Source organism: Cygnus olor, chromosome 2, assembly GCF_009769625.2.
Source record: "Cygnus olor isolate bCygOlo1 chromosome 2, bCygOlo1.pri.v2, whole genome shotgun sequence".
NCBI classification, from domain to species: Eukaryota; Metazoa; Chordata; class Aves; order Anseriformes; family Anatidae; genus Cygnus; species Cygnus olor.
The window spans coordinates 139,717,575-139,838,371 of NC_049170.1; the positions used below are offsets into that span (position 1 = coordinate 139,717,575).

Below are 120,797 nucleotides of genomic sequence, written 5' to 3' on the forward strand. Positions count from 1 at the left end.
TGCCATTTTTACCAGTTATGCTCCAAAGATTCATTACTAAGATTTCTGTGTAAGAAGAAAGAATGAGAGTCCCTGTCCCACTAGACACAATGTTTGCTGAGACAAAACATGGGAAGGGAGTATGATCAACAGTAAAAAAATAATAATAATAATAAAAATGTATAAGGATTAGGATGGTTCTGTTAGTTAGCGATGTAGAAGTGTTTTACTGGTGAGGAACGTTTCAAAATCTTGGAGAAAGTCTGTATGGCATGGCAACAGATAGAGAAGTTGTATATTCAAACATTCAGAAAGGGTAGCTTTTCTTGTGACTCATGGGAAACAGTTCTGTGCTCAGCTAACACCCAAAGGAATTGCAACAGGACTTGCTATATTCATCAGAAAAGCATTTTCAGAAATGCTAGTCAAAAACAAAGTGGGATAACCTATGAGTCAAGTCCCAGTTCAGGCTTCAGGATGAAGCTATGTTGCCTTCTTCCTGCAGAAGAAGCCAAGCATTTCTGATATGTTTGATATAGCTCTATCCTCTTCTTCTTGCAGAAGAGGTTAAGAATCTTTTGATGTGTTTGACCCTCCTAGGATGTGCTAAAATGAATGTGCAATGAGCAAATCCTACAAAGTGGCCAAATGTGAGGTGAAGATTAAAAAAGTACATGAGAGATAGCAAGAATCAAATTCTGCTCAGGGACCTTGCCACTATATACAGGTACAAAATGTTATTTTTTGTTTGTACGCCAGTGGCATACCAACATATATGTGACATTACTGAGGACTGTGCATTTGGGTCCACATTAAAAGATTTTAGAGTTTTCTGAGACTGATAATAATAATAATAATAATAATTATTATTATAATAAAGAAATCACGATGAATTCTAGGCAGCACCTGTCCAAGGATTAAAAAATCCCCAGTACTTGGGAAGAACAGCAGCCAAGTGCAAGGCAGAAGAAAGCAGCGTAGTGCAGTTGCATGGCCCAGGCTAGCAGCACAGCCTTCAGCTGCTCATCAACGAGAGCTGTGCTCGCCAAGACTCTGCCAGCAAAGGATTAGCAGCCAGCAGGCTAGCTCACTTCAGCAGGAACATCAGAGGGTGGGGGAGAGCAGAAGGGATGTGGTCCGCTGCTCTTGATGATTTGATGCGGGTACTGTAAATGTATGAGGGAAATACAATACATAGGTAATAAAATACACTTGCTCGTGGCTGAGCTGGAAAACAGAGATTAGAGAAAATAGCTGCTGCATTGTTTAACCTCTGCGATAGAAATTGACTCATGCCTTTTACATGTAATACTTTTTTTCCCAAGTCTTTCCACTTACAATAAATAAAGTATTTTCCCCTAAAGTCAGAAAGGGTTACTCTTGCTGAAATATCACCCCTACCCTAATCATCTATGCCTAGGGTGTTCTTTGACAAGCAGCTTGTTCTTCCTTGATTCCTGGCCAAGATGCTGACACAGCAACTAGTTTGTTTCCTATTGAAAAGGAAGAATGGTACAAAGGAACGGCTTTCAGATGTGCCAAAAAGCAAAAGAGTTTGGGGGTAGAAGGAAGCCACAGTCCAGCAGTGAGGCATGTAGGAGCCCATGGGACCCCGAGAGCAAGATGCTCCGAACCTGGGGGTCAGACTGCTCCTTTGAGGCAGAGCCCTTGCTGCTGCAGGGGGTGAAAAAGGGAGAGAATTCATTGCAAGCAAAGCCCCTGAAGCATCTGGGGCTTGCTGGACTCTGTTCCTCTTGTGTCTCCAGGAATGTGTGCTGAGGTGGCTGCTCTGCCAGCCCTTCACTGCAGCAAGCAGCAGGCACTCATGAGCGAGACGGGCACTGCTGTCCCCATGCTTTATGGAGCTGATTGTCCCACAGGGGTGTAAGAGAGGCTCGACACCACCTACCAAAACTGCTGAGGCCTAGCTGTAGTCTGGGCTGTTAGAGCATTTCTAGAACCGAAGCTTATGAGGTGTTACGTGATGTACACTGCTGTGTAAACAATGTGTCCACAGCACACTTGTACTCCACAGTGATGCAAATTTACCCTCATATTTTGAGGAACTCAATACACTGCAATGTTTCAAAATCAAACTTCCAGTGTCCTCAGGCTGAATATCCCACATTGCTCTTGTGCCTTCCGAAGCGTCTCCTTTCCAGATTTTCTCAGGGAAGGGTGTGGAATAGGTACCAGAAATGAATGAGATTTGGTCGAAGAAGATGCAGAGACGCAAGACTTCTTGCTCTGTCCTATCATCATCCCAAGTTTTTCAAATCCTACCGTCTGGTTTTCCATATTTTTTTTCAGGCATTCTCTGAGTGTCATTAAGAGTTAAAAGCCATTCTCCTGCCCATGAATAAACAAATTCCAAAGCTGGGTCATTAATGTAGGATAAAAAAGTGAGCTGATTCACCAGAAAATACATTTGTTGACATATATCACTTTAATAGGATAAAATTCATGTTTATTTGCAACAGCTCCTTGCACGGAAGAACTCAGCAAACACTATAAAGTAGGAAATTCCCTATCCTTAATGACAGAATTAGGATGTTTATAAGCAAGAAGGGAGAAGGGAGAACATAATATCTTTTATTTTCTTTCTGGAGGATTGAACATCATTTAAGTCCTGAGAGAGGAAAGTGTGATGTCCCTACAAATCTCCATATCAGGCTTGCTATAATGTTTGAAAGAAGCCATTTTGGATTGCTGTGGGTGGCTGCTTAGGGAAAAATAGGGCTGAAGGAGAAAGAATGAGAGTGGTGTCACAGGTCAGGACTAAGCTGTGCTGCCAGTTGTATTAATTAGCTTTGCTTGCACACTCTTGCATTATAATCAGTATTATTTAGCTTTAATTTAATTTCCATTAAACTTTGCAAAACAACCACATACTTGGATACGGGCAAATATGTCTGGGGCATTACTGCATGGGTAGAAAGAACAATTTGCTCACAGTCAAAATCAGTTTGGGAAAAGGTCCCTCAAGTAATCAGCAGCCTGTTATTTATCAGCTGTCACAAGCTGTCACATGCAAATGTCATGAAAATATTTATAGTCGTATCTGCTCTTACAAGAAAACAAAACTTTTGGATTTGCTCATGCAAGGCAGATAGACTTTTCCAGGTCTATCTCCTTAATATTCAGTTTGCTCACTCAAGGGATGAAGGGCTGATCTGATTCTAAAACAACAAGAGATGAAGCTCGTCTATGGCCCCAAACCAGCCCTGCTGCAGTGCTGTGGTATCTACTTATCCTCAGATTAGTTCCCCACCAGAACAGTTTTAGTACTAATGTGACATAACTTTTGCAGCATGTGGCTCTATGCATTATCATATAGAGAGCATAGTTGTGCACAGTTCACACGTGGACTTAGGGAAGCAAAGCACATGATCAAAGCTGCCAAGCATGGGAGCAGAGTTATTTCTCATTGATTCACTGTCCAGCTACAAGCCTGCACAAGTAGTATCATAACCTCTGGGAACTGTTGGGATGCAGGGAGTTAACCATTAGTGGATAGATATAGTGTTCTATGCAAATGACATTCATCATCCGTGTTTCTAATTCAAAACCACCTTTCAGGTGAAATAACATGTTTAAATTAATTGGCTGAGACAAGCATTTTACACCCACCTCTGGAATGCAGTACCTTACTGCTCTGGGATTCCACACCTAGTACATTAGGATTTTCTGCCCCTTGACTTTGGTTGATATTGTGGCCATCTTTTGACAATGTGGAATAATAATAAATGCAGCAGATTAACTTCCAGAATATATCCTGGGCCACATTTTCCAGCAGGCATGTTGTCATTGCTGCTTATCTGTCTGGGCACTGTGTTTTCCTACCACACATTAATTGTATCCACGGTAAGAAAGCAGCTTCTTAAGCCTGTACTAGGCAGGTATTTTTCAATTCCCTCTCATAAGCATCTCATATTACAAATCCATTTTTACCACAGGGTGAATCTACGCTGCCAAATCACTTAGCTCCAGTACTTGCTCCTCGAACCCAGTCCCAGACCATCTGCACTGCACATATGCACACACGCATGCTGACTCCCAGTGAACACTGGAACAAAACAGCTAGCTCCCTGTGCAATAAATTGGGGCTTTGGCCTGGGAGAAGGGCTGTCCTTGGAGCTGCCCTTGCAGGTGATAGGGGTTATACTGTGTCTGTCTCCGTCTGCCCTACAGAGACCTCTTCCACCCCACAGGCCTCCCAGCCCGGCACGCCCATGGATGCCCTTGCGTTGTGCCCCAGGGCATGTCTCACGGACCATCAGCAGCGTGTTACAAACAGCTCCTGTAAGCTGCAGAGCAATCCTTTAATTACTCTGGGAAAGAGCCAGCTTGAGGAAAGGCATGCCCAATTTACTAGTGTGCGTGTTGCTCTCGTATAAGCAGAGACTTTGGCCTACTACAAAGTTGATGCAGAAGCCCACACACGTCAGGAGGACATTCTCTGGTTGTCCCGGGAGCATGCAGAGACCAAGCAGAAGAGGGACTGACAGTCTTAGGAAGTTTGCTCAGGCCCCCTCATACTGATGACCTAGGAAAAGGCTTCAGTGTAAACTTAGGGCTATCATTGATGTTTGCAAATTGTCGATTGAAAATTCCAGTACAACAGTCAACCGGGTTGGTAACTTTTTATTTCTGGCTAATCTAAGGTTAACAGTAGTGGTTCCCAAGCTTTTAAAGCTAATCTAATGGTGTTAACACTAACAGCTACCACCCAGAGGAAACAGTTTCACACACCTACTATACCCACTCCTCCAACACTGATCCTGTGCACAGCATCTCATAGCTGTTGGCTTGAGCATTATTTGTAGTTCACTCAAGGCCTTACTCATTCACCTTGGGGCACAGCTGTTTTCACAAACTGTGAAAACCAGCTCCTATCAGCTTTGCCCTTGTAGCTTCCTGGTGAATGACATTTTGGTAGTCCAACAGCAGCCCAAGCCCTTGGTTTTTAAGTCTCTAGCCTCCTTCTACAGGCAGAACAACTCTGCACACATTTCTTGATTTCTCATAGCTCAGCCCTGCTGGTATCTCACATTTGTTTCATGCACATATCTCATTGCAGTACACCACTCTTTCCACTTCCACACACTGCTGTCCACCTATATATACACACTGAGCCCATGGATGCTGTACACTCAGCTACTATGTGCTCATTGCCAAGTTACGAGTGCTATCTTTCTGCATCTCTAGGTAAAATCAACTGTTATTCTTTAAGCAAGACTGCCACGACCATGGGACCATGTTGAATGCACCGTGGTCCTGTGTGATTACTGCAGGCTTGTGCCTTCAAAGCACTGTTTGCAAAAATGTCACAGGACTCTCAGAAGGGCTCTCTGTGTCCTCCATCGGCGTCTGTACTGAATTTTAACTGCCAGTCCTCAAGGACAGGGTACCAGACTAAGCAGTCAATACAATTTATAGGGGCTAAAGAAACACATTTCATATATGGACAGACAAGAATTTATTGCTAGGCTCATAAAAAAGTTAACTGTCCAATAAAAGAATTACCATCAGTCTGGTTATAAAATGATATACTAAAAAAGATAGTCCAAATTGTTCAGTTGCTACAGCTCATTCCCAGTGGGGATTCAGCTAAACCTGCTACACGCTGCTCAGCACCCACCCAGCTGTCTGGTGCTGTGCTCATCCTGCCCTGCCCCTCTGCGTCAGGGCACCAGCCTGCTCCAAGATGGAAGCAGGGAGTTACAGCCTCTGAGGAATATGAGGTTTGTGTCCATAGTTTTTCACCTCATCTCCTCCAGGAATATGACATCAATGCTGAGGGGCTTCTTCATTACTCTGGGGCTGTTTGGAGTCATTTTTATGTGGTTTCTAATGCAGTCTGCTTACTTGCTCTTTCCCCGTTGGTTTGCAATTCCACGCTATATCTGAATTTGCTATATATAGTATCATTTACTTATGCTGGAGGCTCCGTTTTTGCTCTCTTTGTTATCCCTAAAACAGGTTTAACCTAATTCACAGGCTCGTTTTCCTTTAGTGAGTAATAGCTGACCACGCAAATGTGTGATTTGTGCTTACAGTCATGGCGCCTCTACCATCATTCTGCACTTGCACTTGGAAGGCCTCTACTGTCATCCTGTGCTTGTACTTTCAGGGGCTCCTGTTACAACCCCCTGTTTTCCTTCAATCAGCATAGAGATGTAGATTCCTGATAACCTAATGAATGTTTTTTTAGCACACTCTAGTCACACGTACATCCTTGTTTTAGAGTCAATTCTGTCACTTTACAAATATAATAACCCTAGAAAGCACACATTCAAACACACACAGACACAATATTCTGTTTCTAGTTACTATTTATGGCAATGTCACTAGTAAGTTGTCAATTTATAAACAAACCCAGTGCACTTAAGGGCAAACAATCTGGACTATGGCTTCAGAAACTTCCACCATGATCATACTTATGTAGACATAAATTGGTGGTCTTACAGGTGATGAGGTTTCAGAGCATATCCCTCTGCCATGGGCTTCTGCCAGCTGCCCCCATCAGCTGTTGGATATGGCTCCCATATGCAAGAATTTGGTATCCAGTCCTGGTCATCCTGGTCCCAACAGGGACACTGCTATCCTGGTCACAATTTTTTTCTGAACTACAGAGAAACTGGCAAGGATACAGTCCTGGTGAGTCCCCAGTGAAAGTTATCATAGAAACATAGAATAGTTTGGGATGGGAGGGACCTTAAGGATCATCAGATTCCTGAATCTAATCATCTAAAGTTCCTGAACCTGAACCGATGGTTCACGTTTTTGGCAACAGCCTGCCCACATGCTGACCCCTCTAGGATGGATGGCTGTTCTACTTGCCAAATGTCTACTTAGTCTCATGTTTGCAGGTTTTCAGGAGAGACTTTATTCAAGTGTAGGAGTCAGATGTGGCAGTGGTAGAGTCAATAAAAAGCAGTCACAATGGCACAACAGCAGCAATGGTGGGCAGCGTGTTCTTGCAGTAAGTGGTTATCAGCATGGGGAGCATGCAGACACCTTTTGTAGAATCTGCTGGAGCAGTCGTGTGCCTTACACGAGACAGGAAAGTGTCATACTTCCAGAAAAGGCCAAGGGATGAGATGGTGGAAAGCCTGCTGAATGTGGACCAAACCAAGCTCCACAGCTCTGCAGTATGGATGCAGTGATTCTGCTCTAGAAGAGACCAACCTTGACATTTTGAAGATAAGCTACAGCAGGGCTAATGCCTTCACAAACAGTTGTAAGCTGTCCAAAGCTGAATTTGGAACTGGATGGATTAGGGACTAATGTGGGTTCATATGATATTCCTCACATGAAAGGCAATGTTTTTCATTTATCTCTGGTCTTAAAAAATTGTAAAGTCTGGGTTACTTTTAATTATACATCTGGAAAGGGCCAGGTTGGGTGGGGCTTTGAGTAATCTGGTCTAGTGGAAGGTGTCCCTGCCCAAGGGTTTGAATTAGATGAGTTTTAAGGTCCCTCCCAACCCAAACCATTCTGTGATTCTATGAAAAATCAACAAATTAATCCTTCCAGAAATGACCATGTGTTACACCTTTTTGATCAAAGTGACTGGCATAGTTCATGTCATTTGATTTAGAAGGAGAACTTGATCACAGAGCCAGATATCTCTGATGTGGCTCTGTTTATTTATAGAGATGACACAAGGTCCTGTTGCCCTGGCCACAGCAGGATGCACGCAAAGAGAGTTAATTCCTGTAACATCTCCAGGCTCTTCTGTGACCAACATTTGCTGAAAAGTTTTCTCTCCGTTCTTTCTCCCAGTCATGTCAGCGCTGCCTCTCTGAGTCAACATCCTTCAAGTTAAGCATGTCTCATGACAGAAGCATCATCCAGGCTCACAGTAAAGTCTCTACATCCTCCTTAGAAGGTCCTACAGTGATTTGAAATCCTCCTTTTTCCTACATTAGACAACCCTCCACTGATGGTTTAAGCAATGAGAAATTACCACGGGAATGGTCAGTTGCCCTGTCTGAGATGAGAAGTTGCTCATTCAGAGCTGAAGTGCAGTAACTTCTCAGATCTTCTCAGAGCCACTTGTGGTTACCACTTGTTAGACTAACTGAGAAGTCTTCCCCACTGTCTCTAGCACATTGTGTCCTGGAAGTTCACTGTCACCTGGATGAATAACTGAGGGCTTTTATTTTGGATGCTTCTGAAGCAGGTGGAAAGCAGCTCTCTAAGAGGAGATACTGCTGGTTCCTAAGCACTTCATTTACCACCACCTTTTGGGACTCTCCAGTGGTAAATTAATGATCTTTTCTGATTAGCCCAGGATATCCTGACCTGGCTGCTCAGTTCTTTGAACTGTTTCTCTTTGAATTCAAATGGCATTTACTCCACATACTTTAACAGTCAGCGCTGAATTCTTAAATAAACTTCTGTTCTCTCAAAAACTTGTTGGAGATATGCTTGAGCAAGCCCAAGTGACCAGCCTTTTGGCAATAAATATACGTATCTTGACACTGCTCTCGGGCTGCCTGTCAGACTCCCAGAAAAGTAATCGCATTTTCTACTCCAGCTGGGTATTTGGAACATCTCTGAGGCTGAAATAACGATTGCCTTCTTCACATGGCAGACAGGTTCAAGCTTTGCTTAGCCATACCAGTGCAATTTAGCATAAATCGTTTCTACTCTATGATTTTCTCCTATATATCTAAAAAATCAGTTGAAAACTCAGTGGGGATAGGCCTACACAGCATCTTTCTCCCTCCACTGACTGACTACTTTGGTTTGCACCTATCAGAGGTAAGTTTTTATTCAAGTGACACTAGTTTTCACTTACACTAAGACCGTTGCATACCACCCTGCCTACTTTTTTTACCACAAAGGCTTTAAAATGAGTATATACTACACTCTCATGAATCCTTTTATATAGCCAATGTTGTAAAAGGTGACTTAACTGTGGGTGAAAATCAGTGGTTTTTTATATATTTCATAGTTTTTGTTTATATAATTTTATATAATATAAAAATAAATTACTTTTGTGCTTGTTTACAAGTGAAAACTGTCTCTTTCTTTATCCATTCAACATGTATTTTGCTGCTGCTGTTCTCCCATGGTAGCCTATAATCCTGTTGAAACCATGCTGTTTTACTGTGAATTAGTTTGAAGGTAGAAAGCTCCAGATTTCCCTTCCCTTCCCTTCCCTTCCCTTCCCTTCCTTCCTTCCTTCCCTTCCCTTCCCTTCCCTTCCCTTCCCTTCCCTTCCCTTCCCTTCCCTTCCCTTCCCTTCCCTTCCCTTCCCTTCCCTTCCCTTCCCTTCCCTTCCCTTCCCTTCCCCTTCCCCTTCCCTTCCCTTCCCTTCCCCTTCCCCTTCCCCTTCCCCTTCCCCTTCCCCTTCCCCTTCCCCTTCCCCTTCCCCTTCCCCTTCCCCTTCATCTTCCCCTCCCCAGTTCCTGAACACACAGTAGCTTTAGGTCCTTCCAAATCAGTAGAAATCTGAGAATTCTTTCCTGGCTTTTGACAATTTCACTCACACAATTCCCGTAGAGCTAGCACAAAAGCGTAGCTGAATTATTTTCTTCACTCCCAGGAATGTAGAAACCTTGGATTTGCTAGTGGTTAAAGGCATAACGCAATGGAACTGGCAGAGATGCAGAAACACGTATCTTGCCAAAACACGTAGAAAGAGGAAAATAGAAAGAGGAAAACATATGAATTATGGAATTATGGAAATGTCAGCCCATTGGATTAAATCCTAATGCTGGTTATATCAGTGTAAATCAATGAATACATTATAACTTTTGATATGATAACAGAAATTGTTCTTTGTCCTCTATTGAAAAGAGTAGTAACTATTTTTAATATAAATTACTCCGTGGCACTTGTTTATGTGAGTTTTTTATATGACAGTTGCTTCACCTGAGTTTTGCAAAAGAAGTTGAATTACTTTGGTGCAAAGTATAATGAGGCACATGTTAGGATAATGCAAGTGCAAATTGGAGAATAGAAACAAAACATTATCTTCTTCTGTTATTAGCGATATGAATTTATTTTCTGTCCCTTTGTTCAGGAGCAAATTACTGCTCTTGAGTGGTGAAGAATTAAGCTCCTAGATACTTCTTTTCAGTTCTTAATCCATGCTGACTGTAACGACATTTGAAGAGACAGTAAAGCCGGACTTATGCATCGAAGGACCAGACCGAAATATCAATAGAATCGATAGAAAAATCGATAGATACATTACTCCAGTTGTACTTCCAGCAGAAATGGGGTTGGGCGAGTTAAACTGAATGTGGTCTTGTCTATCCATTTTGTTTTATAGGCATTTTGAAAAGGACCTAGGAGCTGCCTTATGGCACTTTTGGTATGGAATTTCCATTATTTTTCTAACCTCTATAAACAGTGCTACACCCCCTGGATATCCCTTGCTCCCCTTCTTAGAGAATTGGACTGCTAGGTTGGCCTAATCCCTTGAGTGCTGTCAGCATTTTTAGGCCTGTATCAGCTACCAGCCATGATCAGCCTCTCCATCTAGGTTGTTTTGCTTACTTCCACTTTTCACTCTGAAAGTCGTCAGTCCTACAGCATGGTTCCACTGAGGAGTTGGGTCAGACACAGAACCTCATCACAGACTTAGCCCTAATGCAATCCTAAAAAAACTGTTCTAGGAGAATCTGCACTTCTAGCATATCATGATACCAGTTGAACCTCTCAGATGGTCCTTAAACTGCTTGAAAGTTTGAGTAAAGGATCATAGCATGGGGTGACCACTGGTGGCACTTGGTGACTCACCATGTCATTTGTGCTCAAATGGCCCACCATAGGTATAATGGGAACTTAGAGCAGTAGAAGACTTAAATAAAGGCTCTGAGACAGACTTGCAAGACAGTTAACACCAATAATGAACACTTAGCTATTGCTAAGGCATTGTCCTCTGCTATTGTGAGGACCTGAGCTATATGTTCTGTTGTCAGACAGGGACATCACACCTATGTCCATGAGTGCCTTCACAGAAGGAAACATGGGCATCCCTATCATACAAGGGCAGTTTGGGTCCTCTGAGGACAAAGACAACCCTGACGATAAGGCTGCTGCTGACAAGGAAGGCAAGAGAAGTCTCCTGTGATTCCTAAGTTTCTCTTTGTTTCTTCTTTTTTTCTATGTTTCTTCTTTCAGAGAAGCTATTTAGGATCCCAGAGATGATGGTATGAGTGACCTCCATTTTTCCCTTGTAAGAGGGAAAGCTTTATGGATACTTTTGAGCCATTTTTCCACTTTTTTCCAAGACCACAGGCCTTCATGAACTAGTGCTCTGAGAAGAGGAGATTAGGATACCTGTGTCATGGGCATGCATAAATCCTACTTTGCATCTCAGGATTGGTTTTTTTTTTGATGGTCTATATGCTACATTTTTGCTTTGTTTTGCCATTCTGGATGCATCACAAGATCCTTCGCTTAGCCCAGAGCTGAGCCTTGTATGTTCCATCCCTGTCCAGCAAGCAAACTCTTGCCCAGACTCCTGTGCCTGCCCTGCTCAGAGAAGAAAAGAGCCTTCTGGCCTTTCTCCTCCGCATCTGATCCTTCTGCCTCAGAGAAGCCTGACCTCTGTTCCTTCAACCTTTCCTTCTGGTCTTCCCTTGTTATTTGATGCTTTACTTTTTGGCCTTCTACCTCTTGAAGTTGAGCATATCCAGGTATGTAGCAGAAAAGTCCCAGAAAGAAAATGAAGGCACAAACATGGAACCAAGTACACTTTGTTACAAAAATAATGTAAAAATACATAACTAAGTAGTGGTTAGCCCCTTCTCAGACTCACCTTTTCTCAAATCATCTGTCAGTCATAGCTGACAGTATCAGAGAACTGCTGAATTACCTTCTATGCCAGGTGGGAAGACAAATTTGAATGTTAACTAAGTATATTTGAGCAACTGTACTTTTGTGCTTAGAATCAACTAATGAATCAGGTTTTTTTTTTTTTCCTGTTCAAGATTTACTAAGGTTATTACAGTCACATCCTAGAGCCCTTATTTTCTCATTCATTATTGGCTTTGTATATATATATTTTTAAATTTGTTTCAGGATATTTCACATTTCCTTTTTCTGTCATAATTTGCATTTGAAATGATTTCGCACTCACAGAGATGGCTCTATAACCTTTTTGACTGCAAACTGTTGGATGGAAAGGCTTCATTTCTAGACATTGACTAATGATATAGTGGTTGATACAGCAAGGATGAAAAGATGCAGAAGGAGACTGAGAAAATGAGGTTTATATAATTTGTAAGTGTTAACAGTGGCCAGCACTATCTCCCGCAACATGGTATAACTGGTTCCATAAGCATATTTTGCAAATCCTAGTTTAGAACAGTAATGCTGACACAAGTCCTGGAGTGCACCAGATTTTATTAACCCAACGAATTAGTTGTTATGTGGTTACAGTTTCCCTAAGATCTAAAGTGTGACTCATTTTTGTGTTCTGCATTGATCTCAGGCAGAACTGTATGTCTCAGCTGAAAATATACTTAGTATTCTGCATGTTGTTTCAATTTTGTAATAGCTCAGGAGCACCTGTGGAAAAGCACATCCATTTGTTATTTCTGAATATTAAAGATTCAAATATAAGATTCAAATAATTTATTTGTTATAAATAGATCTGAACAGTGACAGAAAACAACAGATTTTGACTGAAAACAACTTGCTGTTCTATACATAAAGATAATGGATACAGTGACCTCCATACTTTCTACCTAATTTTTATACATTAATAAAAGCTTTATCCCACAGAATTTCAAAGGAATGCTATTAAAAATAAATATTAGATTGTGAACCAATGAAAACAAAAACATTGTATTTCCTATCTTTACTTCTTCCTTCACAGTTAACCAGATAGTCAATCTGCCACTCCAGAAATCTAACTGGGAGATGTCAGAAGGGTATATTTACAGACAGGTTTTTATTATTATTATTTTTATAGGTTATTCTGCTATGTAGTTCCCTAGAACTTAGGAAGTCACTGTAGAACTGTGTTGTTATGATGGGAAGACAATATGCATCAGCTGCGTATGGGATAGGTTTAATTACCTATACCCTGGCATGATGCTGTGGATGCTCCTTAGTTTGCTTTTAACATGCTGATTGCCTTCAGAATCACCTTATAGCAGTTAGTGCCTGAACTCCAAAAACTCGTTTTGTTGTATCTCTGGCATTTTCATGTTTCAAAAAATATCTTAAACTACCAACCTAAAAAGCAGCGTTTGAAATCTGCGTGAAGTCAATTCTGCTTTGATATTTGATATTCAGCCTTGAGAAGAAAAGACTGAGAGGGGATCCTATCAGTGTTTACAAATATCTTAAGTGTGGGAGACAGAGGGATTTGGCCAACCCCTTTTCAGTGGTTTGTGGGGATAGGACAAGGGACAGTGGCCAAAAAATGGATCACAGGAAGTTCTGCACCAACATGTGAAATAACTTCTTCAAGGTGAGAGTGACAGAGCACTGGCACAGGCTGCCCAGGGAGGTTGTGGAGTCTCCTTCTCTGGAGATATTCAAGGCCCATCTGGACGCCTACCTGGGCAGCCTGCTCTAAGGAACCTGCTTTGGCAGGGGGGGTGGACCCGATGATCTCTTGAGGTCCCTTCCAGCCCCTACAATTCTGTGATTCTGTGATTTGCACATCATATAAATAGGAACAGTTCAACTAAAGTTAATCATAGAATCACAGAATGGTTTGGGTTGGAAGGGACCCTAAAGCCCATCCAGTTCCAGCCCCCCTGCCATGGGCAGGGACACCTCCCACCAGACCAGGTTGCCCAAAGCCCCATCCAGCCTGGCCTTGAGCACCTCCAGGGATGGGGCATCCACAGCTTCTCTGGGCAGCCTGTGCCAGGGCCTCACGGCCCTCTGAGTGAAGAATTTCTTCCAAATACCTAATCTAAATTTACCCTCTTTAGTTTAAAGCTCATTCCCCCTTGTCCTGTTATCACTATACTCCCTGACAGAATCCCTCTCCTTAATGCATCATTTTTTTTGAGGAAACAAAGAACAACACTACAGCATACCCTAAGTCAGTATTTGCTATTTTGCAGTCAGCATCATTGCTGCCTTGCCTGTCCACTGCGAGTGCTTGGTTCCTATCAGCCCTTTCCACTGGAAATGACTCATGCCCTGTAACACAGATTTCCTTTCCCTCAGCCTTTGTGACATTGTCCAAAGTAAGTACAGAGCCACAGAAAGAACATGATAAGAGGAGCCCCAATGGGAAAACACCCACTGTCGCTGCTCTTTGTTATTGTCACCCAAGAAGATCGGTTGCAGATTTATCAGGAGTGAAGTCTGCTAAAAGTCCACAAGGAATGAAATTTCCTTGATCATTCTTAGAAAAAAATACCCTTTATAGACATATTTCCTGTTAACTTTACATGGTGCTCAGTATCCGAGCCTAGGCGAGGTAACCTGATGGGAAAGGAATAGCATTAGCATAATCACTGTTTTATTAAAGCAACCCTGTGAAGGCACAGTGTTGTCATTTACAGACAAATGAAAGATGAGATCCTTCTATCGTAAAGGAAATCAACATCTTATGTGTGGCCTGTGTGGGTGCCACAAACCACACAGCCATAATGTTTTCAAGGACTAAAGTCTAAATAGGTCATACCTTGTTTGGGGAAGAAGATGACATGGGCTGCAAGAACCCACCAGAGTGATTAGCACGTGGCAGTGCAAAACCTTCTGGCTTTCTAAATATACTTCCTTTTCCAGTTTTCACTGCTGTTGCAGGGGGTTACAGTTTAAAAACTTTACGGAAAAAATGTATTATAAAGAAAGGTTTAAGCTGACACAGCTGCATGAGATTGGAGAAGTGCTCAGAAGGCATTAATTGATCAAAGACAGGGTTTACTGAAGAACTGCAAAATTGCTGCAAAACACCTATGTGCTCTTTCTAAGCCCTTCTCATGAGTTTGTGTTGAATTAAAGGGTAAAATTTTGACTTAAAAACACATTCTGTTTATAAACTGAAACATTTAACCTATTACTGTAAATTCATTAGAATAAATTGTCTTAATAATATTGTCTTGTGCCATTTTTTTTCATTTCCAAGCACATTTGAGAAAAAAGATTTTAATTTTAAGTCTCACAACGGGATTTATTGGTGCCATCTACTGGCTATTTACTCCTCCTAAATTTCACCAAATTATGAATAATATGTTTTAAATACAGAATAATAAGAACATCATGAACCTTATAACTGAACCAGCCAACATCAAACTGTGTAACTGGCAAATCTGTAATATTTAAATTATATTAAGTCAAACTTTGGTGTAATGTTCCAACAATATAATTCAGTTATGAAGCTCTTAGATGTGCCAACAGGAGAAAGCTCAAGCCAGTGTACATCTTGGAGCCTTCCTCCCTAGTGCATGAGCACAGGGTGCACTAACATGTTCACACAGCAAGCAAATGTGGTCACGTTGTTTTTCACCTTTCTGGGAGGGACATCCACACAAACAGTTGAAGGAGAAAAGGGTACTTCAGTTCACAGCCCAGGCAGGTTGTTAACATTTCTGATGAGGATGGGTTCCAGCCAGACGGATGGAGCGTGGGCACTGAGGTGATGGTACGTGACCTGTTCCATCGCAACCGTCACGCAGGTGGTGGCAGTCAGCAGAGCTTCGAGGGGAGCTGCTGGCCGCCGCTGCTGAACACCCTGTGCTGAATGTGTTGAAAGGCATCTGAAGATGACCTGAGATTTGAACAAGGCTCTAAATCATTTAGACTCTTTGTAGTGAAAATTGCTATACTATAATTGTTTGAAGTGGTGCCAGACAAAGGTCAGAAAATTAATATTACATTAACTGAAATGTTAACAATATCTCCAGTGCCAGGTGAGCGAAGTACCTACACATCTGAGTAGTTGCATCCCTAATCAGCAATACATTTGAGTACAAGCTTAAAACACTCAATCATACTTAAAAGTGCCTTGCTGGATACCAGTGAGAGTGCTCACATTCCTCACTCTGGTTAGTCGAGACCTTTATATAGCCAGAAACAAATATATTTAGATCACGGCTCTGAGAACCAGCCTCAGGAATAACTTGCTTAGCAACTAGGTTGAGAGGAAGCAAAATATATTAACAGTGTGATTGAAGACAGGGCTCATCCTTCCTTTTCTCTGCCTTTTCCAGTCATCTAACAAAAACAGGAGAGTCTTTAAGGAAGGAAAACAATGTTATTTAGACATACGCGTGTTTTAGAGATTTAATTTATGTATGCAAATGCATTCTGATAGAAGGAACTAAGGCATCACTTCATATAATGCTATATTTACACAGTGTGACACCAGCAGAGCTAAGGCTGCTGAGCTCTTCACAATACTTTATTTTCAGATGCTTGTTACTTTCACAAACTTCCATGTTTGACTGAAATTCCCAAACCTTAGATTTTTTCTGTTTCAGCAAAATTTCTTTTTAAGCTTTCACGAAAATCATGTAAGATATGCCATTTTTCCTGTATTAAAATTGCAACAGAAGCTTCTCTGAGAATTTGTCAACCCTACATATGAGGAAGCAAAGAGTGTTCACTCTGTACAGATTGTCCAGGGTAATTCTGTTCCTGTTTCGTGAAAATGCCTCCAGGTTTAGTCAATGAAACTAGAAAGGAAAGTCAGTAGAAAGCTGCTGGAGTTTGAATCTGCACCGAACACAACCAGTCTCTGCAAAGTTTGGGTACATTCGAGGAACTGATGGTGTTCCCAGAGCAGAGAGCAGCTCAGCAATTTCATCGAGAGCTGAGCAAGAACTGTCCTGGGATGTCAGCAGAAGCTGACTGGGGAGACACCTGTGTGCTCCTGGTGCTCTCACTGCCAGACCCACACCGTGTGCAGCCTCTCAGCACTCATGAAAAGAAAAATGTGGTATTTCTAGAACAGGAAGGAGCTTCTAAGAGAGACCTGAAGCCAGCTGGAGGATGAGAACTGGAATGACAACAGAGGATAACACAGGTCTTTGTACGCTGTAGCACATTAACTTCCACAACCTGCACATAACAAGGTTTCATTAATACCATCTGTGAAACCTGCTGGGAAAATGTTAGTCACCTTGCCATTTGGCTGCTTGTTTGTATAGCAAATTGAATTCCATTACTGCTATCAAGTTACTCCATTTGCTCAAATGGCTGAGCTATTTGGATCTGCGGCAGGTAGGTACAACCCTTCTCGTGATTCATACAGGTGCTAAGATAGTTTCATGTAAAAGACTCAGGAGGGGTTTTGTGGTCATGTATATTTCTACAGGAGCTTACACACAAAAGATCTGCACGGAGAGCTTTTGCGGTCCTCTGAATAGGCAACGTGCAGCTTGACGCTCGCCGCCATCCACGGACGGACTACCTGGATCCTGGGTAAGGAGGCCTGACTGCACAGACTCCCTTAGGGCAGACGAGCAGAGGTGCAGCGCTGCCTGAACACCCTCAGACCGTTCCTAGAGCTGGTTTGCATGTCTCGGCATCCGGCGCTTCCCGTTCCTCAGGTGGCTCTGTGCAGAGCCGAGGGGCGCGCAGCACTCCTACACCTGGGCCAAGCCTGGCTGCTTCCGAACGGGGGTTTGTTGTTGGATGGGGTCTCAGCGTGGCAGAGGACATGGTGGTGCCTGAGCTTGGGTTCCAGGAGACACGAGGGGCATAGGGCCATGAGGGGCATGAAGGCAGCGAGGACCTGGAGACGCGAGGGCATGAAGGCAGCGAGGACATGAGGGCATGAACGCCCCCAGCCAGCTGCTCCGCCTCTATCTGCACGTTACCCCTTTGCTCTCATCGCCGCGTCCCAAACGCCCCACACCACCTCCCGTTTCTGTCACCCCACTCAGGCTCCCCGTGTCCCCTCTCCCCCGCGCCTCCTCAGGGAAAGGCAGCCCCGGTGCGGCGCCGCCATGCCAAGTATGACGGGAGCGGCCCCGCCGCCACGTCCTGCCCGTGCCGCCGGCGGCCATGGCGGCGGGGAGCGGGCGAGGTGGTGTGGGGGGGGGGGGGGCAGTACTGGTGCGGCGGCCATGGCCAGGCGGAGCCCCGTGGAGGAAGAGGACGAGGCGGAGGAGGAAGGAGGGGGCGCCGGGGGCTTGGCCCGGGTGTGTCGGGGCTGCGGCGCCGAGGCTGCGCCCGGCGAGCCCCGGCTCCTGGGCCGCCCTCCCGGCCCCGCTCCCCGCCCGCCCCTGCGGGCGCCGCTTCCTAGGGCGGGGCTGGGAACCAAGCGCCGAGCCGGGGCGCTGGGAGCAGCGGGGAGCGGCCCGGCGGGGTAGGTGCGGGCCGCGGCGGCCTCGTCTCCCCTCCTCTCCCCTTTCCTCCCCTCCCCTCCCCTCCTCGCCCCGCTCCCGTCCCCTCCCGGCAGCCCCGCACCGGCCGCAGGGCTGCGCGGAGGCCGAGCGCGGCGGCCTCGGTGCGGCGGCCGCTGAGCGCCCTGCCTCGGCTCTTCCTGTGTTCGCAGGTCCGAGGAAGGAGGGATTTGGGGAAAGACGCCGGAAAATGGGGAAACAGCGAAAGCGAGGCGTCTGATGGTCGACCTGCCCGCCTCTGCAAACCTGCGTCCCTGGGGAAGGAGAAGAGGAAGATGCGTGTTTTGGGGAGAGGCCAGCCCGCGTGACGCTGGGCGAAGCTATGCGCCGCTAGCGGGGATCTCGGCAAAATGGGAGCGCTCGTGGCCGCCGTGACCTGCGCCTCGCTCCTGGCTCTGGTGCGAGGGCACAGCTTGTTCACGTGCGAGCCGATTACCATCTCCAGGTGTTCAAGAATGCCTTACAATATGACTTTTTTCCCAAATATCATGGGGCACTACGATCAGGACACTGCTGCTCTCCAAATGGAGGTGAGTTATCCCAGCCCTGAGGTAGCGCGTAAATGTAAACAGTGTGAAATACATCCTTTTTGTCCTCTGAGTAGTGATATCTGTTGCACTAAACGACAAGGGAGATAAGCTGACTAGATAACACTTCTTTGAAGCTTTCTGGACTGCACTATTGCTCCGTGCCTGTGTAAGCGGTGCGTAAGGGAGCTATAGACACATGCCCCTTGGATTCTGTATCAGACTGGAAGAGGAATTGGTGTAGCACACCGATGTGGCTGTTAGAGCTCTTCAACAGATCGCACATAAGCCCGCATACCTCACTAATGCATAAAGCAGTTCTTGAGATTTTCAAGGAACATAGCCTGTGATGTTCTGGTGATAATCCTGGCCCACCTGAACTCAGGCGGTGCGAAAATAATGTTTAGAAGTCACTGTTATTTTTTTTTTCTTTTCTTCCATCTATTAAGGACAGGTACCTAAACTTATTCATAGCCTTGCTCTCCACTGTGGTTTTTGCGTTCTGCTGTCACTTGACTGAACGCTGAAACTCCCGACTGAGAGAAACTTTCCTCTGTTTTGTTTTTTTTTTTTTTTTTTCAGCTGAAAACAAATGCTTTGCTACCTGAACTGCCTGCAACATGGCTCCCTTGAGAGCATGCCACCTTGTGGAAGAGCTTTGCCGGTTACAGTAGCTACAGAGGGCGAGAGCCTCTCTGGGTGAGAGGCTTGTAAAACAAGTTTTAAACCTGTTTTAATAATGGCTTTTCAGTAGTAAGAGGAGGGGGAGCACCTTAACACAGGTCTTGAAAAGCTCAAAGTCTTGTGCTGTGCAGAGAGTGAAACAGAAGTGAGATTAAAATTCAGAAGCTTCTGGTTTAAAAAAAATTGAAGATAGTATTGGGGAAGGCTGCTGCTAGTACTACTACTAAAATCTTATTTGCATATGCATTACTGAGCTTGGAGAAGGAGCTTGGTTCAATTGCCAAAGCATTTGTTTAGTGCTGTTTGGGATGCTTAGGATTACCATTTTGGCCTCTAGCTGCCAGTCTGGAAGGGCAGAGGCTTGCATTGTATTTGCCAGCCCCACGTAGATACATGGAAAATTCTGGTATCAAATATTAAGAGCTCTATATGTGAGCAATTCAGTTCAGCCACAGATCTCAGATAAGTTGTGCGCTTTTAAATTGGAAAGCGCTCTCTCTCTCCAGTCATGCTTTGTCTGGAATGCTCTCTTTCTACAGCGCCTGCCATTTTATCTTGTCAGGCATGCAGGTGGTTCCTACTTGGCGGGTAGCTTCTGTCAGTGCTCATGCCTTCCAGGAACGCTGCTGTTACAGCAGAGACCACCGTCACTTTTGTTTGCTGTGACTTTCCTGTATCGTCAGTAAGTTACGCCTAGTTCCTCCTGGAGAAGGTTCATGACTTATCTGTTTTTATTTAGCACTCTCTATAAAAATGGCATGGTAGCAAGAAATGTTGTTGTTCCCTTTTCTCCATCCTGTCTTTTTATAATCATTTCTGGCTCCTACGGTGGCTGATCGCTACTCAGCCAGCTGACGGGGGGCTTTTTGGAACAGCACTAGGGTTTGACCTAGCGTCCTAGTACTTCCTAGTGTCCTGTCACTGCTTCGGTCTGGCCTCTAATTTGGTACTTTACTAACCTCACTACTCCTGTGCTGTATGGACGTTTCTGAGCTACCTGATCTGCCTTCCTCTATTTGCAGTTGGACAGTACTGGTTGGCCAAACCAACTTTTTCAGACTGCCTCACTGATGAAAGCATAAGGAAGTTTTCCCCCCTTGTGTAACTTGTGTTGTATCTGGCGCTAGCAGTTTAGTTGGAGTTGCACGGTAAGCTTAGCACAGTTCTTTGGTGGGCCTCTCTCCTGAGACCAATGCATACCAGTAGCTTATGCCCTCTGAAGTGATTCTACGTGGTAGTCAGTAACAGCACCAGTGTGGTTTGTCATGGTTGATTGCAGCAGGGAGACTTCCCAGGAGTGTCAAAGGTTCTGCTTTTCAGGGGACTTGCAGCAGAGGAGGAGCTGTTGGACTTCGGGACTGTTGTTTAACTTCGTTTTACCGCCATAAAGAAGCAGCAGGTTGGGAGATGAAGGAGACTTGTGTTTTAAGAGCTTGAATTTTTCTGTAATTGGTAGTCCAAACTCCGTTTGTACCAAAGAAAGAATTTTAATGGTATGTTGGTTAAAACTTTTTTTCTTTTGATCCTCAGTAGGAATGCTCAAAGGCTTTGTTTTTTAATTCCATTTCTCTTTCCCCTCCCCACAGCTTGTTCTCAAGGCAGGGCATGGTCTTAAAACGTAAACACTGGGTTATGAGACCGACGCTTGTAATATTTTCCTTACTTTATCTTAACTGACTTTGAGCAAGCTGCTTAATCGTGCGATCCAAGGGCATATGGTGGAGACTTCTTCAAGAAATCTCAAGTATTTTGTGCAGGAAGCGCTTGATATTAATCCTGTTTTCTGTTCCTATACCCTCTGGAAACTTATTTTCGTTATTTATTTGTCATGTTTACTCCCAGAAAGAGCAAAGAATAGTCAGTCAAGGGGATGAGCCTCATCTGGGTGTGAAGTTACCTCTCCAAAACTTTGTGAAGTCTGCTCTAGCCCACTGTTGAGGCTCAACGGGTGTGCTCCCCAGTGGGGAGTCTTGTATGGCCAGAAGAGCTGTGATTTCCATCTGATGGAGTATGACGGCTTCTGTAGAGTTTCTCTCCTGTCTGGAAAGGTGTTAAATTGGCATTTCGATGCCTTCATAGTAATCCTCCAGGTGAGAATGACAGGGAGCCACAGTCTCACGTGGTGGTTTTCCTCCTGGAAATCAATTGGATCGCCAAGCTGATTCGTGGTATTATTTCTGCCTCATGTATCAGCTCTTCATGGTGTTATGCGATAAACCAGAACGCTGAACTGATTAGAGCAGGAAGAAGGGCTTATTCAGTCTTATGGCCTCAGTTACAGGGGTTCTGCTAATGGTGGTAGTCCTCCTTGGCTCTTATTTTTTGCAACAGAAAGCTCGTAATTTGCTCCCTCCCCACCCGCCTTATTTTTAAATTGAATCTTTGACTCTGCGGACTGAATTCAAACTATTCAAGTTTTGTTTGTTTGGATTAGCTTTGTTTATGCAACAAATGGAGATTTTTGGAAAGTACAACCACGTGACTTAAGGGTGTGAAGCTTTTTTGTGTATGTTACTTGAACACCTGCATGACAGTGGAAGCTAATTATTTGCAGCTACTTGCAGTATCTGTCTCAAAGCAATTGAACAGCACCACTGCTCGTGTTTTTGCTCTGAAGACCTAGAGTATGTCTAGTGAGGAAGATGGATGGATGTAGCTGTGATGAAGCCACCCTTCAACCATACTTCCAGAGGTGTAACTCCCTCTCGTGGCAATCCTCAAAAACAAGTCACTTCTAACTCGAGTGCAATTTCTTCAACTATCTGGAGTGGGTTGTCAACGTAAAGCGTTATTGAAGCAAAGCAGAGAATATTCCTCTGTAATAACTTCCTTTGTTCATGTTTCTTAATCTGTTGTGTCTGAATACATGTTTGTGGCGAGTTCAGTGAACTGAACCAGTCAAGTTTCAAGTTTTTCAAGAACTAGTCAGTTTCATCCACCAAAACCAATCTGAAGTGGATTAAGAAGTACCTTCAGAAACTCGATACCAAAGTTCTGTGGTTTTCTACCTCTGTAAATTCAATGATTTTTTTTAATATGATCACTTAATTTGCCTCTAAGTGTAAATTAGCAACTAATTCAATATGAAGATACTTGCAAAAACTGGAAACCAGTTAACTGGCAAACTTAAATCAGTACGTATATTGATATTAGATATATTACACACACAGGGGGAGGAATAGGATGAAGTTTTCCACCTTCTGTAGGTTGGGAGTGTTGAGGAATTTAAGCCCTATTTAGTGCAGAATGCTGTTAGTGGGATGTTCTGCAAAATGGCACAGGTGTGAATTTTCTGAAGCCTGTACAGACAGGCATCCTGCCTCTCTCCCTTACCTCAAACGAGCAGTGCTTGCTGCAGTACACGAGCCACTAGTACTTTGAAACTGGAAGCCTAAATCTCTTAAAGTAGCTCAGCTTCAATTAGGAAAGCCGTTATCAGCGGTATCTGCTTGGAATTGCTTTTTCTCCATGATGCTGCCTCAGAGCCTAAGCTGGAGAAAGGGTGCAGAGGTATGAACAAGCACGAGGGGCTGTGTAATTCATATTTTGCTGGAAACATTTGTGCTGTTTCCTTACCATTATCACTGGTGGTAACTGACATGGAAGGCATTAAAAAAAAAAGGTATTAAGTATAGCGTGCTGTGTGTCATTATTTAGTACAGGCTAAGGTAACTTTTCTAGCTCAGTGGAACAAGGTGGTTGTAAAAGATTTGTGTTAAAATAACTAGATCCGTCCATGTTAGACCAAAGTTTGCAAATGCTGAACTATTTTCTTATAGCTGCTTCGTATGGATCAAAGGAAACACATAGCACTATGACTTCTGCGCTGGTAAGTCTCCAGAAATACAGAATAGTTGGACGTGAATAATTCTGTTTTGAACATCACTGTTGCTTGTGGAGAAGCTTTTGCTGAAAGGTCAGAAGTGTGCATTAGACAAGTGTGTCACTGTACAACATGCAAATTCAGGGCTCTTTGGTTTTGCTCTCTACTGCACTTGCTCTCAGATGTTTCAAGGTAACTCAAGTCGTCATTAGCTCTCACAGGAGTAGGAGCTTGAGCAACGCATTCATAAACTCCATGTGCTGATTTTGTGGATAAAATAAATTATTTTGTTGGTCTCCTGAAGACTTCTGTCCTTTCCGCAGTGCCCTGTGTGGTGGTCAGGAGTTGGTGCCAGCCCTGGAGGTCTCTGGGTCTCGTTGTGCTTCTCCAGCTCCTTTTCCATGCCCTCCTGCTAAGCGTGGTCACTGGCTACACCAAGCACTGCAGGTGGAGGCTGGTGGGCTTAGTCCTGGGGCTGCAGCCTACTTACTCCAGGAGGACACCTATGAAAGAACAGATTCATGCCAGCCTCCCTAACCTGGATTCCCTTCTTCTGAGGGGGCCACGGTGGGTTTTAGGCACCTTCTTGCAGCTGAGAGATGCTCTTTGTCCACTGTCCGTGGGTGGTGAGGCTGTGCAGCGCCTGTGCCCTTACTGTGTGTGGGTGGAAGTGGAAGGTGCGTTTGGTGTTCCTGTTGCGAGGTGGGTGTGATGCTGAGGGTGACACGTGGATGCAGGATGTTGTCGATGCCTTCCCCGATAATGACCGCAAGAAATGAATGTCCGGGAAAGAAGCGCGTGGGGCTGGGGATGTGGTCAGACGTCACTGCTTTTACTTCCAGCGTGGCAGCGCAATGATTATCTGTGATTTCTCAAACAACTCCTGGGTCATTTCTTGCCTCCTCTACTCCATCCCGAAGGAGGGCGTAGGAGTGTCTGCACCACGAGGCTTCCTGCGTTTTCCTCTCGCTGTGTGCTGGCTGTTGATTCTCCAAGCCTTTGAGGCAAGCGTGGTTACTTCGTCACCCCTTGCTGTTTGCTTTCGTGGACCTTTTTTGTGTGCTGTGTGCAGCTGTGATTGCTGCAGCCACGGTGCAGTTCACTTGCTGGAGGAGAAGGTGCAGACAGATGTCTGCCCTGTTCTCCTGAACTACGCAGTGGAGGTGAATGGAGATCTGCTCCCTTTCTGCTTTACTGTTAGAAGAAGGGGAGGTATTCAGGGGAGTGTAAGGGCTGTGTAAGCAGCCCATAACTGGGGGGTGAAAACTTGCTGAGGTGCAGGGGGCAGGCCTGGGTAATCAGCCTCTGCAGGGCAGAAGAGATGTCCTGTTTCCAAATATATCTGTTCCGTTGCATCCCTTTAAGTGATGAAAGAGCTTCCTGGGGAAAAAAAAAAATAAATCCCTCTTTCTTGTGCTTAGACTTCTGGCAGATCAAATTCTTTCAGAGAATAACCACATCCGTCCCACGCTGTTCCCCAGCGGGCCTGCGCAGCCCCGTTTCTTTAGTGCCAGAAGTGGTTGCCCCTTTCCTGTTCACAAAGCACCCGGTGACCAAACTCTCCACATGCTTACCCCGCGTGCCAAAATTAAAAGCAGCTGCTCCAAGAGGGCCTGAACCCGTCTCGCTCTGGGAAGGTGCACCATTTTAGGGAAGGCTTGGAAATCCAGCTGGGGGGATCTGTGGGGAGAATGCCTGGAGCTACAAACCCAGCTCTGTGCTCTGAAGGCTAACGTGGCCCACAGATCCTGAGATGAATGGGTAGAAGAGAAGGTGGCCTTGAGGATTTTAAGCACCTCCTGGTGCTGAGGAGGAGCTGCCTAACGTGGGCATTCAGAGCCAGGGAGAGCAGGAGGGATCCACACATCTGACCCAGCGCTGACACCAGCGACAGGTCTGGCAGTTCTGGAGGGCAAGGGAAGGCCTCCCGCTGGGGTTGCCACCCGTGCCTTGTGTCTAACACCTCCTGCTCCTTTACCAGTTTGGCAAGAGCAGTTCTGGTCCGTCCACGTGCCCTCGATGAGTTTGTCAGCGTCCATTTGCACAGTCTGGTTCCTGTCTGACCTTCCCCAGTGCCACCTCAGCCGCAGGGAGACCGCCCAGGGCACTGCCTGCAGCAGTCTGGGAGCAAGGCGCCAGGACAGAGGGACAAAAGGAAGACGTGCCTGCTTATCAGGAGCACCTGTGAAGGAGGGAGAGAGCAAATGCGAGTCCTTGACTGCCTGTGAGGTTACAGAACAGTAACGGTGCTTGTGGCAGCCCCCAGCTTCACCCAGCTGGGTGAAGGTTTCTGCAGTGCAGTGGGTGCCGGGGTACAGCTGTGTCTGCTCTGAGTGACTCCTGTGAGGGAAGGGCACAAGCTCTCAACAGGTTGCCCGTAAGTAGTGGTAAGTTGCTTCTGCGCTGTAGCAGGCAATGACCTTCTTGTCAGAGAGGTCGGCGTTTTAAGATGTCAGGGATTTGGGTGGAGATTTTGGAGGAATGGAGGAGAGACTTCGTGTGAGGCTGCAGGTGCAGAAGGAGGCTCCCATAGAAACATCAGATCCTTAGTTTTGTTGACAGCCCTTTCATATTTTTGGCTATCGCGCATTTGAAGGAAGGAGGAAGTTTTCATAAAGTAATGGCTGTTGTGGGTAAAGCTTCCTTCCTTACCAGCTGCTTCATCCATCCTTTAGAATTCAGATCGTTTTGCTTTTTTATATTATTTAAAAGCAAGTTTTTCTTGCTTTCTTGCCTCTAAGGTTGGCCTGTATCCCAAAGTAAATAAAAATCATCAAATAGAGGAATTAAGATGCATATATATACACGCACACACACACACATATATATATATATATATCTGCAGAGCAAAAATCTATAACTGGTCAAGTTATCACTGTTTTAGACATTTAGACATTATTTTAGAAATACCGACAAAAATATCACAAAGTAGATGCGTCTGTGAAAGATGAGAGCTGTTTCCCACAAGTCCTTAGGAATGACGTATCGCTTTTTTTTCCATGAAGGTCTTACATATCTCTTTAGAAATCTTCCACGCTGCTTTTTCTCTACAACAATGATCTACTTTTTGCATTAATTGCTGCGTGTTTTATGTTTTCAAAATACAGCGGAGACTGCAGCTGTACAAGTGGATTAAAGTGGCAGGCCTGGTTTTCTGTTCTGCACCCAGGACGACCTTCCCAGAAGCAGTGTTTTCACAGAAAATTGCTGCGGATCAGAATTCACAGCAGGCGGTGGATGCTGAGTACATGAAAAGCTCGCCGCGTGGTCAGGGCTTCCCAAACAGAAACAAAGCGAGGCTGCCACCTGCTTTTGCATTGTTCTTTTCAGCTGTCTCAGTCTGTGGCTCAGACTCCTGGATCGTTCGTTTCCAGCGTTGTGTCTGACTTGTTGGCCTGTGCTCTGGTGCTGCTGAGATTTCATTCGAAGGATCCCCCTCCTGCTGTGTGCGTGGCAGCAGCGACCTGTGCAGATTTTCTAGGTGCTAACTAAGCCAGTCCGTTTGAAGTTCAGTAAAGCATTTGATTCAGTACCACGTGAAAATCATTACAGTCGCTAATCCCTGCAAACTTTCACTAATCCCTTCCCTTTGCTGCGATGTAACAGATGACCTCAGTCTGGGCCGCACGAGTCGGATGGCTGAGTTATTGCATTTAAAGCCCATCAGGCTGCACGTAGGTACCTCGCCACCAGCAGTGCTTCCTCTGGCTTCTGCTTCTCGTGTTTCCAGTAGGTCGTACGTCGAGGCACTGACTCTGGCCATGGGACAAGCTGCGTCTCCTTCCTGTGACACATGGGAAGGAAATCAACTCGTGGTTACTTCTCGTTGTGTGGGATCTGCGAGGCCGAGGTCATTCATGGGAACTATCTTCGTAATCCAGACTTTCCTTTTCATATACAGTGTCAGTGCCATGCTATTGTACTGGTTAGGTGGGACAAGCCCAGATTTACGAAGACGGAAAGACTTGGTGCAAGCAGCAGCGTGGCTCCACGCAGAGCTCTCACAGGGTCAGCTTTGAGCCCTGCGAAACTCCTCGCAAAATTAGTTTGTGCCTCTGCCGTACTTCCCGTTTCTTCCAGCTCCAGCAGGGCTGTGCAGGGACAACCAGTTCCTGCTGGGTGTAAGAACAGCTTAGGTCTGGTAGGGTTTATTAGCTGAGGCTCGGTGTCTGTGCTGTTACGCCGTATAACTGTGTTCCTGGGTGGGCTCAGCAGGCGTGGAGAAGTGGTAGGTGGCTGGGCCTCTGCGGAGCTGGTGTACGGGGTCTGGCTGGGATGTTAACTTTCCCTGCAGCTGCCCTTACAGTGCTGTGCTCTGCTCTTGTAGCTAGAACAGCAGTGGTATCACACCAGGGTTGTGTCTGCTGCTGAGCAGTGCTGGCACAGCATCAGGACTCTCTCTAACCCTCCTAGGGGGCGGGCAAAAAAGTGAGAAAAGAAACATCACCAGGGCAGCTGACCTAAACCAACCAGAGGGATATTCCGTACCATATGATGTCACACTCAGCAACAAAAGGTGGAAAAAGGAAGAAGAGGGGAGGGGTGGGCTCTCATTGCAAAAATGTCTGTCCTCCTCCCGAACATCGGCTACGTGCGTTGAGGCCCTGCCTCAAGGACGTGGTCAAGCATCGCTCATTTGTGGGAAGTAAAAAGTAATTTATTTCCTCTGCACTTCCACACAGCCTTTACTTGTTTTGTTTTGTTTTTCCCCTTCCCCCTCCCTTTTCCCCTTTCCCTTTTTTTTCCCTTTAGTTAAATTGTTTAGTTAATAATAATCTTTCCTTAATAATTTCTTTTCCCTTTAATTAATCATCCTTATCTCAACCCGTGAGTTGTTCTTGCCTTTACTTCTTCCCCTTCTCATCTAAGGAGGGGGAGTGAGAGAGCGGTTGTGGTGTTCAGCTGCCTAGCACGGTACAACCACCACAGCTGGTTACGTTGCCTTTACATCCACAGAAGTGGCTTTCTTGCCATCCTGATGATTCTGTGATAAGGGGCATCGAATGTGTTAGCGTGGCTTGGGTGCAGAGAAGGGGAGGTGAATGTCTTGCGGGAGGAGAGGTCTGGTGACTCAGAGTCAGCATCGCAGGTTACTGTGGTACTCGTCCCACTTGTGAAATCTGTCTCTTCATTTCTTTACTTGGTGTCCCAAAGACTGCAAGAAGAGTGCTTGAACATCACAGCTGTCATAACTGAGAGGCTCCTGCTGTAGTTTGTGTCAAGTAAGCAGGGGAGAAGGTGTGCTGCAGGGTTACTGCTCTTCTGCGTTTGGGTGGTGCTGTTCTGCTGAGGTTCATCGCCCTCCTCAGAGGGGAAAACGTGAATCTGGTCCGACTGTTTTGGAACCAGAGCAATCACTACTTCTGCTGGAATTCCCTCTGAAGGAGGAGCCACCTTCTAGATAACACGCAGTCCATCAACTCTTTTACCGGTAATCTTCTAAACTGTGTCCTGTATTTAAAAAGTTCAGTACTAAATCCGTTTACTCCTCTAACGCATGGCAAATGCATGAAGGATTTCAGAATGTTTTGAGATGTTTCTGCTACCACAGTCCAGATGTAGTGGAGGTCTCCTTTGCTGTAGTCTAGACTTGAGAAGTTTGAGGGCTGCGGTATACTTTCCATCAGTTAACTTGTTTTCATCTTCTATGCTATGTATAGTATAGATGGAGATAAAGCCATATATAATTGAAAGCTGTGCATAAGTAGTTGAGCTATGCTCAGGAAAACTCTCTAATATTTATTTTGTATTGTAAGTAGCAGAGGCTGTAATGCCTATAATTCAGGTCAAGCTATAATTTAGGTTAGAACCACAAAATGCAGTGAATTTTGCTAATAAGCTGTTTTGGAAAGCACTGGAACTTTGTTTCGTGGTAACTTCTTCTAGTGAGATGTAATATTTCCATTCGTATTGTTTCTAGGCTTTGTTACAGCTAATATGTATAGGGATGTACGTATTTTTATCTTAAATACTTAGAGGGAAGACATGGAAATAAGTTGTCCTGCTGCATAAAGAGATTCTGTAGTTGCTAGTTAATGAAAAACTAGCGACTTAGCAACCCAGAACTAGCAACCCATAGAGGTAAAAGCAGAACAGCCTGCTTGATCTTCTGGTGTCCATGTCCACGTACACCCTCAGTGTCAGTGGTAAGTTTAGTGCCCAGTGGGGTGGGTTTTTAAGTGGGCGTTGTGCTGCCCTACCGACCTTTGAAAGCCTTCCCCCCTTGTGCTTTGTACTTACACTGCTCGGGTTTCTGGTTAATGATCCCATCCACTGTGAACGGCTCGGAAGGCTCACGACCAAGTTATATATTAAATATATTTCGTATGGAGGGACAGTGGTGACAAAGGGTTAGCAACTACGCTCGTGCTTTCAGTGGAGCCACGCTGAACGCTCAGGTGAGTGATCTGGCTCACTGAGCAGCTGCACAGGATAGGGTCTGCCCTGCACGGGCTTCTCAGCTGCTTGCCCGTCAGTTCCTGAGCCATTGTTACATTTTTCCTTTGTTTTTTCGTAGCTTCTTGAACCAGATTGTCCTTGGGTAGGAAATTTAAACGACTTGTCTCTTGTAAACAACTAGGGTAACCTGCTTTCAATTCTGACAAAAGCTTTCATTCTTATATTTGTAACGTCTGAACCAATTTAGTTTAGAAAAGGTTTTACAAGCTTTTCAATTAAACCTGACTTGTATTTGCCTTAATTCTATTTCGCAAGCTGCAGAGAGCAATGCTTTAAAGGCAGCTTATTGAAAGCACACAGATTTGACTTTTATTTTAATGTTTATTACCTCCATCAAATCGGCACAATTTAATGATGCATATTAAATGTATTTATGTTAATATCTAAACTACTATATTCCTATCAGCGAATTTTAGTTCCAAAAAACGTTTGTCATAGAAGAGTTACTTGTATCGCTTTGAACATGAGCTTAGTCTCTTCTCAGCTCTGCTTTGAATCTAATCTGACTTGCAAATTTCACCCTTCATTTAGTTTCATGTGTTGGAACGTTTATTTGTCGTGACTTAATTGCGCACAAACAAGGAATCAGATTCTTGGCAGCCGGTTCACTGTGCAGCCATGAGCAATTGTATAAACACAATGAATGGTGTGATGCCATTAGTTTCCCTGGGCACGATGCTGATCTTGCTTGCATCCAGCCCAGAATAACTCTATTGAAACAACAGTGTAGGATTAAATCGACCATGCCGTATATGTTTCACTCTTCTTAACTGAAAGAGCTGCTTATAAAAGTAGCTGGGGGTATTGCAGATTAATTGGTAGTATAGCTCTGAGTATGAAGAGTGCTCACTGCCTATTTTTTCGAGACTGGTGCATTTATAATTGCAGTGGTTGATGGTGGCCGTATTTCCGACACTTCATATTAAGGTGTACAGGTAAAATGTGTTTAGATTTTGAGGTTGTACCTTAAGTCTGTAATGGCACTTACTAGACAGTAGTTGTTTGAATCTGATACTGTAAATTGTTACCCATAACAAACTTTTGCAGATTTTCTGAAAAGCAGGTGAATGGTTTTATGAATAGCAAAGTACACCCTTAATACAGGTAGGAATATGGGTCACCCAGAGTGCTAAGATAACAGAAATTCAGATTTAAGCCCATGTTTGTTTCCACAATTGACATATGCAATGTTGTGAGGAGTAAGGTTACAATGCTGGTGCTTTGGGGTGCAGGATTCACATCAAACCACGAAACAGGTGCCATTGTTTAATGCTGAGACAGTGTCTCATTGTTTTAACTACATTAACCTCAGTGTTAATATGTTTAGCTCAGTTAACTTACTTAACTTGGTAGCTAAACCTCAGTGATGAGGAGAGTGGGCTGTTAGTTTTACGTAACTGGCTCCAAATAGCTGAGCAAGGGCTCTCACCTCTGCTTATCCGCAACTCAAAAATACTTGTTCTTGCCAGTTAAGATTTACAAGAGCTGATTTTAACAAAGTCCTTGGTATTTTCCATCTACCATTTTTTTGTATCAAATATTTCTGTGACATTGATTGAAGTACAGGAGAACATTTTCACTCATTTTGACATACATTACCAGAGGTGATGTAGTAGTTACTGCTAATCCTTTTCTCTAGGGAAAAACTGAGATGAGATGGAACGAAGTCATCTTCACCTGCAGCATCTTCCTGGAGTATTGAGCTTTGTTTCTGTTACATCTTGGTTTTCTAAGCCTGCCAAGCACAAAACAGGAAAGCTTCATGGTCTTGAGATTAACGTGGAGTTGAAAGCTGCAATTTATTTACTGGCAAAATATGTTTAAGAGCCTGTTTGCACCTGGGCACTTATTCTCCACGCCGTACCATTTGTTTTCATGCATCTCACTTGTGTTCCTGTCTGCAGGGCCACACCATAGCTGGAGTACTGAGACAGGCTGGCTTTCCCTCTGGAGAAAATGGGATACAGACATGCTTCCTTAAAGAGCCCAGTGCTAAGCTAGGTGGTGTTTTGCTCAGTGCTGAGGATATTCCTCTTGTCAGTAGTGATGTTCTGGTCTTTGATTGCTTGACCTTACTCGTTTCCCACAGTGAATACACATGAGCTTCACAGCAGTTCTGTGCTTAGATTCTTGCACTGACGATGCAGTGGAAAAGTTTGCATTTCAGTCCTTAGTTTTCCCACTACTCTTACTTGGGGACATTACAGACTACATCATCTTTGGCTCTACAGTCGCTTTCTGCTAGTTATTAGGTGGTTTGGTGGTTTGTTTATTTTTTGTTTTGGTATACTGTTAGCGTATTTTATTTTGCCTCGTATTTACTGGGTTTTGTTTCCCATAGGCAGAAGATGACAATTTCTATTTTAGGACTTACATTGGCCTTGTGAGGCTCTGTTCTTAGTTTTCAAACAGCTTTGTTTCACTCTGTTTTCGCACTGCTGTCGCCAAATCTGCAGGTTTTCATCTCTGTCCTCCATGTGACAGGACAACGGTGGCTATTGCTAGGTATGGTAACACAGCCCTGAGGCAACCAGCTCTTATTTTGGGGGAGCTTCTGGTGTTGGTTTTAACCTTTTTGCTTACGTATTATCCAGCAGGAGGAGCGAATACTTCTCCTGGCTTTGGTGAGATTTTGCTTTCATGGTCCAAGAGGAAATGCAGACCTATTATTTTCTATAATGCAGCATTTCCAAAACTACTGGCTGGACACGAAGCCCACATTTAAAGATACCTAATTGAAAACAGAGTTCCAAGTGCAGTTTGCCACCTCTTCTGTTGCTCTCAAATGGTAAATGTAGGCAATTTCTAAAAATAAATCTGTACTTTACAAATCCCGTTTGTTTGTGCGTGGGGCAAAGGGTTTTATTTTACATTTTGTAGAGGTTTTTGGTTGGGGGAACTTATGGCCAACAAAATCTGTTGGAGTTCTTTGTAATCCACAGATTTGTTGGAAAAGGTGGCTCAGCCAGTATATTATACTTTGATTTTCAATAAGGCTTTGACGTGGTCATATGCTACAGGTTTTTAAATAAACCACACTGGTAACCCAAAGGGGACTTTCTTTTTTAATGCCTGTATAAAGAACGGGAAGAAAAGTAGGAATAAATAAATGTGTGGTTGGTTTTTTTTTGTAGTTTTTTCCCCCACAATGTAGGGTGCGAAATCATTAGACGATAGTTTGGTCCCATAGCAAAGAAATGGCTAGAGTGGTCGCCCAGCCACCTGTACGGAAACCTCTGATACACAACTCATTCATGCGTGGCCAGAGAAAGGGACGGACAGGGAATGAAGACAACAGAATTTACTGAAGAGTTGTAGAAAGGTCTTGTGATGCGGCTGGGCAAGGAGATGGTAGGTGACTATTTATGTGAGTGGCCCTGATCTTGTATCAGTCGCTCAGCACAGAGCCTTTGTGGTCACTGTGCTTTGTTCTGGGGAAATGCGAGGTCAGTGTTCAGACGTGACCAGGGCGATGCGTATTATGAAAGGGACAGAAATCAAGATTTAAAACGGTGTTATGCTAATGTAGCATACATATATCAGGAGCACCGGGGGATGCCGGCTCGTCCCGCGATGCTCGCCGTGCTGCCAGGTCGGGGTACCCAGCTAAATACAAGTTTGTCTGACTCGGTCTCTGCCAAGTGTTGAGAACACCACACTTCCTGCTCTCTACTTGTGTTCGCACTTCCAGGTGTCAAAATGTAAATATTTTAGACAAGCTGAAAGATATTGTAAGAAAAATTACTCTCGTCAGCCAAGCCCTTGGATTTCGGCTCCGATTACCTTGCAGGCTGAGCATAGCTTTCTTCTTCCTCTAATCTGGCGTTTCTGTATTTATCTGTTGGGACAGTTTTGCTTTGGAACAAAACCTGTTCCTTAAACCACAGTAGCCAAAGACAACATGCTGTAGTAAAACTCCAGCAATCAAGTTTTCACTTGCCATTATCTGCCTGTAATACGCAGCATTATTAATTGCGCAGTGATTGCCGTGGTGTTCTAGCTTTGGAATCGTTTCGTATAACAGAAGTTGTTAGCGTGGCTGAGGTTGGTCTCAAATCCTGACTTTTTAACCAGACACAGCTTTCTTTATGCTCACTTTCTGTATCGTGAGCTTACTTAGACTGTCACCTTATTTATTATGTTGAAAAATATCTAAAATAATTGCTAATTAAAATAGAAGGTAAAATATTTCTTTAGACAACATTGATTTTATAAATATGAATACCATTTTTTAAATTTCCTGCCTCTAGAGAAAATATTGCTGTTTTACCGAAGTCTGCAAAAGCTCTGGACTGACACCCTAAAACTTGCTCTGCAAAATTAATTTTGTTTTATATCAACTGAGATGAACTGTGAGGAGATAAAAAGGAAGAATTAATAACAAGACAATTTCCCCAGGAGTTGACATCAAATGTAAACTCAATTTCTGTACGATCACTCAAGCTATTGTCTTTATTTTATCCTAAGTGCGAGAAAGAGCAGAGCTAACGTAAATCAGATATTTGAACAACAAAAAAAAAAGTAACTGAAAAGTATGAACACCACGACAGTGCAAAGGAAATGTAATTCATTTAGGGCTAACGGCTGACTACTTCTTTCATCTGAGGCAGTGTAGCATTTTAGGAAGCACCTTTCCTTGTCCTGAAATCCTCAAGTCGCCTTCCTGGGAAGGCAGCTGCAGAGCAGTCATCCAGGTGAGGGATCAGGTGCCCGTACTGTAAGGACAGCTGCACATGCAGCTTGCAGTCAGTCCTCTAAGCGTAGTGCCAACATTTTTATTTTTTTTTCCATAAAATGGTTTTCTGTCACTCTTACCCTGCCTTATCTTACCCCCACCTCCCCATTCCTGTGTTCATTACCGAGGTATCCCACCTGAAGGGGAAGTTATTTATCGATGTCTTTCCTTTTCAACTGCATGCCCAGCGGTAAGACTTGGTCTTGGTACGTGGGTGTGGATGTATTTGGGATACTTAAAAGCTGACAAAATTAAGGATGCTGTTCCGGACTCAGAGGTTAATCCTTCCTTTACCGGTTCCTGCTTGAAGAATTCGGACTAATTGAGATATGGAGCTGTTAGTGGCAAAGCATTAAATAAAATTCTTAGTGGTCATTTCATTTTTACTGAAAGTTCTGCATACTTTGAAAATTTTGTGCAGCGTCCCTATTTACCAGCACGTGTCAAAGTGTGTTCAATGCTGTTTCAGCTTTCCTGAAACGCATGAATTTGACTATTTACACGTGATACAGGGATTCCTTTTTCCCGAAATAGGCAGTGTCTCATCAAAAAGCCTACCTGCAAAGCGCTTAGGCTGATGGGATCCTGCAGACCCGTTTCGCCCGCAGCCCTCGGTTAATCCCTGCTGCCCCAGAGGGTTATTTAAACGACCTGGCTTTACCTAATGAGCCGGATCAGGAGCTTCGCCTGGTGTTGCAGGGAAGGCAGAGCAAACAGCAGACCGGGATACGGGGATTTATTAAAGAATGAAGAGATCGGAGCCTTTGAACATGCACGTGCCCAGCCAGCTGCTCTCGACCTGCCTTGTTGCTGCTGGTTCCAAGTACCAGAGTACAAAATCCCTTACAAGCACCAGAGCCCATCTGAGGGTGCTGCTGGTGTATTCTCGCTTGCTTCCTTGACTGTGCTGGCCTTACAGCAGCACAGCAGGTGGAAAAATGACTGACAGCTATTGGTTTGCCTGAAGTTTATACCTGTGGTATGGTTTGGCTAAAGTCATTTACCCTAGCAATAAAGTTAGTAAAATGCAGAGAAAGATTTCTTTTTTTTTTTCTCTAAAGGCCTCTCTGACTGTGAGTAATGGACTGAATGATAGGAAAATTGCATTACATTTCATTCTGTGAACTCTTCACTAGGAATACTCATCAGTAGTTCGTTGTCTAGCATCCAGTAATACAGGTAGAAAAGTTCTCAGTTGTGGAGATCTTGAAATATCATTATTGCTCACTTCCAAACGTATATGGACTGCATTAATAATAAATATATATATATATATATATATATATATATAAGAAGAAAAACACAGCAAATTCTATAGCCTGAGGGAAGATGATGAATACAACACAATGGACTGAAAATGTAATTTCAACAGAAAGTACATCTTTAAAAATCTCAGCCTGCATATTTAGAAGCTGAATAGCCAAAATAGAAACTTAGTATTTTACACCCCACCTCTTTAAAAAAAAAATAATCTTGGACTTTAATGATTGCTTTCAGATTTCTAACACTAATAAGAAAAATCAAATTTAAATAGTTACAGATGGACTAAGATCTCAGAGTAGGGACTGTTCTGGAAGAGCCAGTGCAGCCCAGGAGTGGTTCCTCAACACTCAAACCACCAGGTTTTGCTCTTTCACAACTGCTGGACAGTGTTCTCTATCTTTTCAAACCTCCAGGAGAAGAAATATGAGCCATAGTGATAAAAAATAATTTTACTGTCTTGAATTACATTTTAAAAAATACTAATCAAAGCTTTTTTCTTTCCCGAAGCCTTTTCTTACTCTTATGAATCTCCACTGTTCACCAGACGTCCACACATTTCTGTGCAAAGCATTTGTTCCTGCCTGCCTGGAGCAAGTTCATGTGATTCATCCTTGCCGAAACCTCTGTGAGAAAGTGTATTCTGACTGCAAGCCGTTGATTGACACTTTTGGAATCGCATGGCCTGAAGAGCTGGAATGTAACAGGTGGGGTATTTTTCATGTGATAAGTGGCAGAGGTGATATTTTTCAAATGTACCGTAATTAACCCAGACCGAGTTGAAAATTGGAGACAGGATGCTAAAAATCAGCTTGCTGTACCTTCCGTGTTGTTGGTGACCCTGCAGTGCTTATGCATAGGACTATTCTTATATGTTACTTTTTTCATAATTAAAATGGTCACATATATTTAAATTAGTAAATTATTTTAAAATTTAAATTATTAAAATTATTAACTTGAAAATGGTAAGTGTTACAGCACAGATGTCACTCTGCTTTCTGATCTCTGTACTAGGGATAATAACAGTACTTTACAGGGTTTTTATAAATAATTGTTCATAAAATAACGGTATCTAAAATATTCTGTATTTGAGTGCACACAGCATTAAATAGTAGAAGCCTTACGTTATTCCTAATTACTTGCATGTGCAAATTCAGTCTTGTATTACTTTTCCTGTACTGCATGGCAAAAGTCACATTTCCAGTGATTGCACCTTTTTCCTCACAGTTGTTCAGGTCTTTGTTCCAGAGAAAGGACAATTTATATTACATTTGGGAAAAAGAGAGTCGTCATATATAAAACGGGAATGACTTAAACAACTCTGGTTTAATCATTTTGAGATTCTGACCTTCAACTGAAGATACTTATAAATGTTATATGCCAAGTGTTCTTAACTGCATCAGGGCAAAAAGTATGAGAAAGGAGCAAGGAGTGGAAACTTAACAGGTCATGTTTCTAGCCCCCATGCAGTTGCTGATCCATGACGGGACTGAGGCAGAGCTGGGACAGTAGCCCTGTGCCATGATTCTTGGTAGAAATCCGTATTGAAATGCATATGACAGATATATGGCATTAACTCTATTTCCCTTTTTCTCTGCACAAAAATTGAGACTTGTGCACAAAAGTCTTCCAGAATTGGTTTGAAAAATTGGGAAAATTACAAGCTAATCCATTGATTCAATATATATTCCAAATGACATTTCAAATCAAATTCCACTTCTTGCAGGAATCATTGCAGCTTTAAAATATTATATTACTGCTAGCATTTACTGAAGATGGCCCTACATTGTTCATGTGGGAAATGATGTCTGCCCAATTGATGACACAGGGAAGGCCAAGTAACACAGGATATTCTGAAAACAGCAGAAGAGGAGCTGGCATGAGGATGGGCTTCAGATTCAGTTGCAATTCTGAGATTCACGCTCATATTCTTACAGACATGCATAATGACTGTTAAGACATGGGTGAATAAAGTTTGTGCTGTTCTGATGTTCGTACTGGTCTGGCCCACAGTTAATGAAAGAATCTGCTTCGGAATCAGTTTTCTTAATTATTAGTCTGGCTTTATTTGGCCAACACAGTAATGCAGAGAAACAAAGAACTTAAGGCTTTTTAGCTCAAGCTGAGCTTCCAAATTGACATGGAGGGGAAAAAGTGTGCTGACGTGTAAGGTCAGTGCATTCCTTGCAGACATGCCCCTACAATAGCGTTTGACAAAGAATGTTTGGGGATAACAGAATCTCGCTTTAAAAGCTAGAATGCAAAACTTGTTATTTTCAAATACATGCCTAAACTCAGAATGCGTATTAACATAAATCCCGTTTTGAATAAATGCTTACCTGAGTTATACTTGAATAATCGAAGATCTGTCTAACATTGCTAATCCTATATTAATCATAAAAAAAAAACTCATATTTTGTCCAATTAAATCTTTGAACAATTGAGTCTTATGCAATTTCTAAATGAACTTTTAAAACACTGATTTTTTTGCAATGCTTATGTTTTTAGCTTTGTCTTTTTATTGCTGTTGACAATGAAATATCATTATAACACAAAATCATAATCGTCATCATCACACACTAGTCATCAGTTAATTCTAGATACTGTGAGCAGTCTTTGTTCTTTGATTGAAGCTTGCATTTTGACAAGATCATTTGCTGTCCCTCCACCAGATTTTATCCAGATAAAATCTACTATAAATATTATATATTAATATTAAAGAAATAGTGTGGATTAAGACTATAAAAGAACAATCGCAGTTTGAGTAAAGCATTTCGTAAGCAACAAAACAACAGACAACGACAGTTAAATAGCTGTGTTTGATTAGCCTTCTAAACTGAAAATACATTGCTCTGTTTGGATGTATTAGAACAAGCCCAGAGGAGGGCCACGAGGATGCTCAGAGGGCTGGAGCACCTCTCCTGTGAGGACAGGCTGAGGGAGCTGGGGTTGTTCAGTCTGGAGAAGAGAAGGCCCCGGGCAGACCTTGCAGCGGCCTTCCAGTGCCTAAAGGGGGCTACAGGAAGGCTGGGGAGGGACTCTTGGTCAGGGGGTGTAGGGATAGGGCAAGGGGGAATAAGCCTTAAACTAAAATAGGGTAGGTTTATATATTCGGAAGAAATTCTTCACTCAGAGGGTGGTGAGGCCCTGGCACAGGCTGCCCAGAGAAGCTGTGGATGCCCCATCCCTGGAGGTGCTCAAGGCCAGGCTGGATGGGGCTTTGGGCAGCCTGGTCTGGTGGGAGGTGTCCCTGCCCATGACAGGGGGATGGAACTGGGTGGGCTTTAGGGTCCCTTCCAACCCAAACCATTCTGTGATTCTATGTTTTTTAAAAATACCACTGAGGTTTTTCATATAATGCACATTTTGCATTATCTATAAAATTTCATAGTACTTAGAATCAGATTTTTCACTTCATTTTTTTCAGTAAGAAATAACTGTAGTTGATAATGAGGGGTATTAAGATATTTCCTCTTCTGTTAATTTGTCTAGACTAGTCAATTGTGACGAGGCTTCTCCTGCCACTGCTCCTGTAACCACAAACGCACACGGAACTCAGAAGACCCCAGGACAGACGCGAAGGGATTATGGATTCTGGTGTCCCCGACACCTCCACACTTCCAATGGACAAGGCTACAAGTTTCTAGGCATCGATCAGTGTGCACCCCCATGTCCCAATATGTACTTCAAAAATTACGAATTGGATGTTGCAAAAAGCTTCATTGGAATAGTTTCAATCTTTTGTCTTTGTGCTACGCTTTTCACATTCCTGACTTTCCTGATTGATGTTAAAAGGTTTAGGTACCCAGAGAGGCCAATCATCTATTACTCGGTCTGTTACAGCATAGTGTCTCTAATGTACTTCATTGGATTTCTGCTTGGGAATAGAACCGCCTGTAACAAGGCAGATGATAAGCTAGAAATTGGGGAAACAGTTGTTCTCGGCTCCCAAAACAAAGCCTGTACTGTCCTTTTCATGGTTTTGTACTTTTTCACTATGGCAGGAACCATTTGGTGGGTGATTCTTACCATCACCTGGTTCCTCGCAGCAGGAAGAAAATGGAGCTGTGAAGCTATCGCACAGAAGGCTATGTGGTTCCATGCCGTTGCGTGGGGAATACCCGGCTTTCTAACCATTATGCTTCTTGCCATGAACAAAGTGGAAGGGGACAATATCAGTGGAGTTTGCTTTGTGGGTCTCTACGATGTGGATGCCTCTCTGTACTTTGTGCTTCTGCCGTTATGCCTTTGTGTTTTTTTCGGTCTCTCTCTTCTTTTAGCTGGTATTATCTCTTTAAATCATGTGCGGCAAGTCATCCAGCATGATGGCAGAAACCAAGAGAAGCTAAAGAAATTCATGATTCGAATTGGAGTTTTTAGTGGCTTGTACTTGGTGCCACTTGTGGCACTTCTCGGGTGCTATGTCTATGAGCTGGTGAACCGGAAGACCTGGGAAACGACTTGGGTGTTCGACCACTGTGACCAGTACCATATCCCTTGTCCTTATCAGGCAAGTAGCAGTTTCTTTTGTACATAATACTGATAAGTTAGTTAGCAAAAACCCCTTATACGTTGCTATATCTTGCAGTGTAGTTTAATAAATTATTTTCATGTTAAGTAAACAGTTCAAGAACATGCAATGATTAGTTGCTTTTTAAGTTAAAATTGGTGGTATCATATTTTCCGCTGAAATTTTCTCCTAAACAAATTGATTTCACTCAGCAATTCCAACTCACAGCTGTAATGGGATTATTCGAACTTTATGCCATGAGTAATGCTGGGGACAGGGATTGTTTTTCACAGTGTCTTTTCATAAAAGCAGTCACTCTGTATTTGGATGCCTAGTTCTGTATTTCAGTACCTAAGGTGAATTCACATCAATTTCAATTGAAGTTGAAAAAAAATGGATCTTGAAAATTGGATTTAAATTGTTGTTTATAACCATAGATTTTCATTTTCATCTTTTTTTTGTTGAAGTATAGAACTGTAAAGCACTTGAAACTACAAAACAAATTTCCAGTATATTTTTTCCATGATAGCTGTCACTTCCAGGCTAATTTTCAATAATGTGAAGAAATCTTTTAAAAAATAAAAATGCTTTAAATTGCAGAGACGTTCACATAAGACTCTTTTTCTTTTCCTAAACAAAACTTCCTTCAAAAGGCTTTTAAAGTAAGTAAAGCTGCCCCATAGCCAGTACTCTGAACCTTATGTAAATCTCTTAAATCTTTTTAAATACATAAAATTCTCTGCAATTTTAAGTAATTTGTGGTTTGTGACATTCCATTTAAGAACAATTATAAAAGGGGAAACCATCACTAAGGCAACTACAAGTTTCTCATGTTATCTTTCATTGTTTTGTACATACCATCTGTGTTTTTACTGCAATAACTTGTCATCGAAACGAGGAATATAAACACAAGCATTATGGGGGGGGGGAAAAGGCTTGATCCTTCCACGTTCTTAAGCATCCTCTATATCCTTTGTATTGAACTTGGTGTAAACCGAACATCAGAGCTCACAGGCTTCTTGGCTATTTTGTGCTTCCATTAACGTTTCATTAACAAGTGCACTTGAGGAAGTTTCGCATTGAGCTCCGTTTCAACTTAGATGGCTCAAATTAAACAAGGTTGAAAATAAGGCTTTTATTCACTTTATCAACAAACAAACAAAACCAACTTGTTCTGTAGTGCTTAGATATACAATCTTAGCATAGTAAGGCGCACAGAGCCTGTATCCTCAGTCTTTAACCTATTGGAAAGAGTAAATAGCAACAACAAGTTTACACAGAGGTGTACTTACTGGGCTCTGTCCGTATGACAAACAGCGTGTGCTGTTAGAGCTGTACGGTAGCTTAAAGTGGCGTGCTTGGCCATGGCTTCCCTGAGCCGTGATACGTCGATCAGAACAGAACCAAATAGAAACAAACTTCAGCCTAAGTAGCTAAGGCTACGTGGCTAACAAAAATGCTGATTTTTGTAGATAGGATTGGCAGGTAAGCCAGGTAACATAAATTAAATTTGCAGCCTAGGAGGAGGAGATAGTCTGTTACAGAGTTAAATGGCTCGGCTCTTATGATCCTGTTCTGCAAATAGGTGGATTAATTTTGCAATAAACAGAAAACAGCTATGTTGTTCCCTGCAGCTCCCTGTCTAACCTGATTAACTCCCAGCTCATCCACCCGCTGTTTCTTTTAAGCTGAAGGGATGCATCTCATCCATACAAACCATCTCTGAAGAACACGGTTACAAAAACTATTACCCCTAAAATTACCTTTCCTGTCAATTTAAAAGAAAAATATTTCCTTCTAACTAATCTCCTCTCTGTGTATCCAGCTGTAGCCTGCAAGCAGACATTAACCAGATCCGACTTGACCGTACATGTCTTGCATTTGTCCACAGTACAAGCCTCAGCAAAGAAGAGCAGCCATGAGGAGAAAGTCTCTCTTTTACATAATTTGTTTGGTTTTCTGCATTCAAAAAATAACAAGTATGTCTTCTCTGTATTTATTAAATTTTGTTGTCTTCTAGGCAAAGGCACTAGCAAGACCAGAAATATTTTTGTTTCTGATGAAATATTTGCTGACACTAATTGTTGGCATATCTCCAGTCTTCTGGGTGGGAAGTAAAAAGACCTGTTCAGAGTGGGCCAATTTCTTCAACAGAAACCGCAAAAGAGAGTAAGAGCAATTTTTATTCTTGTTTTTTAAAGTGTATACGTAAATATATTGGATTTCAGGCCCTTCTTAAATGTGTCTCAGGTAATCAAAACGTTGTCCTTGGGCCCTTTATCTCTTGAAGTTTGAATGCTGCATATGGGCACCAGCAAAAAGTTCCACTGAAGTCTGTGGAAGTTTTGCATACACAATGGCTTGACTACGTTCTCAGAAGACAGAAAAATATTCTCCTCTGCTGATTTGTTCTCTTCACAGAGCTGTAGACATACTGTTGTATTTAGCGTTGGATAATATCTGGTTTCCAGTCAAATCAGGGAAGATAACTTTAGCCAATAACTTGGATCTTTTCATGTATTCAGACTTTTTTCAGCACTGAGCTATGTTTACTATCATGGAATAACAACATCCTCTGTTTTTCTCATCTTGTCAAGCTTATCTTATTTGAAAATTAATTTTCATTGTCCCATCCTTAGCTAGGCTTTATTGTATTAAATTACTGTCCCTTATTTTTATTCTGAGACAGAGTAATTCAGTTTAATTACTTAATTTTAGTAAATGTATGTCTATGGTTTTAAACGGGTTACAGATGTCATCTCCATTTCTCATAACTGTCATTTTTTTTCCTTTTTATTCCTTCATTGGATGAGGCTGGATCCTTCAGAAGGATATTAATCATTCTTAGATTATCTGTGTTACTCATATATTATAATGTATTTTAAGATCTTTTTATTTCTTTGAATTTCCCTTTATGCAGTCCTTAAGCTCCTTTTATTTTACATCTACATTCCATGATGGTGAGCTTATAGCTTCCTTTCCCTCTCCTCTCTTTTTCCATTTCCTGTAGGATTTTTCTTGCATTTCAGATGTTAACTGCTTTCAGCTATAAGAATTTTAAAATAATGAAGTCATTTTTATAATGCTTGCTGTTTTTTTCACATGAACAAGGTTTACATTACATAAAGTTAATTTGGTAATACAGCTGCTTATGAGCTAATCCTGCTTTCCTCTCTTAGATGATTAAACTACTGAAGTCATTGGACCTACTTGCAGAAGTAAGAAATGTAGAAATCGGCTTTATTTAATTGTTCCACTGGCATAATTGTTTTGAAGCCATTACAATCAGATTTTTTCTCTCTTTTTATATATAATTGTTTTCTTTATGTTCATTAACATCCAGCTCAGATCACATCATTGTTTGCTCTTCTTTTTATGTTTTTGTGTACCAAGCTATAATGCATTCTATCTGAGGTTATCCTCATCATTCAGTTATATGCTTGTATTTTCTTTCAGTCCAATTAGGGAGAGTCGAAGAGTACTGCAAGAATCGTGCGAATTTTTCTTGAGGCACAACTCCAAAGTTAAACATAAAAAGAAGCACTACAAATCGAGTTCGCACAGATTGAAAGTAATTTCGAAGTCAATGGGGACTAGCACGAGTGGCACAACAAATCATGGAACGTCTGCAGTAGCGATCACTAATCATGATTACTTAAGCCAAGACACTGTTGCAGAAATTAAGACGTCTCCAGAGACATCTGAGAAGGAGGCAGATGGAACATCAGCCCAAAAAGTTGAGGAAGGCGAAAACAGTGGAAATCAAATGTTATGTGGTTCTAAACTGACCGTGGATCAGGTGGAAAAAAGAAACAAAGCAGATAGCACATGTGATATGAGTAGCTTGTCTGGGAGTGTGAAGAGAATAGGTGAAGGAAGGTAAGATTCCATAACTCATTTTTTTACTTGTTTTACATATATTGCTACTATTCCTGTTTTTTCTCTCTGACAAATCAGTGTACAATTAACTGTCAGTAGCTGTCAAGAGTACTGTAATTCTTGCAAACTTAGGGCCATGTATCTTTACAATGTGATATGGGCTATTTTATTGTTATTTAGGATTCTTTTTCCTTTTAAGTGTTGAGTGCTGGAGCTTCAGCTTGAATGATATTTTTGTGTTGTTGAGCTGTGACCCTGAATAAATCTGTGGCTGCAATACAGTCCTTTTGAAAGGTGACAAGTCTGAAAAAAGAAAAGCTTGAAGTATACAAAATTGTACTGTTTTCTCTTGAATGGAAAATAGCTAAGATACGTTGTCAGTTTGTTGCTTAAAAAAAAAAAAAAAGTTTTTTCCAGTCTAGTGAATTGTGCTTAAAATTGACTCACTGTGTTTTATTTCTCATTACTTACAGAGTAACTCCTAAAAATGATTTTATTGAATCTCCTGCATTACAAAGGAGCAGTTCACAAATACCTGATGTCTCGCAGTCAGGCTCCATATCACTACTTGTCTACTCGGCTTCAGACACCAGAAAAGAGTTGGATTCAGGAAACAGTTCAAACCCTTGAAAGACTGATTTTTATTTGAACACTTTCAATGAATAAAACTGATATGGATTCTGTTACACTGGAAATAACAGATATTCTGTGCCTTATTAAAAATCAGACACACGTTGTTTTGCACTTATAAAAATGTAAGTTTTGTAGTGGGGACAACTGGCAATAATGTACTATATTCATACCCATCCAGGAATAATGGAAATGGAAGTTCTATAGGATATAGCTGGATTGACTAGCAATAATTTAAGAAAGATGAAAAATATTATTCCCAATATAAAGAACACTTTTTAATAAACTGTATTAAAATAATCCATAGAAAGCACTGTTACTTTTCAAGGCATACGAGTTCCATCTGCATATTTGATATTTTTCAGCTTTTTACTTGTTTTGGATTTTTTTCTTTTTTACTATCTATTAAAAAGCATTATCACTTAAAAATAAGAGATGCATAAACTTTATAAATTGTCATGATGTGTCAATTATAGCACTGTTTTATGGTAGTTTCTACACTGAATATGAAAGGGAATCTGGAATCATAGTGATTTATTTTGTACATAAAAATGAATTATGTAAATAACTGACTGCATAAGGTCAATATTTAGAACTACTGTTTTGTATTAATTGTATAAACTTGGTAAAGTTAATAATGCTTCCGTTAGATACTACTGAGGTCAACAGTTTTATGATGATCAGGCAATTTTATTTAGTTCACAGTAAAGCAGATTGTATCTTTATATAAAACATACACCATACACTACACATTTGGCGCAAGACTGGTCAGACGTGGGCATCCTGTATAAGAATAGCACATGAATACAGCTGTACTTCAGAAAAATGCTTCTTTGAGCCCCTCCTGGTATGGTGTTCCAGTGCATCGTGCCAAGCAGGGAAATGCTTCAGATCCTCTGTCAAGGAAGACAGAATCTGAAGTATATGTTTGTTGTCTGTTTTTTTGTTGTTTTTTTACTGAACTGCAGTGAAAGCGTATGCTTCCTTTTGTTTCTATGCAAGTAACTTGAACTCTTTTTTTAAATCTGTAGAGAAACCTTGTAGAAAATAAACTGTGGTGCAGATAAGCTAAGATGCAAGCTTGTTTAACAGTACATTTTACATAAAACAAGACCTTAATAACTTTTCTACGAAGTTTAATTTTCTATATGCTACAGCAGTATATTTTCTTTAACTCAAGAAGGCCTTAATACAGATAGCCTTTCTTATACTTTCTTATGATAGAATGGTGCTCCAGAGCAAGTAATACTGATGTGCATAAGCGTTTCATCATTCATCTCTAAAGAAATCCTGGCTCCAGTGAAGTCAATGTCATTTATTACTTGAGGTGATTTGGAGCCAGGATTCCTAAACTGAAACTTCACTGCAATTTGTAAGACTGTTCAGCATCGTGTGTTTGATTACTAAGAGGAACATTGCTCTTAAATTGTTATCTTTATTTTGTTATTGTGTGGAGGAACTGTGTTCCAGTTTGTGCAGCACTCATGCTGATGCTTTGAACAATCGAGCAAAATTGCATGGCACAAAGGTCATAAAAGTACTGAGTCAACGGCAAATACTGTTCTGATAAACCGGAGTTACTTGTTTTATTGATCACGCATTGAAAATTGAATGTATTTACCTTTATATTGTCATGTGCATTTTCATATTTGTAATTTATTGCCTTAAATAGGATGTGCTATTTCTTTCATCATTTTCCCCATTGAGAATATCTGATATTCTTGCTGCTGAGAAGGACAGTGAGAAAACCCTGTGAAAATGCACACTAAGTACCCTTCGTTCTTTTAGTTATGTTTGCAAACGGGTAACTTTATACATGTTCAGTAGTTTTGTTATTACTGTCTTTGTTAGTAATAAAAATACTGTTGTATAGTAAAAGTTTGCATTGGTATTTCTTTCTAACTGGATTCAGCATGTTTATTCCTCTATTACTGTGGCATTTCTGCACCTAAGACACTTTAATGTATTTTTACTTAGAGCTCTATGAGGTAATAATTATTGCAATGCTTTTATCCCTCCTGTATGAGAACCAAGACAGAGAACAATGGTGGGAATTGTTCAGATGAACATGGAAGATTATGAAAGAGTGAGAAACTGAATTAGCTCTTTCATCTTAGCATTTACAGCATTCTTTCTTTCATGACCTCTAGCTAAAGACCTCCTTTAGATTATATAGAATGTGTATTTCCACAATATGCTCTTGCTATGACCTTCTTAAAATAAACATTTTACTTCCTTTTTTAGGCAGTTTGGGAAAAAGTCGGCTTCTGGAAACTATTCTGAAAAGATGAGTACAAAGTAATCTTGAAGTAGCAACAATACTTTTTGGGTCTTAAAACTATATGAACTTTCAAAGAACTGCAAAATACTGACTAAACCGTCATCCATTTCAAGTGAAATACATCAGTGGTAGAATTAGACTGTAGTACTACACCATAAATAACTAACAATGTGAGTTCCCAAGGTGAACTTTATAGTTAGTGATTGTGATCTCTGGATGTTTTAACCTTGAAACACCAAAGTAGTAGCTGGAAAATTCAACAGCTATTTGAATGCCTACAACAATGATGGTGGGTGGAAAATTGAAAGAAAACAGGTGCAGAGATGAGCCATGGTCTAGAAGATTGCCTTACAATGATGGACTATAAAGAAGCTCTTAAGTGTTGTTTGTCTGATAAAAGGTGTTTTGTTTATTTGCTTTCATGGTACCTAGTCAAAATTATCACAATCAAGTGTTCTAAAACTTGAATATAGGTAATTCATATTAAGGGACCTTTTTTTAAACTATGTATAACTTATTATTGGACCATCTCTACCAACTCAAGTAATTAAATGAAGACTGGATAGATGCTCTGTAACTCCGATAGTTTAAAATACTGATAAAGCCAGTGCTAGTCTAGTTCTCTGCCTTTGCAGAAAGCTGGAATCGAGGATAATGACAGCCTCTCCAAGCCTTAAAAATGTGTGCACTAAATGGTCTTTTAGCTCTCTTCTTTCTCTTAATGGATTTGTCTTAGCTTACCTCAAAATATGCATTACACCAAGTTTTCAAGTCCCAGGATAAATTTAACATACTAAATTGTTTGATTTGTGATATAAACAGTGCCTGAAATTAACAATACAGTAATTTTTGTTACATCTTGTGTATGCTCTTTTTTTAATGTCTTATTTTGCTAACTTTTTACTGAAACTTGGGATAAAGTTTACATAGAGTACAAAATAAAGCTATACATGTATTCAGAAACAAAAATGTTGGAAGTTTCTGAAAACTGAATGGGGGTATGGACAAAGGGGTTCTGGAACAATAGGAACTGCGTTCCTATTGGTAACAGTTGAACTGTGGTACTAGCAGGTAACAAGAAAACATCTGCAGTATTTAAAATCTCTTAAAATCCTTTCACTTTTTTAAACTTCAAAAAAAAAATAATTCAGATATGGAGCAGTAACAAGTTAGTGCAACATACTTTTTGTTTGACAATTGTTCAACTGATTTGTGGAGAGCTGAGGGTCTTTTTTTTTCTTTTATCGGGTGAAGAATGCATTTGGTTTGAAGATGCTTGTAGCTACTTGAATTTCAGAAGCTAAAAAATAAAAAAATGAAAAGTTGAACTGCTTTAATAAAAATAAGTTTAACGTTCCACAAAGCACGGAAAAAATTCAGTAGCCGACTAGGATGAGGAATCGCATTTCCCTTTGAAGTTTGACCACCCAGGTTCAAGATGCAATTTCAGAATGCTACACCTGGACAGGGAGCTGCTGCAGCCCTGCACTGACGCTGGCTGCTTGCTGAATAGGTCTTTGAAGGTATCTGACCACTCTGGCTGTGTTTATGGGTAAAGATCTCTGCCAGTGTTAACCTCTGGTATTTGCAAAAATTTAGATGGCTGGCACCAGGGGTATTTAGAGTCACATGGGAATAAATGTTATTTCCTGTGTTTTACCCTTTTTGTGCTTATTCTTTCACTCTTATTTTTGTTCCTTATGGTACTTACACTTTTTTTAATGGACAAAAATTTAAGCATAGTTAAAAAAAATGAAGAATTGGGCAACTTCTACCACACCTTCATGAGCTGTCTGCTTTGTGTCTCTGCAAGTGGAGCTAGGAGTACCTTTCTGATGTACATCTATCAAATCTGCTTCTGTATAATAACCGGATTTTGCTTCCAATTAAAAAGTATTTGAGATGCAAAGTGTAATTAAAAGATTAAAAACATGCCAGGACATTTATATCTGAATTCTTTGCTGATGTTGTTCTTGTATTTCAACTTTGTTCATCAAAAGTAAATTTAAAATAAAAGTTTGCTTTATTTCAGGTCTTGCTGGTTAAAATAAACTAATGACAAACATGAGCTATCTTTACACCCACAACAATTTACCTTCATTAAATGGCTCACAGGTGGTTTCTCAGCACTAACAGAAGCTGGAAAGGAAGAGGTGACTGAAGTGAAGAACCATTTCTGCAAGAAGAGCTGTGTGAAAGACAGCACTTTTTGTGGAATGGAAGTGCTAAATGGGCATCAATACTAGGCATAAGTAAATCAAAGGGACAATGGTCACCAGGCTAGAACATGCTCTCAAGCACAGCAGTATTGTCATGTAAGAACATCATGTGTTTTACGTGTTAGAGAGGAATATAATGATATTTTAGGACTCTGTCTGGACACATGAAGTGGAAAAAAAAAAAAAAAAAAAAAGGCAGGAAGAAATTTCACTTCCATTAAGTAAGTTTTTAAGTTGACAAGTAAGTTGTAAGTTGTAAGATGACAGTGGGATTGTTAAGACATGGCCACCAAAAGGATCTTAACAGGAAAAAATATGTTCCGGGAGGATGAACAAAGCATCCTTTTTCTACGAAGATGTTAGGCATCCCACTTTATCTTCCTAGTGCCTGATCATATAAAACTGGATCTGCCAGATGAAGTCGCTGAGAAAATTAATACTAAATTGTTTAATTTGTTGATGTCTTAAGCTACCTGGAAAGCTGCATTCTCCCCAGACCTAACTCTAGTAGTGTCATACCTAGTATCAGACAGTACATGCCAGTCTTGAATGACCCAGACAAAGATGGAGGATTCGAGGATGCTGAAGCAGGTGGAAAGGTTCCTTGGCTATGGGTTTGGGTCACCAATGTTGCCCACTGGACACAGGCCTCTCTTGGACTTGCTCTGTTTCCAGGTACCTACAGGCAGGGCTGTGACCTGGACTTCCAGCTGAAGAGCATTGGCTGCAGAGATTAACAGTCCAAGAGGGTATCGTTCGTGAAATGTGAAGACATGACACTGTGAAAAGCGAGTGAGTGGATGCGATACAAATGCATTGGGCTGGTTCAAGGCAGGACTCACCTTGGAAATTACTTGGGGCTGCTTTTCCTAAAATGTGATTTCAGTAGGGAAGATCATCCTAAGAACGGACACTGAGAGAAGCTGCTAAGCAGGATGAGGTTTCCTAGGAAGAGAAGCAGAAAGTCACCAAGCCAGTAAGACAAAACAAGAAAGGACAAGCAATGAAAAAACAAGGGAGAACTTTGCCTTTTAAAATAATATAACCTCAACAGCATTAGATATATTCAGGGCACACATACTGAAAGTTTCTGTACTTGACAGTGGGAAACTGTCTCACTCATTTGTGACATGTAGCTTTTTAATCAGCCAAGAGGTGCTGTAATTACAGCAAAGTTACAAGGACAGAAGCACAGAAACCACACAAGAAGCAAAGTTATGCCACAGAGAAGCGTAGTTAGATGAACACACACTGTAAAAAAACATAAATCAAAGAAGGACTCAAAAAGACATTTTATTCACAGGAATTTGGTAGGTCTTCCGCTGTTCTGGCCAGAACACAATTTCATCTCCATGTGAGACAATGATTTGGTGTTGTGCTTGACCATTTCCAGCGCCGTTTCACTAGTGCGATTAAGATGCAAGTCAACTAAGATTTGTAGTTTAGCATATGCAACAATTTTAATGCAAGACTTTATCTGTTGACGTATGCTTGGGGCTAGCTATGGGACCCTGCTCATGGGAGGTTCAGGTTGGAAATGAGGAGACATTTCTCCTCAGAAAGAGCAGTCAGGCATTGGGACGGGTTGCCCAGGGAAGTGGTGGAGTCACCGTCCCTGGGGGTGTTCAAGGAAAGGTTGGACGTGGTGCTTAGGGACACAGTTCAGTGGGTGACATTGGTGGCAGGGGGATGGTTGGACCAGATGATCTTGCAGGTCTTTTCCAACCTTAATGATCCTATGATTCTATGGTGAAAAATCTCTCACTGTGCCTGCCCCAGCAGCCCTTGTAACTCCATGTCCCATTGGGTCCATCAGTGGGCAGACGAGGTAGGTGCTGCCCAGCAGGCCCACAGCCCTGCCTGCAGCAAGCTGTGGTGTGTTGTCACTGAGGCCAGGCTGCCTGGGGGGGGTGTGGATGTGAAAAGCCAGGCCTCAGGAATACCACAGGCCGCACCATCACATTCAATGGGCAGAGCCATGGCAGCCCCCCCACGATCAGAGCTGTCACTGCCGAGCTGTGGCACTGCCCCCTGCCCTCTGTCGTTTTGTGCAGCTCTTGAGCGTCCTGAACCAATTCATTTGTTTCCGTGGCTTAATCCTCTTCCATCCCCAGTCTTCTGTTTATTTTGTGTGTGTTAGCAATGGTGACTATAGACCTCTGGTTTCTGTAAGCCATCCTGAAGCGCTACGCAAACCTTTCTCGGCCCATAGCCCACACCCCAGCGTTGCCGTGCCTCCCCTGAGGTACCCCTTTTCAAAGGGCTTGCTGAAAAGAAATAAACATTTCAAAGCTGAAGCACATTCCTTTAATCTCAGGATTATCACTAATTTGAGCTACCATTTTTTGGAACTGGAAGGACAGAGCTATGGCAGGGCACTAGATGAACAGTGTAGCAAAAACAAGATCATTCCTTTCACTGAAGAAGCCTTCATGTCCAAATGGAGCGAGGTAGTTCACATCCTAATAACTGTTCACAAGTGCAGGACCCAAGAAAAGTCAGCTTTTCAGTTCCATAAAAGGCTTCACTATTCGTTGAGGATTCAGACAGGCAAATAATTTTTCTACCATTGACTAATTCACAGCCACTCTAATGAACAAATGTTTCTCCTGAGTCTCAGCTCCCTCCTTACCGATGTCGATTCCCTGGAGGTCCATTTGTACCCTTCCTGTGCTCTCTATAATCACCATTGTTGTTAAGAGTTCAAGATAGGAATGGGCTGAGTAATTTTCCCACTCCCCTATGGGCATTGAAGCGGCTCTGCTTTGACCAGATGAGCTCCAGACATCCCTTCCAAGCCAGACACGACTCTGACGGCTGCTAAGATTGCGCCGTGCGCTTGGTGGGTGGTTTTGCAGCAGGGCCTGCCGGACTTCTTTGGAGTCAGAAAGCTTCACCCAGCAAGCACGTGGAAACAGGTCTTTGTATGGGCTTTTCATCATAACGTTTACATGATGGATAAGTATGGATGGCTGGAATTATTCTTTATCAGCGAGGCATTCAGTTCTCCCTAGGAGTTCTGTTGAAGTTTATCTATTTCTGTCTGACAATGTATGAGCTGTATTGAGTTTAATATATTCAATGCTTAAATTATTATTATAAAAGCAACAGCTAGAGGGAAACACAACCATAAGTCAGCTGGCTACTTGGAGGAAAAAGGATCTGCTAATAGCTCCACCAGTTTCCAAAAAGACAAGCTTTCTGCAAGACATGCTCTGATATCTGACATATGTCCCATTCTTATTGGTAAAACGTATTAAAGGTTTATCTTGATTGAAAATTTAATTAATCCAAGTAGTAGAGAGTAAAGAGTAGTAATCTGAGTAGTAAAGAGCAAATCCTCTCTCTAGTATTTTCTATTGTGCAAAAATACAGTACTTCTTGTGTGAAATAAGTGCTTATTCAGAAGAATGACCCAAGTGAAGAATGAATGACTAACTAACTGTATGATTTTTATCTCACACTCAAAAAATGCCTTCCTCCTGTATAGGGACACAGGATTTTCCCTCAGTGGGCAAACCTCTGAAGGGTTAGTGTATGCTTTCATGACAGCTACTTGCCTCGTTTTTGATGAATGCTGTCATTTTGCTCAAACCTCTGCCTTTTTCTTTTTGGTTGTTACTCAGATGATCAATTTTTTTTTTTTTAATTATCATATTTTATTTTATTTTATTTTATTTTTTCTCAGCTTGCATAGTGAACTGTTAGCATAATTTGACTTTTACCTGGAGGTAGGGAATCCCAGAAAGTAAAATATTGATATGACTTCTTACGCTTTTAAGCTTTTTGCAAAGACTGAAATAGGACATTACTGAGTATTATAATCCAATAAAAAAAACAACTTCCTCAAACAATTTTTTAAAGTTCCAGTGTTAATATGCATACTTGCAAAGTACTACTGTGACTACAATGCCACACTCACTGTGTTTATTTAGAAGCTACTGGAAGATTTTTTAAATAAGTAAATCCGCGCGAGTAAAAGAACAAAGTAGAGGGGAAGGAGTTTTGGATTATGGTAAAGTATTAAACACACTATATAAATAAAATGCATAAATGAAAAGGTGTTAAAAGGGATCGAGGAACTGATCCCATTGATTTTATGTAGTTCCAAAGTTGTGTGGGTTTTTCTGGAAGAATATGAGATATATATTTCTTAGACCTGCCATAATTTTTCCTGAGAGCTCTTACTTTGGCTTTCTGCAGCAGCACAGACGGCTCTTTGTTTCCTCCATCAGACAGCCAGGCTGCACAGAGCCACTCAAGAAATACAGCAGCCTTCTCTGAGCTCAGCCTCTCACGCTGCCTTACAGCTTACCCCAAAACATCCGTAAGAAAGTTAACAAGAGCTAAATTATGAACTCCGCAATTAAAGGCACCAAAGGTAGATCAGCAAAGGTACTGGGTGTTGCAGTGCTGAGCACAGCAATGTTAACCCCGTGTGCTTTGCTGCTGAGCCCATGACACACACGAGCTCCCCACAGTAGCACACAGCCAGGACTGCCACTCAGTGCCAGAATCCCCAGGCACAGCAGAACAGGGACACTTAGGAAGCACTAAGAGTTAAAGGCAGATGAAAGGCCCAGGACTTGGCACTTCCCATACTGGGCCCCTTTTGGCTCCTGATCCTCATCATTGAATTAATATTTAGACACCTAAGCCTGGTTTTCCTGGTTGTGAAAAGCCAGAAGTAATGTAGTTCCTATCTGAGAAGAAAACGTCTGAGTGGTTAAAGCTTCTCCTCCCTGTGTAAGGAGGTGATCTGTTCTATCAGATCTGTTCGGCGCATTTCCACCAGATTTGGGTCTATTTTACCAGACTTGTACTACGGACCTGGTCTGTCAGTCCCTGCCTCTGCACTAGCCATGGGCAATGGGTTTCCATTAGAAAATGCTCTTATTTTTTCCTACTGCAGTTGCAGTTGAAGAGGAATGAATGAGCGCCGTTTATTTACTGGTTCAATTAAAAAAAAAAAAATCATGCCTCTAACAAACAATATTTATAAAGTCAAAGAGTGTGCAAGAAAAGCAGAGCCCCAGCAACACAATGGGCAGGCCCTTGAATTTAAACCTTTTATAGATGGGGTGAGTGGAAACACTGGCATGTATGAGCACATCCTCCTCTCCAGACTGTGTGGCTGTTTTTTGGGGTGCTGAGGGGCTATGTGAGGAGGGGAAAACAATATCAGTCGCAGCGGGAGGACCTCACACGTGGCACAAACCCAGTGTCATGAGCATCTACTACGTGCAGTGCACCAACAGTGACATGGTGAGCATGCCTGGGCTATGCAGCCTGCTTGTCTAGAAGATTTTAGTGACATTTAAATGACAGATGCATGTACCTCTATTGATAAGGCTGCATATAAAAAATAAATGCTCTATCGTATGACCACACAGGTAAGACGATGGAATCACTGGTTGATATAAGATGGATCCTTGCTTAAAGATGGTCAGCCAAATTTATTACAACAGCTCCTGTTGCCCTGGAAATATCTAAGGCAAAGCAGATCAGTATTTCTGATTTAATTTGAGGGTCTCACCGATATTCAGCAATAGTGACTGCCCTCAGAAGTATAAACTGCATTTAAATGTGTTGAAAGCACACAGCATAAGCCTGGTAGATGACAAGGACTTGCTCAGATTGAACCAGGCTGAGGAGAATGTTGATATTTCTGTTTTCCAGATGGTAATTTGCATTGCAAGTCAAATGGGTGCAAGGAACTGTGCAGTACATTTACCACAACTCAAAGCAAATGTCCTTTGTTCTTTGCTAGGACCTTTCTTTGTCGTTTGTTCTTTGCTAGGACCTTTCTTGCAGCACTCTTAAGCTGGAAAAGTCAGAGATTTCAGATTTGAAAGCTTCTAGCCTAGACCTAAACTCTAAGGGTGAGCAAACCCAGATGGGAAAATGCATACAGATGCATGTGCACATTTTGATACCTGAAACAATAAGCAATGGTATTATGAAGGTCTACAGCACTGCTGTGCTGTGTGCTTCAGTTATTGCACACCTCATGAAGAAATACCCTCAGTGATACAAAAATTCATCAGTCTGGGAAGGGTCCGTGCTGATGCTGGGGATCCCCAGACACCTGAGCAACGATGCTTCGCTTGTGTGAGCAGGTGAGTTGCAGAACAGTCACACATTATCACCTTCACAGCAAACTGAAGGTTTACCAGCAGTGTCCTGCCGTCACACAAGAAACGTTCTGCACGTGCATGTTCGTGGATATTTACTGGGGCTGTTGCTGTAATTAAGCACGTACATCATTCCATAAATCTTCCCACCTCGTTTAGGGCGGCATTATTATTGACTCGCTGCTTTATGAAGCACGTTGGGTGCAGCACTGCTCTGCTCCACCAGGCAGGGCCCCGTACCTCAGAAACACAGACAGGGTCAGTCGCAATGTTTGGGCCACTTGGGAGCAGTGCGGCTTGGGGTCTGTATCCCGCCCTTCTGCTGCTGCTCGGAGTGGAAAGAATCATAGAATGGCTTGAGTTGGAAGGGACCTAAGAGATCATCTTGTTCCAACCCCCCTGCCATGGGCAGGGACACCTCCCACCAGACCAGGTTGCTCAGGGTCTCATCCAGCCTGGCCTTGAGCACCTCCAGGGATGGGGCATCCACAGCTTCTCTGGGCAGCCTGTGCCAGGGCCTCACCACCCTCTGACTGAAGAATTTCCTCATAAACTCTAATGTAAATCTCCCCTCTTTTAGTTTGAAATGGAGATACCTGCTTGTTAGAGACAGGTATGTGAAGTGCTGCCATGTAAGGAGGCTTTGTGTACACAGGACTCTGGTTGTGCAGTGTTAGAGCGGATGGCTCAGCGTCTTGTAACGTGCATTCCTGCAGCAGAAATGTGTGGTTTTGATAAATACTTCACAAAAAAATGTATTGAGGCGTATCTCCCCCTTCTGGAAACCGCCTCTGCAAACCCCAGAGGCTGCAACACACCCGCTATCCTTCGAGTGCCTGGTGCTGCCACTCTTAATGCTACCAGGCATACAGTATAGCATATAGCCCATATACTTCAGCGTATAGCCCATATACCGGTACGACCAAGAAAAGAGGCGTTATTTTAAACAAAAACCAAAACTTTTATTGTGTCAAATCGACAAGGCTCAGCCGGGCGAGGCGAGGCGGGTGGATAAAAGCCTTCAGGTCTCGGTGCCCGGCAGGGTTCGGTGCCACCACCCCACCCTCCCTCTGCAGCCCCCGGGTGTCCGGAGCGGGGCCGGGCCCGGCCGCAGCCCCCCGCGGGGCCCGAGGGGGCGGGAGCCCCCCGGCCCCTTGCCAATGGCTGCCGGGGGCCGGCGCTGCCTTGGCCGCTCCCGCTCGGTTCCCGGCCTCCCCGGGGAGGGAGCTGGAGCTGGGAGCCGTGAAAGGCTCCATTTATCCCCTCGCTGCCGCCCTCTCGCCATGCTCCGCGCCCCGCTGCTGCTCCTGGCGCTGCTGCTGGGCTCGGGCCCCCCGCCCGGCGGCTCCGAGCCCCCCCGGGGCAAGCAGAAGGCGCCGCGGCAACGGGAGGTGGTGGCCGACACGGTGAGAGGGCGGCGGGGCAAAATGGCGGGGCCGGGGGCCTCAGGGGCCTCGGGCGGCGGGGGGATGGCGAGGGGCAGGGGGGGCGCTGAGGTAAGGAGAGCGGCCGGTCCGGGGAGGGGGAGCCTTTCTGGGGGCTTTCTGTGGAGGATGAGGGTGGAGGCACCGGGTGGGCACCGGGAGGAGAGGCTGAGGCTAAGGGGAGGCTGCCCCGCAGGAATAAAGGGTGCGCTGTGAGCCGGGGGGGGCCCTCCGCACGCTGCTGGGAAAGGGGCGAAATCTGTGGAGCCGTGTAATGTCAGCAGTAAGTGCTGCTTGGTCGCCGAGAGGAGAGGCTACTGAATGAGTGGTGAGCGACAGAAGCAGAAAGAAAGCGAAGAACTGCCCTTTAACAGCCACTGGGTCACCGGGAAAAGTGTGTCTGGACGCGTCCTCGTTCCGCTTTTCCGCGGAGCCTTTGGCACTTGCGTGCCTCTGCAATTCCACTGCAACCAGAAACCCGAATGTGTGCGCCGGGACTATCCCATCTCGGGGATAGAAAGAAAGGAGAGAGAATTTCCAGTCCCTGGAACGTGAAAAGCAGATGTGAAGCGATTTCCGTGAGCCGCTGGGCTGCCATTCGCCTCCTGGAGAAAACCCACAACCTGGACGTTTCTTCCACGACCTCCGCCGAGACCCCCAGGGTGATGTGCCAAAACACCACTGGGAGCAAAGCTGCTTCCCTTGCACACTGTCACCCCTTCGTTTTCCCTGTGGCCATTGGATTGCGTGAAGAATAAGGAATGTGCACACGTGGAGGAGCTCGGGGTTTGTGTCTGAGCACCGTTAGGGACGCTCATTCAGGGCATTTCTCTTGCTTCGAGCTTTCGGGCACGGCAGACGGAGCAGTGCAGTGCGGGTGGGAGCTTCAGCGCCAGCTCCACACTGAGCGCCTCGGGAGCAGGATGAAGGCAGGAGCGAGATGGGAGCTGCTGCTTCTGCGGGCGTTTTCGTTTTAAAAGATTCTTTATGCACGTCCGGCTCAGGAAGGCATGAGCAATACTCAATTTGGCAAGCGCAGGCGGATCTAGTTGGACTGGAGACCAAAGCCGAGGCAATAATTCCTTTCGCTCACATCATTTTTTTTTTTTCCTCAAGATGCTCTCGCTGGGAAGATTGACGGCTCCATCCCGGCCTTTGAGCCGGGCCTGCCCCCTCGTGGCCGGCTGGCACGGCTCGGCTCGACACGGGAGAACGGCAGCAAGAGCAGAAAGCCCAGGCTGTACCGAGCGGGAATGGCTTTGCCTAATTCTCGTGATCTTTAGGCTGACACGTACTTCGCCAAGCGGCCGTCCAGCCGTCTGCCTTTTTGTAAAATGCCACCTTCGTGATTCAGACATCCCGCTGCTCCAGCACTGCATTCTGTGGTGATGGCAGCAAGGAAATCCCAGTGCCTGTATCCATGGAATGGCTGCAGCCAAGCCTGCAATGACCAGCACGATCATACGTGCATAATCCGTGTGTTTCACCAAAGCACGTTAAAAAAAAAAAAATCCGTAAACCCCAGAAGAAGAAAGCTCCCCAAGAGACAAAGGAGAAGGGATGGGGAGCATGAGGTTCCTGGGGGGCCGACAGCTTGCAGGAGGTGCACAGTGACACGACCTGCTCCTTCTCTAGGGGGCTAAAAGGGGCTGAACAGACATCAGTACAAGATGGGGCAGAGCTGACCAGAGAGCTGTCTGTGAAGGTTTGGGATGGGGTTGGCAGATGGGGAAGTGTGCTGGCAGCCACTGCTGTGGGGAGGGCCTGGGTGCCTCCAGATGCACAGCTCCTCGGGGAAAAAAGGGTGCCCCGTGCTGCACAAACCACCTGCCCAAGCAGGGCGAAGCCAAATCTTAAAAGGTACGAAGGCAACGTGTGCTAGCGTGCAGCCTGGGACGGCAGCATTTGACCTTTCCAATACCATAACATTGGGGAGATACAAGCATGCCACCATTTTGTGCATGCACTTCCACTGCTGTGCATAGGAAGCCTGGGCTTGGGTTATGGCAGCGTGCAGCTGCCCAAGCCCCCGCCAGCACCAATGTGCTTCTTGCTGCATACAGCACGGAATGGAGCAATGCATAGCAGGGCTCTTACAACTCAACTGATTTTTTTCCTTTCTGCATTTGAATGTTTTCAACCTTCTGATGTTTTTCTATCAGGGTTTTTAATCCTTTGACTGGGACGATTTCTATTTTTAAGTTTGATTATCATTTCATAAAATAATTGGAGTCTTAATTTACAGCAAATTCTGCTGGCATTGCTTATCTTTTACATTTTATTCTTCCTGCTTTTTACTCTCCTGGAACCGTTTTCTTGATGATCCAGAAATAACCCATTAGCTTGTGTCACAACAAGGTATTTCGTATTTTCGTTGTTGTTTGATTAACTTGGTTATCCTCAGAGTTAATGGATGGTGTTGCCAAGCTCTGCTCTGTTTTTCAGTACAATGGCATGTGCTTACAAGGCCCCAGTGGTGTTCCTGGACGGGATGGAAACCCAGGAACCAACGGGATCCCTGGGACGCCGGGAATCCCAGGACGGGACGGGCTAAAGGGGGAAAAGGGAGAGTGCATGCGAGAGAGCGTCGAGGAGTCCTGGACACCCAACTTCAAGCAGTGTTCGTGGAGTGCACTTAATTACGGCATAGATCTTGGGAAAATAGCAGTAAGTTAACATTACCTAGGACGCTGCACTTTGCCAACTCAGGCAGTACCACAGCAGTTTCAAAGTCTGACATTATGAGCAGGGTAGCACAAATAGTACACATGTCCTGTTGGAGCCTTTTTTGACACATAAGGGTAAACTTCTCAGAGGTTATTTCAGATCCATCTCAACTGTGTTTATCAGCTCTGTGCCCGGTTGTTAATTTCCATAATAACGTTTCAGAACGATGGAGCTGGTGTAAGTAGTTTTTAGCTATTACTCCAAAGAGGATCAATGTTGTTCAGGAGCAGATCTAAGCGTTGTCCAGATTAACCCAAATGTTCTGTCCACCGCTGCAGCCCCTGAGTACAAAACCTTCAAAAACAATGGTGCAAGGGTAGAAGAGGGGAGGAAATCCCACCTCCCAATTCCTACCTCCCAATATGAGCTATGAAGCAGTGCCCAGATTGGTTGGACTGATTGAACTCCTACTGTTGTGGCTGGAGTGAGAACCAATTTATCCAGAAGTTCTGGTATCAGAGGCAGAAATTGCACTGTCCACGTATACAAGGACTTGAGTGCAGCTTTTGGACAGCTCATATCCCCTTACATAAAGCCCAGAAGGTTACTAGGTTACCAACTTAACAGCAGGTATTATCTAAATAAAATTAAGAATTTCCATAATTCCTCTTCTCCATTATCAGCTATGAGGTGCTGTTTCTGATTTGCATCTTTGCATCATACACTATTGGCCATTTTTTTTTCTAAAGGGAAGGGAATAAAACTATTGGCCAAAACATTCTGAAAGCCATTCTAGGGAGTAGGTTCAAAATCAGAGTTTGCTACCAAAACTTTTTTGTCCCTCTTAGGAATGTACGTTTACAAAGATGCGCTCCAACAGCGCGCTCCGAGTTCTCTTCAGCGGATCACTTCGGCTAAAATGCAAAAATGCCTGTTGTCAGCGCTGGTACTTCACTTTCAATGGAGCGGAATGTGCTGGGCCACTTCCTATCGAAGCCATAATATATTTAGATCAAGGAAGTCCAGAACTGAATTCTACTATTAACATACACCGAACTTCTTCAGGTATGTATGCCAAGGCTGCACGAACAGCAGTGGATTACAGGCCAGTAGCAAATTTAGTTAATAAATGCATTTTAGGAAGGGAGGGCCTAGTGTGAAGTTGATACTTTCTGCTGGTTGATACTTACACTCTGAGAAGTATTTATAAAACCAAGAGTTGCGTTAATTTATCAGGTCTACAGCTATGAATACTTTCCACCATTGCATCAGAGGTTTAAGCTGTATTTTGCTGTCAGCTTAGAGCAGAGCTAAAGTATCGTGAAGCCAGCAGCCCAGCTCTTTGCAAGGGGCTTTTTCTTCCCTGTAGTATTTCATGACTGCATGAAATCTCACATCTATGGCTATGATAGGTTTTCTTCATCCAGGGGTAGAACACACTTGTTTTCATTAACCCACCTCCAATTAGTAGTGCTAGGGGAAAAAATAAGTGATAAAAGGGAACTTTTGCAGTGCTGATCCAGGTACAGCTGTGGGCCTGCCCCACTGACTCTGGTCACTGCAAAAATGGCGGCTGGATGGGATTGAAGCCATATGCCAGCTGCAAGTTTGTAAATCTGGACATTTAAAGTAGCAGCTACACCTCCCGTTCGGCTATCCTGAGGGTTGCTTTCCCCCAGCTTCATGTACTGTAACAGACATCAGTGAGAAGCATGGCTGAAGGTAGCACACAGCTCTGAAACCTGCATTGCCAAGTAACACCCAGGTTTTATTTCTAAAAATGCTATTTAGATTTAACTAAATAGCATGAACTTGCAATGAACTGCTGTTCTTAAGTACTTGTGTCCACTGCCAGTTCCAAAATACGGTGTGTTTGTGTCTGCTGAGGTAACGTGGTTTTTGTCTTTAACCAGTGGAAGGTCTGTGTGAGGGGATCAACGCCGGCTTGGTGGACATTGCCATCTGGGTTGGGACTTGCGCCGATTATCCAAGGGGAGATGCTTCTACTGGATGGAATTCAGTCTCCCGTATCATCATTGAAGAATTGCCAAAATAACCCTACCTTTTTGTAATCTCTATTTTGTACAATTTTCTATACAAATTACAGAGTTGGATGCAAGTTTTTGACTAAAAGGCACCAAACTCTTTCTTTTGTAGTGTTTGTCTACCTTTTTTTTTTTGCACATTGCAGAGTTTTTTTTATAATAATCATTTTAGAAAATAAATATAAAAAACCTTCATTAACTTTTATAATTCCTTTTTTGATATATGAAAATATACCAACACCATTTTAGGAGTTAACTGTAATTTTTTGTATCAAATAAATAAGACCTTTTACAAAAAAAAAAATCCAGGCTATTTTATTAGTCAGCAAACTGTTCAAGGTATTTGACATGGTATTATAATACACAATTCTTTTCTTTTAGAACACTTCTAAGTTCCAGCTTTGGCTTTAGTCTTTGAAACGCATACCCAACACCTACTCCTATGAATGTGAATGTAGAATTGGATGCTCTGCTAAGTCTTGTATCTCTCAACAAACTTCTTGTGACTTAACTGTCACCTAGATGATGATTGGTGTTAAGTATGTTCTGAAAAAATAAGTACAAAGAAAATAAACTTTCCTTCCTTCTGTCCTCTGCTTGAGACTAGGTTTCAGTGCAAACATTTAGTATTGATCTCCACTGTCATCATGCAAAACCTGAGTAATTTTACAGTTACAAAACTTAGGTTTTATTTCTCCAATTAATAATTCTGAATTTAGCCTGTCAGATAGATACAATCACTTTGGTGCTAAAGCTAGATATGTTGTTTGGAAGATACACAAATAAAGCAGGCTGAAAAGCCTTGGCTTTCCAAAGACTGTACTGCCAAACTGAAAGAATGATGTTGCAGATATTTGAATGCAGCCTCCAGACTGGTCAAGAAGTAATGAGGAGTGACAACATTGAGCATGGCACATCTTCTACCTAGTGCAGCGTTAACAGAAGCGTTTTAGAGTACTCTCTTCCAAATGCTACAAATGATGTACTCAAGTCTTAAAAAAAAAAAAAAAGTACAGATTCTAAGGGTAAATAATATCCACGTTTACATTGCAAAATCAATTTCACATTAACGAAATAAAAAAGAAAAAGCATGTATAACATGCAGAAATACACCCTGTCCAGAAACTAAAAGGAAAAACATTACATCTGAGATATTTATTTTAGCCTTTTAATACAAAACCCTGTTTTTTCTTCTGAGCTGGTTATAAGATTTTCCCAAGGCATGTCTCAAATTGATAGCTCATCCGCAGCTTTGTTAAAATGCTAGAGGAACACAACTGCAGCTAGCAGAGCATTCAGGTTCTCCCTGTTGCAAGCTTACATGCGATACTGCTGCAAGCCAGCAAATAGCACAGCTGGCATTTATGTCTCTGAAGAACTGCCACTGTTTTTATTGGCTGGCAAGAGGGGTTTTAGGGCATATGAACACAAACTAGTTACTGTGAGCTAAACTATGGCGTGAATTTAGAGGATGTCAGTTAACATACAGTCACTGATTGTGTACACACTTGGAGACTGTCTTTACATTTATCCTGGATCCCACGTACCCCGCTCTGAGTCTGCAACATGCTAATCCAGGGCAGTCAGTGCACAACTTTTTTTATTTTCGTATGGTTTATTCCTATGTCTTCACAATGCATTTTGAATCCTGAATACTAGAAAACACAAACCCAAATAAAAAACTTCCAATGAAAGGCAAAAGATGGTAGTAGCTGATAGGGCTCTATGCAGTAATTTGCATGGTAAACTTCCAGTAAATTTGATCTCCAGTTAAGTGTACATGGAAGCCTTTATAATTAAACAAACAAACAAAACAAATAACAGATATAATGGTCACATGCCCTTTCAAGTGAGATAGCTTGATGTATTATCAACTGTAACAGTAGAAAGGATGGGATTAGGGAGGAAAAAGGAGTAAATTATTTAAAAAGCTAAGCATACACGAAGTGTGATGTGGCAATAGTATCAACAGAAAGAAGCAACAGGACTACAGAATTGAGATTCAAAATACTAAGCAGTTTCTGTAGTTTTCCAAATTTAGAAGTTAAACCAATTCCCTAATTTCTGCTTCTGGTTAGTCTTGTGTTAAGCAGGAAACCTCTAAGAGATTATTCAAGCGTTTTGCTGAATAGTATTCTCTATTCTTTATGAAATTGATTATTTATCCCCACCTGTTGAATAACTTTTTCTAACTTATTTATTCCTCAGTTAAGTGCTACTTTCTAGGTATTTATTCATACATTCATAATAACAGCAGATGGCAGATGCTATGCTCAGTAATGTACTTCCTCAATGAAGAACTAAAAAAGAAAAAACAACACCTAAGTTTCCAAAAAGTACATATCCATGACAGCAATTATTGCCATAAAAATAAGCACTGTTATTCAAATTTACTGAGATGTACTGTAATTTTGCTTACTATTGTGTTAGCAACTGGTATATTCTTAGTCATTTCCTGAGACTAAATCAGAAGACATTAATGATTTTTAAGAAAGTCCTGTGCACAGTATTTTTAGACTACCTATGGATTTTTTTCAAAGAATATTATTCAAAATGAGTAGTCATATTTGTTGTTAAAGTTGCTTGAAAACTGTATCACTATGGGATTACTAGAAAAAAACATATATATATATTTTTAAAGTAAGCCTACTTTCAAATATTCATTTACTTAGTAATATTTGGTCAGATGCAACAGTGACAGAGACGGAACATCTTGGTCAGAGTGGGGAGGGAAGAGAGAGAAAACGAATGAAGTAAGTTGCCAGCGATGCACACAACGGACTTTGGTTTGGTATTAAAACAAGCCAACAACCACACCGCAAGTCTGTCTTGGTATGACTCAAGAACTGGATTTCAATTGGCAATTACTCAAAACCAGGAATGGACAGCTGACTGTTTTACAAAACATTTGAGTTTCCAAACTGCACCCCACTGAGACAGCATTTTTGTGTTGGATGAGTGATGGAATGTGGAGCACTCCATAATCTAAAACCTGACAGATAACAGAGATGGATTCAGAAGACACTGCTGTAAACAAATACATACATATTTTCTCCATAAGACTCAGATAAAGATTTAAGGAAGTTCTGATGGATTCCAGAGTTGCTTTTATATGAAGTCTTCTGTAGTACAATCTGACCAACTGTTATTTTGCGACTTGTCAGAACAAATTAGTCCATTATTCCAGGCAGGCCAGGATGAATTGAATTGTTGCACAGCTGCCTTCACCCAGTCACAATGCTACTTCACAGTTGCAGACATCTGTTTCAAGCAGACACTGCTGATTCAGAGGAGAGAGAAACGTAGCAAGGCAGGAACTCTCAGCAGAGGAGATGTGGGCAGGGTTTTAATATCTCCAGGTTCTTTCCTCAAAATATTAGATCAATTCAGTGTCAAAACAGACTGCTGAAATAAATCTCTCCCAGATCATAAATATAAAAAAATAAAGGATAGATTCCTTCTGAACACAAGCTTATACCTTTAATTATTTTCTTTTCTAAAACCAAGTAAAAAACCAGACACATTTTCATAAACTACAAAAGTAATGCAGCAAGCAGGAGTCACTCTGATCACATTGGGGATAATTCCTTTGTAAAATCCATGAATTCCTTCTTTCCTTTAAAGACACAGAAAAACATTTAATTAGTATATTTTAATAGAAATCAGACATAAATCAAAGCCTGTTATTTTTCTCTCACTCTCTCACTGACAGAAATGTACTTCAGATTAGGAATAACAAGTTCAGAATAATTTCTTACTAAAGTGTTTACAGAGTCAAAGCGTATCAAATCTTAACCCTTCACTTTCCCTTCTGTTAGAAAGTTTTGAAGACTTCTAATTTCAGCTTCCTATTTTCTAGTTTCATATGGACCTAGGACACCCAGAGTGATGAGTAGTCAAAGCAGATCCTGGAAAGTGCTTGCGTGTGGTTTATACCACTCTTCTGAGTGCTCTAGGTCGCATTTGTGTTTCATGAGTACTGTGGTGGGCTCAAAATGTCTGCGTACATTCATGCTTTGTAAGAACTAATAAGCCTTCCTGTAAACTGCAGCACTGAAGGACACTGAGATATCAGAGTTATTTTCTCTTAGAATTGGCTTCAGTTGAAATGGCTGCAGTGTCTCTGAGCCACAAGGTGGTTCTGGAACAACACAGCCTCACTCAAGCAGCACCTCTTAATACCCCAGGAGTTAGATGACCCCATTCACATCCCTCTAGCAGTACGCTGCAACCTAGAAATACTGTCCAAAGTAAGATTAACATCGGTTGCACGCTGCAAAGGTGACTAGTCCTAGTAACTACGGAGTGCTGTGTTAAAACTCTACCATGTCTTATAGAGCTGAGGGAAGAGGGTTTGTGAGAAGATATGCATAGGTGTGAGGTAATAACAGCTCTCTAATGATCCTCCAGGAAGGCAGGCCGCAGGGTACTGCAGGGACATCAGTATGATCAGCCCTGGCTAGCTCACTTCTTCCTGCTATGAATTTCGATCAGCCACAACTCCCACCAGCCCAACTCTTTTGTCATACATGATGACCTAAAGCAGTTCAAATGAGACTTGTTAAAGAGTCCCCAAAGAACCAACTCAATGGTGTGTTTTTAAACCTTGCTAGTCTCTAAGCAAAATTTGTGGGGAAGAGAATAAGGAGGCAGAATAAACAACAGAAGTGTGCAGGCTAGCACTGACCCTCTCCTCTCTCTTTCTTTGTCCGTAGATTACAGCTATTAGTGGCAGAGCCCACAAAATGGCTTCATACAGATAACCAGTCAGCATGGAAGCAAGTAAACACGGTGAATCAATAAGACTCACTTTCCACGACACGAGCTTTTAATGCTGCATGCCTACCTCCATGTCCTGCGGATCACATCAAACACACCAGAATATGTATTATGCTGATCTTGAAGACGAGCTCGTACAACTTGATAGGGATAAGTTGCTGACACAGCAAATATTTTGGATACAGCTGCCATCGTTATGTATTCTGCAGTGTTCTAAAAGAAAAAAAAAAAAAACAGGCTTGCCTTAACTATGGTTTAAAATAGCCAATTTCCCAAAATCTTGTTTGATTTTAAAATTTTAAACTAAACAACAGATTTTTTTCCCTTTCCAATAAACTCATTTCAAAAATTGGCAATGTTACAGAGCATACAGAGTGCCTTAGGTAATTCATTGTAAAATGCTTGTTGTGCTCTCTCATTCTTATCAAATGAAACTCTTCTAGAACTCTTTCAGGTGTTCCAAAAGTAACAATAGCTTTGCCCAATTTGCACCTGACTAGTTTTATAGGTAGGTGTTTAGGAAAACTTCCTATGATTCCACATAGAAAGACAATTTTCAAAAAACATTCCTCCCCCAAAATTCTTAAACCACTTGCCAAAATAACCTGATTTCCCTACAGAAAAACAGCAGCAACCAGTTGCTTGTTCCTAAAGTGAAAAATCATATTTCCTTATATATTTTATATTTCAACTAATGCATCAATACAATACATTGTAGACTTGGCCGTTCTATGACCTAGATGAATGGAATAAATCTCCATTTGTTCACATGCCAATGAATGTATTTTTGTTCTCAATAATCTTACCAATTTTGTATCTGATACTCTGTTTCTATACTTGTTGTATCTCAATTTCAAATCTTCATACGCCATGAATTGAAGTGCTCCATGTGAAGTTCCAAACAGACCAGGCACAAATCCCTAAAAAAGGGAATAAACCAAGGTTGAAAAGCAATCCACAAGAACCATACAGCTTGACAGAGTTCAGTTTATACACATAATATATCCACCATTCCTTTAAAAATTGTGACTGCACAGCTCTTGCTGTGTAGTGTGTTTCAAAACCCACACGTTGTTGGTATTCTTCGGGGTGGGCATTCAAAGTGTAATGCATGTTACTTTCCTTGAGATGACGTACAGGCTAAGACACCTAATGAGGAAGAAAAGTAAAGCAAGTGGCCTAGGGACGCCGCCTAACAGAGCACAAGGACAGATCTCAAAAAGCTGGTAATGTAGATCAGGATTATAAAAATATGATCAAGCTGATTTGCAAATCAAACTGCCAGGGACTGGAGGTAAGCTGTTTAATACCCACCTGAGACCAGTAAGGCAATTACATAAGCTGGGGTCTCAGTGAGGAAGGCTACTAGAAGTAGAGGTAAAAAAAACTCTTGTGATCAAGTCCTGGAGATAGATTAGATACGTAGATGTGTTTATATATATTTATATACACATAAATGTTTATATATATGAATCTATAATATATTTACACACTTGCACAGTAGAAAGCTGAAGTGCACAGATGGAAAGGTAACTCATACAAGGTCTTATGGATGATTTACATTAAAAAAATAAGCCTATAATTCAGATCATCGGTTTGAGTGCATTCCTCACCCTGCTCAGAGCATATCCCAAAGCAACCCAGCAGAACAAACTGCAAGAACAAAGCCATGAAGCAGTCTGTGAAATGCTGACAGCTGTAAGGGGCAGTAAGGGACAGTAGGAACTTAACGTGGAAATTTACAAAAACTTTCTTTCAGAAAAGTTGAAGTGAAGGAGGAAAACAGGTATTTTCTGAAGCGTCTCTAGAAGAAAGAGAAGGCAGGAGTAGCTCAGTTGAAAATGAACTGACAGCTGCATGGGTTCTGAGAAGTTCTAATTCTCTTGTTAGAGAGTTGGTCACTTACACTGGAAAAATACAAATAAGTGGGGAATAATCATCCTGGCTGCAAATGACTTATAGGAGCCAAAAGCTTGCTGAAAACTGTTGCAAAGGGAAAATTATAACAGAGCAAATGATCAAAACGTGACTAAAAAGGACTCGAGGAACCAAAACTTCTCAAAAAACTGTGGTATTGAACAGTTTTATCTTCTCTTCCATGACCAATTCAGGAAAGACAGAGGAATATAAAAGATGTGTCCAGACACAAAACCGTATTAGACTAAACTAGAAGCCCAAAATGTTGAATACAGATAGATCAATAAACTACTAAGAACCTGAAGCAGGAGAAGAGAAGGAAACCTGGTAAGAGTCAACTGAAATGTCTACTGTGTAACAGGACAAAAAGATAAATTAATTCACAAACTCCTAACTTTCAGGAAAAAAAAAAACAGCAGGCATAAAAATCACACTGAGCCTCTATCACTCAGAGATTAACTCTCTGGAAGCTACAGATTTCTTAAATTCAATTTAATATAGTCATGCAGACAGTGATTTTTAGGACCTCTCTGTAATAAATGAGTATTAATTTCTTCTCACAGTAAAAAACAATGGTCATAAATTAATCATCAGTGACAACGAACTGATCAAATGAATTAGGGACTAGCTAAAGTCCCAGTTCACAACCACCAACCTAGAAAAAATAGTTCCCTAAATATGGACAAGTGGAATTAAAAAAATGCCTCCATTTTGTCAACTGTGAGCATAATTACAGAATTTTGTGGCGTTTGATGCTACAACAGATGGGAAAGGACAACTTAGGTTTTCAGAAATCCTCGATCAGAAAGAAAATTAGGTAGTAATATAAAAAAGTAACAGGAGGAACAGACAAAAAAGTATTACTGAAAGTATCAAAGAAAAAGTTATCTGGGTCAGCAGAACCAGAAACAGCATGAAATGCTATAGTGATAGCAGGGAAAATCTTCACTAACATATGCCCATTACTAGACAGTTAAAAAGTTATGAGACAGAGGAAACAATTGCTTTGTACTAGGAAAGAATTACAATGATGTATTTATATCATAGGAGAATGAGGTAATATTTTCCCCACTAATGAGAGAAGAATGTTAAACATTTAAGAGTGCTAAACTGTTAAATTTAAGCCAGCAGATTGGATAACTTGTACCCAAGAGTCCTAAAGTATCTACTGATGAGATTTGGTAAATGAATACCAGAACACTGCAAGTCTTGTGATGGGGAAAACTTCCAAACACTGAAGGACTTTTAATGTTCAGCCAGTATTAAAAGATGCAATAAGGAAAAGTGAGACAACTATCTGCCAATCAACCTCAGCATAATAAGAGCTGACACAGGGTTCTATTAATCATAAAAAAGGAGGATTTCAAGTCCACGTGTTCTTAGGGAAAAGTGTTTCAAAGCAAAACTGATTTCTTCTCAGTAATGAAATATCTGCCTGACGAAGTTTTGGAAAGATATTCTTACTCAATTTTCTTATTCTTGCAATTTCACACAAATAACTTTCTTGCCATAAAACCTGATAAAATTTGACATTTGTTTTTCATCTACAATATGACTGTAAGGATATTTTTAAAAAAATCACTTCTTTATAGAAATTGTGTTAGTTTTTATATTCAAAGCCTATCTTCAGAAGACTTTTTCTGTAAGAGATGAACAGGAACAATCTTTGCTCAATGAAGAATTCAATGCCTGAATTCTGTTTTGGAAGATTAGAATAATGGACAAAATTAAATATGTAATTAGAAACATAAATGGTAAAGTATTTAATTCTGACCAATAAACAATGTGGAAAAAATCATACTTTAAAGTTCTCTTAGAACAGCTACACACACAGAAGATCCAGGGTAGGAGAAAAGCATCCAGTTGGTTAGAATTTCAAATGTCTCCACCAAGATGAAAAGAAACCTAGGCAAACGTGTACAGAGGAAAGCCTATGCTTCTTAGTAAAGCAGGTAACGAGGTTCATTTGGTGACGAGGTACTCACAACACTGCCTGAAGTGTCTGAGAGAGCTCATGCCAGAACAGCCTCTGGTATGTTTTGAGAGAATGTAGCAGATTCCCCTTGCAATCTGCGTAGCACCATCTTCATTTGGGATCTCAGCATGCCAATGCCAGCAGTACCGGAATGCCCTGCTCTGACAACTCATGCAGAAAGACACTGGAAGAATGCCACTATGCATCTCAATTCCTTCAAGGCAAAGACTGATGACATCTTTTATGTGAAAGTTACTTCTTCCCTCTCTCTCTGTCTAGAGCCTGGGGCTACACTTAAAGTCAAGATGATCCAATCCCAGTTGATTTTGCAATATGGAAAAACAAAGAAATAGAAAGTCACTTAGCTTATAAACTTCACATTCGCAAGGAGGAAAAGAGCACAAGCAAAAACCATAGCAAATAAAGAGAGCTAAATGTCTTAAGACATTAATGGACTGGAAAAAATACTTTATCCTCAGATTACAGAAACTTGCCTACCAAAGGTGAAACTGTTGAATGGAAGTGTCCAGGGTGATTGTAAAATATATTTTCACTTGGTAATGAGCATGTAACACTACTAGGATTTTTTGCTGTTGTTAGTATACTGCATTATTATTCTCAGTCTTGATGACTCTACATTTTTTAAAATCTTCTTAAACTTTCCACATTTCCCATTTATATTACTGCTGTCCATTAAGCATTGCTCTAATTGCTGCCTCTACATCATCACTGAAAGAGAATGAAACTGAAAATACAAAGAATCACACAAGCCAAGAAGAATGTTAGTTACATTCTTGATTGACATTTTTTTTAGTCAGCCACTCTACACTAGACAGCTAACAATTTCTCAAGAGCTCAGAGATACTGTATGTTTTTCCTGAAGTGCAAACTCCTACAGTCAAGATTATTTTAAAATGTTTGGTCTCTCCTGCCTTAGACTTGGAGAGAAACATATAGCACTTAACATGGTGATGGTTGCATGACATTCAACTTCATTAGGCAAAATCATTTTCAGAGCTCAGATCTCCAACAGATCTACTGGGCATCTTCAAACTGCATAACCCCAAAGTGGTGGGTTTATTTTTCAGCTTGGAGTGCAACAGAGCAGCTCCGAGTCCGGTCATCTGGGGGACTGAAATCAAAGGACAAAGCCTATGGATGGAGGGTAGGGAAGATCACTGACTAGATGATTACTGGGATGACAGGAGAAAAAAAGGCTCCTACTCCTCTTTTTAAATCCAGGCCAAGTTCAAGCAGCATAAATTATCAGGGAAGCCAACTTCAGATGAACTACAGTTTAACAAACTAACAATACCTAACAGACAGCTTTGATCCCTACTAGAAAGGCTGGTGCATCCTAACATTACTAGACTTTTGCCACCAATGACTAAAAAGAATTGCTCAGAACATCAACAGCATCTTGTGCAACACAGAGCAAGATACGGAATTGCTTGGAGAACACCACCATTCTTTGGAAAGCTAATCTCAAATGCATCAGAAGGAAACAACTTCCAGATTTTATTTCCAACTTGCAGTGGCATTTTCCTTATCTGCTCTAAGGAACTCTTTCTGAAATTAAGGCTAAGAGGAGAAAGACATTCATCTGCATTACAGCTCCTGCAACACAGGGTGATTGATGAAACTTCAACCCTTGAGTTTTAAACCAAGCAAGAAGGAGGAAAAAAAGTGAACTCCCTCCCAAAAGCAGAAAATGGAAGAAGGCTACAGTATGGACAAGTCAAAAAGCCACCTGAAGATGTACCTTCTTCCCTAGTACAGAAAAGATTGAGAGAATCCTGATGTTAAACAGAAGTCGATCAGTGTGAATGGTTACATAGATCAATCAGGACCTATCTAGGTTACCTTCTTTTCAGAACAGCTAATTAAGCAGGTAATTTGCCCCTTCAAAGGAACTACCTGGTTTAACTACCCACTTGCAGATTAATGTTACAAAAAAGGGTCTAGTGCTAAAAGTAACACATACTACATGCATGAAAAATCTGAAAAGTAACTCAATAGAAAGAAATTCTAAGAGAGGAAATAAATTAAAACTTATCTACGTGAAAAAGAGCAGACATCCAGGCAGGCAAATCAGAAATCCTGACAATTTCAACTTAGGAATGAGTGTTTTGTTCCTGGTGTCAGAATTTGGTATTCATCAGCATGTGGCATACTAGTCTTTAGCATAAAGGACTGTATTTTTCACTGCTCGTAAACAAAGTTAATGTTCAATAAACAAAATTAATGTTCAATAATCAGGACAATTCCTAAGAGATAGTGTTTTTGTTCTATAGCATTAGTTGCAAGAAAAGAGCCAGACTGGACTAAAATAGGTTTCTTCACACCTTCCAGGCACTGATGAATGCATCTTGATGTCATGGCCTGAAGGAAGGAGGAGGCAAAAAGTCCAAATCCAGTTGCCATCTGTTTCCCTAAATTAAATGGAACAAGAACCCCACACATATGCAGACCATTTTTAGAAGTCTGTAAATTTTATGCATCTAGAGATGACAGATTACAGACCAGAATAACTAGGGGGCAAATGAGTACTGGTGAAACCGTCCATTGTAGAAAAAAAATTAGCAAATACTTTAGTCATATGTTACGTCGCACAAGATGTCAGAAAGACAGGGATAAGAGATGAAATGGAAAAAGTCACTAGCAGCAATATAGATTACACTATTGCTGCTCTCTTATCCAAATCCTAGTTTGGGGGAGACTCAAAAAATTAAAGAATAGCTTGTAGTTTACTCTCATTTCAGTATTTTCAGAAGACAGCTTAGACATAAAGCTTACACTTCAGTGATTTCCTACATTTCAATATTGTAATTCCTTTTCTGAAGTTTAAGCCTGTTTGCTTGATCTTTGCTTTGACCCACAGAATACAAATAAGCTAATACAAAAAAAAAAAAAGACACGCAAGTTGGGCTTTTTTTTTTTTTTTTTTTTTTTTTTTTTTTTTTTTTTTGTAGACAAGCATTTGAAGCCTCACAATGCTATTGAGGGGTGCCAGCCAACCCTGGAGTTTTTTCTTAAATGTTGTTACCTTGTACAAGCCACGTATGCCCTCTGTCTTGTATATCTTTATAAGAGCATCAGACATTCCTCTGTATTGCCGCTTTGATGGATCAACACCAGCATCATATTGTAATACAAGTCGCGTCTTCGTTACCCATATCGGATTCGTAATGCAGAGAGTCATGGCTCCTGAGAACAGATGGAGGTTAGACTGATTGTTAAGCCCACGCCAAAGCTGGTCCCAGTTTGTTCAGTTCAGTGTAACACACGCTTCTACAATGACAAAACTACTTATTCTACAAGAGTACTCGTATTACTTGAAAGAGGCAAAGTTTAGGCACACCACTGTTCTCTCTTTCTGCCTTTAAAGCTCAAAACTAAGTCCAACATACTCCTGCTGGGGCTGTGTCTATAGAGCATCCAGCTTTATGCACATTCACAGCACATCCCCTTTTTTCCCTCACCGTTCCACACTCAGTAGTGCAACCTGTAGTAGACAGAACATAAGTATTTTCATAATGTACTCTTAATTACCTTAGTTAGTTTCCAAGCATACAATTATTCAAAATTCAGTGGACATCTCAGTCATGGGAAACTGACTTAAAATATTGACAGGTTAACACAAGCAACCTGTTGTAGCTTTAATGCAGTTGTAAAGCGACATTACTATATTTTGCATCAAATGATATGCATTGTATTTCAACAGTAAACGAATGCTACAACATCCTAATAAAATCTTCTCAACTACCTAGATTAAATAGTACACAGAAGCACGTTCAAGAAAGTAAGTCAGAAACAATGTATTAAAAGTCATGATGGTTAAAGTTGTACTTTGATTTTGGATCTATAGTTTCAAAGAAAACCTGGACCTTAGATAATGATTTTCAAAGACCTATGACCAATTCATTTATTTTATTAACTTCAACAGGCCTACGCTCTTTTCCAGGTCTAAGAATTTAAAGTTTAATGAGTTAACAAGCTAGTAACAGCTGATTTATATAGCTATATTTTGGGACTCAATATAGTACTAAATCAGAAAGCACTTATACATAAGGAAAACAAGGTCAGAAGGGATTTTACCAACTGCCACTACTGAGCAAAACTGAAAGGACCAGTTAATTATCCATTTATCTCAGACATCATTAATTTATTTACAGACAATAAGTGATTGCATTTGGACTCAAACACTTACACTTGCCACCTGTAAGAAAGAACACCATTGACACACAAAGGCAAAGAGCAGCATATGGACAGGCTAGCAGAAAACATTAATCTTCTTTGTATTTAACTCACCAGCTTCTGCAGCTGACACTAGGTGTTCAGTTGCGCTGAGACTCTCCAGCTTCCCTTCCTTCTTGTAAGCTTTGATAGCATTATAACTGGAAAATGTATAATATATTTCGGTAAAGGTAAAAACAAATCTGTCTCACTTTAAAAAAAAAAAACACAAACAAACCCACTACCCCATTCTCATTTACCATGAGGCAGAACAATAGCTGGTACATAACCTTTGAAAAGATTTCTAAGCAAACTATCATTGTTTGCTTGATTAATTGATTTCTGAACAGTTAACTCTTTCAAGTCAACTGTGGTAACACATTTAAATTGATCAGGGACTACTATCAGTATCAACAGGACTACATCCTGAAACAGCTCTCTCTCTCAAGAATAAATTTCTAAAAGAAACCCACCAGACAGCCTACTTTTTATTAAAACTAATAGAAGTTTTCACTGAGCTTTCATCTCTTGATCCAGTTTCCATTGTTTGTGGTTTTAAAAGTGTCACTAGGAGCTGAACAGTCAATAGGAGCTCACAACGAAGCTTGAGGATTGAAGTCCAACGAAAACAGTCTAGACAACTGGCAAGTGAGCTTTGCATAGGAATACCAAATAACCATTCTCAAAAATGTTTCAATTAATAGGGACAGCAGTAAATCAGGTCAGTTACACAGCTAATACAGTAGAAAACACTCAATACTAAAAAATAGTCTTTATAAGTAAAGGACATCAACAAAAACAATGAAATAACTGTTATCAGAACTATTAAAAAGCAGTTAAATATTTAGCTTTAGTAGGAAACTTTATCATGTCCTTCACTTCTTAACATGCCAGTTTAGGTTCTTATTTTCCGTGAGGCTTTAAGCACAGTTTATTTGCACTTTTAGAGGACTCTTCACAAGTGATGTCACCATCTCTCAAGATCCTTAGTGTTTTCACAGCATCAAGGGGAATGCACTGTACTTGACAAAGTAACAGGTCTCTGACTCAAATTGCTTACGTTCTGAAACAGCAAACCGTAATGACGGGTAACCGTACTAAAAGAATCGCAAGTTTATAAGCCAGTTAGCACATTTTTTTATATACCCTCACAGGGTAGATGGAGTTTATATCTGAACAGTACATTGCACAGGATCCGACACATTTTACAGTTCTACTTACAAGAAAAAGTAAAGTCCCCAGGAAGCCCCTGCTCCCAGCATGTTGGGAGTTACCCCTTGGTACAAGCCTCGTAGTCCTTCATGCTTCCAGACAGTAGTCATGCAGTGGAGAATACCATTGTATTTTGGCCTCAGCTCCAATCCATCACTCACTGTGAAAAAAAAAAGAAATTGCAGTGAAAAACACTTGCCTGAAGCATGAAATTCAGCTGTGTGAAAGCCACCCCAGCAGTTCACAGCCTCCAAACAAAGCTGCAAGTGAACATAAAAGCCTAACTAATCAGCTGTATTTTAAAAGTATGCACAAGTTGGGGCTTACAACTTCAATAAATCTAGACTTAAAAAACTTTAAAAAAGAAGAAAAAAAAGTTTTAAGCTCTGCAAGAAGAAAGTTTCCATCAATCTCACAAGACTAACTGCACTAATGCACATTTTTGGTGAGCAGCAGCTTTGACCTATGTTGTTTTTTTTTTGCCCTTTCTTTTTAGCGCCCAAAGGATTTCACATCGTATTTCAAGTGATATGTGTGGGCTCTTTGACAACAGGTTTCTACAAAGAGTTTGGTAATGCCCCATATAAGAATTCGTAACTTAAATCTTCTTTTGAATGTTCTATGAAGACCTGAGTATTTTCAGTAAGCCATGTCTTGTTGATTCCAATGTCAGTTTTCACCAGAACTCTCAAAGGTTATCTGCATCATCAATTCTCATGTTCTACTTCTTTTCTCACTGAATCGATTGAAAACACCAAATGTGCACACTTTCACCCAATAACTAAACAGCTGTTTGTCCAAATATTCAGAAAATGTCACTGTCAACAAGGCAAAGAATGCCCAAGTCTTTGTTCGACAGATTTATTTTAGAGCACAGATTTCATACAACGTAAAGCAGTAGCTACCATTGTTCCTGTCATAACAGCAAGACAGTTTGTTGGTTACTGACAACAACCTAAATTATTCTAGGATGCCAGTATAGCAGGCACTTTCATTCTTCATATAGACAGAAGGTTAGACTGAAACTTTATGTATGATTAATCGTGAAGTTTCACAGTCAGCACAGTTTCTGTATCCCCACCAGGACACGATGGCAATCATTAATTTCAGATGTTTTCTGTTCAGTGCCATATTCTTTATTCATTCTTCCTTTGAACTTTGTGTACAGTGCTGTATGTTGTGACAGACTTCAGAACTAAGGATAAAATACTTTTTTCTGAGTATATTGTGACAAGTCCTCGATATCTTAACAATCACTCAAAACTAGAACATAATTAAATGCCTTTTCCTCCTACTGAATGAGCACTGCTAGACCTTACCATTTTATTTTTTTACCATGCTGACATTAAATCAGGTTTATAAGCACATTAAACAAGGTGGAAAATCAGAGACATGAATGCAAGTCTGCCAATGATGCTACCAAAGATCTTTATAGCATTGATTTCTGATCTCAGCTTTTTCTTCCTGGTTGAAGACAAAGTGTAGGGATCATCATTTTCAAACCAAAGAAGCATGTGAAACGATCCCTTTCTCTCTGTACCGTCTGACTGAAAAGCTAGCTGGGGCTAAGGCAGAGTAAGGTTAACACCGGAGTACCAACAAATAACTCAGGTCTTGTTCAAAAACTTCTCAGTGTGGCCTCCAACAATGAAAGGATAGAGCTGTGGACCACTCACACACAGCAGGGTGGTAGAGCTTACATCCTGAACTGACATCCAAACTCAAAGCATATCACCATGTTATTCTCTCCCGTGCCACAAGGTGCAATAGCTGGGTATCACAAACCAACACACGAGCTACGCTGTTAAAATGTGGACTTCAGATCTCAATGACTTGGAACAAACTTTTTTTGGGAAAAAAAAAAAAAAAACACATCAGTCTTAGTGAGTCCAAGCAAAACCTAACAGATGGAAATCTGTAACAAAACTGAAACCATCATATAAAAGCATAAAGTAATTCTGGTTGGAAGGGGCCTCCAGAGGTCTTCTAATACAATCCCCTGCTCAAAACACATCTAATTAGATGAGGCTAATCAGGGACATGCCCAGTCAGTTCTTGAACATTTCCAAAGCTGAAAATATTACAGCCTATGAACAACCTCTTCTAGCATTTGACTACTTTCACGGTTAAAAAAATAAGTTTTTCTTAGTAGCTAACCGGAATTTTCTATGTTCCAGCTTGCGCCTGTTCCCTTTAGCCCTATCACTTCACTCCAAGAAGAACCTGGCTTCACCTTTTCCATGTCTTCCAATGACACAGACTGCAATAACGCCTCCCTTTAGCCTTCTCTTCTGGAGCCTGACCAGCTCGATGATCCTTGTGGGTCCCTTCCAACCCGGGATATTCTATTCTGTGCTCCTGTCTGTCCGCCTGTGCCACGCGCTCAGCACCTTGTCCAGCCTGGTGGCCTCCCCTGGCATCACTCCAGCATGTCAATGTCGTTCCTGTACAGGTGAACCCCAGACTGGACACACTGCTTCAGGTGTCCTACAAGCCTTAGGAGTACTGAATGGAGAGAAGGGATCGCTTCTGTTGGCTACATCCTCCTAATGCAGCCCAGGCTGTGACCGTGCTATGAGACTGCAGAGACTATTTAAATCCAACTTCGCAAAAAGTCTGCTGAAAAACGTAATGCATTAGGTTTTGCAAGACTTTTGTTCAATAGTTCAGAATTTATTTTTGATACCCACATACCTATTTAAGGCATCAACCCCAAAATACAACAAAACCTCTATAAAAGAGAAGATATAAGGGCAAAATGCTTCTTATATTAATAACAAAACCAACAGGAAGATGCTGACCTGTTTCCCTAAGGAAGACCGAAGAAGCCAGGGCTCTCCGCAAACCAACACCCCTATTGTTAACAGCCAGCACAACAACACAACCACTGTTATGTTTTGACTGTTGAAAACCTGCACGAAGGCGAACTTCGAACGCTGGCTGCAGACAGCCCACCCCCCCGCGGCCTCCGCGTGTCCCCCCCGCCGCCAGCAGCCCCCTGCCGCCCCCTGTCTCCCCCCGTCCCCGTCCCCGTCCCCACCTGCGAAGCGGATCTTGACCAGGTCCAGCGGGTGCAGCACCAGCGTGGACACGACGCCGCCGCTCAGCCCGGCCGCCAGGCTCTCCAGCTGCACGTGGCGCAGCAGGGACCGCACGGAGCGCGCCGGCACCCCCGGCGGGCCCCCGGCGGTGGCGGGGCCCTGGGCGCCCGGCGCCGCGCTCATCGCCCCCCGCAGCAGCAGCAGCAGCAGCGGCGGTGCCAGTACCGGTACCGATGGGGGAGCCGCGGGGGCTCCGCGTCCCGTCCCGCGAGGCTGCGGCCGGCCCGGCCCATCCGGTCACATGCAGGAAGGAGGAGGGAAGGAGCCGGGCGGCGCGGCGCGATGCGGGTCAAGGTGCTGAGCCGCAACCCCGACGACTATGTCCGGGAGACGAAGCTGGACCTGCAGCGCGGTGAGCAGCACCCCCCCGGTCCCCTTGCCTCCCTCCCCCGGACCCCTTCTCCCCACCCGGTGCCCTGCTCCCTCCCCAACGTGGGCCTCTGAGGCGGAGGCAACGATCTCCTGAGCGCGGCCTGGCAGCACCGTGAAGCCCCGGGGCTCGCCGCTGCCCCCAGCCGCTCGCCCGGTGCCCCCCGGGCCGCCCCCGGTGCCGTCCCCTCGCTGCGCCGCAGACAAAATGGCGGCGGCCGCCCGCGGCCCGTGAGCGGGGCTGGCTGCGCTCCTCCCTGCCGGGCTCCCCTCTGGCGTGGTGGTTTGGGTTTTTTTCTCCGTAGTGGCAGTAACACGGTTTGTAAAATCGCCACCCTTTGTCAGGAGGAGCAGGGGTAAGTCTCGGCTGCGCTATATCAGGCTAGGTTCTGAGGACAGGGGGCCTATTGTATTTTAAACTCTGCGTACATTATTATCAGATTGATTTAGAGGCAGGGGGCTGTGTTGTGTGAAGGGGTGTTGTAACTGACGCTTTATTGCTATTTATTTACTTATAACATGGAAAAAGATTATTCAAGTTACCAACTGGGACATCTGAATACATCTTACCTATCGTATGAGGACAGGCTGAGAGAGCTGGGCCTATTTGGCCTGGAAAAGAGAAGACTGAGGGGAGACCTCATCAGTGTATATAAATATCTGAGGGGAGGGTGTCAAGAGGATGGATCTGGTCTCTTTGCAGTTGCCCCCAGCGACAGGACGAGAGGCAACGGGCACAAACTGAAGCACAGGAGGTTCCAGCTCAATATGAGGGGGCACTTCTTTACTGTGAGGGTGACAGAGCACTGGGACAGGTTGCCCAGAGAGGCTGTGCAGTCTCCTTCTCTGGAGATATCCAAAACCCAGCTGGAGGCCATCCTGCGCAATGTGCTCTAGGTGACCCTGCTCGGCAGGGGGTCGGACTAGATGGCCTTCGGAGGTCCCTTCTGACCTCAGCCCTTCTGTGATCTTTATTTTCCAAGCATGATTTGTAAGTTGTTGAATCAAATTCTCTGTCATGTTGCAGAGTGATATCCAGCTCCTTTTCATCAGAGATTTTAGAGGTCTTAATATACTTTGGAGATCAGCAGACTGAACTAAGTATTAAGTCTCGATGAATGATCTGTTGACAGTTGCTCTACTGAGTTTTCAACCCTTTTGCATAAAACAGAACAGTGGTGACAGAAGCCAGGAGCACCATGCCAATATCCTCTGTCTTTCTCATTTTATTTTAAGGTATATCTACAGGCAGATGCAGAGAGACCCTTGCTTGATACATGTAAAAATCTCAGTGTCACAGAAAATTCTCCACAGCAGGAAAATCAACGAGAAAAGCTTTCTAATTCAGTTCACCTTGACCTACATTTCACATTATGGGTTTCTAATGTCTGTGTTACTCTTACTGCAGTTCCAAGAAACTATGACCCCGTATTGCATCCGTTTGAGGTTCCACGAGAGTACACCAGAGCTCTGAATGCAACAAAGCTAGAACGTGTGTTTGCAAAACCTTTTCTAAGCTCACTTGATGGCCACAGAGATGGAGTTAATTGCATGGCCAAACATCCAAAGAGTTTGTCTACAGTACTGTCTGGAGCGTGTGATGGAGAGGTAAGCTGCAGTTTTAAACCACAACAACAAAAAAAAAAGGTCCCTTTCTTCCTTCTTTTTCTTTTTAAGTGCTCCCTAGTTACCTTTCTTTTGTGTTTTTGTTGAGCTATGATATTATATTCTGTTCAAATGTGATCTTATCTCAGAAGGTGCAACTTACCCAGTTTGGGAGAGTGTTTCTCAAACTGCAGGTTGTGACCTCCCAGCACACAGAGGGTTTCAAAAAGCTTTAGGCAGCAGCTTTAGCTGTGAGAAGGGGATTTAACAATTCCTCAGGATGGAGCAGTGAACGTGAATATTTGCAGTCCATAATGATTGCTTTTTGCTGTTCCAAACCCCCTCCAAAGAAGGTGAACTGCTGCAGAGTCAGAAGATTATGTGAAGTCAGATGAGCTAGGAGGAAGGGGCATGCAGTCAAAACCTTTGTGGAATAATAATTTAGCATATTGGAAAAAAAATGCTAATCCTGTATTTGTTTGTAATATTTTAGATAAATATTAAAGATAGCAAGCAAGGGTACTCTAATTGGAGTCATTTGCATAAAAAATATATGCTTGTCTTCTCTGTCCTCTTACCCATACCTTCTTCATTTGATAACATTTGTATATTTTAAAGGTGTCTTCTTGGTTCCTACTTGCTTTTTGTAGAACATACACGTCATGTTAGTTGTGGAGACTAACCTTTTCAAAGAGGAGAGGAATAAATTTATATGAAATGTTGGACAGATTTCTTATACACTGGTAGAGCAACTAAAGTATGGGGTACTAACAATACGTACAACTATAAAAATTGAGCTCCTCCATTGCTTTTTTTTTTAATTATTATTGAATGGGCCAAAATACTTTGAAACAGAAACCTGTACAAGAGGTGGACATCATTATAAAATTGAATACAGCAACTGGAATGAGAACATCCTCGTGGTTACAAAGGTTATTTCCTTGCGCTTTTCTCTTTGAAGGGGTGTTTTTTGCTAAAAGATAACAGCAATGATACAATTTTAGCAAGAATTCTAGTTGAAAAATAGGGGAATGGAAGAATAAGGTAGGTGTACAGCTTGGGTGGGAGGATGGGGTGAAAAGCAAAGAGCTGCATTTTAAAAAAAATTTTGTGAAGAAGGGAATAAATAAGTTTTAATGTTATAAAATCTGGCCAGTGTTCAAGCCAGCTACGCCATTTTGTTACAGCATATGTGATCTCTTGTACTTACAAAACTTAATTAAATAACTACAGAATACTTTTCCGTTTTTAACAGGTTAGAATTTGGAACTTGACCAAACGACAATGTATTCGTACTTTACAAGCCCATGAAGGCTTTGTTCGAGGCATGTGTGCTCGTTTCTGTGGTACATCATTCTTTACTGTAAGTACAGTATCTCTCCTTAATACAGTCTAACAATGCAGAGTGCCTATTCACCATTTGTTTTCCAGTGAGCAACTTATATTTGATTACTGCATAGCAGAGAATAAGTTATTTTAGAATTTGAACTAATTTATTCAATATGTCTGTGAACCTAACAATTCTGTTTATGATTAAAATACTTTTGGTGTATGGATGTTGTTCAAGACTATGGAAAAGATAGTTACCAGATTATTGCTAAAGGAGCCATTTAATTAGAATTTGAGTAATCTAGTTTTCGTTAAAGAAGCAGGTAATTACGTTTGTTGAACAGTTAGGTAGGTTAAGTTCATTGGAAGACATGGAAATGGTTACTTCTCTGACTATTTCTATAGCTTGTGGTGAAAGATAACCTGATCTATTCAAGATGGCTTTGGTTGAGTAATTATGTTCAATAAGGTGATGTTAATAAGACTTTATTCATTTGTATCAACCACAACTAATTCAGCTGCATGTAAGCTGTTTGGAAGTAGTATGTCTTCCTGTTTGCACTAGAACAATTCTAAGATAACAAAATAGAAAGAATTGCTTTTAAGACTAGCGTACTGGGGTTTTGCATCTTTTGAGCTCAACAGAAGGGAAATCAACCACCTTCTCCCACAATAGCTATTTTAATTGCTATATATTTATTTTTTCTGAAGTAGATACCAGGTCATGAGGACAGTAGTTACAATGCTGGGAAAGTCTCAGCAGAAAATTCCAAATGACTCCAAATCAGAATCCCTTTTTGACAATCTCTCTACCTGAGAATTGAGAGAGGGGAAGAAGAGAAGTAGTGCTATTGGGAGAGGAAGTTAAGCATGCATAGCTAACTTATTTTTACAGTCTGTTTCCTTGATCCAGATCACTGTGCAGCCACGCAAAAGCTTGTGCTGGCATAATACGAGAGGTAGCATGGGATGAGGCACAGGTAATTGGAGCAACTGAGGTGGACTGACTTTTAGCAGTTTACATGCTTATTAAATTACTTCCAGAAGGTAAAGTGGTGTTTAAGGTGCCATCTGATTAAGAATCACAAAATGTAACCTAAAATAAGCAGTCACTTTACAGCTTACCTTTTTTTTCCTTTCAACCCTGGTAGTATCTCTGGAGAATATCCAAAGTGACAACTAGATGAGAGACTTTTTTTTGCCAATGTTTAGACAAACCTTTGTTTAAATCAAACTTAGCATAAAAAATCTACATGTGAAGATCCCATTCAAGCAAAATTTGTTTAAATATAGCCAGATATAAAGATGCTGGAGCAAAGCGTGCAGATATGAGTGTCCTTGGCTCTGGAAATAAATCAGCAGGGTATACTGTTGCGCCTTCATCCTAGCCAAGCACCCATACAGCCTCTTGCCTGTTTTTTCCCACTCCACAGCGGTAGGATTGGGAAGAAAATAAGAAGAACAGAAGTGAAAAAACTCATGAGTTAAGATAAAAACAGTTGAATAGGTGAAAGAAAGAGGGGGGGGGGGGGGGAAAGCAAAACCAATCAAACAAGCAACAAAAAGGAAATCACTTACCTATTTCCACAAGCAGACAGTCCCTGAGCAGCAGTTACCTTGGAAGCCAACACCTATCTCCTCTTTTCGTCTTCCTCTACCCCAGTTTTTATTGCTGAACGCAATGTTTTGTGGTATGCAATACACCTCTGGCCAATTCAGGTCAGCTGCCTGCATCTCCTCCCAGTCTCTTGCCCACCCCTAGCGTAGTTGTGGTTGGGGGTGTCAGACATGACAACCGACAGAGTGGGCAATCAGAGGGAGCACAGACACTGTGCAGACAATAGCCAAAATGTTGGTGCTGTCAGCACTGTTCTTGGCACAGATCCAAAGCACAGCACCCTATGGGTTGCTGTGAAGAATGTTAACTCCATCCCAGCCAGACCATGTACCTGTACTTTGTCAGTTTCTAGTGAAATAATCCAACAAGGAGAACTAATCTGCCACTTGGAGGCATAAAGAGAGCACTTTACTTTTGTATATATAGTAGCCTTTAGAAAGGCTGCCTGTATTTGCAAAGATGACTGGTGAAGTAAAGGGAATATATTTTTGTAAAACCATACATGCTTTCTCCACTGTTTCCAGGTCGGTGATGACAAAACTGTGAAGCAATGGAAGATGGAGAGCCCGGCATATGGAGAAGAAGAAGAACCAATTCATACAATTCTTGGAAAGGTAGTAAATCTAAGTGCTGATTTCCCACTTTTCTTCTTTTGAGTTAAATTTGAATCAATTCTTATGTAGGTTTTGGAGGAGAGAGAAATAGGTTGATATCACCTGTTATCACACTGTGTTGTAAGGTGATGGCATCAAATTTTATAATGGCGCTTTAAGAGTATCTCCAAATTTTTATTATATTTATTTTACATGTAACTAGGAAGGAATATCTCAAATGCCATCAGAGAGTGCTTAGATCTGTCTATACTAATCATCCCTTTTCTCAGAACTCGTCAGATCTTACTGTTGTCTGTTTATCTGTTGTCAATGCTTAGTCTTCATTAAATAACTTTATTTTCATGCCACACCTCGCAGCCATTCAGTACAAAATTTTGACTTGACTTTTTAATCTACTTTTGTCAGAAATATACTTCAGCACCTTGAACTGATTGCAAGCTTATTTTAAGAAAACTGAATGTTTCTTTTATAAATAGATATCTTGAAACCCTTTAATTATTTTTATGTGTAGGAGCTACTTTACGCTTCCTAACTGAAAATTAACTGTACCCATAAAATTTCCATTTGCTTTAAAGTTAGCCATACTTTGTAAATGGGCTTCTAATGCCAACCCCATTAGAAATTAACAAGAAATGCATGCATGCATATTAAATGAGCACACAGAAAAAATGCAGAAAGCCACCCTGTTGTGTAAATGTACATCTAATAAGCTTAGGCATTTACTTACACATTTGGTTTTGTAAGTTTTCGTTTTTTTCTTTTTTTTCCTTTAAAGACAGTGTATACAGGAATTGACCACCACTGGAAAGAAGCTGTTTTTGCCACCTGTGGCCAGCAAGTGGACATCTGGGATGAGCAAAGGACCAGTCCCATGTGTTCATTGACATGGGGTTTTGATAGCATAAGCAGTGTAAAATTTAATCCTATTGAGGTAATTTTTTGTTACGTATTGGAAATCAATGTTTTTTCTTGATCAGTATAAGATCTAAACTCCGTTAACATTGTCTTTAACTGCTTTTTCCAAATGTAAATTTTGTTACGTGTTTTCACATAATACGAAGGGGGTTGTGTACGTATATTTTATGGCAATGTTGCCCTAAAAGATAGTACCATATATTTGCATCCCTTTATCTTTTGTTTCTGTTAATGGGGGAGAGGAGAAAGAAAATTAGGGCAGTCTCTGTTCTGCCCACAGCAATACATATCCTGTACCTCAATTATATCATGTTATATGATGTAGCAGTTGTGTGGCTGTGGAGCTCTCATCTGTGGCAGTCCTTATTGCTTGTGGCAGCAGCTTCTCCCCCTCTTCATGGCAGAACAACCACACCTGATCTGCTCTTCTCCAGCAGTTCCTGTATAGCTCTTGGGTGGGCTGTGTTGGTAGATGAAGTGCAGAGAAAGTGCTTGTTAGTTGTAGAGAGGACTGGGTGGATTCTGAATTTTACTGGGAAAGTTATTTGAAGTGTTTTTGCTGATAAATTAGCTGCACACAAAGAACAATTAATGTATTTTCTTAATTGGAAAAGGAACTGCTATTTGACTACCAGCATAGTGAAATAGTTTAGATATCTAATGTAAGCTGTTGACTATGCTCTAAAAATCTTTATAACGTACACTGATTATTTATGTATTTATTTATTTAGACATACCTTTTGGGAAGCTGTGCTTCTGACAGAAATATTGTGCTGTATGATATGAGACAATCAACTCCATTAAAGAAGGTAATTTATGGCTTTAATTTTTAACAGAAGGTTACGATAGTAATAATTAATATGTAAATAGTCTAAGTGTTGATGAAGATACAGAAGGGGAAGCTCTGAACCACCGAGTTTTCATCATCTTTAATTTTGAGTCTTTTAACTCTGTTTGAATTAATTTTGAATTCTAAACCAGAGTTAGAAGGGCCTTTTTCTGCATTCAGGCGGGCTGTCATGTTCACTCTGTTATAATTCTTGATAAAGTGCCTGATCTGACAGCAATTTCACAATAAGAACTTTATGTTCTTGTATTGCATTGTGTCTGTGTGTGTGTGATTTTTATTTTTTTCTCCTTGCTTGAAGGAAACAAGGTAATTTCTAAGGCATTTCCTTTCTACCAGTGGAGAGCCTTGCTCTGCATTTAAAAGGGTGTTTTTCTTTCACGTGGAGATAAATCCTTCCCTATGCACCTAGTGTAAACATTTCAGAACTCCTTTGCAGTGAAATCAAAATTGTATTTATACGTATGGAATTTTACCAGTGACATGAAGATCCTTGTTAATCTTTAACAAAATGCATGTGTCGATTCAAAACAAGAAACCAGTAATTTATATGGAAATATTAACCTGGATCAACTGCTGTATTTTTGAACCCCATAGCTATCTTTACAATTTTTCTTCTTAAAATACAATATTATGGCTCGTGACTATACTCTCAGCATCCTTCTGGATGTTACATACTGTCTGTAATGAAGGTGCTCTAATATACACTAGAACATTATAATGGTCTTTCACATGGTTATAAAATAGGAATGTTGTTGGCATAACAGTGTTTCTTTCTTTCTCTTCCTGTGCCCCAATAATTTTTAGTGAAGTTTCGTTTGGGCCACAGAGAGAGTGCTTAAAATGTTTTTTTTTTTTAAAAAAAAAGTCAGTTTTTTAAAAAAAGTCAGTATTTTTTTTTTAAAAAAAAAAAAGTCAGTAATGCCAGCTGGAGACCTGAGTGTCAAAATAAACACGGCCAGTGCTATAGATCTGCACTTACAAGTTAAGGGGATTTAGTTTGAGCATTTGTGAACTAAGTTGGAGTCTAACAGTTTGATGTGTTACTTATATGCTATATATATAAAAGTATATATACATATACATATATACCCATAATGTAAATAATAGGTGTATGTATGTATGTGTATCTCATGTGTACCTAGTAAGCACCGTACTTAGGCACGTTTCCTGCCATAAGAGTAAAACTGATGAGTGCTTGCTTGCATCTGTGGATGCAGTAGCTTCTGTCGGGTTCCTGCTGGGGTGGGAATGATTCCCCTGTGGAGAGAAAGGTTTATGCCTGTTTCTGCTTTGAGAGCAAAGAGCTCTGTAACTCCCAAGAGGATGATGTCCCTTACAGAGGCACCTTGCCTACGTACAGTTCCTGGCACTGCTGTTTTCTGCGTAATAGGTCAGCAAAACGGGTCGCACACTACCGTGAATTTGGAACTCAACAGGGGTTGAGTCCATTTCTTAATGGAAATAGGAGTACAACTTTCCACATCATGAAGCAGTAGCTCTCTTGCCCAGTTTTTCTGCCCATGAAGTCTTATTCAACAGGCTTATGTTTCAAAGAAGAACAAATAAGATGGTGAGATGCTCCATAAATACGAAATCATTAATTATCTAAAAAAAAATGGTAGGATGAAGGGGAGCACTCCTCTTGTATAACAAGAGGAAGACATTTATTAGATGGTAGAGTGCTTGGAAACTGAAAGACATGCTCGTGTAACCTGTAGGATCACAGAAGGAAAGAACTTGGGAGGTTTTAAAGATAGACTTTCACCTTTGAAGAGCTTATGGAAACTGTGTTATCCATTGCCAGAAATAGTAACAATCTGAGATGTTCACCTCAATCAAAAGCCTTGTAGATAGTAAAGGACAGATTAATTACTTGGGTGGTCTGGTTTTGTGTTGAAGTAATCTCAAAATCTCCAGGCTCTTTCTTAGCAAGTGCTTACAGTTAAATAAAACAAGGTAGCCAAGTCTTGGGAACTTCACATATTTGTCATGTCTTAATAGGGGCTTTTTCCTAAGAAATGACTAACCATATCTACAGTTGATTAAGAAGAGTTTCAGAAGATGGTTCCTGCTACAAGTTTAGATAGTTCTGAAATGCTCCTACCATCTTCACAGTGACTTAAATTACTTCCAGCCCAGGTTGCCTTACATATCTGTTACTGAATGTAACGCTAGAACTGTACAGGCACTGTTTTCATTCCAAATGCCACTGCTGCAATAAACTCAATGCTTTAAGTTTGGGTGGAGGAATTACGAAGCAGTATGTGGAGCACGAACTTTGACCAAACCTGACCCCTTTTGAGAAGAAGCTGGATTTTCCAGCAATATTAGGTCTACTTTGTGTTATGATTTAAAATGTTTATTTTACATATAATGTGTTTCAGTTAGTGTTGTGCTCATTTTGCAATGTCTAGAAAGCTTGAACCGAGAAGATTAAAGAACTCTTCTTGATCATTAGCTTCCCAGATATATATATATATATATATATATATATATATATATACACACACAAGGTTTATAATTAGAAAAACAATTCTGGAATCTGAGTAAACTGTAGTTGTCACACTACTGTAAACACAGGGCCCTTCAGTGGCCTATCCTTGCAGTAAAGTCACTTTTTAAAATAGAAAGCAGTTCACACATCTGATGATTACATTCTGTTCTGGGTGCATGTAATTTCTGAAAATGAGCGGTATTTTGCAGTGGAGACTTCATTTCATGTTGAGTAGGATAATGTCATGTAGGAAATGAGGATTTATGGAGAATGAGAGTCGTGAGACTATGCACACGCTTATAAAGTCACGATCCAAATCTTTTTGTGGGGATTCAGTAGGGGTCATCACTACTAACTTGCTTTGAAATTCTATTTTTTTAAAATAATGAACACAATCATACAATTATATTTTGTTATATGCCTACATATTTATGGTGTTTGGTATAGCGAAGTGAGAACAGAAATGAGTTTGGAGTACCATAGCATAAAATAGACAAATTTCAGAATTTTCAAGTAGGATTATGGCTGGCCTGCATTGTTATGGAAAACGTGCAGGTTGTTAATAAGTTGAAATTATACATCTACTTTGTGTCAGGAATACCATACGGGAGTTCTTTTTAAATTTTGAAAGCTCCTTCAAGACTCAGCAGAAGCCAAAGCTGTTGTGTCATACCAGGCGTCAGATCACCTCCTCCTGCCCCACAGTGGCCCAGCAATCATTGCCTCCTTCAAGGTGGAGGCATCCAGCATCCAGCTGCTTGAGAGCTCTTTCCAAATGCACCCTTCTCTAGTAGAAGGGTGTTGTTATCAGTCATCAGCTGCATTACTCCTGCTTCAAGCCAAGGCAACCTCTTTGCAGTCGTCTGCTTAAATAGCAGCAAGTAAGTCTTAGGAGTCTGTAGCAAGTAACTCACAGCTAATACAGTGACAGTGGGGAGTAAATTCCAACATAGTAACTGCTGCACACATTGCGTGACACTTCAGTGAGAAATGGCACCTGGTCTGGAGAATTCAGGAACTGCAATTTTAGAGATAAAATAAGGAAGGGATAGCAATAACTGGGAGAACAACAGAGTGTTATAATCACTTTGCAGATTCCAGATCATAGCATTGCTTAATGACCGTATCCTTTGAAATAACCATTTAATTGGGCATGTTTGTTTGTACAGCACTTAACTGAAGTTTTCAGTGAATAAAATGGAGTGAAATTCTTATGATGATCCCAGTTTAAATGAACAATAAGAAGGACTTGCTTCCAAGATGATTTATAGAAGAAAATTTAATCACAGTGTAGCATGAAGCAATGGGCATGTGATGAGAGCTAGGGTGTCTCAGTTCCAATTGTAACACTGATAAGTAAACATTTATGTCACTATTGCTCTACCATAATTCTGTATCTAGAAAGTGTTTGTTTGTCTCCATGGTATAAGAAGCTTTGAAATATAGCCAGTATTTTATTGCCTGCAACAAGGTAGCAATGTGTAAGTATCTTCCAGGTTATCTTGAACATGAGGACAAATACACTGTGTTGGAACCCCATGGAAGCTTTCATTTTTACTGCAGCAAATGAAGATTACAAGTAAGTGTGATCCTGCTTTTTGATAATCCTGATCATGTTATGTTTTATTTTCTGTATCTTAGTGATTTATCGTCATGTTAAAATGACTTAAAAAAATATATATAAAAATAAAAACAGTGGTAGACTGCCTCTTCCAGTACCGGAGTGGGTGGGGTGTGGAAGCACTCTAATTTACAAAAAATGCAGTTAAGTCTATGCAAGCATAGTTTACAATACGACCTGGAAACTAAATAATATTGCCAGTCCGAGGCAATATAAGTATTTATTTTCTTACCAGCTCATGAGAAGCTTGATATATTGTACTGATCAGCTATTTTGATGAGAACATTTCTTAAAATTAATCTTTTGTGAAACAATTCCAAAGACTGCAGTACTTATCCTTTCAGCATCTCACAGCAGTATTTTACTTTTGGGCAACAGTATTCATGTGAATAGCTAATCTGATATTGAAAAAGCTGTCTCTTCAAAACTAGGCCACTGCAAAATGTGCTCCATATCCTTGTTTCCAGGAAGTCAGTGATCTAACAATAGATCACTGCTTTCTTCTGGAACACAGGGATTTTATCGCTTATCTTAAGGCTGTTTTTCCAAGGAAATAGAATCTGGCCCAGACCTTGAAAATGGGTGTTGTATATAATGTACTGCTTTTCACATTTTTGGTTATGGCATAGTAAGGCTACCTAGTCTGTTTATGCCATTTTTTCCCCACACTAAACTGAAATTGCTAGCTGTTACTGTAAGGGGCAATTCCCTTCTTGCAAACTAAAACAATTAATGAGTGCAATGGCAAATGTACAAATCAACAATATGCCTGAAGTGTTAGCTAATTACATAGAGTAGCAGTTTCGAATGTGATGCTTTTTCTTGGGGAATTCAGAAGGAAAAGGAATAGTTGCCAATAAGCAATTGAGTAAGACATTGAATTAATTCCAGCTATGCATTCATCTGCAGCAAGGAGGGTGAGGAGCCTGCTGATAAATTACAAGCTTTTAATACAGTAGTTCTACTAAATAGCATACTTAAATCTGGGTTCGTTAAATGCTTTGTCTTTAAATCATCTTGGTTTATTGACACGGAGCAAATTAATGATCTGCGCAGTTATTGTGCCTTGGTATGTGTTAGTAGGTTGTTGATTCTAAGGAGTATGGGTAGGCATCACCTGTTCTGCCTCAGCTCTGAAGTGCTTAAAAGCTAACCAGCTGAGGTCCAGCAGCTGTGTTAATATTTAATGTAAGGCTTTTCTACAGACAGTGCAGTTCTGCTCTGCTTAAGAAGTATCTCTGTGTGTTGAAGGACAAGCATTACTTGGACTCTACAGAGTCACTGGTTGACTGGTATAAAGACCACCAAGCTGTAGGAAAGGGTGATAAACAAATGGGAACTTCACAGTAGACTTTGAATTACTTGGAGATCCCATTATGGGAAGACATAGAAACCTTGCAGAGCTGAGAGTGTTGCCATAATGAGAATAAGTGATTCGGAGATGCTTGTTCAGGTTATATACTTACATCTGAAGACAGAGTGTGGTTGTTGGAGAAACAGGTCAGTCAATGACCTAAAAACAGATGCTGAAGGGAGTGTTGGAGACCTACCTGTTCTTTGGGAGTGAACAAGAAACCTGGGTCCTGTTCAATAACTAAATCCTCTGTTTAGTAAACTTTTTTCAACCTCTAAGCACTACATCATTCTTACCTTTCGTGTGAAGTATTTAGTTGTCACCTGATAATTATTTCCTGATATTATTTCACTTCAACACCTTTTACCTTTCATGTGTTACTTGCAGTTTTAAAGAATTCCCTCTGCAGTGTGATCTATCTTCAAGTATGATTTGTGTATGATTAAAGTAGCAAAAATGTGCTATTCACTTACAAGTGGTTCAGATATTAAGCTGTTCATATGTTCATTTTAAAGCTTATATACTTTTGATATGCGCTTCCTTTCATCGCCTGTCATGGTGCATATGGATCACGTGTCTGCTGTTCTTGATGTGGATTATTCACCCACGGGGAAAGAATTTGTCTCTGCCAGCTTTGATAAGTCTGTCCGCATTTTTCCTGTGGACAAAGGCCACAGCAGGTGAGTGATTTTACACCTCTCTCTCTTGCTCTCATGCATCCCAGTGAACTCCCTCCCTAGGCCTCAAAATTCTTAATCGTTCCCATCTTCGTTGAGGCATTCACTTTCTGTGAATATCGAAGTCTTATTCTGTATGTACCTCGAGATTGACAGGTCAGGTAATCAACTGGTAATTCTGAAGAATGTGGTAGCGTAGAACTTGTGTTTAACAAGTAGCAGTGCTGATGCAATTTTGAATTAAAATTAAGGTGGGGTCTTCTAGATACGATGTTTTATTTGTCTTTTTAATGCAAAGGTATCCAGAATGGAGGCTGTGTTCCTAAAGAAGCATTGATTGTTTATGGGTTGTTTGTTTCCTTTTTTATGGTGTGATACCACCTCTTGTATACATCTGGGTTTTAGCTTTTCCCCTGTTAATAATCTGCAAATTCACACTTCTGTTATGGCAGCATGCTTTCCTTGACATGATTGCTTTCCAACAAGATGCAGTATCAGTTTTGAATTACTGTCCTTATGTATACTCGCTTGTGTTTTACCAAGATAAATCCTATATTCTTCCCCTGTCTGTGTATCTTTAGTGTTTTTAGGTCACTTTGTACTGTATGTGTCACCACCGAAGTTTGCAGGCCTTAGAATATTGTAGAGCTTGGTTTTCTGGGACTAGCTTCATCCTATACGGATGATTAGTAAAGACATCCCATGAAAAGCACTGTTAGTGTGGGTTCCTGAGGATCAGTCCGGGACATTTTTGTGATCCTATTCAGTGCACTTTATTACTTGTTGTTCATGCTGTGTTAGTCCGGTTTTGAGTCATGTGACAATGCTTTGAATACAATTCAGTTTGAATTAGTTTCTCATGTAAGATTTCATAAGGCAGTGTATTAAATATTTTGCTGAGGTTCAGATTGGATCTACTGTGTCTCCATTACTATTATTATTTTGTTTTTCAATTTGATTAAAATCAAAGCAAGTTATCAGGTCTGTCTGGTATCATTTGTTCTTCATAAAACTACCTTCATTATTCTCTGTCAGACTCTTTTTTTTTTTTCTTTATTAACTTCACTTTTTCTTTTAGTTGCCTTCCACTGCCCCCCCACCCCCCCCACCCCCCCCCCAAAAAAAAAATTGCGACTAGTTTAAGTTTGAGGTGGTTGGGGCGGGGGGGTTGAGGAATATTGAATACTGATTGGGGGAGAAATATATTTTTGTTACTGTTCAATGTAGTTATGTATGCATTATTCAGCATGTCTGTATGCTCCTATACCTGTTTAGGGACTGAGAAGGGCTGTTTCTATTTTCTTTCATAGCTAATCTACAAGTAGTTCTACTTTTTTTTTCTTGTTTTGTAATAGTATTTTAAATATAATCAGGTATTCCATCTCTTTTGTTGTTTTTTGTTGTTTCTTTTTTACTTTTTTTTTTCCCCAATTCTTGTATTATTAAACACCATGGTTCACATCTCTTGATTTCCACGGATTTTCCTTTCTCTGGAATGTTCATAAAAGTGGTGCTAGGCAAAGTTAAAGCACATCATTGAGGGGAAGTGGGCAGACCCCATAATGCGACAGTAGAAGGGTAAAGGGCTTTATTCCCCATTACAGCAGATTGTTGATAAGGAAGGCATTTTTCTGTTTTGCTCTCTTTTGCTCCCCTTTCTCTTTCTCTCCTTTTTCTCCTTTTCTCTCTCTCTGTGGTTGCTGTAAATGTAGTGAGGAAGAGCCTTACAAGTGAAGAACTTAGCCACTTGTAAGCTGGCTAGGGCGTTCTGGGACACTTAAAATTCTTTAAAAGCTGGACTTATTCAGAGCTGCATAGTTGAAATGAATCCTGTGGAATAAAGAGAGGTCTCCAAGCAGAAGATCTGATCCCTGTTGGAAAGCTGAGACACTTGAGTGTATCTTTAAGTAAGGATCCTGACTGTGTTCCAGTTAACTCAGACTTCTGATCTTACGCCAGTTTGAACAACTCCTAACTTCCATTGCTTTTTATTTTATTTTAAAAAGAAAGCTGAAGTTTAGAAATTGAGTAAGAAATATAGAAAATAAGATCTATTCATAAGAAATTTCATATTCATATTCATATTCATAAGATCATATTGAATATTATATTTATATGAATATTCATATTCATAAGATCATAAGAAATAAGATCTATTACGGAGTTGATTTAGATTCTGTAAGTTCTTGGTAAATGGAACCAAATGTCTGTGTGAGTTTTTTAAACGACGTAACCAGGTTATATGGCCATCTTTTGCGTGTTTCCTTTCCCGGAGAATGGTAGTTAATAACTGGTGGTGACAGCAACGGGAGAGACAAAGGCTGAAAATTCAGAGTAAGAAAAGGTAAAATACTTAGTTCCCCAAAGGTGTGTGGAGAAAACTCTGTTACTGAGCCAACTAGTAAAATGAAAGTAAATACAGAAATGCTTCTGAAAACATGTATGTACTTACACAGTATTAAACGTTAATGTCAGCAAAACCTGATGTGAGCAGGGATGTTTTCAGAAGGTTCTTGTGCTCGGTCTTTCACTTTGTTGTTTCTGTAGAGTATCACTTGAGTGTGAGTTAAAGTGGTGGTTAAGCCAATTAAAGCTTATTTAAGGTGGTATATTGATGACATTTGTTTTTCTTGCAACTCCCGACAGGCTCAACCTTAGTCTAGTTTTTCATGGCTCTTGAATTGTCATTGTTTCTGTATTTCCTTTCTGTTACTACTTGGATTTTACTTGGAAAAATAACTGGGTAGAAGAAAGAGAAAGGTCTCAGCTGCACTGTATGACTGATATGCCAAATGGATGGGTAGAAAGAGAAGCAAAAATATATAATAGATTCTGCCTTGAACAGAAAACTTTCTGCTATTTCAAAGGTTATGTTGGTAGGAAAAGTGATAATAAAGTATTAAAAAACGTTTTTCTTCACTTTAGGGAGGTCTATCACACAAAGCGAATGCAGCATGTCATCACTGTAAAATGGACTTCAGATAGCAAATATATTCTGTGTGGCTCAGATGAGATGAATATCCGTCTGTGGAAGGCTAATGCTTCTGAGAAACTGGGAGTGGTAAGATACGTTTTGTTATCACAAGGCGATGCTTGGTGGTTTTTGTTTTTTGCTATTACAACTGGTTAGTCTGTTCAACTTCTAAACACTTGTTTCTAAACACTTGTTTCTAAAGGGAAAATGTAAAATTGTAGTTTGACGTTTGCATTTAATTTGAAAACTAACATGCAATAATACAGCTCATTGCATTTACCGTGGCTTTTAGTAAGATTACATGCCTTTGTATTGCTATACAGGTTGTTGTGGTTTTTCTTTTTCTTGTTTAATTTTAACAATAATCACCACTTTTAACTAAACGGAAGTTTTCTATCTTGGTGCTACGGGTGAGTAGTCATCCCTCTGTACTAACAAAAAAGCAATAACTTCTAGTTCTAGAAGCTAGCCGTACGCAAGTGATTCTACTGAAGCTTAGGATTACTACTTTTAAAACATTTTAACTGAGCGGATCAAGTTTAGTGCGTTCTGTGATCAGCGTATGCGTTGTAAAATAGGTTACTTGCACCAACGCGTATCAGATGTTGTCATTAAACTATGTAACTCTCAAATATCAAGTGGTCAAGCTAGTCTGAAGTCCTTTTAATTCAGTGTTGTCACTTCGGTTGAAGCCTTCCTAGTAGGAGCAGACATCAGTCCAATGAATGCATGTCTTTTTCAGTAACACTTGTTCAAATGATTATATATAGATAAGGCCAAAATGTTCTATTGCAGTTAGCACTTACATGTATTCATCTGCACAGCTGTATTAAAGCATTGAGTAACTTTGGAGAATGAATTTGACACTTTGTCCACTGGGAGTAGTCCCTTTACGTAGCGTCGCGTTGTTAGGGTACCTTGGAGGTGCTTCCATGGCTCTTTCTGAGCCCATCAGAAAAAGCAGAACTGTCGAACAATTCTTGGAGGAATTCCTGCTTGATCTTGGGAAGGAGTGAGGGGGGAGGAAAGGGAAGCCGTAATTCAGGGAAGAACATTGTACTGTTAAAGGGACGGATCTATTCCGTAGTTGTGGCTGGGGCTGCTCGAGGTGAAGCTCCATCAGTGATAGTTTCTGCATAGAGGGGAGTGGGCTGGGGTTGGCGGGAGTACTGGGGCTGCAGCGTGGAGCAGGAAGGTTCGTGGGCTGTTGTGCTCTGTGAAGGGCTGCATGTGGAGCAGCACTCCTGAAACAACACGCTTATCTTTAGCCATGACTCACCGTAGGTATTCAGGAGCCCCGTTATCCTTCCCGTCCTTGCTGTACAGCTGTATTTTTTCTATAGCCTGTACAATATGTGTGGTTACAAACTCGTATTTAGGTTGAATTTCTTTAATGGGTTAACTCTTCTATTGTGTTTAGGATGTTATTTTTTTCCTGTTTTGAACTGATCCTTCGGATTTTTCCAACTAGAGCTTCAGTAAAACATTTAACACATAAATATCAGCCCCATACTTGCTAATTCCAAGGACTCTGCAATGTTCATTACAGGCTTTACTTTTTGATTTAAATTTTATGTTAAATTTACTCAAACAGTGCAGTATTGGGCAGTATTGTTACGTGTTTTCCTGTTGGCGTATCCGTAGTCTCACAGGAAGACCCTTTTCATCTTGTTTAACAGTATTAGCTGAAATTTTCTGTCCTTATTAACTATCTTCGTGCTCGGTACAGAAGGACCATTCTGTCTCTCTAACATGCTGTTCCAGAACAGAATCATCTGTGGTATTGCTGACATGCGCCTTTGTTCTGTACCCTTTTTGTGAAGAACAAGTGGGTAAGAATGTCAAAAACATGATTTTCACGTAGAATGATAGTATTTTAAACTACATTCCGTTGACTACTAGGTGGTAATGGCTTCTTTTTTATGAAAGAGTAAGGATGCTTTGCTCTGGGTAGTAACTGGAAAAACCAACACAACATCACAGGAATGTTACGTACCAGAAGGACTACTTAGCTATTGTTCCAGTATTCAAGATGTAGAGTGGTAAATTACCTTCTGCTCTTTTCTGTGGTATTTACATCAGTGACAACTGGCAAGAGATGGGTCTGGAAAAGGCACTATCAGTTACGACTTTCTGGTACCGGGTATGTTCTGCACATTAACAGTCTTGTGTTCCTTGACCTGACAGTGAATCCTACACAAAATACCCTGTGTTTATGTTTTTAAGCACACCATTCCTGCTTGACGTGCCTCTTGGAGGCTGTGCAGAGGATTCAGTTCTGCTTCTAAGGGATCATAGGGATACAGTTTTCACAGCATCTCCTGGAAGGAGTCCAGTGGAGGGCCACAAAGATGATACGGGGCCTGGAGCATCTTCCCTATGAGGAAAGGCTGAGAGACCTGGGTCTGTTCAGCCTGGAGGAAAGAAGACTGAGAGGGGGTCTCATCAGTGTCTATAAATACTTGAGGTGTGGGAGACAGAGGGATTTGGCCAACCTCTTTTCAGTGGCTTGTGGGGACAGGACAGGGGGCAATGGCCACAAAATGGATCACAGGAAGTTCCGCACCAACATGCGAAAGAACTTCTTCACGGTGAGGGTGACAGAGCACTGGCACAGGCTGCCCAGGGAGGTTGTGGAGTCTCCTTCTCTGGAGATATTCAAGGCCCATCTGGACGCCTACCTGGGCAGCCTGCTCTAAGGAACCTGCTTTGGCAGGGGGGTTGGACCCGATGATCTCTGGAGGTCCCTTCCAACCCCTATGATTCTGCGATTCTGTGTGTAAGGGTTTCTGACCTTCAGCCACCAATTCCCAAGACGACCAAGTCAATAGTTACCTTTAACCTGTAGGTCAAGTGGCATGTTTGTTACGTTCTGTTGTTTGTTTTTTTTTTAATCAGAAATGAAAATTCATCCTATCATTTAGAATACACAGCTTGTCACCTTGCAACATCAAGAGGCATTTTAAGAAAGCAAAGCTATTCAGAAATATGGGAAGAACTTAAAAAGGACAGTGAATTATGTAGAAAAACTGCTCTTGTTTCACATGGGTGACACTAATGAACTTGTGAAGAATTACGTTATAATAAGAAGAGAGAGTGTTTCACAGCCCTGTATCTTATGTGGAAATATGTTCAATCACGATGTTGTTGAAGCCTTGAATTTAGCAAGACGCAGAATATGAATATTAAATTAGTAACTGTCCAGAGCTGATAGAGTTGCTATAAAAGATCTTGGAAGCACTATGAAATTTTATTTTATGTGTTTAGGGAATAATTGCTACAAGGACTTCGGGTGAAACCTTCACAGCTCATCCCATTCTTGGACATACCTTGGGAATGTCACGTGGATGCAGGCAGCTGTGCTAATCCTTGCTCCATCCAACTTGGTAGTTCCTGCAGTTTTTAACGTTGCAAGTGTTAATGGCTGTTTATCAGATTCCGCTGCTTTTCTTTAGCACCTGCTCTTTTTTTTTTTTTTTTTTGAGGACTGGCGTTCTTATCTTCACAGACATGTGCTAGCTCATTTTATAAAAGTCCAGTTCTCCCATAGTCTGTGGCTATTTTTTGAACATTTTGAATATTCAAAGCTGAACACTCAGTAATTCTGTCGGAAGTGTCAGAATGTGTCTTAAATGCTTAGTCGCTTGGTCTGCTACTTTTCTTAGCCGAGAAGATTTGATTGAATGACTCATCCAAAGGTCACTGTATTTCTGATATAATGCCAACATCTTGTAATACATTGTATTTAAGATGGATATTTTGGGGGTGGGGGTGGATAGCAAAAGAAAAGTGGTAATCCAACATTTTTTTTTTTTCTTTTTCGGTCACTTAGTCTTGTTTTCAGCATTGCTGGGATCCAAGGAAGTTAGACTGAATACAGTATTTAGGTTGTGACTGATGAACATTTATGCAGTTGGAGAGTTGTACTTTCTGAACTGTGGCTACCCCAGCAGTCATCAGTTCTGACATGCATGTTTCTTTTGGTTTTTAATGTATTTGGCACTGCAGTCATTATTTAAAATCGGTGAAACATTAAAGGAAGAATCAACGTCTGGAGGAGCCAGAGGCAAGCTGTGTCTCCACTCACTGGCAGTTAAGTCTGCATGGGTTTTATGTAGGGGTAACAAAACCCAAATCTTTCTGTTGGATCTACTGCAGGAGTTGTTTTAAAATAATTTGCAATGTTTAGGTTTTTTTTAATAAAAACTGATGTATTTTTTCCCAGTAACGGTCTGAAGGTAAATAGGACTTCACAGGTTTTATTTTTAAGGCAGTAAACATCTAGCTCTGCGTGTCCTGAAATGAAAGACCCAATTACAAAAGAGTTTTAAGATACTCCAGACTTTTTAAATACTGTACTTTATGGACTTGACGTGTACCTGAACTTGGCATGTTAAATATATGTGAAGCTTTTGTACTTGTGGTCTTGGGGATTTCTGAAAAGGGGCGTGCCTTTGGATTGGAGAAAAAGAGGGAGAAGAGCCTTGTCTGAGGGAAAAGGCTGGAAAAGCAGTAATAGAGTAAATTTCAGTTAATAATATAGAATTCATATAATTAGTACAAAGAAAGGGAGAGATTTTTTTTTTTTTAATCATAGTGAAAGCAATGAACCATCAGTAAAACCTGAAGGTGCAGTGTTCTTCAGTACACTGACACGTCAGAAAAATCCTGCACCTGCAATTTTTTTTTTGTAATACGTGTGAATGTCAGTAACATTACTTCTGTGACTAACAGCAGCAAAATTTGGCTCTGTTACCTTTCCAAAGTAGCTAAGGATCAGGCAGAGCGCCGGACAACTGAAGAAGAAAATTTTATGCTTGTGAATGATTTGTCTCTCAGTAAGTGTAAAGCTGGTGTGAGAAGTGAGTGTAACAGAGTTGGAACATCAGTTTTCTGCTTTCCTACAAGGTGCAGAAATGGCTTTTGAGTAAGAACCGAAAAAGATAGGAGAAAGTGCAATTACAAGTCTCGGTGTTGATCTAGCAAAGTGCATCAAAACTGTTGAAGTAATTGTAGATCCTTTCAGTCTCCTCCTAGTGCACAGTCCCATTGTGCGAGATGAGGCTGATAACAAGCAGCACCAGGTACTGAGTGACACGGCGTTCTTCTCAGAGTGATCTGCCGATTGTGATTCGGTGCACACGTAGCTTCGTCCCTGTAGCTACGATTCTGTGCTCTCCGCCTCTACATCACCTTTCTTTTTTTGTTGTCCATTTAGACAGAAAGAATCTGTAAGTTTTTGATTCCAGGAAATAACAAGTAATAAACTTAATGGCAATAAATTTGGAAGAATGTTTTCATCAAAGCAGTGGAAAAATTTTAAACACAAGCTACAGTGTAGAAAATTGCTGGGATATGTTTGTATTCTAAAAATATGTTGCATCTGTGCTCTGTCTGCCCTAACCTAGAAGGGCAGCCTGGAGAGGGTTGATGAACAGCCATTTCGTATTCCCGTGCTGAATTAGAGGAGTCTAGTAGTGAGTGGGATAAAGTGCTACAGATGCAGCCCACTTTAAAAGGAGTACGGTTTCTGAAAGGTGATTGTAGCTCTTCAGTCAGGGCTCCGGAAAAATGCTTACCTTCCTTCTGCCTGAGGGTGTGCGAAATAACTCGCCTCTAGCATCTGGAGGGAGGAAAGAGGCATAGGCAGTTCTTAAGGACGCATCTTCCTCTTGCTAACAACTTGCATTTTAGGGTTATTTTCCCCTTTCCGCTTTCTTGGCTATCTGGTATTTTTGGTAAATAGACACTTGTCATTAATACACTTTTTCCCCCCCCATCATGCAGAGGCACAGCCTGGCATATGGGGCATTGGTGTTCGGTGGTTGGATGAGAAGGCACCAGCTATGTGCCCTTCTAGAAGCTGCATGGCATGTGAAAAGGGAATGAGACTCAAACATAACCACCGCTTAATCTATATTAATTTTTTAAATAAGATGTCCTGGATGTATCTTTAATTTACAGATTCACCTCTTGTCTGTAGAATCATCAAGGTTACGCTAAATCACCAGCAATTTGCTCTTCTTAAATTAAAGAAAAATCATTGCATTTAATTAAAATAAAAGCTCTTTAATTTGGATTGTGTTGGCAGTTTTCCGCAGGGTGGGAACACCTGGGATTTATTGAGAAAGAACCATCTATTCAGGCTGGCTCACTAGAGTAAATTTCACTAAAAAGGAGATAGTTTTATTGGGTTAGGATTGTAGAATTTACTCACTTGCAGTTTGAGACGTTATGATAAATATAAGTAAAGCAGACGGGTTTAATTTTATGAACGCAATGGTGTGGGCAAACAGAGGGTAAGAATACTGTGTGTATTGGATGCCTGAAATAAGATTTTTGTGAGTGATGAGCAGCTCCACATTTTGTACCTGGAGAAACCTCTTTCATATGGTTTATGTTTACCTGCTTTCAGACCATTTTTGGTCAGTTTTTTGACCAAAATTGTTTGAGTATGATAAACATTTTCAGAATTTATGAAATATTATAACAGAAATCACTTCTAAAGGTAACCTCCAGAGTGGAGAAGAAATAGCCAACTGCTGATTTCAAAGGCAAAAAAAAAAGTGTACTTTGTAAAGTAGGTGAAATTTCCAGATTTCTTTTCTGTAATAAAGTGTGTGCGTGTCTGTCTGAAACACGGGTTCTGTTTTCTGTTTAGAAAGTAAGAAATTAGTGAAACCGAGCCAGTTGCAAAGATGGATTAATAGAAGTTGTCTGAACTGTTTTGTCTTGAAGGCTTTGTGAACAGTTAATAGTGGATTAAATAAATGGAGGAAGGTAAAATACACTATATTATTGCAGTCTTTTTGGAGGGAGGGTAGGAAGGGGATGATAGGATGTAGATACGTTGCTATAAAAAAAAACCCTAAGTGGTTTGGGGTATAGAGGACTTTTTTTTTTTCCTCCTCCATAAAGATTCACTTGCTGCTTTAGTTACATTCTGAAAGCACGCTAGATTAAAATGCGGCTGAAATTCCCGGAGACCACACAAATCCGAAGACATAAATACTGCTGTTCCTCATGAAGCAGTGCATGCTTTAAACAGAAACACAGCGCACACAAATTTTCCTCGTGATAAACAAGGACTAGGACCAAAAGAAACATGCCTAGTTGAAAAACTACTTTCTAAGTTAGCTGTAAGGAAGAGACGTCTCTCAGTTTCAGCGTTGTTAACGGTGTCTCGGATATAATTGTAAATGTGGATGAAATTTATGTCCTTCCGTGATAGTACTATTTCACCTTTATTTCACGTGTTTGTGATACTATGATATTTTTAGCTGCATGATGAAAGCTGGAACTCCCTGTGTGCCATATAGGCAAGCTAATACTTGAAATCTCGTATGTGCAACGTGCTTCCTAATAGATCAAGGTGCTGGATAAGATTTAGGCCACGTAAAGAGCTGTCTGTAAAGCAGTTAATGAAGACAATTCATTTATAGCTTTTGTACTTATACTGACTAGTGACTAAAATGCCCGCAAATCTTTAACAGCGGAAGTTGATCATCAGCATTGGTTAGGAGAGCAAGTGCATTGATCAAAGAGGTTTTACTGTCTGCCAAAGTTCAGCGTTTGTAGAGAAAATCCTGACAGTTAATTCCCTGTACTTTTATAACGCGCTTGTCTGTGTTATTTTCCTTGTAGCTGGCACCACGAGAGAAGGCAGCTATGAACTACAATCAGAAGCTGAAGGAGAAGTTCCAGCATCACCCGCAGATCAAACGCATAGCTCGGCACCGTCACTTGCCTAAAAGTATATTCTGCCAGATCAAGGAACAACGTATCATGAGAGAAGCTCGTCGGCGAAAGTATGTCTTCCTCTTCTATCTTCTTGTCTTTGCATTAATAAAATGCATCACTGCAGTGCTGTGGTAGCAACGTATGGGAATGTTAGAGCTACAGGGTGTGGGAGGAACGAGTATGAGCTACTTCTAACATCTGAAAAGTGATCACAAACTGCTGGATGGATTAACCTTTGGTTATAAAAAAAAAAAAAAAAAAGGGAGACAGGTGCCAGTATCAACAAGGACACTGGCTGCTTCCCAAAAACATACTGAAGAAACAGGATTGAGTATCATGTTGGAAAGAGCCACAGTGCTCCGTTACGTGTGACATGATGCAACACTGCAACAGAAACAGAATGGCCTGTTTGAGGTGTGGGTTATTGGTTTTTTTTAATGCAAACTCCAGGACGAGCGTTTTCAGTCACCTGGATCGCTGTCATGTTGGAATATTGGAGCAGAAGGTGGCATACTTTGCTGTAGCCATGAAATTAATAATAAAAACAGAAAGTGGTGGGTTTTAGTCAACTTTCTCAGCTACCTACAAATCTGAGCAGCAAATTCTGCTAACGTGAAAATGAAGAAAGCTGTGCTCCCAAGAAAAGAGTCAGTTGGAAGCTATTCTGAGTTAGCCAATTTTAAAGATACTTTTTGAAGGGACAATCCTCCTTCTCAAAGGAGGAAATGCATTGGTTTTGGCTAATAAAAGCTAAGCAATTCTTAAATTATTATTATTTTTTTTATTTCAAGTGGTTTCTTAAGGAGGAAGCTGGTATTTGTTAACTCTTTGTGATGACTACTGAACTGTATTTTTCTGCTTTCTGTTTCTAGAGAATTGAATCGTCGCAAGCACAGCAAACCGGGATCTGTGCCATTGGTGTCAGAGAAGAAGAAACATATTGTAGCAGTAGTGCAATAATTGTTTTCACATGTACGAAATCAAGACTGTTAAAGTTGCTAATATTAATAATGACAGTTGAATAAATACCTTTTTTTAGCTTATTTAAAACTTGTGTAATCTGGATGAAAGGTGGCACAAGTTATATAAAACCCAGAAACTTCTTTATATGAGACTTACTGTAAGCCTCATATTTGAAGTTTGTATTACAAAAATAAAAGTTTTGCAATTCTCAAGGTACTTGTAGCCCAAAGTTCTTTGTTGCTGCTGTTGTCTGGGAAATGCTTTGCTTCTCCTCCAGTGGGATGAACTTAACTTTTTACTGGCAGTACTGGCGAGGTGCTCAGACAACAGTGCTGGAATTCAACTGGGCTTTTTAGGCGGAAGCTTCCTCCTGCAGAAATGAGAGATGCTAAATGACTATAAATATTGCTTAGTATTTTCCATAAAAAAAAAAGGTTTTTTTCCAGCCTTTTTACTGCTGTGCAGTCGGTAACTGTCCTTCCTCCTATCCCTTGAGTTTATGCACAAAAAATAATTTATGAACCCAATTAGAATAAACTTCATACTTTAACTTTTTTGTTTGTTTTAAACTCTGAAAATACCATTTTGAGCACTTCTAGCACCGTTTAGGCAAGATTCCTAGATCATCGTGGCAAAATTACGGCTTTTTGGTGGTAAGAGGCCATAATGTATCTTTTACTCTCGGGATCGCATACCTTATGGGGCAATGCAGGAAGAGAAGCAGATCTGAAGAGCATAAATAAGTGGGATGATGAGAAGCAGTGGAACAGATCAGGGAATAGCCTAATGCTGGCTGTATGCCTCTTGTACTAACAGTGCTCTCTGTGCCAAATACACTTCATTTCCTTCCTGAAACATTGAGAAAATTGACGGAGAATGTGTGGTCCAAAGTATGGCTTGTGAAACAGCTGTAGTCAAGTCCTGAGCAATTTGCAAAACCAGACTAATATTCTGGAATTTGATTAAAATTTTCCAGCCTTGGCTGTTTCAGTTGAGTTGGTGTAGTTTGTTTTTGATTTACTGAGTCATGTTAACCTTTGGTGTGAACAAGCCCTGCCACCTGACGTTGGTGCAAAATTCTGAACGGAGCTCAAGAGTTTTCAGTCCTGAAGTGAAGTTGGTCACAACATGTGATGGTATCAGTGTGGAGCTCCACTGCGTGGTAGAGGCATGACCAAAGCATCTCTTCATGTTCAAAGACCTTTCTGCACTATTGGTTTCAGGCAGGCCCCCAAGTGGAGCAACTCGAAAGATCAAGGTTGGTTAAACTGTTGCTAGAGAGATTGTAACGGCATTGTACAGAAAAAAGAAATTTTAAAGGTAGCAGAGTACTCGGAGGCCTCACATGCTAGTGTATTTTGATATGAATTCCTTTTCTTTTTCCAAATTCAGCGTACAGGGATCTTAGCCTTGACATCGAGTATATTCAAGTGGGGCACCCTCTCGTAGCATTCCAAGAAGAAGTCTGTTTGCAAAAATCGAGTCTTTTTACGACTTCTAGAAGCAAGTTATTTGTAAAAACAGCGTAGGTGTGGGCTGGGGCTTTCTGGTTGGAAGTCATTTGGAATTCTGCAGGTTTGCTGTCTGTATGCTCAGAGGATCCTTGGCCATGGGCTTGTACGCCTGTTGTGCTCGCTGATGTTGATTTGTCCCTCTTAAAAACCCTTACAGTTAGTCTCCAGCACCAAAAATAGATAATACCACAGCATTCAGAGTATTTTGATTGATTTTTTTTTTGTTGTAGTAGTCAAGTGCTAGCTCTGTGCTTGCAATAAGTGCTCACACAAGTCTGTCATGGGCCATCACTGAAATGGTTTAGAGGTTGAGTTAAAGGAGCTGGAGCACTTAACTTTTCTGCTTGTTTTTTCCCCTTGATGATTTGAGAGATGTAATCAGGCCTCATCTTAATCACCCTAAAGACATTGCCTAGCTTTATCCAAACCATTGTATACAAAAAGGGCACGGATACATGCAGATGCACGTGTGTATACTTGAGTCTATGTGGAATGAAATTGTTAGCATCATATAAGGTACAGAAAATATAAAGAAACTTGAGTGCTTTTGAGATTTTGATTTGATTGATGTAAAAAAAAATGCATGGGGGGGAGGTGATGGACTATTTTCTAAGCCAAATAGAGTGCCTGCATGCCTGTTGCTGATTAAAAAAGATAACATCTGTATGTACAGTTACTTCCAGAAGATATTTAAAAATTGTTTCAGAAGAGAAATAGCTTTTGATATAGAAATATTTAAATCAGTGTTTATACCCTTGGTGCATTTGAGCTGTGTGATGATAAAGCATCTATGGAGCCATGCGCTGGTTTGGTTGGGGTAGATTAATTCTCTTCATAGTAGCTGGTGTGGTGCTGTATTTTTGCATTTGTAATTAAAGTAGTGCTGATAACATGCCAATGTTTTAGTTGTTGCAGAGCAGCTCTTACCCTACACAGAGCCAAGGACTTTCCAGCTCCTCGTGGTGCCCGGCCAGCGAGGGGACCGGGGGTGCCCCAGGAGCTGGAGGGGAGGTGGGTGAGCGGCTGCGTGGTGCTTTGCTGCCTGGCGGGCTGAAGCCACAACCAGTCTCCAACGCTTCACGTGCGTTACCACAGCCAGGCTACGTAGTGATAGAGGTTCTTGAATAAAATAATTAATTCTACTGCGTGTGTTCTAGATATCTGGTACAAACTAAAGTGCCACTCAGGGTGGAAATAGACGTTTTAGAGCAACTAAAATGATTCCACAGAATGGTTCCCCCCAGTGTCTGTGTGGGCATTCTTCACTTTCTCTGCAGTAGGTGAATCCCACAGCCTTTGGGACCTGGGTGGCTTTTCCCCTGCCATCTCACTGTGATTCTGTGTCCCGAAGCCCATGTAACAGTAACCATTACCATACGGTACCCCTGTGCACACCTACACGCAGCGTGCATCTACGTGCAATGCACACAATAAATACAGGGCCAGGCACAAATCAGCCTGGGCAGAGAGCAGCACGTTCAGTGGCACTCGTGTAAATGCAAGCTGCGCTTGTGTATTACAGCTCCGTCCTGCTCCTTCTCCAGCTGGTCGGGACCCACGTTCCCCTGTGCACTATGCGCACAGGTGGTGTGGGTCTGTGGGGTGCCCAGCCCCACAGCTGGCATTCAGCCCCCGGTCTCACCCAGTTGCTGGCCCCTAGGCCCTCAGGTCCCTCGGATGTGTGGTCCTGCTCCAACGGCTCGTGATCTTTCCTGTTGGCCTGCTCCTTGGCATGTCTGACTTGAAGTTTGCTGGCACTGATGCACACATACACACAACACCAGTCCCAAATAGGGTTTAACTGGCACAGGCTGCCCAGAGAAGCTGTGGATGCCCCATCCTTGGAGGTGCTCAAGGCCAGGCTGGATGGGGCTTTGGGCAGCCTGGTCTGGTGGGAGGTGTCCCTGCCCATGGCAGGGGGGTGGGACTGGGTGGGCTTTAAGGTCCCTTCCAACCCAAACCATTCTGTGACTCTATGACTCTGGTGCTCAGCGCATGGCTCATGAGTAGAAGTGGAATCAGTAATGTGTTGGCCTGTGACTTGTCCCCCTTTATGATCCTCATCTTCTATTTTCCCATGCTTGTTTCTCCTCAGTCTACGTTGGTTCCTTTCCTTCCCTACTCACATTTGGTATTGCACATTACTGTAATCCCCCTAAATCCCATAATAAATTTTACATGGTCCCTAAATTCTCTCTGTTTTGTTCGTAAATTCTCTTCTCTGTGTACCCTGTAAGAATCCATTAGGCAATAACCCCCTCTGTTTGCACAGCTTTCCAGGAGGGTTCCTGTGCTTCTTTTAGTGGTGTTGCACCATTTGAATCATCTTAATCATCCTCCTTTGGTTTTAGGACAAGTGTTTTGTTTTCCATTAATTCATTAATTGTTCTTCTGATCCTTGCCACGTCTTTGTGTTTAATTTGCTTACCTTTAACCAGGTAACTTAACACACTCTGCTATATCCAAATATCTTTGTGGTGCTTTCTAATCCTATGTATTGAACTAATAACAGGGCCGTTGGAGTAGAATTCATCTTGTTTAACTTTAGATGTCTGCAATACAGATGTGGTAAAGAGCTTTGTGTTCCTGAGCTCTTTTTATACTTGGTAGAGATAAATAGGTATTTTAGGGAACGTTTCTCCATATTTTAAATGTTTATGTTAAGATTTAAAACTTTGTTGTATTTTATCAGTAACATCAGGATACCACAGACAGCTAGTTAACCTGTGAATCTCTAGATTTGGTCAGAATCACACACAGAGGTGATTCAGCTTAAGAGGAACAAAAACAATGAAAAGTGTTACCCGACACTTTCTGGAAGTTCTTGTCTGCTATGTGGCATCACAAAAGTCTAAAACCTTTGAAGGGAGATGAATGAGGTGCTGAAGCTGAGGACAAAGAAATTTCTGTGGCTAATAGTTTGTGGGAAATTTGAAGAAGAGCTTACTGTTGTACCAGGGAAAGATGGAAAAGTATTTGAAGAAGGTGGGCTTTAATGAGGAAGAAAAGACTTTTGTGCTCACCTAGGGCTTCTCGGACATAAAAAGGTATGTGAAGAAAAATAGGACAAAATCAAAGATCATAGTTCAATGCTAGCAACTGAAAACTGTTGAAACTGGCATTGCTTATTATATTGAAAGGATACACACTTCTTCTGAGTTGAAGATCATGTTATTTAGACATAGTCTGAAATTTAAGGACTTATTTTCAAAGGTGATGAGCAGTTGCTGTAATACATACTGCCTGTAAGCAGAGTTGGTTTGTTTTTTTTTTTTCATCATCTTGAAAATTTGATCTGGGATCTCTGTGGATCTTGGGATATGAAGTGGAAGATCTTGATTTTCAAGCTTCTGCTATATGGATAAATGTTGGCATTCTTAGTCTTTTTTATTTTGTCCAAGTCTGGAGCAATTTCAGCAGATGCAAACATTTGCATTCTCGGAGGGCAGATGGATGTGATCAGCAGTTCATAGCATGTTGCATCATGTTTCCCACTCCGAGGGCCAGGGTGGGCAAGAACAAAGATCTTCCAGCAGACAAAAAGCACTGCTGATTATTAAGAAGATAAATGGATGGAGGCAGCATTTTGACCATCATTGTAAAAATGTGATTAAAAAAACACAGTATGATAGAAAACCAGATTTAATATAGATTTACTGGATGTGCTGCACTCACATATTTATTAAAAGCTTCTAATGTGTGTTCGAGCAGAAAGGAATTGTTTGAAGGTATGTCTTTTTTCTGAGAGCCCTATTGTAGAAAACAGTTTTTGTTTGGTGGCCTGAGAATGCCATGAATTTACAAAAAAGCACGTAAAAGCTCGTTTGTGCGATGGCACAAGGAATGAGTGACTAGTGGGAGGTGGCAAGGGACAGGGGATCTGTTAGTTCTGCTACGAGGGGCTGCTACATCGGACTCTTGTGTGAGACAAGTCCTCCAGTTCGTGCTGATGGAGCAAAACCCTTCCAGCAGCTGTCCAAGACTCGGTCTGAGCGCTCCTGCTTGACTCTGGAGCAAATATTCCCGGGTAGGCAGGCAGCAGCAGCTCTGTCGCTATTCATTTCCCTTTTCTTTCACTTCGTCCTGTGAGAGCAGATGTTTGCTGTTTTTCTGCACTTTGGGATCTAAGGTAGAGATTGAATAGGATTTGAGGATGAAATCACATCTTTGTATTTGTAAAATTGGCTTTGTCAGAGAATTACAGATTTTTCCACCAGTACGGTTTTCTTTCTCTTCTCCTTTTGTTCTCGTCACATCCCTGCTTCCCTAAAGAGCACCTCAGAAATTCTTGCTTTCTCTGTGGTTCCCATTGGCTTTGATCTATCATTTAGCTCTTGCGAACCAGAAAGCACAAGTACCTCTTTCATGAGGTTATTTCTACCATTTAATATGACCTGGTGGAACATTACCCCGAATCCCTTTAAAACGCTGATCATTAAGCTCTGGAAGGCCTATGGTTGCTTTAATCATTTTCAGATGCCTCCAAACCTACACCACGGGGCTTCTGGTGTGCATAGAGTTTGGGATGTATTAGCGGAAAGGCAACCTGGTATCAAAGATGCCCGAGGATCAGCAGAAAGGAGAGCCGAGGGGAAGGACTATTACCAGCATACAGGCAGGTTTTACAAGCTGGCCGAAGTGCTGGGGTTTGGCACAGCAGGAGTCGAGCGAGCTTTAAGTCACAGACGGAAACGGAAGGAGCATGTCAGCAGTTTTCTCACTCAGTTTGAGTAAAGGCGATAGGGAGAAATCGCTCTCTCATGACGTACAGTATGTAAGGCAAAATATCTAAAATACCTTTTTTTTTTTTTCCACAAATGGGATAATCCAGCATTTAAGTCTGAAGGCAAAAGATTCATTGGCTCAGCTGGATATCTAAAGGTATCGTATTTATAGACCGGCTATTTCAGGATTGGAGCCTGTGTTCTTTTGCATCACTTAAGGCAAAATATAACCTTGGCAAACAAAACCACTGGCAATATTTGCAGTGGCGTCATTCTCGAGTGAGTACTTAAAATCAGAAAATGTTAGGACATCCATGATAAGCCACTGTTTTTACATAATCCTGTCAGTTACAGCTGTCTGGTGGCTTCAGCAGAATATCTTGAACAGAAAATGTTCACTATCAGAAGTTAAAGCACCATGGAGTAGGTAACTGGATTATGATATTGATGTCAAACTGTGGAATAAACTTAATGCAGTAATTGGGTGCCTAAATGTGATTTGAAATCAAGGTTTCATCAGAAGGGTTTTTTTCCTGCCCCAGGAATAAAAAGAATAAAAACAGAAATCTGGCTCAGTGACAGTTCTTTAAATTGTGGACAATGCACAGTAATTTGCTTTAAAAGACAAATACCTTTATGGCTTTTGTGTCTTATTCCGTGGAGAGTCTTTTACGTGAACTGCCCTAGATGTAGATTTTCACTGAACTCTATACATGGAAGAAACATCATAGTGCATTTTGGGCTGAGTCAGAACTCGGCTGGGTAGTCATGCTAAGGGATGCTTTGGTGGTGGCAGACATGGGGAAAAAATGAGACAGAAATGTTAGAACTAAATGCTGAAAAAAATATTTTAGAAAGTTTTGTTAAAATGTTTAGTAACCAAAACCTTCACTCACGTGATGGAAAGAGCTGATGGACTAGTGAATAGCTGAATCTTTCAGCAAGAGATAGCTGAAGGAAGAAGCTGCAGATCAGTCAGGTTCTCGTTTTATTGGGCATTCTTAAATCAACCCACTTTTCATATCTTCGGTAGTGTAAGAGGTCAGCTCTCTTTAAGCTGTGCTATCACAAGCCACTGCCTTTGTGTTTTTCCAAGTTTTGCTACAAAACCGCTGCTTCAGTTAACGCTTGGGTTCCCCTGGCTTCGCGGATGCCGAAACTCATGCCTTGGGCCATGAGGTGAAGGCGTGCCCAGTCCAACAACACGGCGTGCCTTATCCTGTGCAACCACTTGTCTGTGAGTAAGCAAGGGAAATACCCACACCGAAAGCAGTTTTCCATCCTCCTGCCCACAGGTGTATGTTTAATGCATAGCTACAAAAGACTCCTCGCTTGCGGAGGGCGTTAGGTTTCCCCGCTGGAGGCTCGCCATGGAAAAGCAAGGCTTTCCACTTGAGTCATTTCTCACAGATGCACTCATGCACAAGTGTCTGTTTTATTAAGTGAGCTAATAAACAACAGGACTTCCCTCTTACAGAGCAACACAGCCATCCGAGGCCACGCTGATGTCCATCACCTTTGTTTTTTGACTTTCTGCCCTCAGGAGATTTTATTGCATTGATCACGTTCTTTTTTCAGTTCTTTAGCCACGAGGTTTTTATTGATGTGTCCAGGAGGCAGGTGTCATCAGCAATGTCTAGATCTACACGCGTGTGACCTGACCACCGGATTTCACTGTCTTGAAGATCTCTTGCCTCTGAAAGCTAAAGGATATGAAAATCAATATGATAAATTCACTATTAACTCTAGACTAAGTGGTTTGACATCTTGGCTTGTCTTAATAAAAAAAAAAAATGAAAAAAACACTTTTTTTTTTCCCTGTATATTAGGGACACTGAAAAATTTTGGAGATGCTTTTGAAAGGTTTTTTAAGTCAACAGAATTTAGGGTGCTGGTTGTGTGGCATTTGTTGCTGTTGTGCCTTTTTAGTTCAGTGATAGTGCACAGCCTGACAATAAGGCCAGCGTAACATCAGGCAGACAAAAGCAGCCTGATGTTCTTAAAGGTACCTGAAGGTGCAGTGTTGTTGTAAATCCAATTCAGTGTAGTCAGTAGAAGAATTTTCTTGAGAAGACTGTGATAATATGTCAGTTTTACAGTCACTAAAATTGTCTTTTGGTAAGTTTTTGAAGGTTTTCCTTTCACGTTCTTCTACAGTGGAGTCATTCTCTTGTGCTCAGTTTGAGATTTAGCGCATCATTTTCTGTTCCTTTTTGCTGCCTTCTTTGAGCAGATCTGATCTGTTTTTTCCAACACCATGCCTTACAGGTCTTCATTTTTGTAAGCTACTTCCAGCTTAATGCAAGACGATTTTCTCACAGTTGCTGTCTTATTTGAATTACCCGATTTTTTTTTTTTTCAGATGACAAGGCAGTTTCAGTATGCAATAAAATTGTCTCCTCTTTAATTTTCATTTTTTTTGGATGATGTTAACATTTCATCATTTGTTTTTATTAGCTCATTCTAGCTATGATTAAAATCACCTGCAAGCTTTTTGTGGTTGGAAGACAAACCTCAGAAGCTGCTTTTTTGCTGCCTGCCAATGTGATTGTCTTTTCTTCACAGCCATTCCCTTTTGCCACTTCTAACACCATTTTGCCATGAGCATTTGGGAGGTTCTGCTTGCCTGGCCCTCTCTTACGAAGACATACAGTCCCATTGCAGGGACCCACCTCTCCTTCCAGCTGCCAAAAAATACTAGAAAATTCTTAGTATTAAAGTATGTTTTACTTCAGATACTCAAAATTAGTTTATGCCAAAGCTGAAAATTATGCCTGTCAATGCGGAAAACTTGTTCTTTTAAGACCTGACATTTAAATTCCAAGAATTTCAGTGGTGATTTTCTAATTTGCTTCTTCTGCAAGTATTTGCTTTAAATTTGTTTTCCTGATGGCAACACATATGCCATATTCACTGTCATCACACGCAACTTACATGCCCCAACGTTCGGAGGAATGAACAAAACTTTCTGCAGATTAAAAACTGGTGTGCCTGTGTTTTTCCTTACCACCAATCTGATGTACTTTTGTGGTCACAAGAGCTTGTTCTTGCCATCAACAGGTGATTGCGTTATTGAAGTTGGATGAGCTCTTCATCGGTGCTGCTGTGTGAGCAAATTCCGGGTTTAGCCTGTATCCAGCTGTCCCTGCTCTCCCATTTTCACCCACCCACGGCAGTGGGGGTGTGCTGCTGTTAGTGGGGGTCTATATGAGGTTTTAGAAGATGGTTTTCTAATGTGGCAGTGCTGGGAGGGTTTTCATCCTCACCTACTACCCCGACCTGTGTACCTGTGCCGTCACAGTTGATCGTCTCTTATCCCATCTTTTTGGGCTCTTTGCGTGGTGTCACTCACAGTCGGGGCAACTCTCTCTTTCCCTCCAGCTGGGGAACCTGAGTAGTTCATGATTTTATTATTGTTCTTCAATTTGATACAATCTGTTCCTGACCATCTGTACCCACTCACGCTGAGAATATCAATACTGTAATTTTCCATCTCCCTCATAACTTGAGCTAATTTTTCCAGCTTGCAGCATCGTGTGTACATGCCAGGAGCTTGTACAGGAGTGACTCTGGAGCAGCAGCTACTTCACGGGTCCGGCTCCTTGCAGGATTGGACTGGCGCTTGTTGCACAGGTTCATTTGGGACTATCTACTCATCCAAGGAATTGAGATGGAAATTGTCATGGAGACAAAGTGAAGACTTAGCCAGTAATATTTTTGAAGAGGGAGGTGGTCAGCCTTGCTTTCAGCTCCCACGCGTGAAGAACTGGGAGAGGAATTTCTGTCTGGCCTCTACCGTGGATGTACCCGGCCGTGGTAGACCTGTCGGGAGCTTACATAATCCTGCTGGCATAACTCTGGATCAGGGTCTCCTAAGCAACCCTAACACAGCAAGGTACTAGTCCCAGAAATGGGGAAAAATATGTTTTTGACTCTGGGAGTGTGGGGGGTGTGTGTATACTCAGCATAATGCTGGCAATTTGTATTTTAGTATACTCAGAATTAAGCAGGTTAAATTAGCTTTTCCTCTGTTTGTTTGTAGCTGGTGCTTAGAGGATTTTGAAAATCCTATTCTCAGCCATCAGCTAATTTCATTTACATAGAAAATACCACAACTGTTATGTGTTGTCTGGTGACCTGTTTTTTCAACATTTTTTTAAATGCTTTCTTTCTGCTTGTAACATTTTGAAGTAAAATGCTTCTAAATGCTATGTGAATAGAAATCTGATAAATTTGTTCCTTTCATTATTTAGTTAATCCTCCAGGTCCTGCAGATTCCTACATTTGTGTGTGTGTGAGAGAGAGAGAGAGAACGAGAGAATATGGGGGAGTATAAAGATGCATAATGGACTACAACAAGAGGTTTCAGTGATGTTATAAACCACAGGAGTAATGTTCAGATAGTTTATGGTCCAGTTAACAGAAACTCTCAATAGAATTATATCTTTATAAATCAAAATTTGTCTGTTGCATATTTTCTATATGTGGTTCTGACTCATGAATCTATGCCCTGTAGAAATTTCTATTCCTTCTTGAGTCATGCAAATGTAGCTTCCTATCACCCCAGATCTTGCTTTCTCCAATGATTAGCCCTGTTGCACCCTACTCTGCTGTCCTGTAGTTTTTACTTCATGTAATGTCACCATTTGTGAAATATATATATATATAATGTTGATTTTTTTTTTCTATTTCAAAAATAATGTGGAATTAATTGTGCCAAAACTGGAGAAGTACAAGAGGCAATCACTACAAATTAAATGGACAAAACAGGAAAGAAAAGTTGATAAAACCAGGATATCTTATGATACTCTGAGGATGAAGATCTAAATGCAGCAAATCATTGACAAACGCACGTAGGCATCGTCATATAAAGGGGCAATACATTTCTTCATATGAAGTGGTTTAGTCAAGTAACAAACAGGTTAACCCCTTCTTCTTGAAGCTATTTTATGAGAATGTTAAGTAAAGCTGAGACATCTTTGTGTATGCTTCTCATTGTGTGCACGAATAAAGGAAAAAAAACATGCCATAAAGCAATGGAGTTAAATAGTTGCTAGATGCTAAATCGTGGCAGTACAGTCTTCAGGGACACAGCAGATGAATATATGAAAGCCTAAGAAGCAACATGGGGTGGATAAAGTCACAGGAGGCAACTTTCTAACCAGAAATGAGAAATAGTTCCTCCTGAGAGAGGCAAGAAGCCATGTGTCCAACATGTCCTCCTTGCTCTCAGGGCAAGTGTCACCCTCGGCTGTCCTGCAGTTAGCTGCTACTACCGGTCAGATGCAGCACTTCAGTTTTTATATCTTATGCTGCATCTGCTGATGGAGATAAAGAAATTAACATTTTCTTCTCTAAGAGAAATGTTGAGGTGTTGGCCGAGGGAAGTCCTTTGAGTAACAGCCAGATTGGCAAAATCTGGCAGCCCATTTTGAAAAGAGATTGCTCTATGCTCTAGGGCAGATGATGCCCTAAATTTTGTATTGAATTGGTTGTCTTTGAAGCCAGATCTAATACCTCATCCCTTGGTCAATATCCATTTTGCTGGGCAGGTTCACCAAAAGCATCATTGGTAAAGTTTGCAACATGGCGAATGGATCTGTGGTCTGTACAGTTAGTAAAAGAGAGGAGGGAAAACCACTGTGTCCCTGGTGTGAATCATTATTTTATTATTATGGTGTATTATTATTGAAATAGTAATTATCATCATTATTTTACTGGAGAAGGCCGTTGCCTCTTTCATTAAAATTAGATGACAAGAAGAGGAACCAGCTTTTGAAACCAATTTGTCAAATGGTGTCTTGTCCTGTGCTCCTCTTGGGGCACAGTGATTTTTAAATACATAGCAATGCCTTATTTCCCCATTTTTTCTAGTGTCTTATTTCATTTTTCTATACTTTTACACTGAGGTTTACATACGGGTTTACATACAGGCTTTATGGTTTTTGAACTTCTGATGGCCATTAATGCTTTTGACAATGGTGGTGTATGAGGGGTGAATACCTATGAAATCTTTAGTATCACCAACAAAATGCCAACAATTTTTATTGATGGTTTCTTTATTGCCATCCTTTGAAGTAGCTGGCATGGGAGAATGCACTCACAGAAAGGTAGCTAATCATCAGAACAGCTCATACACAAGACAAATACAGGGAAGAATGCATAACCAGAGAAATAATAGAAGAAGAATTTATTTGGATATTACTGCCAATACATTAGTGGATAATAATAATAACAACAACAACAACAATAATACATTATTTATCTAGCTGCTGGTACTGAGAGAAGTACAACAGTAATGAGACGAGCACTGTAAGGACAGGACTGCATTACTGAAGTCATTGAAAATATCTGAACCCCTGGGCAGCTGGATACCTGCTTGCTTTTACAAATGCAACAGGTTTATTGCCTCCCTAAATTCATGTGTAGAACAAATTCAGTCTGCTAGTATGGCTGATGCTAGAATGCCTGCTCATTTTGCTCTGTGGGAGAGCACAGAAATTTGCTGTGGATCCCTCCCCATGCAGAAGTAGAGACGAGGCTGGGAAGTCTTTCTGTGCAGTGTCTCCTGTTTTAGCTTATCAATACACCAAGTCTATAGCATTAGCCTAAATTGTAGCATGTTGTTCAATGAAATACAGGCTACAAAGCAGTTTTAACTGAGTGTTGTGTGATTTCTAGGTGTTGGGGTAGTTATTGTTTCTGTTCTTTTCCTTTCCAAGTCATACAAATCCTGCTTTTGAAAGTATCACCTACTAATTTTATAGTAGCTATAGTCCCTTTTAAAAGAGGCAGGCTAGGCTTTAACAGCTGATAGTCTAAAGTACTGTCTCATTCCTTGTACGCATTCCTGGTATGTCCCTTTATGTTTGAAGAAGGAAATTCACTACCTTTCACTTTGGTATGCCTCTTTGAAATGCAAGATGAAATACTAGAAATTTGTTCATTTTTTTATTACCTCTTCTCCTCCATCCCTTCCTTCTCAAGACAATTCTTCATACACAATGCTTTTTTTTTTCTCTGCCCTCTGTGAAAACAGGCGTTTCCAAGCCACTGCTTCTTCCACCTCACTCTCATCAGGAAAAGCTGGAAATAGAAGTAAAATATAAAATGAAAGTTTATTAATGTTTTAACTATCTTTGCTGTCTGCCAGCAAACCAAAAACATGTTTTTCATGTTAACTTGTATGAGACTGTATACTGAGGAAGGTATTAGTAATAATGGGTATATATTTTCTTAGACTAATGTTGCTAGTAAAAATAGACAAGCTTTTGTGCACATAAATCCCTTTTCAGAGTGTTTTGATTTCCTATTTATTAGGAAATTATTATGAATGTAATTATATGAATGTAGCTAGCGAATCAATCTTGTTTTAATCATACTAGTGCTTTTAAGTGTGGCAGAATCCTGTTCTGGAGAGCAGACCACAAAGCAGGCACGGTAGTGTTACCATGCATTTGCTGACTCTAATTTGGCCTAATGCAATTTTTCCCTTAGCCTACTAAAATGACAGAGTTGATTAATGTTGATTAATACTGTTCTTCATAAACTTTTCATGCTGCACGGTTTGATTTTATCTGAGGTATGTCAACTAGTATCAAGGGGAGGTTTTTTTGGGAAAAACAGTATTTGAAAGAGTCAAATAAGTATGATCTCAAAACACAAAAAATAAATTGTTGTCCAATTAGACATTAGCTTTTGTTGTTCCAGTCTCTGGAATACACAGGGGACTTTCACAGAATACTGGCTCCTTACTTTAGGTACTGTAGTTACAATTGTAATGAAAGACTGTTTGAATAATAATAATAATAAAAGTCTTATACCCTTATGCTTTTAGAAGTAGTATAGTAGTGTTACCTCTTCTGTCTTTATCTATTCTTTGAATTAATTGAACTTCATGATTAATTTTCTGGTCATTTGGCAGATGTGAATCCTAGATAGGTAGATTTCCAGATAGAAAATACCATATGCTAAGCTTTAATTACCATCCCTTTCAGGCATATTTTCATTATCAAAGCTGCTGTATTCCAGGTTTGAGAGAATTAACCTTAGTTGAAAATTCAAACAGCTAAAGCCCAGCTGGCTTTGGGTTTTGAGGAAAATGATCAAAGTCAAGCCAGTGTTTTCTCTCTCTTGCCAACAGAGAGGCCACAACCTACATTGGATGCAATGAATGAAGGACCTCAGTAAAGAATCATAAAGTCTTAGAATGGTTTGGGTTAAAAGGGACCTTAAAGCCCACCCAGTTCCATCCCCCTGTCATGGACAGGGACACCTCCCACCAGACCAGGCTGCCCAAAGCCCCATCCAGCCTGGCCTTGAGCACCTCCAGGGATGGGGCATCCACAGCTTCTCTGGGCAGCCTGTGCCAGGGCCTCACCGCCCTCCGAGTGAAGAATTTCTTCCTAATGTCTGATATAAATCTGCCCTCCTTCAGTTTAAAGCCATTACCTGTTGTTCTGGCACTACATGCCCTTGCAAAAAGTCTGTCCCCATCTTTCTTATAACTCCTCTTCAGGTATTGGAAGACTGCAATGTCTCCCTGGAGCCTTCTCTTCTCCAGGCTGAACATCCCCAGCTCTCTCAGCCTTTCTTCATAGGAGAGGTGCTCCAGCCCTCTGAGCATTTTTGTGGCCCTCCTCTGGACCCACTCTAACAGGTCCACATCCTTCTTGTGCTGGGGGTCCCACACCTGGGCGCAGCAAAGGCCTGATTTTGCATGGATGGATGTTCCCTTCTTTGTTGAGCAGATAGACCTCACCTTTAAACTTCCTGCCCTCCTCCAGCAGTACCCTCCAGCCTACAAAACCGTCTCTCCTTATTTTTCTTCAAGGACCACTTTGACCCCATCTTATGATAATGTCTGTGGAAAAAAAATAATCATCTTCCATTTATTTACTCTTGCTAACTTTATCTGACTGCTATCTTCTCATTTCAACCCGCTGTGTTTATGTGAGTTACCCACCAGTTGCATTTTGTCTGTGGCTCTCTGACTCTGAGCTTTCGGTGGCAGCAGGCTGTTGTCTGTGCTATTTTTTCTATAAATATCTAGGACACTACAGTCCTCATACATGACTAGACTTTCTAGGAATTACTGTAGTAATAATAATATGTCCAGATATTATTATGACTTTTAATAATGGATAATGAATTTAGAGACAAAATCGCATGGTGGACTCCGTTAACAAAACAAAACAAAACAAAACAAAAAAACCAACAACCAACCAACCAAAAAAAACCCACACTCATTTCTGTCTTGTATAGTATCAGATTTGGGACTTTCAAGTTGTCACTACAATAGGGATGAATATATACCTGAGATCTGGTACACGGTACTCTGTAACAAGTTTGAAGGACAATTTTGTGACTAAATGAACAAAAAAAATGTCACGTGGGATTTAAGAATACTGGTCTTTCTTCTGAGGCAGCTTGAGGTTTAGAAATTTAGCAGGGGTCAGGGAAAAGGGTTTAGAAGGCAGCAAACAGGCAAGGCAATGCTGCATGCATATGTTATAGCAATGTGTGACAGACTTCTAAGTACCTGATGTGCCAGGGTGAGTGCGTGTTTTATGTATTGACTAACATCTATATGCTCAACATTGCTGATTTGCCAGGGGAAGTTTAGGTTGGAAATGAGGAGACGTTTCTCCTCAGAAAGAGCAGTCAGGCATTGGGACGGGTTGCCCAGAGAGGTGGTGGAGTCACCGTCCCTGGGGGTGTTCAAGGAAAGGTTGGATGTGGTGCTTAGGGACATGGTTTAGTGGGTGACATTGGTGGTAGGGGGATGGTTGGACCAGATGATCTTGGAAGTCTTTTCCAACCTTAACGATTCTATGAGTCTATGATTTTGAAACACTTATAGTATCTGGCAACTCAGAACACTTGAGCAAAAGCCAAAGGGCCCAAGCTGGGGACAATTTTTAATACCAATGAAGGGCCCACGAGTGACCAATGAAATAAATTTTTGTATGGGTTTAGCATGATTTTTGAAAATTATCTGTATAATTGCTATACTGTTGATAACAAAATCTTTGACTTAGTACTATTGTGGCCTGTCAGTGTACAGGAATTCCGTTACTGCCCAGTTACTTGGGAGCACTGGTGGTACTGTTCAAGAATTGAATGGGTTCAGATTGCCTGCATTCTTGTCATTATGCAGGATTTTTTAGCTTCTTTCTAAACAAAAATCCTCGTTTGAGCTTCAACTGACTAATTGAACAGCAAGCAAAATTGAAATGTCAAATTCAGGCAGAAATATTGAGCAAGTTGAAGATCCTATAAAGACATTCATCTACACCTTTAATTCAGCATATGGTATGTCACACAGTTCAGTATTTCAAACTAAGGATTTAATCAGAATTACAGGCATGAGACATGATAAAGCTCTTAGAATTGATCGTATTTAAGATTTTATGAATTGTATGTATTTGCTCTGGACAAAACACCCCAAGCCCTAGAGATGCTGTCAATCAAGTATCCCATTCAGAAAACAATTAAACCTATCTCACCCGTTCTTCAGTTTTCAGCTGCCTGTGCTTGCTGAATACCTATGTGACAGTGCCTCTCCCCCCTTGTAGCCACGTGCATTCTCAAATACAGCCTGGACACAAGCTTCTCAGTACACTGAGAGGAGGCAAAAAATGTCTTGTCACCCAAGCTGATTTAGGAGT

At 41.3% G+C, this 120,797-nt stretch overlaps 4 protein-coding genes across 6 annotated transcripts; 3 read left to right on the plus strand and 1 right to left on the minus strand.

The window, feature by feature from the left end:
* The first annotated feature begins 17,250 nt into the window (after window positions 1–17,250).
* On the plus strand, window positions 17,251–46,654 carry FZD6 (frizzled class receptor 6). Of its 3 annotated transcripts, none has more exons than XM_040546635.1 (7): window positions 17,251–17,343; window positions 18,422–18,799; window positions 36,268–36,464; window positions 39,250–40,267; window positions 42,288–42,436; window positions 43,724–44,146; window positions 44,620–46,654. In XM_040546635.1, exons 2-7 carry the CDS (start codon window positions 18,620–18,622, stop codon window positions 44,774–44,776), a joined length of 2,124 nt encoding a protein of 707 aa, XP_040402569.1. In that variant the 5' UTR covers window positions 17,251–17,343; window positions 18,422–18,619; the 3' UTR covers window positions 44,777–46,654. The 3 variants fall into 3 exon arrangements, with proteins under 3 accessions (XP_040402569.1, XP_040402567.1, XP_040402568.1); XM_040546633.1 differs by lacking the exon at window positions 17,251–17,343 and adding an exon at window positions 18,075–18,232; XM_040546634.1 differs by lacking the exon at window positions 17,251–17,343 and having other exon boundaries at window positions 18,134–18,799.
* Window positions 46,655–56,605: 9,951 nt separating this feature from the next.
* Window positions 56,606–61,850, plus strand: CTHRC1 (collagen triple helix repeat containing 1). The gene is made up of 4 exons (XM_040546639.1): window positions 56,606–56,816; window positions 59,280–59,501; window positions 60,350–60,566; window positions 61,415–61,850. The coding sequence occupies exons 1-4, from the start codon at window positions 56,694–56,696 to the stop codon at window positions 61,555–61,557; spliced, it is 705 nt and encodes a 234-aa protein (XP_040402573.1). The 5' UTR covers window positions 56,606–56,693; the 3' UTR covers window positions 61,558–61,850.
* A 3,157-nt stretch (window positions 61,851–65,007) lies between these two features.
* SLC25A32 (solute carrier family 25 member 32) lies at window positions 65,008–78,889 on the minus strand. The gene is made up of 7 exons (XM_040546637.1): window positions 78,706–78,889; window positions 75,675–75,825; window positions 74,529–74,614; window positions 73,264–73,424; window positions 67,132–67,245; window positions 66,393–66,538; window positions 65,008–65,162 (listed from the first exon to the last, which is right to left on the minus strand). Exons 1-7 carry the CDS (start codon window positions 78,887–78,889, stop codon window positions 65,027–65,029), a joined length of 978 nt encoding a protein of 325 aa, XP_040402571.1. The 3' UTR covers window positions 65,008–65,026.
* Window positions 78,890–78,995: 106 nt separating this feature from the next.
* DCAF13 (DDB1 and CUL4 associated factor 13) lies at window positions 78,996–104,101 on the plus strand. Its single transcript, XM_040546636.1, has 11 exons — window positions 78,996–79,118; window positions 80,544–80,743; window positions 81,996–82,103; window positions 84,212–84,301; window positions 85,077–85,232; window positions 85,948–86,025; window positions 90,057–90,139; window positions 92,051–92,215; window positions 95,138–95,273; window positions 102,831–102,994; window positions 103,799–104,101. Exons 1-11 carry the CDS (start codon window positions 79,049–79,051, stop codon window positions 103,884–103,886), a joined length of 1,338 nt encoding a protein of 445 aa, XP_040402570.1. The 5' UTR covers window positions 78,996–79,048; the 3' UTR covers window positions 103,887–104,101.
* Window positions 104,102–120,797: the final 16,696 nt, after the last annotated feature.

Bases quoted from the DNA above. Each gene is read 5' to 3' on its own strand.
- DCAF13 (XM_040546636.1), top strand. From the start codon at position 79,049: ATGCGGGTCAAGGTGCTGAGCCGCAACCCCGACGACTATGTCCGGGAG. The intron at 82,104-84,211 runs GTAAGTACAGTA...CACTGTTTCCAG, and splicing joins GTGGTACATCATTCTTTACT to GTCGGTGATGACAAAACTGT. The intron at 86,026-90,056 runs GTAATTTATGGC...AGTATCTTCCAG, and splicing joins AATCAACTCCATTAAAGAAG to GTTATCTTGAACATGAGGAC.
- FZD6 (XM_040546635.1), top strand. From the start codon at position 18,620: ATGGGAGCGCTCGTGGCCGCCGTGACCTGCGCCTCGCTCCTGGCTCTG. The intron at 40,268-42,287 runs GCAAGTAGCAGT...GTTGTCTTCTAG, and splicing joins ATATCCCTTGTCCTTATCAG to GCAAAGGCACTAGCAAGACC. The intron at 42,437-43,723 runs GTAAGAGCAATT...ATTTTCTTTCAG, and splicing joins AACAGAAACCGCAAAAGAGA to TCCAATTAGGGAGAGTCGAA.
- SLC25A32 (XM_040546637.1), bottom strand. From the start codon at position 78,889: ATGAGCGCGGCGCCGGGCGCCCAGGGCCCCGCCACCGCCGGGGGCCCG. The intron at 73,425-74,528 runs GTGAGTTAAATA...ATCTGTTCTCAG, and splicing joins AGTGTCAGCTGCAGAAGCTG to GAGCCATGACTCTCTGCATT. The intron at 66,539-67,131 runs GTAAGATTATTG...TTTTTCTTTTAG, and splicing joins GAGTATCAGATACAAAATTG to AACACTGCAGAATACATAAC.
- CTHRC1 (XM_040546639.1), top strand. From the start codon at position 56,694: ATGCTCCGCGCCCCGCTGCTGCTCCTGGCGCTGCTGCTGGGCTCGGGC. The intron at 56,817-59,279 runs GTGAGAGGGCGG...TCTGTTTTTCAG, and splicing joins GGGAGGTGGTGGCCGACACG to TACAATGGCATGTGCTTACA. The intron at 60,567-61,414 runs GTATGTATGCCA...GTCTTTAACCAG, and splicing joins CATACACCGAACTTCTTCAG to TGGAAGGTCTGTGTGAGGGG.